General features: G+C 39.7%; 2 protein-coding genes and 1 pseudogene across 2 annotated transcripts; 1 reads left to right on the forward strand and 2 right to left on the reverse strand.

Annotated features, from left to right (window-relative positions):
- Nucleotides 1–877: 877 nt before the first annotated feature.
- LOC115149609 (zinc finger protein 135-like) lies at nucleotides 878–43,999 on the reverse strand (the record flags this gene model as incomplete). The annotated part of the gene is made up of 2 exons (XM_029692561.1): nucleotides 43,864–43,999; nucleotides 878–2,076 (listed from the first exon to the last, which is right to left on the reverse strand). Coding segments are annotated over exons 1-2 (1,335 nt in total), but the record flags the coding sequence as incomplete, so codon positions are not given.
- Nucleotides 44,000–47,853: 3,854 nt separating this feature from the next.
- Nucleotides 47,854–88,396, reverse strand: LOC115148402 (zinc finger protein 2 homolog; annotated as a pseudogene).
- Nucleotides 88,397–113,743: 25,347 nt separating this feature from the next.
- On the forward strand, nucleotides 113,744–114,898 carry LOC115149610 (zinc finger protein 180-like). Its single transcript, XM_029692562.1, has 2 exons — nucleotides 113,744–113,747; nucleotides 113,940–114,898. The coding sequence occupies exons 1-2, from the start codon at nucleotides 113,744–113,746 to the stop codon at nucleotides 114,896–114,898; spliced, it is 963 nt and encodes a 320-aa protein (XP_029548422.1).
- The last annotated feature ends 29,281 nt before the right edge of the window (nucleotides 114,899–144,179 follow it).

Raw genomic sequence — 144,179 nt, forward strand, 5'->3', positions numbered from 1 at the left:
TCTCGTCTTCCTAAAACTCACTAGTTTCTAGAACTCTCATCTTCCTAAAACTCACTAGCTTCTAGAACTCTCATCTTCCTAAAACTCACTAGCTTCTAGAACTCTCATCTTCCTAAAACTCACTAGTTTCTAGAACTCTCGTCCCCTTGGAACGAGTCCAAACAAAACTTATCTCCAATACGGAAAAACATGCAGTCAAAATAAATTGAATAAGTCTAATTTCAAGAGGAAACTCCTGCAATATCCATAGTAACTTTCCACCTCACCGCTGAGCTTCTCTCTCTTTTCAGGGTTCACTAGATAGGCATGTTGTTGCATTTAAATGTAGGGGTCCCTAAACAAAGGAACACAACACTTATTTGTCATCAGTCATCGCTAAAATCATTTGTGTGACAGGAGGGAGATGAAGTTGCACGTCCTGTTAAAACTAACAGCTAAAAAAAACAAAGAATCTGGGAATAATGTGTACATCACTGGTTAGAGGAACATTTGTAGAAAACAGCTAGCTACATTTTGAAGTGTTGCATTTTGATTCCAGTGGGTCACCAACGTGGTAAGTGTAACACAGCTCTTTTTGTGTTAGTCACTTTTTGTTAAAACTCATAAATAGTAACTCTTCCATTTCAGAGCCTGGATTTTCCCCCTGAGGCTAATATCCATATCATGTTGAAATCAATAGAACAGGGGACAAACATTTAGGGCTCTACATTGTGACAAATTTAAAATACTCCTACTACAATGTTAAAACATTCTACATTGTGACATTAATTCATTGATATCATGAAACAACTCATCCATGTATTTTCTGATGTTTGATCAGAGATCTTTTATCAGATTATCTCTGGTCACAGCTATGAGATTTCTCTCCTGTGTGTGTTCTCTGGTGTCGAGTCAGATTGCTAGATGTAATAAAACTCTTCCCACACTGATCACAGCTATAAGGCTTCTCTCCTGTGTGTATTCTCTGGTGTATTGTCAGATTTCTAGGTCCTGTAAAACTCTTCCCACATTGATCACAGCTATAAGGCTTCTCTCCTGTGTGTATTCTCTGGTGTATTGTCAGATTTCTAGATCCTGTAAAACTCTTCCCACATTGATCACAGCTGTAAGGCTTCTCTCCTGTGTGTATTCTCCTGTGTACAGTCAGCTTCCCAGATTGACCAAAACTCTTCCCACAATGATCACAGCTATAAGGTTTCTCTCCTGTGTGTGTTCTCTGGTGTATTGTCAGATTGCTAGATCCTGTAAAACTCTTCCCACATTGATCACAGGTATAAGGCTTCTCTCCTGTGTGTATTCTCTGGTGTAGAGTCAGATTTCTAGATGCAGCAAAACTCTTCCCACATTGATCACAGTTATAAGGCTTCTCTCCTGTGTGCATTCTCTGGTGTAGAGTCAGACTTCTTGATGCTGCAAAACTCTTCCCACATTGATCACAGCTATAAGATTTCTCTCCTGTGTGTGTTCTCTGGTGTAAAGTCAGCTGGCCAGATGTAGTAAAACGCTTCCCACCTTGATTAAAGCTATAGGATTTCTCTCCTGTGTGTATTCTATGGTGTAGAGTCAGACTGCTAGATGGAGCAAAATTCGTCCCACATTGATTACAGCTATAAGGTTTCTCTCCTGTGTGTATTCTCTGGTGTAGAGTCAAACTTCTAGATGCCACACAACTCTTCCCACAATGATCACAGCTATAAGATTTCTCTCCTGTGTGTGTACTCTGGTGTAAAGTCAGCTGCCCAGATTGTACAAAACTCTTCCCACACTGATCACAGGTATAAGGTTTTTCTCCTGTGTGTGTTCTCTGGTGTAAAGTCAGCTGGCCAGATTGAACAAAACTCTTCCCACATTGATCACAGCTATAAGGTTTCTCCCCTGTGTGTGTTCTCTGGTGTAAAGTCAGCTGGCCAGATTGAACAAAACTCTTCCCACATTGAGCACAGCTATAAGGTTTCTCTCCTGTGTGTGTTCTCTGGTGTAAAGTCAGCTGGCCAGATGTAGTAAAACTCTTCCCACATTGAGCACAGCTATAAGGTTTCTCTCCCGTGTGTATTCTCTGGTGTGATTTTAAATGTCCTGAAGAAACAAAACTCTTCCCACAGTCAGAGCAGCAGTGAGTTCTCTTCCCTGTGGGTCTCTGTGGGTGTTTCTTGAGGTGTTCTAATGTGGAGAGACTCTTCTCTGCCTTGTCAGCATCATGAGGTTGTTGAGGCTCCCCAGAGGATCCACGATAGTCACGTCTCTCTCCTGTGTGAACAACAAAGTCAGACAGATGGTTAAAGGCCCACAACAGCGGTAATCCACTGTAAAAGGTGATGCCAACAGCGTAGCCATGATGTTGTACAACAATTGACGTCTGTAATGAATGTTACAATTATTTGACAATTGTCTTCAAATGAGCAAGAATAGTCATATTTAGTCTTGTTTTCACATTAGTAGTGACATTGATGATTGTAGGCTAGAAATACGTTATTTGATGTGAATGGGGGAAAACTCAGGGAAGTAACCTCCATTTCCAGGTTGCTTATGAGTGCATTTCACACTACTTTGGATTATAATTGTAAGGCTCGCTTGAATGTCCTGCTTAATATAATGTTTGTGTCATCATCGCAAATCAACCTCTTTGTACTTAAAAAACACTTCAACCAGTAAAAATGCTTTTAACTCAAAAATGGCGCCGGAGGAGATGGCCGTCTCCTAACCAATTGTGCTATTATGTGTTTTCTTTTGCGATATTTGTAAATTATTCTGTACATAATGTTTCTGCAGAAAAGAGCTTCTGGATATAAGGACAGCGATCACTCACACATCAATCACACCTCGAATGATGGATTAGACTGGATCACTCACTCATCTGGATTAGACACTGCCCAGTGACACGATCCTACCAGACGAGCTAAATCACTTCTATGCTCGCTTCGAGGCAAGCAACAATGAGGCATGCATGAGAACATCAGCTGTTCCGGACGACTGTGTGATCACGCTCTCCGTAGCCGACGTGAGTAAGACCTTTAAACAGGTCAACATACACAAGGCTGCGGGGACAGACGGATTACCAGGACGTGTGCTCCGGGCATGTGCTGACCAACTGGCAGGTGTCTTCACTGACATTTTCAACATGTCCCTGATTGAGTCTGTAATACCAACATGTTTAAAGCAGACCACCATAGTCCCTGTGCCCAAGAACACAAAGGCAACCTGCCTAAATGACTACAGAGCCGTAGCACTCACGTCCGTAACCATGAAGTGCTTTGAAAGGCTGGTAATGGCTCACATCAACACCATTATCCCAGAAACCTAGACCCACTCCAATTTGCATACCGCCCAAAAAGATCCACAGATGATGCAATCTCTATTGCACTCCACACTGCCCTTTCCCACCTGGACAAAAGGAACATTTATGTGAGAATGCTATTCATTGACTACTGCTCAGCGTTCAACACCATAGTACCCTCAAAGCTCATCACTATTCTAAGGAACCTGGGACTAAACACCTCCCTCTGCAACTGGATCCTGGACTTCCTGATGGGCCGCCCTCAGGTGGTGAGAATAGGTAGCAACACATCTGCCACGCTGATCCTCAACACTGGAGCTCCCCAGGGGTGCGTGCTCAGTCCCCTCCTGTACTCCCTGTTCACCCACGACTGCATGGCCAGGCATGACTCCAACACCATCATTAAGTTTGCTGACGACACAACAGTGGTAGGCCTGATCACCGACAACGACGAGACAGCCTATAGGGAGGAGGTCAGAGACCTGGCCGGTTGGTGCCAGAATAACAACCTATCCCTCAACGTAACCAAGACTAAGGAGATGATTGTGGACTACAGGAAAAGGAGAACCGAGCATGTCCCCATTCTCATCGACGGGGCTGTAGTGGAGCAGGATGAGAGCTTCAAATTCCTTGGTGTCCACATCAACAACAAACTAGAATGGTCCAAACACATGAACAGTCGTGAAGAGGGCACGACAAAGCCTATTCCCCCTCAGGAAACGAAAAAGATTTGGCATGGGTCCTGAGATCCTCAAAAGGTTCTACAGCTGCAACATCGAGAGTATCCTGACCGGTTGCATCACTGCCTGGTACGGCAATTGCTCGGCCTCCGATCGCAAGGCACTTCAGAGGGTAGTGCGTACAGCCCAGTACATCACTGGGACAAAGCTGCCTGCCATCCAGGTCCTCGACACCAGGCGGTGTCAGAGGAAGGCCCTAAAAATTGTCAAAGACCCCAGCCACCCCAGTCATAGACAGTTCTCTCTACTACCACATGGCAAGCGGTACCAGAGTGCCAAGTCTAGGACAAAAAGGCTTCTCAACAGTTTTTACCCCCAAGCCATAAGACTTCTGAACAGGTAACCAAATGGTTACCCGGACTATTTGCATTGTGTGCCCCCCCCCAACCCCTCTTTTATGCTGCTGCTACTTTCTGTTTATCTTATATGCATAGTCACTTTAACTATACATTCATGTACATACTACCTCAATTGGGCCGACCAACCAGTGCTCCCACGCATTGGCTAACCCGGCTATCTGCACTGTGTCCCACCACCTGCCAACCCCTCTTTTTACACTACTGCTACTCTCTGTTCATCATATATGCATAGTCACTTTAACCATACCTACATTTACATACTACCGCAATAAGCCTGACTAACCGGTGTCTGTATATAGCCTTGCTACTCTTATTTTCAAATGTCTTTTTACTGTTGTTTTATTTCTTTACTTACGTACCTACCTACACACACACACACACCTTTTTTTCGCACTATTGGTTAGATTGTTGTATTCGGCGCACGTGATAAATAAACTTTGATTTGATCATCGCAAATCAACCTCTTTGCACTTAAAAAACACTTCAACCAGTAAAATGTTCTTTGGCTAGCTTTTCCATCAGCCTGACAATGAGGGTCTGTACACTGTTTGCTAAATTGGCCCATAACTTCACCTAACAATAACATAGACCTACTGTAGGACCCATAACTTCACCTAACAATAACTTAGACCTACTGTAGGATCCACAACTTCACCTAACAATAACATAGACCTACCCATAACTTCACCAAACAGCAGATATACCCATGTCGTGATGTTTGTCATTTGACTGGCATTCAGAAAATCATTTCCTGGATCAGCTGATGATATGTGTGATATGAACATGTGACTCTAACTAAACAGCTACAGTATTAAGTATTATGTGTAATTATTGAAGACCTGCATTAATGACAGTATCCATTTGGGTGTTGTCAATAAAGTTAAGGGGACATTCGGTTAGAACCATTGGATTTAGCAAACTCTGAAATGATTTAGGATTTCTGTGCCCATGAAAACTGTTTTCCCAGCGTAACATAAGGAGACACTAAATGTTACGTAGTTAGAGAGTATTTCAGAGATCTGAATACAAAAAACTGTCCGACAGCAAGATCCAGTATTTAAGTTGAAATTCATCATATGACAAGCGTGATGTTATGACTATGACTACTGTTCCCTGAAGGAGGGAAACTAGGTACAACATACTATTAAATCCACACGTTATGACTATAACCACTGTTCCCTGAAGGAGGGAAACTAGGTACAACATACTATTAAATCCACGCCTCGCTGGAAGCCCCACCTTCCACAGGTGATGAGAGTGAGGCTTGGATTTATTCCTTCAATTTAATACCGCTTTTCACCGACCCAGGAAGGGGTGGGGCCAATCAGGTGTTGTACCTCATTTCCCTCCTTCAGGTAACAGTAGTTATAGTATAGTTTTGTCAATAATGAAAACGAAAACCCATTTTTGAATAAAGTCCTGAAGTGGTATCGATATATTGACGACATTTTTTTGCATATGGGAAGGAACTGAACAAGAGCTGTCAGATTTTATGTCACTACTCAATGACATTGACCCCAATCTCAAATTCACTATTGAATGTGACACTCAACGTGTTTATTACCTCGATATGTGGATTGAGAAATCAAATGGAACCCTGTTTACAACTCTGTATAGAAAAGAAACGGACAGAAATACTCTATTACAGGGGGGCAGCTTCCATCCTGAGCCATTAAAAAGAGAACTTCCAAGAAGCCAGTTTTTCAGACTGCGCTGTATATGCCACTCCACAGAGGATTATCTAGCAAAAGCAGCGGAGATGCGCATTAGGTTTCTAAGAAGAGGCTATTCGCCACAATGTGTGGATGAAGCTCTTCATTTGGCATTGGGAAAAACACGAGATGAATTGTTACAAAAAAGACCCGCTAAAGTCAAAGAACACTCCGTAATGTTCACAACCACATATACTTTGAACTCGCGAAAAGTGGGATGTGTGATCAAGAAACACTGGCATATTTTATCATCGGACCCAACTTTGCCGGCTGAATTAAAAAATCCATTACGTGTTCCACCACCCATGTTATTTACATTATTAAATGTCCATGTTGGCTCTGCTATGTCGGTAAGACCTCCCGCTCTCTCAAACAGAGAATTAGTGAACATAAAAGTTCAATCAGGCGAAACAACAGGGATTATCCAGTCGCAGTACATTTTAATGACCTAAAGCATGACATTTCAAACGTTAGATTTTGTGGCATAGAGAAAGTCAAGATAACAGACAGGGGAGGTGATATTAATAATACTCTGAGCAAAAGAGAATGTTTTGGGATTTTCACCCTCCAGACATTATTTCCTAAAGGACTTAATGTGAAATGCCTATGTATGTTATGTTGTGATTTTGAACTTGAAATATGTGCCTATTTAAGATAATTCTGATGCTTTTCGTACGATGTACCCAATTATTAATGAAAACTTGCTATGTCCTCATTGTGGTTTTATGGACGTGTTTAATGCGTCTTATTTATACACTTTTGTAGTGTTTGTGAAAGGCATATTGTTATGTTTGGTAGCACTTATTTATTTTTCCTTTGCCTCCAATCCCTTTCCATGTGTGGAATGGATGTGGGTGGGGCTAGGTCTACATAGGGGTGCTGATTTAAAAGAATTCACAAAAGCTCTGATGAAGGCCGTGAGGTCGATACGTAAGCTTGTTAAATATCAGTGATACTATCGAGAGCAGTGTGCAATCCGTAATGGAATATTTTGAATTTTTTTGTCATGATACGCGCCGGCGCGTCACCTTTCGGATAGTGTCTTGAACGCACGAACAAAACGCCGCTATTTGGATATAACTATGGATTATTTGGAACCAAAACAACATTGGGTGTAAACTAGAAGTCCTGGGAGTGCATTCTGATGAAGAACAGCAAAGGTAATCCAATTTTTCTTATAGTAAATCTGAGTTTGGTGAGTACCAAACTTGGTGGGTGTCAAAATAGCTAGCCTGTGATGGCCGGGCTATCTACTCAGAATATTGCAAAATGTGCTTTCACCGAAAAGCTTTTTTAAAATCGGACACCGCGATTGCATAAAGGAGTTCTGTATCTATAATTCTTAAAATAATTGTTATGTTTTTTGTGAATGTTTATCATGAGTAATTTAGTAAATTCACCGGAAGTGTTCGGTGGGAATGCTAGTTCTGAACGTCACATGCTAATGTAAAAAGCTGGCTTTTGATATAAATATGAACTTGATTGAACAAAACATGCATGTATTGTATAACATAATGTCCTAGGAGTGTCATCTGATGAAGATCATCAAAGGTTAGTGCTGCATTTAGCTGTGGTTTTGGTTTTTGTGACATTATATGCTAGCTTGAAAAATGGGTGTCTGATTATTTCTGGCTGGGTACTCTGCTGACATAATCTAATGTTTTGCTTTCGTTGTAAAGCCTTTTTGAAATCGGACAGTGTGGTTAGATAAAGGAGAGTCTTGTCTTTAAAATGGTGTAAAATAGTCATATGTTTGAAAAATTTAAGTTTTCGGATTTTTGAGGAGTTTGTAATTCCCGCCACGCTCTATCATTGGATATTGGTTAGGCGTTCCGCTAGCGGAACATCTAGATGTTAGAAGTTAACTGACTTACCTAGTTAAATAAAAGGTTACATTTGAAAAATGTAATAAAACATAGAGCATTCAGAAAGTCCAGACCCCTTCCGTTTTCCACATTTTGTTAAGTTACAGCCTTATTCAAATGTTTAAAGCCCATCCAAGAGACTGTCGACCAATCACGTTCACATTGTCATGCTGTGACACGCAGTTCCTAAAATACACGTTATAAACTAAGCTAATTGTCCCAAAATCCCTTTTAAAAAGTCAGAGTACGAGTGAGAAACCATCAAGGCACCAACTTTGAGAAGGTTCTAAAACAAAGGTTTCAAACCAATTCATTAATGTTATTGAATCATATAAATGTTATTGAATCTAGGTATGCTTCACCCTTATTAATGTAATTGAATCTAGGTATGTTTCACCTTTAACCTCACTAGGGTAGGGGGCAGCATTAGGAATTTTGGATGAAAAGCATGCCCAAAGTAAACTGCCTGCTACTCAGGCCCAGAAGCCCGAGTAGGATATGCATATAATTGGTAGATGTGGATAGAAAACACTCTACAGTTTCCAAAACTGTTAAAATAATGTCTGTGAGTATAACAGAACTGATATGGCAGGTGAAAACCTGAGGAAAATCCATCCAGGAAGTGCTATTATTTTGAAATGGCTGTTTTTCCATTGAAAGCCTATCCACCATACCAAGACTTATGACCCAGTTCACGATCCCTATGGCTTTCACAACATGTGGCCAGTCTTTAGGCAATGTTTCAGGCTTTTACTCTGAAAAATGAGGGAGAAACACCACTTTCAATGAGAGGACATGAGTCCTCATTCCAGACATGAGTCCTGCGCATGACCAGGAGCGTGCCTTTCTTGTTTTTCCTTTTCTATTGACGAAGCTATTGTCCGGTTGAAATATGATAGATTATTTATGACAAAAACAACCTGAGGATTTACGTTTGATATGTTTCTACGAACTTTTATGGTACTTTTTTGATTTTTTGTCTGCCTGTTGTGACTGTGCTTTGTTCCAATGGATTACTGAACAAAATGCACCAACAAAACAGAGGTTTTTGGAGATAAAGAGGGACATTATCGAACAAAACGAACATTTACTGTGTGACGTGGAGTCTTGGGAGTGTAACCATATGAAGCTCATCAAAGGTAAGTGATACATTTTATCGCTATTTCTGTGTTTGTTACTCCTCTACTTGGCTGGTTACTGTTTGTAATGATTTGTCTGCTGGGCGCTGTTCTCAGATAATCGCATGGTTTGCTTTCGCCGTAAAGTCTTTTTGAAATCTGACACCGTGGTTGGATTCACAAGAAGTTCATCTTAAAACCAATGTATAACACTTGTATGTTTTCTGAATGAATTTTTATTTATATAATATTTCTGTTTTTGAATTTGGCGCTCTGCAATTTCACTGGATGTGGTAGGACGTTAGCGTCCCACTCCCCCTAGAGAGGTTAATGTTATTGTATCTAGGTATGTTTCACCTTCAATGTAATGGCATGAAAAAATAAATGGCTGAATATTTTACAATGACTTACAGTTGAAGTGGGAAGTTTACATACACATTAGCCAAATACATTTAAACTCAGTTATTCACGACTCCTGACATTTAATCCGAGTAGAAATTCCCTGTCTTAGGTCAGGTAGGATCACCACTTTATTTTAAGAATGTGAAATGTCAGAATAATAGTAGAGAGAATTATTTATTTCAGCTTTTATTTCTTTCATCACATTCCCAGTGGGTCAGAAGTTTACATACACTCAATTAGCATTTGGTAGTATTGCCTTTAAATTGTTTAACTTGGGTCAAACGTTATGGGTAGCCTCCCACAAGTTGGGTGAATTTTGGCCCATTCCTCCTGACAGAGGTGGTGTAACTGAGTCAGGTTTGTAGGCCTCCTTGCTCGCACACGCTTTTTCAGATCTGCCCACAAAGGTTCTATAGGATTGAGGTCAGGGCTTTGTGATGGCCACTCCAATACCTTGACATTGTTGTCCTTAAGCCATTTTGCCACAACTTGGAAGTATGCCAATTTGTAAGTGGCTCTGGATAAGAGCGTCTGCTAAATGACTTAAATGTAAATGTATGCTTGGGGTTATTGTCCATATGGAAGACTCACTTGCAACCAAGCTTTAACTTCCTGACGGATGTCTTGAGATGTAGCTTCAATATATCAACATACTTTTCCTTCCTCATGATGCCATCTATTTTGTGAAGTGCACCAGTCCCTAATGCAGCAAAGCACCACCACAACATGATGCTGCCACCCCCGTGCTTCACGGTTGGGATGGTGTTCTTCGGCTTGCAAGCTTCCCCCTTTTTCCTCCAAACATAACGATGGTTATTATGGCCAAACAATTCTATTTTTGTTTAATCAGACCAGATGACATTTTTCCAAAATGTACGATCTTTGTCCCCATGTGCAGTTGCAAACCGTAGTCTGCCTATTTTAATGGCAGTTTTGGAGCAGTGGCTTCTTCCTTGCTGAGCGGCCTTTCAGATATGTCGATATAGGACTCGTTTTACTGTGGATCTATATCCACAGTAAAAGTCCATACTTTTCTACCTGTTTCCTCCAGCATCTTCACAAGGTCCTTTGCTGTTGTTCTGGGATTGATTTGCTCTTTTCGCACCAAAGTACGTTCATCTCTAGGAGACAGAATGCGTCTCCTTCCTTAGCGGTATGACGGCTGCGTGGTCCCATGGTGTTTATACTTGCGTACTATTGTTTGTACAGATGAACGTGGTACCTTCAGGCGTTTGGAAATTGCTCCCAAGGATGAACCAGACTGAGGTCTTGGCTGATTTCCTTTGATATTCCAATGATGTCAAGCAAAGAGGCACCAAGTTTGAAGGTATGCCTTTAAACACATCCACAGGTACACCTCCAATTGACTCAAATTATGTCAATTAGCCAATCAGAAGCTTCTAAAGCCATGGCATAATTCTCTGGAATTCTCCAAGCTGTTTAAAGGCACAGTTAACTTAGTGTATGCAAACTTCAAACCCACTGGAATTGTGATTCAGTGAATTATAAGTGAAATAATCTGTCTGTAAACAACTGTTGAAAAAATTACTTGTGTCATGCACAAAGTAGATGTCCTAACCGACTTGCCAAAATTACAGTTAGTTAACAAGAAATGTGTGGAGTGGTTGAAAAACGAGTTTTAATGACTCCAACCTAAGTGTATGTAAACTTCCCACTTCAACTGTATCAACAGCTGTAACAATTTGACCCCCACAGCAAATCTTAACTGGCAATTATAGAATATACTATATAGCCTTGAAATCAGGTTAAAACTATAATTTTGACCTCATGGGTGGCCAGTCCTTGTATTTATAGTGTAGTCAATTCAGGGGGTAGCCCTGAGCTGGACTCAAACCTGGGTCCAGCGACTGTCAAGCCAACACCTTATAACTGTTACACCAAGATGTCTGAACTTCTTGAAGAGGTCGCTAGGTGTTGGGTTACGGTTGCTACAATAGCTTTCTCTATGAATTTGAGAGTGGTTACATTTCTCCAGTCCCCATCCCTCAGATGTTTACCAAACCAAGTCTCTGGACAGCCATTTTGTTTCGGTTTAAATCCTAGGTTGCCCCTTTAAACAAGCCACACAACAATCAATCAATCTGCAGTTCAAACAATAACAAAGCTGTAATTCCACCACTGTTTTGGTAATAAGATGATGGATGGGGCTGGAGAAATGTAACTACTCTCAAATTCATAGACAGACCTATGGATGCAAGAACTGACCATCCATGATATCAACATTATAGTTTTAACCATGTTGAGGCTATACAGTGTTGATTTACATTGTTTCTAAACATTGGAGTAAAAAAAGCTTATTTGGGGTTCTGATGGGGTACAACAGTTGAACTAAGCTCATGAGGCATGTGTTATATTCTTCAAGAATCAATGGCTATAAATAAATAATTTAAAAGTCCAAATATTGATGTAGCAATTGCAGATTTCCCCTTTAACACCAAACATCAGTTCAACAACTGCAGAGTTTGTGCCTCTGTATTTAAGACAGTACTTACTAGTGTTAATCAGGGAACGGTTTCTCAAAACCATCTTATGGCTGAGTTCACCGTTAGAACCATTGGATGCCTTAAGATGCGTTTGGGAAACCGGGACCAGATATCCAGTTTCCTCCTCTTCTTCTTCCTCCTTTTTGGATGTAACAGTCATCTCCCCCTCCTCTTTCACTCTGAACGCATCTTCCTCTTTCTCCTCTTCTTTTACTGTAACATCCTCCTCCTCTTTCACTCTGAACGTGACTTCCTCTTCTTTCACTGAAACGTCTTTCTCTTCTTCTTTCACTGTAACAGCCTCACCCTCTACTTGTTTTTGTATTGTAACATCCTTCTCTTCTTCCTCCTCTTTCACAAGAACTTCTTTCTCCGTCCAGCAGACCTCTTCTTTAGCAGGAGGAGAGTAGCTTAGTGAACTCATGGTCGGGGATGTTAGCTAGTTAGCATTAGCGACTAGCCTAGTTCTAAGCTAACTTAGTAAACCAGCTAGCTGACAAACAACGTAAATATATAATTAAATGGGCCAACAAGTACATACGACAGAAGTGTGTTTAATACACAGCGACTAATATACACCAAAACAGTGTAAAGAGCGTGAATGTTGTAGCTATGTTTGCTAGAAAGCTACCGAGGTGTCTGACTAGCTGTTGTTGTTGAAGGAGCGTCCCGTCCACTAGATTATACGTCACACTGGCAGCATCGCCTGAACCTAAAAGACGCACATCGCCATCTGCTGACTGGAGGGCAACGCAGTTGAGGAACCAAACGTTTATTTTTCATTTATTTCATAAAAGATTAATATTATATTAAGTCGTTCAAAGAGAAGCATGTGTTGATTGATTCGTTTTTAATGAGTGAGAAATTAAAACGAACGTTACACCCACTACATATTTGCATTCAACCATACTTCTGACATGGATCATTTTGACCCCAGAGGCATATCTTTTATCATAGCCAAAATGTAGTTTATTCAATTCTTCATGACTTTGTCAGTCAACTTGTTCTTAATAAATCTAAATAATGGTTTAGTGTTTCTGTATCAATATGGACTTTTAACAAATTCAAATCCTTTGGAGTCATTTTGACCCCAGACAAAAGCACATTTGATAAATAGGACGTTTATTTCAAATCAAAATCACATTTTATTGGTCACATACACATGTTTAGCAGATGTTATTGTGGGTGTAGCAAAATGCTTGTCTTTCTAGCTGCGACAGTGCAGTAATATCTAACAAGTAATATTTAACAATTTCACAACATAGACCCAATACACACAAATCTAAGTATTTGAATCTAGGTTTCTCTGTAGACATGATCCAAAACCACGGACCTGTATCCGTGGTTTTGATCAGATAGACACCTGCAGACACACAGTATAGTGCCTCCCATGTACTCTCCTAAGATTGGACTTTTCTATACCACGTAACATATGACTGTGTACAAAACTGCCAATGGTAGAAAACTCTGCCAACGGTAGAAAACTCTGCCAGTGGTATACAGTGCATTCGTTAAGTATTCAGACCCCTTCACTTTTTCCACATTTTGTTACGTTACAGCCATATTCTAAAATTTAATAATTCTTCCCCTCATCAATCTACACACAATACCCCATAATGACATCACAATACCCCATAATGACATCACAATACCCCATAATGACAAACCAAAAACATTTTTTTTTTTTACATTTTTGCAAATTTATTTACTGAAGTATTCGTACCTCAGCCAGGATTGTGAAATGTTAGGAAATAATATGTCATCATTTACTCGTACCTCAGCCAGGATTGTGAAATGTTAGGAAATAATATGTCATGTTTTACTCGTACCTCAGCCAGCATTGTGAATGGTTAGGAAATAATATGTCATGTTTTACTCGTACCTCAGCCAGCATTGTGAATGGTTAGGAAATAATATGTCATGTTTTACTAGTACCTCAGCCAGCATTGTGAATGGTTAGGAAATAATATGTCATGTTTTACTCGTACCTCAGCCAGCATTGTGAATGGTTAGGAAATAATATGTAATGTTTTACTCGTACCTCAGCCAGCATTGTGAATGGTCTCTGATGCAGTGACATACTAGACCATGGCAGTAAATCTAATACTTAGGTGTTTTTAGTCAGGCATGAAAGGTCTGGGGTGGTTCTGTGGTTATAAGTTACTGACCTTGGAATACATTTCTGGACATGCTGGCAGGGTCTGAATCAAACCCAATGTCCACCTGGTACACTGGCAGGGCCTGAATCAAACCCAATGTCCACCTGGCACACTGACAGGGCCTGAATCAAACGCAATGTCCACCTGGCATACTGACAGGGTCTGAATCAAACCCAATGACCACCTGGGTCACTGACAGGGTCTGAATTAAACCCAATAACCACCTGGTACTCTGACAGGGTCTGAATTAAACCCAATGTCCACCTGGTACACTGGCAGGGTCTGAATCAAACCCAATGTCCACCTGACACCCTGACAGGGTCTGAATCAAACCCAATGTCCACCTGGTACACTGGCAGGTTCTGAATCAAACCCAATGTCCACCTGGCACACTGGCAGGGTCTGAATCAAACCCAATGTCCACCTGGTACACTGGCAGGGTCTGAATCAAACCCAATGTCCACCTGGTACACTGACAGGGTCTGAATCAACCCAATGTTAAGGGGAGGGAAGATTGGTCAAGAGGGTGATGATTATTGTTGTTCTACTGCCTGATTGTTATGCAACAACACTGTTTACAAAAGCTTTGTTAAAGAACAAGTTGTTGTTTGTGTCCCACTGCTTTGCTTTATCTTGGCCAGGTCGCAGATGTAAATGAGAACTTGTTCTCAACTGGCCACCTGGTTAGATAAACGTGCATTTATTTATTTAAAAAACGTTTTTTTTTACAACATTAACAATGTCTACACTGTATTTCTGATCAATTGTATTATTATTTTAATGGATGAAAAATGTGCTTTCTTTAAAAAACAAAAACATTTCTAAGTGACCCCAAACTTTTGAACGGTAGTATACATCTACATGATGTATTGTTACACCATGTAGGAGCAGTATAGACCTAGTCTGTTCATTATATACATCTACATGATGTATTGTTACACCATGTAGGAGCAGTATAGACCTAGTATGTTCATTATATACATCTACATGATGTATTGTTACACCATGTAGGAGCAGTATAGACCTAGTCTGTTCATTATATACATCTACATGATGTATTGTTACACCATGTAGGAGCAGTATAGACCTAGTCTGTTCATTATATACATCTACATGATGTATTGTTACTCCATGTAGGAGCAGTATAGACCTAGTCTGTTCATTATATACATCTACATGATGTATTGTTACTCCATGTAGGAGCAGTATAGACCGACAGTAGATGGCTACTTATTTAGATGTTGTTTGACTTAATGAAACTTCCTTAAATGTGCTGTAGTAAACATGTTTTATTCACACTAATCAACCAACACATCACTGTCTTTGTATGTCTCAATAGTATTATTTAATTAAATCCATGTAAAATAATCTTTGTCTGAAAATAAAATGTGATCCTCAACTGCGTTTCCCTCCAGTCAGCAGACGGCGATGTGCGTCTTTCAGGCGATGCTGCAGCGTGACGTATAATCTAGTGGACGGTTCTTCATAAACAGCTCGTCAACCACCTCGGTAGCTTGCTAGCCAACATAGCCGAAAGATTCAAGCTATTTATACGCTTTCGGTCTATATTAGCTACTGTGTTTTAGACACACTTCTGTCGTATCTACTTGTTAACCTATTTAATTTAATATTACGTTATTTTTTTATTAGTCAGCTATAGTAGCTGGCTGGTTAAGTTAGTATTAGCCTAGTCGCTAATGATAGCTAGCTAGCTAACATCCCCGAACATGAGCTCCCTAAACTACTCCCCTCCTGTTAAACAAGAGGAGGTCTGCTGGACGGAGAAAGAAGCTCTGGGGCTGAACATTGTCGTGAAAGAGGAGAAGGAAGAGGAGGATGTTACAGTAAAACAAGGAGTAGAGGGTGAGGCTGTTACAGTGAAAGAAGAAGAGAAAGACGTTTCAGTTAAACAAGAGGAAGAAGAGGATGATGCTGTTTTTGGAGTGAAGAAGGAAGGAGAGATTACTGTCACATTGGAAGATGAAGAGGAGGAGACAGGAGATCTGATTAACACCAGTAAGTACCGCCTTCAATTAGTTTTTAACTTTGGATATTCGGAGTTGGCTCGTCAATACCTCTTCAACGGAGGGCCCTGGGATGATGACTGATATGTCTAGAATCAGACGACGTAGAGAACAAGCTACCCCTTGTTTTCTCCGTTCCGTTTCCAAAAAGTGACTTAACATATATATTTGAGGAGGGTCTATCTGCTGACCGCAGACTGGGGGGCCACGGCATGTAGTGATTTTAATGTAGTGATGTTTTACTACACACCGTGACCCCCAATAGAGCCATGTGAGAGTTGGGTTGGCTACACCCAAGATTATGAATATACTGACAAGATGTCTCTCCGCCCTAACAAGGGGAGTCGTTGTCCACAAAGCTGCACTGTGGGCTGTCTCGCTCCCACCTATCCTGTCTTTGGATTGGTGGATACATCTTATTATTGTAATCTATTGTTTATATTCTATGAGGGTTGATGTCGTCAACCGCCTGTATTCAATGGAGAGAGATGCTAAACTACTAGCATGAATATGCATAGCGATCTGGAGACAACTCCAATAGTGTTTTATCAAAGTTGTCGGTATGTCACGTGTCCACAAAACAACTTAATCATTACGAAACTTCTGTTAGATCAAGTTAACCTCACGTAGCAAATATGCCATTCATTTTGTTGTTGACCAAATTCAACACTTTCCACATTGGGTTGATAATTGTTTCCACTTGGATACAACCAACTGTAGCCTACTGGCATGATCTAGAGAGATACAACCTACTGTAGCCTACTGGCATGACCTAGAGAGATACAGCCTACTGTAGCCTACTGGCATGACCTAGAGTTACAACCTACTGTAACCTACTGGCATGACCTAGAGAGTTACAACCTACTGTAGCCTACTGGCATGACCTAGAGAGTTACAACCTACTGTAGCCTACTGGCATGACCTAGAGAGATACAACCTACTGTAACCTACTGGCATGACCTAGAGTTACAACCTACTGTAACCTACTGGCATGACCTAGAGAGTTACAACCTACTGTAGCCTACTGGCATGACCTAGAGAGATAGAACCTACTGTAACCTACTGGCATGACCTAGAGAGTTACAACCTACTGTAGCCTACTGGCATGACCTAGAGAGTTACAACCTACTGTAACCTACTGGCATGACCTAGAGAGTTACAACCTACTGTAGCCTACTGGCATGACCTAGAGAGATACAACCTACTGTAACCTACTGGCATGACCTAGAGAGTTACAACCTACTGTAACCTACTGGCATGACCTAGAGAGTTACAACCTACTGGCATGACCTAGAGAGTTACAACCTACTGGCATGACCCAGAGAGATACAACCTGCTGTAGCCTACTGGCATGACCTAGAAAGATACAACCTACTGTAGCCTACTGGCATGACCTAGAGAGATACAACCTACTGTAGCCTACTGGCATGACCTAGAGAGATACAACCTACTGTAACCTACTGGCATGACCTAGAGAGATACAACCTACTGTAACCTACTGGCATGACCTAGAGAGATACAACCTACTGGCATGACCTAGAGAGATACGACCTACTGGCATGACCTAGAAAGATACAACCTACTGGCATGACCTAGAGAGATACAACCTACTGTAACCTACTGGCATGACCTAGAGAGTTACAACCTACTGGCATGACCTAGAAAGATACAACCTACTGGCATGACCTAGAGAGATACAACCTACTGGCATGACCTAGAAAGATACAACCTACTGGCATGACCTAGAGAGATACAACCTACTGTAACCTACTGGCATGACCTAGAGAGATACAACCTACTGTAGCCTACTGGCATGACCTAGAGAGTTACAACCTAGTGGCATGACATAGAGAGATACAACCTACTGGAACCTACTGGCATGACCTAGAGAGTTACAACCTACTGTAGCCTACTGGCATGACCTAGAGAGATACAACCTACTGTAACCTACTGGCATGACCTAGAGAGTTACAACCTACTGTAACCTACTGGCATGACCTAGAGAGTTACAACCTACTGTAACCTACTGGCATGACCTAGAGAGTTACAACATACTGTAGCCTACTGGCATGACCTAGAGAGATACAACCTACTGTAACCTACTGGCATGACCTAGAGAGATACAACCTACTGTAACCTACTGGCATGACCTAGAAAGATACAACCTACTGTAGCCTACTGGCATGACCTAGAAAGATACAACCTACTGTAACCTAGTGGCATGACCTAGAGAGATACAACCTACTGGAACCTAGTGGCATGACCTAGAGAGTTACAACCTACTGTAACCTACTGGCATGACCTAGAGAGTTACAACCTACTGTAGCCTGCTGGCATGACCTAGAGAGTTACAACCTACTGGCATGACCTAGAGAGTTACAACCTGCTGTAACCTACTGGCATGACCTAGAGAGATACAACCTACTGTAGCCTACTGGCATGATCTAGAGAGATACAACCTACTGTAGTCTACTGGCATGACCTAGAGAGATACAACCTACTGTAACCTACTGGCATGACCTAGAGAGTTACAACCTACTGTAGCCTACTGGCATGACCTAGAGAGATACAACCTACTGGCATGACCTAGAGAGTTACAACCTACTGTTGCCTACTGGCATGACCTAGAGAGATACAATCTACTGTAGCCTACTGGCATGACCTAGAGTTACAACCTACTGTAACCTACTGGCATGACCTAGAGAGTTACAACCTACTGTAACCTACTGGCATGACCTAGAGAGATACAACCTACTGTAACCTACTGGCATGACCTAGAGAGATACAACCTACTGTAACCTACTGGCATGACCTAGAGAGATACAACCTACTGTAACCTACTGGCATGACCTAGAGAGATACAACCTACTGTAACCTACTGGCATGACCTAGAGAGTTACAACCTACTGTAGCCTACTGGGACAACCTAGAGAGATACAACCTACTGTAACCTACTGGCATGACCTAGAGAGTTACAACCTACTGTAGCCTACTGGCATGACCTAGAGAGTTACAACCTAGTGGCATGACATAGAGAGATACAACCTACTCGAACCTACTGGCATGACCTAGAGAGTTACAACCTACTGTAGCCTACTGGCATGACCTAGAGAGATACAACCTACTGTAACCTACTGGCATGACCTAGAGAGTTACAACCTACTGTAACCTACTGGCATGACCTAGAGAGATACAACCTACTGTAACCTACTGGCATGACCTAGAGAGTTACAACCTACTGTAACCTTCTGGCATGACCTAGAGAGATACATCCTACTGTAACCTACTGGCATGACCTAGAGAGATACAACCTACTGTAACCTACTGGCATGACCTAGAGAAATACAACCTACTGTAGACTACTGGCATGACCTAGAGAGTTACAACCTACTGTAACCTACTGGCATGACCTAGAGAGTTACAACCTACTGTAGCCTACTGGCATGACCTAGAAAGATACAACCTACTGTAGCCTACTGGCATGACCTAGAAAGATACAACCTACTGTAACCTAGTGGCATGACCTAGAGAGATACAACCTACTGGAACCTAGTGGCATGACCTAGAGAGTTACAACCTACTGTAACCTACTGGCATGACCTAGAGAGATACAACCTACTGTAACCTACTGGCATGTCCTAGAGAGATACAACCTGCTGTAATCTACTGGCATGTCCTAGAGAGATACAACCTACTGTAACCTACTAGCATGACCTAGAGAGTTACAACCTACTGTAGCCTACTGGCATGACCTAGAGAGATACAACCTACTGTAGCCTACGGCATGACCTAGATATATATACAAGCATTTCTAAACTTTTTTTCTCACTTTTATGGGGTATTGTGATGTCTTTATGAGGTATTGTCTGAAAGTTGATAATTTAAAAATATATATATATTTTATAATAACCAAATGTGTAAAAAGGAAGGGGTCAGAATGCATGTATGTTGTATGTTCTAGGGCAGATTTTAAAAAAAAGAGAGTATTTTCTTTCTACCAATTGATTGGTTGAAATGTTATGACGTGTATTTGTTCATATAGACACACCCCGTGTGTTTAATAAAATCAACTGTATGTGCAGAACTTGAACTGAACTGATGCTTCAAGCGTTTGATTAAATAATTAACACACACAAATGACTTGAGGAAGCCAGAGATCAATATAACCAGAAGAAAATAACCAATTCCCCACCTGCTGCTGGCCTTCGTTAATTCTAATGTTATGCTCCTGGAGTTTCCGGTAAAATAGGTAAACTTTTTCCATTTCTGTTTGAAGTGCCAATTTATCTGACCATTTCTACCGATCTGCGTGCCAGTTACGAACGAGTTACCAAACCTGTTTGGCCCCGCCACTTCCTGGGTCGGTGAAGAGCGGTATTACATTTAAGGAATATATCCGAGTCTCACGCTCATCACCTGTGGAATGCGGGGCTTCCAGCGAGGTGTGGATTTAATAGTATGTTGTACCTAGTTTCCCTCCTTCAGGGAACAGTAGTTATAGTCATAACGTGTGGATTTAATAGTATGTTGTACCTAGTTTCCCTCCTTCAGGGAACAGTAGTTATAGTCATAACGTTAAGCTTGTCATATGATGAACTTTAACTTAAATACTGGATCTTGCTGTCGGACAGTTTTTTGTATTCAGATCTCTGAAATGCTCTCTAACTACGTAACATTTAGTGTCTCCTTATGTTACGCTGGGAAAACAGTTTTCATGGGCACAGAAATCCTAAATCATTTCAGTTTACTAAATCCAATGGTTCTAACCGAGAGTCACCTTAACTTTATTGACAACTCCCAAATGGATACTGTCATTAATGCGGTTCTTAAATAATTACACATAATACTTAATACTGTAGCTGTTTAGTTACAGTCACATGTTCAACTATCATCAGCTGATCCAGGAAATCATTTTCTGCATGCCAGTCAAATGTAGTTCTTCATTCATTACACCGGTAAAGACAGTTATGCCGTGCTCCACGTTGGATCCAACATCCCAAACAAATCGATATTTATAATGTGTTATTGTCTACTTGATTTACAGTAGGGTCTCGTTAGTCCGTTTGGAAACGGAGATACTTAGCTCATAATGTGTAGAGAACTGTTCCTTGATGGATAGGCTATTGTACAACACACAGAGCTATTTTCCTTTATTCAGGACATTTAGAATGACAACACATTACAGAGTAGCCTAATGGGATTATTCACAAAATTATCTGGTGATCAGGTTATGAATTGTCATGACAAAGACATTTTAGTCTCCTTCTTTCACCTGAAATATTAAATGATTTATAGTCCTAGGTCTATGTTGTTGTTAGGTGAAGTTATGGGTCTTACAGTAGGTCTATGTTATTGTTAGGTGAGATTATAGACCATTTTGGCATACACTTAGTGGACAAAACCTCATTATCAGGCTGATGGAAAACTAGCCAATGAGCATTTTACTGGTTGAAGTTGTTTTTAAATATAAAGTAGTACATTTGACAAAAACACAAACATTATATTAAATCAGGACATTCAAACGAGCCTTACAATTATAATCCAAAGTAGTGTCAAATGATAATAATAATCATAATCAACCTGGAAATGGAGGCTATATTTGCTGTCAGCCTATGAGAACTCCCCTGAGTTTCCCCCACGGTGGTGAATTAGTGAATAGACACAGAACTTAATGTGAGTTTCCTTGAGTAGCACTCCTGATCTTGTGCTGTAATATTCAGAATACATTGTGAAAACTAATCTTTGCTCACCATTTGTTAAATATATATATTTTTTCACCCCTTTTTTCTCCCCAATTGGTACTTACAGTCTTGTCTCATCGCTGCAACTCCCATACGGACTCTGGAGAGGCGAAGGTCGAGAGCCATGCGTTCTCCGAAACACAACCCAACCTAGCCGCGATGCTTCTTGACACAATGCCTATCCAACCCGAAAGCCAGCAGCACCAATGTGTCGGAGGAAACACTGTACACCTGGCAACCTGGTCAGCGTGCACTGCGCCCGGCCTGCCACAGGAGTCGCTAGTGCGCGATGAGACAAGGATATCCCTGCCGGCAACAGAGCTTGGACTCGAACCCAGAATCTCTAATGGCACAGCTTAGGCCACTTGCTCACCATTTTTGCTCCAGGCAGATATACTACATCCATAACTAGCGGTTTCTGCATTAGCAGGGATGTGTTTCTGCAGTCAAATTGTGTGTGCATCGCCCTTGTCGCAATTTTAGCAAACACAGAAAGGTGCCTATATTTGAGAACAAAAGTCGCCTAGCACACTGCTTAGGAGTTCAACACCTTTTACTTATTTCTAGTTACTACTAATGTGAAAACAAGACTAAATATGACTATTGTTGCTCACTTGACTGTCTTAAGACAATTGTCAAGTCATTTTAACATTCATTACAGACGTCAATTGTTGTACAGTATCATGGCTACGCTGTTTGCATCACCTTTTTCAGTGGTTTTCTGCTGTTGTGAGCCTTTAACTATCTGTCTGACTTGTTCACACAGGAGAGAGACGTGACTATCATGGATCCTCTGGGGAGCCTCAACATCATGATGCTAACGAGGCAGAGACGAGTTTGTCCAGATTCTATCACCTCAAGAAACACCAGCAGAGACCCACAGGGAAGAAATATATGCTGCTCTGCTGCTCTGACTGTGGAAAACATTGCAAATCTTCATCAGAACTTAAAATACACCAGCGAGTACACACAGGAGAGAAATCTCACCACTGTTTTGATTGTGGGAAGAGTTACTTAAGATTAAAATCACTAAAAGTACACCTGAGAATTCACACTGGAGAGAAACCTTACAGCTGTGATCAATGTGGGAAGAGTTTTACTACATCTAGCTATCTGATTATACACCAGAGAACACATACAGGAGAGAAACCTTACAGCTGTACTCAATGTGGGAAGAGTTATATTTCATCTTGCCATCTGAGTAGACACCAGCTAGTACACACAGGAGAGAAACCTTATAGCTGTAATCAATGTGGGAAGAGTTTTACTCGGCCAGACAGCCTGATAATACACCAGAGAACACACACAGGAGAGAAACCTTATAGCTGTGATCAATGTGGGAAGACTTATATTTCATCTTCCCATCTGACTAAACACCAGCGAGTACACACAGGAGAGAAACCTTATAGCTGTACTCAATGTGGGAAGAGTTTTTCTACGTCTAGCTTTCTCACTATACACCAGAGAACACACACAGGAGAGAAACAATATAGCTGTGTCAATGTGGGACAAGATTTGCTTGGCTAACCAGCCTAGGATCACATCAGAGAACACACACAGGAGAGAAACCTCCTAGCTGTGATCAATGTGGGAAGAGATACTCTGATAAAAGATCTCTGATTAAACATCAGAAAATACATGGAGTTGTTTCATGATATCAATGAAATAATGTCACAATGTAGAATGTTTAACATTGTAGTAGGAGTATTTTAATGATGTCACAATGTACAACCATAAACATTTGCCCCCTGTTCTATTGATTTCAATATGATATGGATATTAGCCTCAGGGGGAAATCCAGGCTCTGAAATGGAAGAGTTACTATTTATGAGATTTAACAAAAAGTGACTAACAAAAAAAGATCTGTGTTACACTTACCACGTTGGTGACCCACTTGAATCAACATGCAACACTTCAAAATGTATCTAGCTGCTTTCTACAAATTGTCCTCTAACCAGGGATGTACACATTATTCCCAGATTCCATGTGGTTTTTGAGCTGTTCGTTTTAACAGGACGTGCAACTTCATCTCCCTCCTGTCACACAAATGATTTTAGCATGATATCGATGAATAAGTGTTGTGTTCCTTTGTTTAGCGACCCCTACATTTAAATGCATCACTCCAAAATGTAGCTGACTGTCTTCTGCAGGTTGTCCTCTAACCTGTGAGGTAAAATATATCTCCCATTTCCATGTGTTTTTTAGTTGTGTTAGTTTCAACAGCACGTACAACCTGACTGGCTGATGTTTGTGTACATAGCACATGTTATGTTTAGGTTTTCAATTTATCACAAACTGTTTCTGCATATTGGTTATTGATTTGTACATGTTAAAACTGTGCTTTGACATTGGGGATATCCCACCTAGCAAAATGTCATTGAAAAGACGTCGAAAATAAGACTATGCAATCAAATATTTCATATTTACAATTCATGTAACATTTAGTAATGATAATTATTTATGTAACCAACTGACAATTTTTTTGGTACAATTGTATTCACATTGTTGCCGTGTTTTTATGAATATCAGGGTTCATTCTCAGATGTGCCAACCCAAGTGTGCTAGAGCATGACATTGGGGACTGGGCCCCGATCCAACAACATGCCTATCTAGTGAACCCTGAGAAGAGAGAGAAGCTCTGCAGTGAGGTGGAAAGTTACTACGGATATTGCAGGAGTTTCATCTTGAAATCAGACATGTCTGTGGTAAGGACAACATGGTTGCTGATTGTCTCAAGGGTGGGCAGTCAAAAATATTTCTGTTTTGCGTTTAGCCAGTGCGTTGCCATGGATCACAATTTATTTTGACTACATGTTGTTCTGTATTGGAGATGAGTTTTGTTTGGGCTCGTTCCAAGGGGACGAGAGTTCTAGAAGCTAGTGAGTTTTAGGAAGACGAGAGTTCTAGAAGCTAGTGAGTTTTAGGACGACGAGAGTTCTAGAAGCTAGTGAGTTTTAGGAAGACGAGAGTTCTAGAAGCTAGTGAGTTTTAGGATTCTATAGAAAGAAAAATGAGAGAAAATAAAACGATTGTATATTATTGTTTAGAAATGTGTTTTTCTTGTTTTTAATTGTTGATAGCCAGTAGATCGCCAGTAGACACCATGTTTATATTCGTTATACTCGTTAGCCCGTCAAGCTCGTTAGCACGTCTAGCTCGTTAGCACGTCTAGCTCGTTAGCACGTCTAGCTCGTTAGCACGTCTAGCTCGTTAGCACGTCTAGCTCGTTAGCACGTCTAGCTCGTTAGCACGTAGGACGCACTGATTGGTGTCACCTCGTTAGTCAGTATGTGTTACACCTGTGCTGGCTTGTCCATCTCGTTAGTGGGAAGGTGTTTCACCTGAGCTGGTCCAGGTTCTATTTAAGAGTGTCTGGCCCAGTGCTCCAGTTGTCTTGATACATGTGGAGAGTCAACACCTTTAGTTGCTCCACCATTTTGGTTTGCTTCCTGTCTTTAAGTTTGGTGTGGGTTTTTCTTTTGTTTGCCTCTTCTTGGCCAGATTTAGTGGGTCTCATGGTGGGTGTCTTTTAGGTCCCAGTTGTTGTTACTAGTCAACTTTCAGTGGACACCCCCATAGTGTCTTTCAGAGCCCCTCCTAAAATCATGCTTATATTTTGGGTTGGATGTTGCATCCAATTAATATTTTAATCAATGGATTTTCCTTAGAATGCTAATTCGTCTTTCAGTTGTTAATCTTATGTTTGTTGTGGTAAATATTTCTGTTTATTTTCATTGTTTTATTTTTTTCCTGTGAAGCATCCATGTCTGAAATGTGCTGTATAAATAAAGCTTGATTTGAACATATTGCAAAAGAAATTAACCCAATGACTGACAATCAACAGACTCTTGCAAAACCAATACGTATCTTGGTCCATCTTATTATACTGAATTTATACTTTTTTCATATCTCCCACTATGTCAAAATAGTGCTGGTATGTACGTTTAGTATTACTTTTCAACCAACCCAGTGCATTTGTTGAAGATAAATGTTTAATTCAACAATACGTCAAAGGATTCAACTACTGCAAACCGAAACAAACAAAATGGATCAACCAGATCAATCCCACTTTTCCAGCCTGCTGAAGGCGTGGTGGAGTGGTAAACACCACCCCCGGCTCTACCAGGGGCTTGAGGTGGTCTCCCACAGCTCTGCTTATGTCATGTTCTGTGGCCTTGCTGTTCCATTTATTGACTGTCCCTGCAACACAGAAACACATTTAGGCATATTATATAAAACACTCAAAGTAATGGATATGGAGCATCTATGGCCTCAGTTACACCTGGCACCTAAATGTGACTTCTGTCATCTGATCACTCCAAGCTGCATTAGGTTCAGATCTACCAGGATGGGCCTTTGACATCGTCTGGATGCAGTCAGGCCACCAAATATGCATCAGCAATGTAAAGAGATGTGGTGAATGAGTGGGGAAAGGTACATTTGACACAAATGACCTTCATAATATCAAAGAACAAATGTGTGTGTCTGAGGGGAATTTAACTTTCATACAGCCAAAAGGGGTGAGAAATTACACCAATATCAGTGGACAATTTGCACTAATGTAAATAAACATGGATGATGGAGCATATTCCCTTTAGCTGACGTGATGAACCGCTAAGGGAACATAAATATTTACCATCTAAACCATGTGTGACCTCTCACCTCTCTGGCTGTAGAAGTGTTCTTCCTAACCAGTCCCTCAACAGCTCTCTGACTGAGCTCCACCCTCACTGGGTCTTCAGAGGAGAGGAAGGCTGAGGAGGGATGGAAGGATGAATGGATCAGTCAGTCAATAAAGTGTAGAGCTGCTGTCTATGCTGTCTGAAAAAATCACTATTTTAGTAGTTCGTTAAAGTAAATAAGGCTTTATGACTGCTGAATACCAACTATCAATCACTTAGATCATGTATTTTCAGGTAGAGATACATCCTTGGGATGTCCCTAGCCCATTGAAGTTGACATTTAAAATGGTTAAGGTAGGGGTTAAGGTTAGGGTTTAGGGTAGGGATGTCCCAAGGATCCCAGATAGCATTGACCATCGTGCATTCTTCTGTCTCTTTTACATAGCAGGTGTAAAAGAAACACAGACAAGACAAGTAGGCATGCAGTGCATTATGGTCATTGTAGTTTAAAAAAATAGCATCTAATTATGCCAATCTGTATGTGGGGTTGTTAGAGAAGAATGTGATTGTCAGCCCTAACAATCCATTCTAGCACCTCATCAGGCTCTGTAAAAGTCTTCATTGATGACGTGTTCCTTCTATTCCAGAGGACAGCAGAGGAACTTCATCGATTCCACTCCTTCATCAATACAAGCAGTGAACATCTGAAATTCACCCTCACCTTTGATGCGCATGAAACAAGTTACCCGATGGTTGGATGATACTGTTCTCGTCAATCATCTTAAATACTGTACTTAAAAACTGGAAATCAACAGGGGACAGCAGAGTGGAACAGGTTTGTTAATTTTTCCCAGAGCCTTATATTAATGTAACTTGTAATGATGGTACTAATGGCGTTAATGATCTTTGTCATTTCCTGTGCTGTGTCACACAGGCTACTGTGTTCCGTTCATGGATGTATTATGGTTACGTTACTGTAGCCTGTTTCGCTGTACAGTGTATGTGCACTTTCCCCAGCTTATGTGGCATGAGTCATGACCGAGTCCTGGCAAGTCCATAGTCTAGATTTACTACTAGTTGAAACATATTGCCTTCAATGCCATATTCTGATCGCTATGTTGCACTCATTGCTATGATATAATTCCTCCACGAAGACGTAAGACGTGCAAACTGTTTAGTCTACCGGCCGTTGTGTCACTATTATTAGCTAGGCTACTTAGCTAGCCATGCTGGGTGTCGTGTGTGTGTATCAGTGTGTGTTTTAGCTAGCCATGCTGGGTGTCGTGTGTGTGTATCAGTGTGTGTGTTTTAGCAAGCCATGCTGGGTGTCGTGTGTGTGTATCAGTGTGTGTGTTTTAGCAAGCCATGCTGGGTGTCGTGTGTGTGTATCAGTGTGTGTGTTTTTGACTTGACCTGGTCCCTTACTTGCGAATATGTCGCTTATTTTGCAGCATTTAGCTGCGTCTGTGGCAAGGGCCTTTCTCTTGTTTTATTCTCTCCCTCTCTGCTCCATCTTTCATTTTCTGACCGTCCATTTCGCCGTGCGACTTGTCTAAAATGTTATCGGTAGAGAAGCAGGTAGACGGTTGCTATGTGCGTCGATGTCATTTTTGCGCGGGGACACTGCAGCGAGAGAGTGAGAGTTGCGCCTGATACGTGGATACTCCGTCAACTCATTCCTGCTTGCTATATTATCGTTAGTCAAGTTCACTATTCACGGCAGGCCAAAACGACCCTCAGGCCACTGGGAAATGTCCCGGTGCTCCCTACGGCCAGTCCGCCACTGCCGCTCGGTCATCGCTCATCCATATGCTTCTATGTACATATTCTCATTCACGCCTTTAGATTTGTGTGTATTAGGTAGTTGTTGGGGAATTGTTAGATTACTTGTTAGATATTATTGCACTGTCAGAACTAGAAGCATAAGCATTTCGCTACACTCGCATTAACATCTGCTAACCATGTGTACGTGACCAATAAAATTAGATTTTTGATTTGATTAGATTTTCCAGTTAGCTACCAACTTGAAAGAGGGAACTTTAGCATAAAACCCACATGGAAAACAGATTCGGCAAATAACATATAAAGAGAGGCTTATTTGACACCAAACCAACAACAGAAGTTACTAAAACATAAATTGCTAAGGTACGATGTAAAAGGTGGATTTTATGATGTAATGTCAACTTTATATATTTCTATCCCCGGGACCAAAAACTCATGCTTCCAACATTGAACTTGTCTGCACATTTTAAATAGAAGTTTTACTCAACTGCGTTACCCACTCCAGTCAATAGATGGCGATGTGGGGCTTTAATGTAATGCTGATGGTGTGACGTATAATGTAGTGGACGGAACGCTTCTTTCAACAGCAGTGACAGTTATTCAGCCACCTCGGTAGCTTGCTAGACAAAATAGCCGAACCAATAAAGCTCTTTAGACACTTTCGTGTATCTTAGCCACTTTGTTTTAAACCCACTTCTGTTGTCTAGTTAGTTATCCGATTTAATTTCATATTTGCTTTGTTGTTATTATTCAGCTAGCGGGCTGGATAAGTTAGCATTAGCCTAGCTAGCTAACATCCCCGACCATGAGTTCACTAAGCTACTCTCCTCCTGTTAAAGAAGAGATCTGCTGGACGGAGGAAGAAGAAGCTCTCGTCAAAGAGGTGGCTGTTGAATTACAAAAACAAGTAGAGGGTGAGGCTGTTACAGTGAAAGAAGAGGAAGACGCGTTCAGAGTGAAGGAGGATGTTACAGTAAAAGAAGAGGAGGAGGCAGAGAAAGAGGAGGAAGAAGAGGAGGAAACTGGATATCTGGTCCCGGTTTCCCAAACGCATCTTAAGGCGTCCAATGGTTCTAAAGATGAACTTGGCCATAAGATGGTTTTGAGAAACCGTTCCCTGATTAACACTAGTAAGTACTGTCTTAAATACAGAGGCACAAACTCTGCAGTTGTTGAACTGATGTTTGGTGTTAAAGGGGAAATCTGAAATTGCTACATCCATTTTTAGACTTTTAAATGATTTATTTATAGCCATTGATTCTTGAAGAATATAACACATGCCTCATGAGCTTAGTTCAACTGTTGTACCCCATCAGATCCCCAAATAAGCTTTTTTTGCTCGAATGTTAGGAAACAATGTAAATCAACACTGTATAGCCTCAACATGGTTAAAACTATAACGTTGATATCATGGATGGTCAGTCCTTGCATCCATAGGTCTGTCTGTAGTTACATTTCTCCAGACCCATCCACCATCTTATTACCAAGACAGTGATGGAATTACAGCTTTGTTATTGTTTCAACTGCAGATTGATTGATTGTTGTGTGGCTTGTTTAAAGGGACAACCTAGGTTTTAAACAGAAACAAAATGGCTGCCCAGAGACTTGGTTTGGTAAACAGCTGAGGGATGGGGGAAGGAGAAGTGTAACCACTCTCACATTCATAGAGAAAGCTATTGTAGCAACCGTAACCCAACACCTATGGACCTCGTCAAGAAGTTCCCCACATCTTGGCATAACAGTTATAAGGTGTTGACTTGACAGTCACTGGGCCCAGGTTAGAGTTCAGCTCAGGGCTACCCCCTGAATTCACTACACTATGAATACAAAGACTGGCCATCCATTATGTCATAATCATAGTTTAACCAGGTTTCTAGGCTATATAGTATATTCTAGAATTCATCCATGATGTCATAATGATAGTTTAACCAGGTTTCTAGGATATGTAGTATATTCTAGAATTCATCCATGATGTCATAATCATAGTTTAACCAGGTTTCTGGGCTATATAGTATATTCTAGAATTGCCAGTGAAGATTTCCTGTGGGGGGCAAATTATTAGAGCTGTTGATAAGTCATTGTATAATATTCAGCCAATTTTTTTCATGCCATTACATTATAGGCAAGACATACCTAGATTCAATTACATTCATGAATTGTTTTGAAAGCTTTGTTTAAAAACCTTCTCAAAATTGGTGCCTTGACAGATTTGTAGAAAACAGTTTGTCATAAAACACTTTTTATTTATTTAAATGTAACCTTTATTTAACTAGGCAAGTCAGTTAAGAACAAATTCTTATTTACAATGACTGCCTACCCCGGACGACTTTCCTAACTGACTGTGTGTATTGGTTCCTGACTTCTCTGAAAAGTTGCATATCGCGGGGACTATTCAATGCTAGTGCAGTACGCCACAGGATGTTTTTGTGCTGGTCGAGGGCAGTCAGGTATGGAGTGAACCAAGGGCTATATCTGTTCTTAGTTCTACATTTTTTGAAAGGGGCATGCTTATTTAAGGTGGTGAGGAAATTACTTTTTAAAAAACAACCAGGCATCCTCTACAGACGGGATGAGGTCAATATCCTTCCAGGATACGCGGGCCAGGTCGATTAGAAAGGCCTGCTTGCAGAAGTGTTTTAGGGAGCGTTTGACAGTGATGAGGGTTGGTCGATTGACCGCGGACCCATAACGGATGCAGGCTGAGATCCTGATTGAAAACAGCAGAGGTGTGTTTGGAGGGCAAGTTGGTCAGGATAATATCTATGAGGGTGCCCATGCTTACGGATTTAGGGTTGTACCTGGTGGGTTCCTTGATAATTTGTGTGAGATTGAGGGCATCTAGCTTGGATTGTAGGACGGCCGGGGTGTTAAGCATATCCCAGTTTAGGTCACCTAACAGAACGAACTCTGAAGATAGATGGGGGGCAATCAATTCACATATGGTGTCCAAGGCACAGCTCGGAGCTGAGGGGGGTCTATAACAGGCGGCAACAGTGAGAGACTTTTTTCTGGAGAGATACATTTTTAAAATTAGAAGCTTGAACTGTTTGGGCTTAGACCTGGAAAGTATGATATAACTTTGCAGGCCATCTCTGCAGTAGATTGCAACTCCTCTCATTTTGACGGAAAATGTTGTAGTTGGGGATGGACATTTCAGAATTTTTGGTGGCCTTCCAAAGCCAGGATTCAGACACGGCAAGGACATCAAGGTTGGCGGAGTGTGCTAAAGCAGTGAGTAAAACAAACTTAGGGAGGAGGCTTCTGATGTTAACATGCATGAAACCAAGGCTTTTACGGTTACAGAAGTCAGCAAATGAGAGTGCCTGGGGACACACAGGGCCTGGGTTAACCTCTACATCACCTGAGGAACAGAGGAGTAGGATGAGGGTACGGCTAAAGGCTATCAGAACTGGTCATCTAGTGAGTTGGGAACAGAGAACAAAAGGAGCAGATTTCTGGGCGTGGTAGGATAGATTCAAGGCATAATGTACAGACAGGGGTATGGTAGGGTGCGAGTACAGTGGAGGTAAACCTAGGCATTGAGTGACGATAAGAGAGGTTGCATCTCTGGAGGCACTAGTTATGCTAGGTGAGGTCACCGCATGTGTGGGAGGTCAGACAAAATAGTTCTCTGAGGCATGCTGAGTGGGACTAGGGGCTCTGCAGTAAAATAAAACAATGATAACTACCCTAAACAACAGTATACAAGGCATATTGACATTAGAGAGACATAAAGCGAGGCATAAAGCAATCACAGGTGTTGATTGGGAGAGCTAGCTAAGACAACAACGGGTAAGACAACAGTTAATCAGCTAAGACAACAATAACAGGTAAAATGGTGATGAATGGGTAGAGAGGGTCAGTTAACTACACACAGGGCCTGAGTTCGAGGCTGGGGCCGACAGATAAACAAAATAGAGTACCGTGATTCATGAACAGTCCAGCAGGCATCAGCTATGTAGCCAAGTGATCATAGGGTCCAGTGAACAGGAATATATGAACCAGGGAAGCCGTTAGGTAGTCGTTACTACGTTAGCCGGGAGATGCGCCTCGCTCGAGGCTAACTGGTGCTAGCTTCGGGACAAGGGAATCACCGACGTCTGGCAAAGGCCAGTTGAAGGCACATCAGACGGAATTGCGTCGGCAGACCAGTCATGATGGATCGGCGGTGCTCTGTGTCGACAAAGGGTCCAGGCCAATTGGCAAAAGAGGTATTGTAGCTGGAGTAATTTTGTTTGCTAGCCGGGAGATACACCCGGCTCGAGGCTAACTGGTGCTAGCTTCGGGACAAGTGCATTAACCACTATAGCCACTCCGGTGCAAAGGCCCAGAGCTTACGGCAGGAATCCGGTGATGTAGTGGCTTCTAGTCGTCTTCGTGAAGAGTCCGGGAGGCGTCAGCTGTGTTGCCGAGTGATCATGGGGTCCACTGAGCAGGCCGGGAGATGGGCCTGGCTCAAGGCTAGCTTCGGGGCTGGACCACTCGGTAGCAGCCAGCTAGTTGCGATTATCCGGTGTAATGGTCCAGAGCTTACGGCAGGAATACGGTGATGTAGTGGAGAAAAACAGTCCGATATGCTCAGTGTTGATATCGCGCTGTGCAGACTGGCAGGTATTATCCAGGCTAAAAGCGGCTGGTGTCTGAGCTAAAAAGGTAAAGACCTCTAACAGTGGCTAAATAGCTAGTAGCTAATTAGCTGGTTAGCTACTGATGGTTAGCTTCTGATGGAGGTTCTAGCTATTGTGACAGGTTAAAGGAAATACTCATAGCCTGTTATACATTAAAAAGTATTAGTAAGTTCATAGTATGTGAGGATCTTAAAACATCTAAGGTTAAAAAGATCATGCATTCTGTATTAGTTGATAGAGATCGATAACATTCATATAATTGTGTTAAAATCCATCAAGCGTACAAAGGGTAAGAATTGTAAAAGGAATGTGTAAACGTTATATTGATTACTTTATTTTGTGGTGCCTAATTGAAGGGGAAAAGTGTTCATCTGTGATCTACTAAATGCTCTTAATCTATGAGCCTGAGATCGATTGCTCTGGTCTCCACCCAAGTTCACGGGGAAATTGCGGTCTTTTCCTTATTGCAGTAAAAGTTCTCAGTGAGGAAACAATACCGTATCACACTCGTGATTATTTCTCCCCTTTTTCAGGTACGTTATTGATGATAAAACAGAGTCATTTAAATGTAATAACTCGCTAACATATCAAGAGTGTTTAACCTCTCTAGGGTATGTGGGACGAAATCGTCCCACCTACTCAACAGCCATTGGAATCCCGTGGCGCGATATTCAAATACCTTAGAAATGCTATTTCTTCAATTTCTCAAACATATGACTATTTTACACCATTTTAAAGACAAGACTCTCGTTAATCTAACCACACTGTCCGATTTCAAAAAGGCTTTACAACGAAAGCAAAACATTAGATTATGTCAGCAGAGTACCCAGCCAGAAATAATCAGACACCCATTTTTCAAGCTAGCATATAATGTCACATAAACCCAAACCACAGCTAAATGCAGCACTAACCTTTGATAATCTTCATCAGATGACACTCCTAGGACATTATGTTATACAATACATGCATGTTTTGTTCAATCAAGTTCATATTTATATCAAAAAACAGCTTTTTACATTAGCATGTGACATTCAGAACTAGCATACCCACCGCAAACTTCCGGTGAATTTACTAAATTACTCACGATAAATGTTCACAAAAAACATAAATTATTTTAAGAATTATAGATACAGAACTCCTTTATGCAAACGCTTCCACGGTCATCCCCCGCTTCAAAGGGGGTGACACATTAACCAGCTAGCTGACTGGCTAACTTTAACGAGCTAGCTGACTAGCTAACATTAGCCAGCTAGCTGACTAGCTAACATTAGCCAGCTAGCTGACTAGCTAACATTAGCCAGCTAGCTGACTAGCTAACATTAGCCAGCTAGCTGACTAGCTAACATTAGCCAGCTAGCTGACTAGCTAACATTAGCCAGCTAGCTGACTAGCTAACATTAGCCAGCTAGCTGACTAGCTAACATTAGCCAGCTAGCTGACTATGTAACATTAGCCAGCTAGCTGACTAGCTAACATTAACCAGCTAGCTGACTAGCTTTATGGGTGTTGTGACATGAGTATGAAATTGTCATTCTGGTTCTTTTAGGGACTCCTGAAACAACCAGCAAACCAGGCGGTAGTTTTGTGAAACAGTGGATGTATATAATCTAGCTAGCTGAATAATTTACTGTAAATTGAATGTACAATTTCGTAAGCTTGCCTTGCTGATATTTGCCATGCAGATAGATGAAATAACGTAGCTAGCTATGTTCTTGCTTATTGTCCAGTGGATGATTAAAATACCTGTATGCCTATGGATGTGTAGCTAGCTATCTAGCCGATCTGTGTATGGACCCAAACGTTTGGTATACATATTAGTTCAGAACCTATGAACCTCAGCTATCATAGCCAGTTGTATCAACTTCAAAACAGCCTGAATGACATTAATGAAGCCTATGGATTGAGTAGAATATAATATCATGTTGTGCCAAGGATGCAAGTCGTATATACATGTAGTTATTACCATGCATGAGATCCCCACATTGTAGCCTGTACATTTAATATATTCACTGATCATGTACTCTACCTTGGCAAATAAAGGTGCAGTTTAGGTATGAATGTCTTTGAGATTATTTTTCAGTCATATCCAATACCAGGAGTATCAAATTCCAGTCTTTGAATGACGCTGTGTCTGCATGTATGGATTACAATTATACACTTCAACAGTGTTTACCAATCTTGGTCCTGGGACATCAATGGTTACACATTGTAACTAATAGACTAGAAACAGGATTTAACTAGTTAATTCATATATACTGAAATAGATTTTAAAAAACAGTACACTACACTTCCTATGCATCATGTAAATACTCTAACACTGGTTCATCTCAACATCTAATGCCCTTCATCTGCATTGATCTGGTAAACACAGGATAGGTGGAGTATTTCATCAAATTACACTTCATTTCAACCAGTAGAGAATGTGAAAGCTCATTATCCAAGTGTTATAAATACAAGTTCAATCTGTCCTTCAATGCACATCTGTTGTGCATTATAAAAACAGAGGAAGAAAGAGGAGGGGGTGAGAGAGGTGTAAAAGACAGAAAGGGAAAGAGGTAAGCACATGAGCAGGGAAGGCAGCACATGATTAATGAATCACAGTGCTACATAAATATTCTCTCAGTTCATCACAATTACATAATAGTGTCTCTCGTCGGCCCAAAGGTTCTTAAAAGCAGGTGAGGTGGCGATGATGGGACTGGGGGTTGGCATCCTCTCACATCAAAACATACCTGCAGACGAGAGGCAGATGGAGAGAGAGAGCATGTTTAAACCTTGTGTTATTATTTTTTATTCTAACATTGTTAGTCATCAATCAGGAGGTGAAATGTAAAACTGACCTGGGATCATTAACTCTGGGACTACTGCATCTCTATCTGTATTTCAATGTAAAGCATCTCTTTAATAACACTTCCTGTATAATATAAACTGACCTGGGATCATTAACTCTGGGACTACTGCATCTATATCTGTAGTTCAATGTAAAGCATCTCTTTAATAATACTTCCTGTATAATATAAACTGACCTGGGATCATTAACTCTGGGACTACTGCATCTATATCTGTATTTCAATGTAAAGCATCTCTTCAACAATACTTCCTGTTGACCTGACCAAGTGACCTCTCACCTCTGATCATGCTGTGCCCTCTATGTAGCCAGTTCAGATGCAGGAGGGGTTCACCGACACAGCTGATATAACCTAGAGGATTTAGGGAGAAGAGGAGAGAGGGATGAAGTGAAGGAGAGAGACTGTTATTGAGAAAATAAGGTAGTTAAAGCGACAGTGTTCAACAGGAATCTCTGTGTGGCCTCACCTGGTGTCCACACCACACTAAGTGGCTGCAGAGGACTTTATGCTGAAAAACATGAACGGACACACAATGACAAACAATATAGTGTAGTTATAGAAATAATGAAGTGTCTTACTGTTCTCCATGGTTGGCCCTCTTGCCTATTCTTTGAAGGTGGAAGGATCCACAGTTATACACCTTAACCTGTTTACTGCACAACACAATCCATCAATCAGATTGATTCATGAGTGTGTAGGTGTGGGTTATAGGGTGTCTAATTGTTCTACATTTTTTCAATATGGGTGATTTAAAATAGCCTGTTTTGTTTTTGTACAGACATCACACCCTTACCTAAACAGCACCCTCACCTGAGAAGTAGAAATCAAAGGGAGAGAAACTGGGAATTGAATAAATGCAGTTGACATAGCTAAGTAAATGGAAGAATACTCTTATTGCAATGTGAATGGCTCTTAAAAGAGCCTTTGGTTGTGCATAGTGTAGTCTATGGTGTTGCCAGGGAACAACACCCTCTTTGAAGAAGTAGGAGGTGAAGATCTCATGCACACGGATTGCCTCTCTTGCTGCGTTGTTGGACCCCATCCTTGAAACATCCTGCAGAGCAGCAGACTCCTCCTCTGGCACACGGTGGCGAGCTGCAGATCCCCTCCTGGTCCTCGTGTCCATCCTCATGAAGTTACGCAGGACACAGGTAGCCTTCACACACCTGAATTCCTCCAGGAGGCAGTCCCAGATGACCCTGGTCACCCAACCTTGCAGTGCCCTACACGGTAACTGTAGGCAACCGTTATGATGGAATCTCCAGTTACAAGGTATCTGTAGGAATATGGAAGACAATGTAATTATTAGACTGTTACATCACCAGGTCATTGTGGATTACTAAAGTATAATATCCCTGATAACAAATCATGATAACATTGGATTGATAAATGCATGGGCACACATATGTACATGTGTAGCATGTGACAATAACAGGATCATATCAAGGATGGCATCACAAATGAATACATAAATACCACTTGAAGCTCGATGATGAGTTGATCATTTGAATCAGCTGTGCAGTGTGAAGGCAAAAACAACAATGTTCCCCTCTGAGTCCCCAGGACTGAGAACCACTGCTCTTCATTGGGACCTCTTCATATGTAGACTGGCTTTCATAGAGCTCTTTATCTGAGGACAGACAACCTCACAAGAAACAGACTTCATTATAGTCAAATTACACCACACTGAATATTATGTTACTATTATCTCCGTCCTCACTTCTAGGGACAGGAACAACACAAAAGTACCTGCCCTATCCAGAATAGCCTCCTCTCTCACTGACAGTTGGGGCTGCTATCCTTTCACCCTCCTCCATGGCTGTTAGCTAGCTACCTACAAATGCATTTGGAGTTTGTTTTTTACAGTGATAAATAGATAGCTAGCTAATATGAAGTTAGCTAGCTAAGTGAATTAAATATCACCAGCTACCTATCTATCTATACAGTATTTGAAGTTGGTTAGATAGATAGCTCATTTAGCAGCTCATTTGAGTTAGCCTGCACTGTAGCTAGTAATACATCGTTTTTTTTTTTTTTTTTTAAATCTATTTAATTACTTACTTGAATAGGTTCTCCCAGCCATGTGGACAACTGGAAACAGGGTTAGGCCGTCAATGTAAATAAGAATTTGTTCGAGTTGCCGAGTTAAACTTCACTACACTGGGATACAAACTCTGTAACACATAGTGCATTGTGGGTAGTTTAGAAGACTTCCAGAAATAAGTTAATAAATATGTAATAACACAAAAACATAACTGTTTGTACTCATAGGTAACCATATCGTGACTACAACTAGCTTAGTAAGTCTTTAACCACACGGTATTGTCACAATGCTGAGTAAAAACTAATGCTTCCTACACTTTAACTTTTTGTCTGAAAATAAACATTTTACTCAACTGTGTTACCCACTCCAGTCAGCAGATGGCGGTGTGGGAATTTAAGGTGCTGTTGGTGTGACGTATAATCTAGTGGACGGAACGCTTCTTTCAACAGCAGCAACAGTTACTCAGCCACCTCGGTAGCTTGCTAGACAAAATAGCCGAACAATAAAGCTCTTTAGACGCTTTAATGTATATTAGCCACTGTGTTTTAAACTCACTTCTGTCGTCTAGTTAGTTATCAGATTTAATTTCATATTTACGGTGTTGTTGTTATTAGTCAGCTAGCGGGCTGGTTAAGTTAGCATTAGCCTAGCTAACATCTCCGAACATGAGTTCACTAAGCTATTCTCCTCCTGCTAAAGAAGAGGTCTGCTGGACGGAGAAAGAGGCTCTCGTCAAAGAGGAGGAGGAAGAGGAGGCTGTTTCAATACAAAAACAAGTAGAGGGTTGTTACAGTGAAAGAAGAAGACAAAAACGTTTCAGTGAAAGAAGAGGAAGACGTGTTCAGAGTGAAGGAGGAGGAGGATGCAGTTTGTGGAGTGAAAGAGGAGGAGGGGGAGATGACTGTCACATCGAAGAATGAAGAAGAGGAGGAAACTGGATATCTGGGCTCGGTTTCCCAAACGCATCTTAAGGCATCCAATGGTTCTAAAGATGAACGGGCCCTGATTAACACTAGTAAGTACTGCAGAAAAAAAAAAAAAAGCAGAGGCACAAACTCTGCAGTTGTTGAACTGAGGTGTGAAAGGGGAAATCTGCAATTGTTACATCCATATTTGGACTTTTAAATAATTTATTTATAGCCATTGATTCTTGAAGAATATAACACATGCCTCATGAGCTTAGTTCAACTGTTGTACCTCATCAGAACCCCCAAATAAGCTATTTTTACTCCAATGTTCAGAAACAATGTAAATCAACACTGTATAGCCTCAACATGGTTAAAACTATAATGTTGATATCATGGATGGTCAGTCCTTGCATCCATAGGTCTGTCTATGAATTTGAGAGTAGTTACATTTCTCCAGACCCATCCATCATCTTATTAGCAAAACAGTGATGGAATTACAACTTTGTTATTGTTTCAATTGCAGATTGATTGATTGATTGTGTGGCTTTTTTAAAGGGGCAACCTAGTTTTAAAACAGAAACAAAATGGCTGCCTAGAGACTTGAGCTGTGTTCGAATACTCATACTAACCATACTATATATTATGCTTATTGGTCATAGTATGGATATAGTTAGTATGGATATAGTTAGTATGGATATAGTTAGTATGGATATAGTTAGTGGCCAAAGGTTCCCGGATGTCGTACTACAGTCGCCAAAATACGAAGTATATATGCAGAGGACACTATTTCTGTGCTTTTAGGGCCCATAATGCAATTCTTCAGGAAATGGCGGGGCTTCAACTATTTTCAGGTTTGAAAAAAATTGTGGAAAATATGCAGCCGAAGTCTGACGAGAGAGTGGATACAAATGAACTGCTTTAACTAATTATGACAAATGTTAAGAGAATGTTGAGCAATGTAACGATATGTTGGCTACGTTATCCTTACAAACCGCATTGCATATCTTTACAGCAGTATGTACCAGTATGTCAGCTACAGTTGAAGTCAGAAGTTTACATACACTTAGGTTGGAGTCATAAAAACTTGTTTTTTCAATCACTCCACAAATTGTTTGTTAACAAACTATAGTTTTGACAAGTCGGTTAGGACATCTACTTTGTGCATGACACAAGTAGTTTTTCCAACAATTGTTTACAGATTATTTCACTTATAATTCACTGTATCACAATCCCAGTGGGTCAGAAGTTTACATACACTAAGTTGACTGTGCCTTTAAACAGCTTGGAAAATTCCAGAAAATAATGTCATGGCTTTAGAAGCTTCTGATAGGCTAATTGACATCATTTGAGTCAATTGGAGGTGTACCTGTGGATGTGTTTCAAGGCCTACCTTCAAACTCAGTGCCTCTTTGTTTGACATCATGGGAAAATCAAAAGAAATCAGCCAAGACCTCAGGAAAAAAATGGTGGACCTTCACAAGTCTGGTTCATGTTCATCTGTACAAACAATAGTACGCAAGTATGAACACCATGGGACCACGCAGCCGTCATACCGCTCAGGAAGAGATGAGATGAATGTACTTTGGTGCGAAAAGTGCAAATAAATCCCAGAACGACAGCAAAGGACCTTGTGAAGATGCTGGAGGAAACGGGTACAAAAGTATCTATGTCCACAGTAAAATGACCCCCCCAATATCAACATAACCTGAAAGGCCGCTCAGCAAGGATGAAGACACTGCTCCAAAACCGCCATAAAAAAGTCAGACTATGGTTTGCAACTGCACGTGGGGACAAAGATTGTACTTTTTGGAGAGATGTCATCTGGTCTGATGAAACAAAAATAGAACTGTTTGGCCATAATGACCATTGTTATGTTTCGAGGAAAAGGGGGAGGCTTGCAAACCGAAGAACACCATCCCAACCGTGAAGCGCGGGGGTGGCAGCATCATGTTGTGGGGGTGCTTTGCTGCAGGAGGGACTGGTGCACTTCACAAATATATATTGAAGCAACATCTCAAGACATCAGTCAGGAGGTTAAAGCTTGGTCGCAAATGGGTCTTCCAAATGGACAATGATCCCAAGCATACTTCCAAAGTTGTGGCAAAATGGCTTAAGGACAACAAAGTCAAAGTCTTGGAGTGGCCATCACAAAGCCCTGACCTCAATCCCATAGAAAATGTGTGGGCAGAACTGAAAAGCGTGTGTGAGCAAGGAGGCCTGCAAAACTGTTTCCGTTACACCAGCTCTGTCAGGAGGAATGGGCCAAAATTCACCCAACTTATTGTGGGAAGCTTGTGGAAGGCTACCAGAAACGTTTGACCCAAGTTAAACAATTTAAAGGCAATGTTACCAAATACTAATTGAGTGTATGTAAACTTCTGACCCACTGGGAATGTGATGAAAGAAATAAAAGCTGAAATAAATCATTCTCTCTACTATTATTCTGACATTTCACATTCTTAAAATAAAGTGGTGATCCTAACTGACCTAAGACATGGAATTTTTACTAGGATTAAATGTCAGGAATTGTGAAAAACTGAGTTTAAATGTATTTGGCTAAAGTGTATGTAAACTTCCGACTTCAACTGTAGCTACCTAACGTTAGTTGGCTACTTACACATCAAACTTACCAGTATATTAACTATATTCTAACTAACTACCCAACGTTTATTGACTTGATTATTCACATCATTCTTAGCCAAGGGGTCGTGTGCTTTCTCAGTGGACATTGTTAATTCGGGTGCGTTCCTAAATTCGCTCTCTACTCCGATTTCAGAGCACTCTCGTCTGAGTGTACCGGAGCTTAGAATAACTGCAGAATTTACTAGCACTCAACACCCGTTGAATATGTCCAGGTGGCAGTTAACGTTAAAAAAAAGCTCAAATTAAATTGTTGCGAGCAGCACAGTTAGTCACCAACGCTCTGGATAACATGAAAACAGCCTAACCAGCTCTGCTAGGGCAAGTAAAATGGTAAGAGTGAGGTTTTTTCTCATTTGTGTCTAGCAAGCTATCCAACGGTAGCCAGTTCGCTTAGTCTTTGCTTTACTGTCTTTGTGAGGTCAGAACGCTTGGATCGACCCTACTCCTCAGCCATATAGTATTGGTTTACAAACAGTGGCCTTATACGAGCTCATGTTTTGGTTTCTGATGGGGTAATACAGTTGAATCATTTGAGGCATTTATAAGTTATATTCTTCAAGAATCAATGGCTAGATGGTAAATGGGTCTTTCTGTAACTGCCAGTGAAGATTTCCTGTGAGGGTCAAATTGTTAGAGCTGTTGATAAGTCATTGTATAATATTCTGGCAATTATTTTCATGCCATTACATTGAAGGCGAACATTTGTCTTTTCTTAGCAAGGTGTTGCTAAAATAATGTTAGCTGCTAATGCTAATCGCTAGCTAGCTTGCTAAATGTATTAAGAGTCAAACGTAGCTGGCTAATACTGCCTGGTGCCAGTGCTGGTGTAGGCATAGATAAGCATGTTTGTGCAGCGGTATCTTATCAGAGAGGAATAAGAAGTTTGAATATGTTGGCTAGCTAGCCGGCTACATGAAGTAAGAAAACATGTAATGTAACATCTAATTAGGGTCATCTGGAAACACTGACCAACACTTTGGTTCTTACCATGTCTTCTTCTTCGCTGAGGTTTGTCAGACTACACTCATCAGGTGTATTGCTGCCATCTACTGTACGGGGTTGTAAAAAATACCCCCAAAACATTTTTTTTTAAAGAACAAATCATTCTAATTAAAATTATAGAATACAAAATAAACGAAATTGACTAGTGCAATTTCTCACTTGCGCTATAAACACAACTCAGTCCACCTTCTACACTATTAGTGTGTTGGGATCCTTCTCCTGCATGGCTTCACTGCAGACTGTGGGACATCCACTACCATCTCTCTACTCACGCCTTCAGCTATTTTCACTGCCTGCACATAGGACACCTGCTGGATGGGCCTGATCCTAGCTACTGTGACATCCTTCATCCGTACAGGGCACTCCAGGATCTTGGGAACGTGATTCCATCACAATTACAACAACATGCTTCATCTGACTCTTCAACTACGACATATTTATTCCTTCGACAAACACTTGCCACGTGTCCAAACTTTTACAATTGTAACACCGCAGCGGCTTCTGTACATAGGGTCTCACCGCATATCTCACATACCCAGGTTTTACATAAGATGGGAGAATCAGTTCACCAAACGACAGTAAAACCTTCCTGCTATCATTCATTTTATTGACGTGCGTCTACCTGGAATGTTGTCCCTAAACCACCCAGCCTCTATGTCCAACGCAACACCAGAGATGACACCTTTAACCGGTACCCTACTCTGAAAGTCATATCCTTCCACATCGTACGTCCACATCTTGTTGAGTCACAGAGCTTCTCCTTTTGCGCTGTTGACACACGAAATCAGCATCATACCGCTCCTGGTCACTCGAACCGATTCCACTTTACCCAATTCATCCTTCACCATCTTTGAGACAGCTAACGGGTCACTTTACCCAATTCATCCTTCACCATCTTTGAGACCTCTAACGGGTCACTTTACCCAATTCATCCTTCACCATCTTTGAGACCTCTAACGGGTCACTTTACCCAATTCATCCTTCACCATCTTTGAGACAGCTAACGGGTCACTTTACCCAATTCATCCTTCACCATCTTTGAGACCTCTAACGGGTCACTTTACCCAATTCATCCTTCACCATCTTTGAGACCTCTAACGGGTCACTTTACCCAATTCATCCTTCACCATCTTTGAGACCTCTAACGGGTCACTTTACCCAATTCATCCTTCACCATCTTTGAGACCTCTAACGGGTCACTTTACCCAATTCATCCTTCACCATCTTTGAGACAGCTAACGGGTCACTTTACCCAATTCATCCTTCACCATCTGTGAGACCTCTAACGGGTCACTTTACCCAATTCATCCTTCACCATCTTTGAGACAGCTAACGGGTCACTTTACCCAATTCATCCTTCACCATCTTTGAGACAGCTAACGGGTCACTTTACCCAATTCATCCTTCACCATCTTTGAGACCTCTAACGGGTCACTTTACCCAATTCATCCTTCACCATCTTTGAGACAGCTAACGGGTCACTTTACCCAATTCATCCTTCACCATCTTTGAGACCTCTAACGGGTCACCCAAAAAAACATCCTTGCTGATGATTCCCATTCCAACCATAAACTGCTGTTCATTACCAACTTTAGCCCCTTTCACTCCACTGTTCTTCACCATCGTCCACTCAGTCTCACCAACTGTACAGAGTCACTGTTCTTCACCATCGTCCACTCAGTCTCACCAACTGTACAGAGTCACTGTTCTTCACCATCGTCCACTCAGTCTCAACAACTGTACAGAGTCACTGTTCTTCACCATCATCCACTCAGTCTCACCAACTGTACAGAGTCACTGTTATTCACCATCATCCACTCAGTCTCACCAACTATACAGAGTCACTGTTCTTCACCATCGTCCACTCAGTCTCACCAACTGTACAGAGTCACTGTTCTTCACCATCGTCCACTCAGTCTCACCAACTGTACAGAGTCACTGTTCTTCACCATCGTCCACTCAGTCTCACCAACTGTACAGAGTCACTGTTCTTCACCATCGTCCACTCAGTCTCACCAACTGTACAGAGTCACTGTTCTTCACCATCGTCCACTCAGTCTCACCAACTGTACAGAGTCACTGTTCTTCACCATCATCCACTCAGTCTCACCAACTGTACAGAGTCACTGTTCTTCACCATCATCCACTCAGTCTCACCAACTGTACTCACACCAAGAGAATCCCACAATGCTTCCTCCATTGCTCCTCCAGTGATCCCCTGGACTCCCTGCTCTTTGCTGTGAAAGATGAGTTTGTGTTCTCGAAGTAGCATCTATATTGTTCTCATTCCAGTACAGTTGCTGCTTCACCAACTTTTTGAATAAAAAAACATTGTGAACATTTTGTCCATATTGCCCAGCCCTACCTAGCCTAGCTAGACTAAAGAGCCTCCTGACTAACGTTGGCTAGCATGCATAACTTCTTCTGAATGAAGCTTACTTGTGTTCCCCCGGGCTTTTATAAGAGATTTTGTGACAATTAGCTTAGGAACTGTGTGTCACAACATCACAATGTGAAATGCGATTGGTCGACAGTCTCTTGGACGGGCATTACACGTTTTGACATTTTCTGGAAAAGTTTTTCTTTGGAAACTTTTGTTTACTAGCCTGCCTATTGAATTTGGAATGCACTGTAGTGCTCATCTCTGAAACTCACTTAGATAATTCCTTTGATACAGCAGTAGCAATACAGGAATATAACAACTACAGAAAAGACAGGAATGCCTATGGGGGAGGTGTTGCTGTATACAGTGCATTCGGAAAGTATTCAGACCCCTCTGTCAGGTTGGATGGGGAACGTCACTGCACAGCTATTTTCAGTTTTCTCCAGAGATGTTAGATCAGGTTCCAGTCCGGGCTCTGGCTGGGCCACTCAAGGACATAGAGACTTATCCCGAAGCCACTCCTGCGTTGTCTTTGCTGTGTGCTTAAGGTCGTTGTCCTGTTGGACGGTGAACCTTCACCCCAGTCTGAGGTCCTGAGCACTCTGGAGCAGGTCTTTCATCAAGGATCTCTCTGCACTTTGCTCCATTAATATTTCCCTGGATCCTGACTAGTCTCCCAGATTTAGTACAGAACAAACATAAGAGGATAAAAAACAGAAGACTAACAACTGAAAGACTATTGAGCATTCTAAGGAAATGCCATTGATTAAAATATTAATTGGATGCAATATCCAACCCAAAATACCAGCTTGTTTTACTACATTGTTTGTTGTTACGTTCCCCAGCAAGAAAAATCTCAAATGTTGCTCAAATAGAAGAGGCAACTAACAAAGAGTCACTGACAACAACCACAACTAAACAGGTTGGGTTTTAGGAGGGTTCTGATAGACACTATGGGGGTGTTTACTGAAAGTTGACTAGTAACAACAACTGGGACCTAAAAGACACCCACCATGAGACCCACTAAATCTGCCCAAGAAGAGGAAAACAAAAGAAAAACCCACACCAAACTTAAAGACAGGAAGCAAACCAAAAAGGTGGAGCAACTAAAGGTGTTGACTCTCCACATGTATCAAGACAACTGGAGCACTGGGCCAGACACTCTTAAATAGAACCTGGACCAGCTCAGGTGAAACACCTTCCCACTAACGAGATGGACAAGCCAGCACAGGTGTAACACATACTGACTAACGAGGTGACACCAATCAGTGCGTCCTACGTGCTAACGAGCTAGACGGGCTAACGAGCTAGACGGGCTAACGAGCTAGACGTGCTAACGAGCTAGACCTGCTAACGAGCTAGACGAGATAAAGACACATTTCAGTTGAACAACTGACGAGAAAACAACACAGGTGTAACACATACTGACTAACAGAAATGGAAAAACCAAAAAGACTAACACCGTAATAGAATGCTCACCACCAACAGAAAACAACATCCATTTCACATTAAAATCAACTACAATGCTTCACCTTCACCAACAAAAACATGGCGTCTACTGGCTGTCAACAATTAAAAACAAGAAACATTTTTTTCCCCCACTAGCTTCTAGAACTCTTGTCCCCTTGGAACGAGCCCAAACAAAACTCATCTCCAAAACGGAAAACCGTGCAGTCAAATAAATTGTGATCCATGGCAACGCACTGGCTAAACTCAAAACACAAATCTTTTTGACTGCCCACCCTTGAGACAATCAAGTTGTCCTTACCACGGACATGTCTGATTTCAAGAGGAAACTCCTGCAATATCCGTAATAACTTTCCACCTCACTGCGGAGCTTCTCTCTCTTTTCAGGGTTCACAAGATAGGCATGTTGTTGGATCGGGGCCCAGTCCCCAATGTCCTGCTCTAGTACATTTGGGTTGGCACATCTGAGAATAAACCCTGATATTCATAAAAACACGGCAACAATGTGAATACAATTGTACCAAAAAAATGGTCAGTTGGTTGCATAAATAATTATCATTACTAAATGTTACATGAATTGTAAATAGGAAATATTTGATTGCATAGTCTTATTTACTACGTCTTTTCAATGACATTTTGCTAGGTGGGATATCCCCAATGTCAAAGCACAGTTTTAACATGTACAAATCAATAACCAATATGCAGAAACAGTTTGTGATAAATTGAAAACCTAAACATAACATGTGCTATGTACACAAACATCAGCCAGTCAGGTTGTACGTGCTGTTGAAACTAACACAACTAAAAAACACATGGAAATGGGAGATATATTTTACCTCACAGGTTAGAGGACAACCTGCAGAAGACAGTCAGCTACATTTTGGAGTGATGCATTTAAATGTAGGGGTCGCTAAACAAAGGAACACAACACTTATTCATCGATATCATGCTAAATTCATTTGTGTGACAGGAGGGAGATGAAGTTGCACGTCCTGTTAAAACTAACAGCTCAAAATCCACATGGAATCTGGGAGTAATGTGTACATCGCTGGTTAGAGGACAATTTGTAGAAAACAGCCAGATACATTTTGAAGTGTTGCATTTTGATTCCAGTGGGTCACCAACGTGTTAAGTGTAACACAGCTCTTTTGTTGTTAGTCACTTTTTATTAAATCACATAAATAGTAACTCTTCCATTTCAGAGCCTGGATTTTCCCCCCTGAGGCTAATATCCATATCATGTTGAAATCAATAGAACAGGGGGCAAACGTTTAGGGTTCTACATTGTGACATCATTAAAATACTCCTACTACAATGTTAAAACATTCTACATTGTGACATTATTTCATTGATGCCATGAAACAACTCCTTCATGTATTTTCTGATGTTTAATCAGAGATCTTTTATCAGAGTATCTCTTCCCACATTGATCACAGCTAGGAGGTTTCTCTCCTGTGTGTGTTCTCTGATGTGATACTAGGCTGGTTAGCCAAGAAAATCTTGTCCCACATTGACTACAGCTATATTGTTTCTCTCCTGTGTGTGTTCTCTGGTGTATAGTGAGATAGCTAGACGTAGAAAAACTCTTCCCACATTGAGTACAGCTATATGGTTTCTCTCCTGTATGAGTTCTCTGGTGTTTAGTGAGAACTCTAGATGTAGAAAAACTATTCCCACATTGGTTACAGCTATAAGGTTTCTCTCCTGTGTGTGTTCTCTGGTGTAATTTTAGGCTGTCTGGCCGAGTAAAACTCTTCCCACATTGATTACAGCTATAAGGTTTCTCTCCTGTGTGTGTTTTCTGGTGCTTCTTCATATTCTGTGAAGATGAGAATCTTTTTCCACAATCTGAACAGTGGAATGGCTTCTCTCCTGTGTGTACTCGCTGGTGTCTAGTCAGATGGCAAGATGAAATATAGGTCTTCCCACATTGATCACAGCAAAAAGGTTTCTCTCCTGTGTGTGTTCTCTGGTGTACAGTCAGTTCACTAGATGTAATAAAACTTTTCACACATTGATTACAACTAAAAGATTTCTCTCCTGTGTGTGTCCTCTGGTGTGATAACAGGTTGCTTGACTGAGTAAAACTCTTCCCACATTAAGTACAGCTGTATGGTTTCTCTCCTGTATGTGTTCTCTGGTGTTTAATCAGATAGCTAGATCTAGTAAAACTCTTCCCACATTGATCACAGCTGTAAGGTTTCTCTCCAGTGTGAATTCTCAGGTGTACTTTTAGAAAAATATATATTTAACAAATGGTGAGCAAAGATTAGTTTTCACAATGTATTCTGAATATTACAGCACAAAATCGGGAGTGCTACTCAAGGAAACTCACATTAAGTTCTGTGTCTATTCACTAATTCACCACCGTGGGGGAAACTCAGGGGAGTTCTCATAGGCTGACAGCAAATAAAGCCTCCATTTCCAGGTTGATTATGATTATTATTATCATTTGACACTACTTTGGATTATAATTGTAAGGCTCGTTTGAATGTCCTGATTTAATATAATGTTTGTGTTATTGTCAAATGTACTACTTTATATTTAAAAACGACTTCAACCAGTAAAATGCTCATTGGCTAGTTTTCCATCAGCCTGACAATGAGGTTTTGTCCACTAAGTGTATGCCAAAATGGTCTATAATCTCACCTAACAATAACATAGACCTACTGTAGGACCCATAACTTCACCTAACAACAACATAGACCTAGGACTATAAATCATTTAATATTTCAGGTGAAAGAAGGAGACTAAAATGTCTTTGTCATGACAATTCATAACCTGATCACCAGATAATTTTGTGAATAATCCCATTAGGCTACTCTGTAATGTGTTGTCATTCTAAATGTCCTGAATAAAGGAAAATAGCTCTGTGTGTTGTACAATAGCCTATCCATCAAGGAACAGTTCTCTACACATTATGAGCTAAGTATCTCTGTGTCCAGACAGACTAACGAGACCCTACTGTAAATCAAGTAGACAATAACACATTATAAATATCGATTTGTTTGGGATGTTGGATCCAACGTGGAGCACGGCATAACTGTCTTTACCGGTGTAATGAATGAAGAACTACATTTGACTGGCATGCAGAAAATGATTTCCTGGATCAGCTGATGATAGTTGAATATGTGACTGTAACTAAACAGCTACAGTATTAAGTATTATGCGTAATTATTTTAGAACCGCATTAATGACAGTATCCATTTGGGAGTTGTCAATAAAGTTAATGTGACTCTCGGTTAGAACCATTGGATTTAGTAAACTGAAATGATTTAGGATTTCTGTGCCCATGAAAACTGTTTTCCCAGCGTAACATAAGGAGACAATAAATGTTACGTAGTTAGAGAGCATTTCAGAGATCTGAATACAAAAAACTGTCCCACAGCAAGATCCAGTATTTAAGTTAAAGTTCATAATATGACAAGCTTCACGTTATGACTATAACTACTGTTCCCTGAAGGAGGGAAACTAGGTACAACATACTATTAAATCCACACCTTATGACTATAACTACTGTTCCCTGAAGGAGGGAAACTAGGTACAACATACTATTAAATCCACACCTCGCTGGAAGCCCAGCCTTCCACAGGTGATGAGCGTGAGACTCGGATATATTCCTTAAATGATTTAATCCTTAAATTTAATACCTCACTTCACCGACCCAGGAAGTGGCGGAGCCAAACAGGTGTTGTAACTCGTTCATAACTGGCACGCAGATCGGTAGAAATGGTAAGATAAATTGGCACTTCAAACGGAAATGGAAAAAGTTTGCCTATTTTACCGGAAACTCCAGGAGCATAACGTCAGAATTAACGAAGGCCAGCAGCAGGTGGGGAATTGGTTATTTTCTTCTGGTTATATTGACCTCTGGCTTCCTCAAGTCATTTGTGTGTGTTAATTATTTAATCAAACGCTTGAAGCATCAGTTCAGTTCAAGTTCTGCACATACAGTTGATTTTATTAAACACATGGGGTGTGTCCTATGGAAAAATACACGTCATAACATTTCAACCAATCAATTGGTAGAAAGAAAATACTATTTTTTTTAAATCTGCCCTAGAACATACAACATACATGCATTCAGACCCCTTCCCTTTTTACACATTTGGTTATTATAAAAATGATTTTTTTTTTCAATTATCAATTTTCAGATAATACCTCATAAAGACATCACAATACCCCATAAAAGTGAGAAAAAAAGTTTAGAAATGCTTGTATATATATATATATATATATATGTCATGCCAGTAGGCTACAGTAGGTTGTATCTCTCTAGGTCATGCCAGTAAGCTACAGTAGGTTGTAACTCTCTAGGTCATGCCAGTAGATTACAGTAGGTTGTATCTCTCTAGGTCATGCCAGTAGGTTGTATCTCTCTAGGTCATGCCAGTAGGTTACAGTAGGTTGTATCTCTGTAGGTCATGCCAGTAGGTTACAGTAGGTTGTATCTCTCTAGGTCATGCCAGTAGGTTACAGTAGGTTGTAACTCTCTAGGTCATGCCAGTAGGTTACAGTAGGTTGTATCTCTCTAGGTCATGCCAGTAGGTTACAGTAGGTTGTATCTCTCTAGGTCATGCCAGTAGGTTACAGTAGGCTGTATCTCTCTAGGTCATGCCAGTAGGTTGTATGTCTCTAGGTCATGCCAGTAAGCTACAGTAGATTGTAACTCTCTAGGTCATGCCAGTAGGCTACAGTAGGTTGTAACTTTCTAGGTCATGCCAGTAGGTTGTAACTCTCTAGGTCATGCCAGTAGGTTACAGTAGGCTGTATCTCTCTAGGTCATGCCAGTAGGCTACAGTTGGTTGTATCCAAGTGGAAACAATTATCAACCCAATGTGGAAAGTGTTGAATTTGGTCAACAACAAAATGAATGGCTTATTTGCTACGTGAGGTTTACTTGATTCAACAGAAGTTTCGTAATGATTAAGTTGTTACGTGGACACGTGACATACCGACAACTTTGATAAAACACTATAGGATTTGTCTCCAGATCGCTATGCATATTCATGCTAGTAGCTTAACATCTCTCTCCATTGAATACAGGCGGTTGACGTCAACAACCCTCATAGAATATAAACAATAGATTACAATAATAAGATGTATCCACCAATCCAAAGACAGGATAGGTGGGAGCGAGACAACCCACAGTGCAGCTTTGTGGACAACAACTCCCCTTGTTAGGGCGGAGAGACATCTTGTCAGTATATCCATAATCTTTGGTGTAGCCAACCCAACTCTCACATGGCTCTATTGGGGGTCACGGTGTGTAGTAAAACATCACTACATTAAAATCACCACATGCCGTGGCCCCCAGTCTGCGGTCAGCAGATAGACCCTCCTCAAATATATATGTTAAGTCACTTTTTGGAAACGGAACGGAGAAAACAAGGGGTAGCTTGTTCTCTACGTCGTCTGATTCTAGACATATCAGTCATCATCCCAGGGCCCTCCGTTGAAGAGGTATTGACGAGCCAACTCCGAATATCCAAAGTTAAAAACTAATTGAAGGCGGTACTTACTGGTGTTAATCAGATCTCCTGTCTCCTCCTCTTCATCTTCCAATGTGACAGTAATCTCTCCTTCCTTCTTCACTCCAAAAACAGCATCATCCTCTTCTTCCTCTTGTTTAACTGAAACGTCTTTCTCTTCTTCTTTCACTGTAACAGTCTCACCCTCTACTTCTTGTTTTACTGAGACATCCTCCTCTTCCTTCTCCTCTTTCACGACAATGTTCAGCCCCAGAGCTTCTTTCTCCGTCCAGCAGACCTCCTCTTCTTTAACAGGAGGGGAGCAGTTTAGGGAGCTCATGTTCGGGGATGTTAGCTAGCTAGCTATCATTAGCGACTAGGCTAATGCTAACTTAACCAGCCAGCTACTATAGCTGACTAATAAAAAAATAACGTAATATTAAATTAAATAGGTTAACAAGTAGATACGACAGAAGTGTGTCTAAAACACAGTAGCTAATATAGACCGAAAGCGTATAAATAGCTTGAATCTTTCGGCTATGTTGGCTAAAGACAGGGATGTGTTGATTGATTAGTGCTAATAATGTTTTACTACAGCACATTTAAGGCAGTTTTATTCAGTCAAACAACATCTAAATAAGTAGCCAGCTAAATAAGTAGCCAGCTACTACATCATGTAGATGTATATAATGAACAGACTAGGTCTATACTGCTCCTACATGGTGTAACAATACATCATGTAGATGTATATAATGAACAGACTAGGTCTATACTGCTCCTACATGGTGTAACAATACATCATGTAGATGTATATAATGAACAGACTAGGTCTATACTGCTCCTACATGGTGTAACAATACATCATGTAGATGTATATAATGAACAGACTAGGTCTATACTGCTCCTACATGGTGTTACAATACATCATGTAGATGTATATAATGAACAGACTAGGTCTATACTGCTCCTACATGGTGTAACAATACATCATGTAGATGTATATAATGAACAGACTAGGTCTATACTGATCCTACATGGTGTAACAATACATCATGTAGATGTATATAATGAACAGACTAGCTACTGTAGGTCTATACTGCTCCTACATGGTGTAACAATACATCATGTGGGGCTTTAAGGCGATGCTGTCGGTGTGACGTATAATGTAGTGGACGGAACGCTTCTTTCAACAGTAGCAACAGTTATTCAGACACCTCGGTAGCTTGCTAGACAAAATAGCCGAACCAATAAAGCTCTTTAGATGCTTTCGTGTATATTAGCCACTGTGTTTTAAACCCACTTCTGTCGTCTAGTTAGTTATCCGATTTAATTTCATATTTACGGTGTTGTTGTTATTATTCAGCTAGTGGGCTGGTTAAGTTAGCATTAGCCTAGCTAGCTAACATCCCCGACCATGAGCTCACTGAGCTACTCTCCTCCTGTTAAAGAAGAGGTCTGCTGGACGGAGAAAGAGGGTCTGTGGCTGAACGTTGTCGTGAAAGAGGAAGAAGAGGCTGTTTCAATACAAAAACAAGTAGAGGGTGAGACTGTTACAGTGAAAGAAGAAGAGAAAGACGTTACAGTGAAAGAAGAGGAGGATTCAGTTTTTTCTGTTACATTGAAAGAAGATGAAGAGGATGAAACTGGATATCTGGGCCCGGTTTCCCAAACGCATCTTAAGGCGTCCAATGGTTCTAACGGTGAACTTAGCCATAAGATGGTTTTGAGAAACCGTTCCCTGATTAACACTAGTAAGTACTGTCTTAAATACAGAGGCACAAACTCTGCAGTTGTTGAACTGATGTTTGGTGTTAAAGCGGAAATATGCAATAGCTACATCCATATTTGGACTTTTAAATTATTAATTTATAGCCATTGATTCTTGAAGAATATAACACATGCCTCATGAGCTTAGTTCAACTGTTGTACCCCATCAGAACCCCAAATAAGCTTTTTTTACTCCAATGTTTAGAAACAATGTAAATCAACACTGTATAGCCTCAATATGGTTAAAACTATAATGTTGATATCATGGATGGTCAGTCCTTGCATTCATAGGTCTGTCTATGAATCTGAAAGTAGTTACATTTCTCCAGCCACATCATCTTATTACCAAAACAGTGGTGGAATTACAGCTTTGTTATTGTTTCAACTGCAGATTGATTGATGTGGCTTGTTTAAAGGGACAACCTGGGATTTAAACAGAAACAAAATGATTGTCCTGAGAGTTGGTTTGGTAAACCGCTGAGGGATGGGGGAAGGAGAAATGTAACCACTCTGAAATTCATAGAGAAAGCTATTGTAGAAACCGTAACTCAACACCTAGCGACCTCTTCAAGAAGTTCAGACATCTTGGCGTAACAGTTATAAGGTGTTGGCTTGACAGTTGCTGGACCCAGGTTTGAGTTCAGCTCAGGGCTACCCCCTGAATTCACTACACTATGAATACAAGGACTGGCCATCCAAAACGTCATAATGATAGTTTTAACCTGATTTCGAGGCTATATAGTATATTCTATAATTGCCAGTTAAGATTTGCTGTGGGGGTCAAATTGTTACAGCTGTTGATACAGTTGAAGTGGGAAGTTTACATACACTTATGTTGGAGTCATTAAAACTCGTTTTTCAACCGCTCCATAAATTTCTTGTTAACAAACTATCATTTTGGCAAGTCGGTTAGGACATCTACTTTGTGCATGACACAAGTAATTTTTCCAACAGTTGTTTACAGACTGATTATTTCACTTATAATTCACTGTATCACAATTCCAGGGGGTTTGAAGTTTACATACACTAAGTTGACTGTGCCTTTAAAAGGTGAAACATACCTAGATTCAATAACATTTCTACGATTTAATAACATTCATGAATTGGTTTGAAACCTTTGTTTTAGAACCTTCTCAAAGTTGGTGCCTTGACGGTTTCTCACTCGTACCCTGACTTTTTAAAAGGGATTTTGGGACAATTAGCTTAGTTTATAACGTGTATTTTAGGAACTGCGTGTCACACGTCCCCTTAACTTTATTGACAACACCCAAATGGATACTGTCATTAAAACGGGTTTTCAATAATTACACATAATTCTTAATACTGTAGCTGTTTAGGTTACAGTCACATGTTCAACTATCATCAGCTGATCCAGGAAATCATTTTCCTGAATGACAAACATCACGACATGGGTATATTTGTTGTTAGGTGAAGTTATGGGTCCTACAGTAGGTCTATGTTATTGTTAGGTGAAGTTATGGGCCAATTTGGCAAACAGTGTACAAACCCTCATTGTCAGGCTGATGGAAAAGCCAAAGAGCATTTTACTGGTTGAAGTGTTTTTTTAAGTACAAAGCGGTTGATTTGCGATAATCAAATCAAAGTTTATTTGTCACGTGCGACGAATACAACAGATGTAGACCGTACAGTGAAATGCTTACTTACAGGCTCTAACCAATAGTGCGAAAAAAAGGTGTGTGTGTGTAAGTAAAGAAATAAAACAACAGTAAAAAGACATTTGAAAATAAGAGTAGCAAGGCTATATACAGACACCGGTTAGTCAGGCTGATTGAGGTAGTATGTACATGTAGGTATGGTTAAAGTGACTATGTATATATGATGAACAGAGAGTAGCAGTAGCAAGGCTATATACAGACACCGGTTAGTCAGGCTGATTGAGGTAGTATGTACATGTAGGTATGGTTAAAGTGACTATGCATATATGATGAACAGAGAGTAGCAGTAGCAAGGCTATATACAGACACCGGTTAGTCAGGCTTATTGAGGTAGTATGTACATGTAGGTATGGTTAAAGTGACTATGTATATATGATGAACAGAGAGTAGCAGTAGCAAGGCTATATACAGACACCGGTTAGTCAGGCTGATTGAGGTAGTATGTACATGTAGATATGGTTAAAGTGACTATGCATATATGATGAACAGAGAGTAGCAGTAGCAAGGCTATATACAGACACCGGTTAGTCAGGCTTATTGAGGTAGTATGTACATGTAGGTATGGTTAAAGTGACTATGCATATATGATGAACAGAGAGTAGCAGTAGCGTAAAAGAGGGGTTGGTGGGTGGCGGGACACAATGCAGATAGTCCGGGTAGCCAATGTGCAGGGGCACCGGTTAGTCAGGCTGATTGAGGTAGTATGTACATGTAGATATGGTTAAAGTGACTATGCATATATGATAAACAGAGAGTAGCAGCAGCGTAAAAGAGGGGTTTGGGGGGCACACAATGCAAATAGTCCGGGTAACCATTTGGTTACCTGTTCAGGAGTCTTATGGCTTGGGGGTAAAAACTGTTGAGAAGCCTTTTTGTCTTAGACTTGGCACTCCGGTACCGCTTGCCATGCGGTAGTAGAGAGAACAGTCTATGACTGGGGTGGCTGGGGTCTGTGACAATTTTTAGGGTCTTCCTCTGACACCGCCTGGTGTAGAGGTGCTGGATGGTAGGCAGCTTTGCCCCAGTGATGTACTGGGCCGTACGCACAACCCTCTGAAGTGCCTTGCGGTCGGAGGCCGAGCAATTGCCGTACCAGGCAGTGATGCAACCGGTCAGGATACTCTCGATGTTGCAGCTGTGGAACCTTTTGAGGATCTCAGGACCCATGCCAAATCTTTTTAGCTTCCCGAGGGGGAATAGGCTTTGTCGTGCCCTCTTCACGACTGTCTTGGTGTGTTTGGACCATTCTAGTTTGTTGTTGATGTGGACACCAAGGACCTTGAAGCTCTCAACCTGCTCCACTACAGCCCCGTTGATGAGAATGGGGACGTGCTCGGTGCTCCTTTTCCTGTAGTCCACAATCATCTCCTTTGTCTTGATCACGTTGAGGGAGAGGTTGTTGTCCTGGCACCACACAGCCAGGTCTCTGACCTCCTCCCTATAGGCTGTCTCCTCGTTGTCAGTGATCAGGCCTACCACTGCTGTGTCATCGGCAAACTTAATGATGGTGTTGGAGTCGTGCCTGGCTGTGCAGTCATGAGTGAACAGGGAGTACAGGAGGGGGCTGAGCACGCACCCCTGAGGGGCCCCTGTGTTGAGGATCAGCGTGGCGGATGTGTTGTTACCTACCCTTAAAAAACATGAGCTGGCGCACACCCAGAAAAACAGTTTGTGTGGAGGTGCTGACTAACGGCGAATAAACTATAAACTATCAAAATAAAGAAAGTCACACACTCCATGTATAAACTCCCAGCAATTGAATGGGTAGTGAGGGGTGATGTCATAATGATAATGGGTAGTGAGGGGTGTGTCATAATGATAATGGGTAGTGAGGGGTGTGTCATAATGATAATGGGTAGTGAGGGGTGTGTCATAATGATAATGGGTAGTGAGGGGTGTGTCATAATGATAATGGGTAGTGAGGGGTGATGTCATAATGATAATGGGTAGTGAGGGGTGTGTCATAATGATAATGGGTAGTGAGGGGTGTGTCATAATGATAATGGGTAGTGAGGGGTGTGTTATAATGATAATGGGTAGTGAGGGGTGTGTCATAATGATAATGGGTAGTGAGGGGTGTGTCATAATGATAATGGGTAGTGAGGGGTGTGTCATAATGATAATGGGTAGTGAGGGGTGTGTCATAATGATAATGGGTAGTGAGGGGTGTGTCATAATGATAATGGGTATTTACCAACGTTTCAGCATCACTGTGCCTTCCTCAGGGTGATGTCATGAATACTTGAACCAGGTTCTGTAGACAATTAGTGCAACCAATGACAATAGTGAGGGGTGTGTCATAATGATTAAGTTAATTCAGATGAATTAGTGAAACTGTTAAAAAAGAGTATATGTCATTTTAAATATATTACTGTATTGTTATCATATAGAAACATCATGGAATATTGTACATCATATTAAATATATTACTGTATTGTTATCATATAGAAACATCATGGAATATTGTACATCATATTAGCATCAACATACATTATTGTTTCATTCAATTTCATATTTTCAAGTTCAGAAGTCAGAACCCATCACCTGCTATGTAAAAGAGACAGAAGAATGCACAATGGTCAATGCTATCTGGGATCCTTGGGACATCCCTACCCTAAACCCTAACCTTAACCCCTACCTTAACCATTTTAAATGTTGGTTAAGGCTGCTGTTAAGGCTGCATGTGTTCAAATCTGATATAGGAACAAAGAGTCAATTAATCTTCATATTATGTTAATATTTATTCAGCAGTTAATAAAAATGGCAAATGCAAATTCCGTATATACGGGTTCACTGTAACACCTCGCAGGGCAAACAGAGAACTGCAAATGACATCATAAGTTCTTCATTAAATACTCTGACAGAGATAGTTCCAGCTCACTGCTGGCCTGTCAGAGGGAGGATGAGCGTGGTTTAAACTTACTCATCCTATCGTTGGCGTGCAGGCTGGTCCCAGCCTCTAGACGCATCTTTGTTGCCAAGCATAGTTGTCTTCTAGCTTATCTTCATGTTTGTACCCGAGAGTCAGACACCCAAGGACAGTGCCTGTTTTTATGCTACAGTTAGGACAGTTTCTGCTTTTGTGCTACAGCTTTCTTCCATTCTACCAGCCCCTCCCGTACACCTGTCCTTGAGCGGCCCCACAACCAGGCATTGTGTGTGTGTGTGTGTGTGTCACGAGTCTACTCAGCCTACACTACTAGTCAGCAACCCTCCAGTTAGTCATGTCTATTATATGTCGCTCAATCTATGTTAATACAATATAAACCTGTTGTGTTTAGCATTAGTATTCATAAGTTATGCACCACAACTCATCTTATTATATAGGTTTAAATAGATGTATTATATTGGTTATGCAAACAAATAGTTGGTCAAAACCTAACACTAGTCAGCTAGTTGGTTAATGTTAGCTAGTCAGCAAGCTGGCTAATGTTAGCTAGTCAGCTAGTTGGCTAATGTTAGCTAGTCAGCTAGCTGGCTAATGTTAGCTAGTCAGCTAGCTGGTTAATGTTAGCTAGTCAGCTAGCTGGTTAATGTTAGCTAGTCAGCTAGTTGGCTAATGTTAGCTAGTCAGCTAGCTGGCTAATGTTAGCGTGTCAGCTAGCTTGCTAAATCGCGATTTTCGTAAATGAACTTTACGATAAAAAAAAGCATAATCGTTTGTCTCTACATTAACTAACATTCCTGTCAAATGTACATGTTTCTGCATGATTCGTTATGACGCTATAATCCCTTACATTTGCTTCCATCCTAGTATTTCTGTCTGCCATCTTTGATCCAGTTCAGTTCTGTGTAGGGGTACCCCTCTCTCCTAGTATTTCTGTCCTCCATCTTTGATCCAGTTCAGTTCTGTGTAGGGGTACCCCTCTCTCCTAGTATTTCTGTCCTCCATCTTTGATCCAGTTCAGTTCTGTGTAGGGGTACCCCTCTCTCCTAGTATTTCTGTCCTCCATCTTTGATCCAGTTCAGTTCTGTGTAGGGGTACCCCTCTCTCCTAGTATTTCTGTCCTCCATCTTTGATCCAGTTCAGTTCTGTGTAGGGGTACCCCTCTCTCCTAGTATTTCTGTCCTCCATCTTTGATCCAGTTCAGTTCTGTGTAGGGGTACCCCTCTCTCCTAGTATTTCTGTCCTCCATCTTTGATCCAGTTCAGTTCTGTGTAGGGGTACCCCTCTCTCCTAGTATTTCTGTCCTCCATCTTTGATCCAGTTCAGTTCTGTGTAGGGGTACCCCTCTCTCCTAGTATTTCTGTCCGCCATCTTTGATCCAGTTCAGTTCTGTGTAGGGGTACCCCTCTCTCCTAGTGTTTCTGTCCGCCATCTTTGATCCAGTTCAGTTCTGTGTAGGGGTACCCCTCTCTCCTAGTATTTCTGTCCGCCATCTTTGATCCAGTTCAGTTCTGTGTAGGGGTACCCCTCTCTCCTAGTATTTCTGTCCGCCATCTTTGATCCAGTTCAGTTCTGTGTAGGGTTACCCCTCTCTCCTAGTATTTCTGTCCGCCATCTTTGATCCAGTTCAGTTCTGTGTAGGGGTACTCCTCTCTCCTAGTATTTACTGAAGAAAGTCTAACAGTCACTAGTGCCGCCAGGTAAGAAGTTTAAGATGCGATGGAACGGTTGACGAAAAAAATAAATCACAGAAAAAATATATTGACTGATATTGATTTATTTAGGGGGGGGGGGGGGGGCTAATGAACATTTTAGGACCAGCGATGTCCCTTATTCCTACCCTTTAACTTTTTGTCTGAAAATAAAATAAACATTTTACTCAACTGCGTTACCCACTCCAGTCAGCAGATGGCGGTGTGGGAATTTAACGCAATGCTGTTAGTGTGACGTATAATCTAGTGGACGGAACTCTTCTTTCAACAGCAGCAACAGTTATTCAGCCTCTTCGGTAGCTTGCTAGACAAAATAGCCGAACCAATAAAGCTCTTTAGACGCTTTAGTGTATATTAGCCACTGTGTTTTAAACCCACTACTGTCGTCTAGTTAGTTATCAGATTTAATTTCATATTTACGGTGTTGTTGTTATTAGTCAGCTAGCGGGCTGGTTAAGTTAGCATTAGCCTAGCTAGCTAACAACCATGCGGCCACTGACCTACTCTCCTGCTAAAGAAGAGAACATCACAGTAAAACAAGAAGTAGAGGGTGAGGCCGTTACTGTGAAAGAAGAAAAAGACGCGTTCAGAGTGAAAGAGGAGGAGGATGTTACAGTAAAAGAAGAGGAGGATGCAGTTTTTGGAGTGAAAGAGGAGGAGATGACTGTTACATTGATAAAGGAGGAAACTGGATATCTGGGCCCGGTTTCCCAAACGCATCTTAAGGCGTCCAATGGTTCTAACGGTGAACTTAGCAATAAGATGGTTTTGAGAAACCGTTCCCTGATTAACACTAGTAAGTACTGTCTTAAAAACAGAGGCACAAACTCTGCAGTTGTTGAACTGATGTTTGGTGTTAAAGGGGAAATCTGCAATTGTTACATCCATATTGTGACTTTTATAATTTATTTATAGACATTAATTCTTGAAGAATATAACACATGCCTCATGAGCTTAGTTCAACTGTTGTACCCCATCAGATCCCCAAATAAGTTTTTTTTCTTTACTCTAATGTTTAGAAACAATGTAAACCAACACTGAATAGCCTCAACATGGTTAAAAGTATAATGTTGATATCATGGATGGTCAGTCCTTGCATCCATAGGTCTGTCTGTAGTTACATTTCTCCAACCCCATAATCATCTTATTACCAAAACAGTGGTGGAATGACAGATTTGTTATTGTTTCAACTGCAGATTGACTGATTGATTGATGTGTGGCTTTTTTAAAACCTAGGATTTAAACAGAAACAAAATGGCAGCCCAGAGACCTGAGCTGTGTTAGAATACTCATACTAACTGTACTATTTGTGATGTTAACTGAGTATATAGTGTGCTTATTGGTCATAGTATGATGTAGTTAGTATGCCAAAAGTTCCTGGATGTCGTACTAAATTCGCCATAATACGAAATATACGAGCAGTGGCCACTATTTCCGTGCTTTTAGGGCCCATAATGCAATTCTTCATAAACCAGGTAGGCCAGTTGAGAACAAGTTCTCATTTACAACTGCGACCTGGGCGTGGCTTTTCAGATTTTAAGAAAATTGCTGAAAATATGCAGTCCAACTAGAGCCGATACAAATTCTTTGCTCTAACTAATTATGACGAATGTTAAGAAAATGTTGCGCAATGTAATAAAGTAATGACTCTTCAAATAAGTTACCTTACACGTTATTTTGGCTGACAATTTGTTAGCATGTTATTACAGCAGTAGGTTCCGGTATGTTAACTAGCTACCTAACGTTAGTTGGCTACTTATACATCTGAAGTTTCTAAAACTGTTTGAATGGTGTCTGTGAGTATAACAGAACTCATATGGCAGGCAAAAACCTGAGAGGTATCCAAGCAGGAAGTGGCCTGTCTGAGAATTTGTAGTTCTTCTTTTGGTTCTCTATCGAAACTACAGTATCTATGCGGTTACGTAGCACTTTCTAAGGCTTCCATTGGCTCTCCAAAGCCTTCAGAAAGCGGATTGAGGCATCTCCTGTCTCTGGGCAGAGTATAGTAGCTCAGTTTGTCAGTGGTCTGCCCGGTGACGAAGAGATTGGATATGCGCATTCACGAGACTACGCTGTTTTTTCTTTTCCTCTTTGAATGAATACACTATTGTTCGGTTGGAATATTATCGCTATTTTACGAGAAAAATACCATAAAAATTGATTTTTAACAGCGTTTGACATGCTTCTAAGTACGGTAATGGAACATTTTGAATGTTCTCTTCTCGATATGCGCTCGCGCGTTACCCTTTGGATAGTGACCTGAACGCACAAAAAAAACTGAGGTATTTGGACATAACTATGGATTATTTGGAACAAAAACAACATTTCTTGTGGAAGTAGTAGTCCTGGGTGTGCATTCTGACGAAGCTCAGCAAAGGTAATACAATTTTTCTAATACTAATTCTGAGTTTAGTGTGCCCCGAACTTGGCTGGTGTCAAATTAGCTAGCCGTGATAGCTGGGCTATGTACTCAAAATATTGCAAAATGTGCTTTCGCCGAAAAGCTATTTTAAAATCTGACATAGCGATTGCATAAAGGAGTTCTGTATCTATAATTCTTAAAATAATTGTTATGTATTTTGTCAACGTTTATGATGAGTAATTTAGTAAATTGATGTGCACATTCACCGGAAGTTTTCGGTGGGAATACATTTTCAGAACATCACACACCAATGTAAAAAGCTGTTTTTTTATATAAATATGAACTTGATTGAACAAAACATGCATGTATTGTATAACATAATGTCCTAGGAGTGTCATCTGATGAAGATCATCAAAGGTTAGTGCTTCATTTAGCTGTGTTTTGGGTTTTTGTGACATATGCTTGCTTGGAAAATGGCTGTGTGATTATTTTTGGCTATATACTCTCCTAACATAATCTAATGTTTTGCTTTCGCTGTTAAGCCTTTTTGAAATCGGACAATGTGGTTAGATTAACGAGAGTCTTATCTTTAAAATGGTGTAAAATAGTCGTATGTTTGAAAAATTGAAATTATTGCATTTTTGAGGTTGGCTTTCCGCTAGCGGAACGTCTAGATGCAACAGGTTAATTGTAAAATAATTTAACAGATGTCAATTGTTGTACAACTTCATGGGTATGCTCTGGGCATCACATTTTACCTGAAATAAACAATGGATTTCTGCTGTTGTGGGCCTTTAACCATCTGTCTGACTTTGTCATTCACACAGGAGAGATATGGGACTATCGTGGATCCTCTGGGGAGCCTCAACAACCTCATGATGCAGAAGAGGCAGAGAAGAGTCACTCCAGATCAGAACTCCTCAAGAAACACCTGCAGAGACCCACAAGGAAGAAATCTAACTGCTGCTCAGACTGTGGGAAAAGATTCAACTCTTCAGTAAAACTTAAAATACATCAAAGAATTCATACAGGAGAGAAAGCTTTTGGCTGTAGTCAATGTGGGAAGAGTTTTTCTACATCTAGCTATCTAACTATACACCAGAGAACACACACAGGAGAGAAATCTTATGGCTGTGATCAATGTGGGAAGAGTTTTATTCGGCTACAAACCCTGAAATCACATCAGAGAATACACACTGGAGAGAAACCTTATGGCTGTGATCAATGTGGGAAGAGTTTTACTACATCTAGCCAGCTGACTTCACACCAGAGAAGACACACAGGACAGAATCCTTATAGCTGTACTCAATGTGGGAAGAGATACTCTAGTAAAAGACCTCTGATTAAACATCAGAAAATACATGAAGGAGTTGTTTCATGATATCAATGAAATAATGTCACAATGTAGAATGTTTTAACATTGTAGAAGGATTATTAGACTCAGAGGATCCAGGCTCTGAATTAAATAAAATGTAGAATGTTTTAACATTGTAGTAGGAGTATTTTAATGATGTCACAATGTAGAACCCTAAACGTTTGTCCCCTGTTCTATTGGTTTCAACATGATATGGATATTAGCCTCAGGGGGAAAATCCAGGCTCTGAAATGGAAGAGTTACTATTTATGTGATTTAACAAAAAAGTGACTAACACAAAAAGAGCTGTTACACTTACCACGTTGGTGACCCACTTTAATCAAAATGCAACACTTCAAAATGTAGCTAGCTGTTTTCTACAAATTGTCCTCTAACCAGGGATGTACACATTATTCCAGATTCCGTGTGGTTTTTAGCTGTTCGTTTTAACAGGACGTGCAACCTCATCTCCCTTCTGTCACACAATTGATTTCAACATGATATCGATGAGTGATGACAAATAAGTGTTGTGTTCCTTTGTTTAGCGACCCCTAAATTTAAATGCATCAGTCCAAAATGTAGCTGACTGTCTTCTGCAGGTTGTCCTCTAATCAGTGAGGTAAAATATATCTCCCATTTCCATATGTTTTTTTTAGTTGTGTTAGTTTCAACTTCACGTACAACCTGATTTCCCCCTAATCGATATCAGTGATTTATTGCTACTTGTCAAAACAACAGCGTTTCTGGTGCTTGTGTCCATGGTGAGGACAATTTAGTTTCTGATTGTCTCAAGGGTGGGCAGTCAAAAATATTTGTGTTTTGTGTTTAGCCAGTGAGTTGCCATGGATCTTATTTTGACTGCACGCTTTTCCGTATTGGAGATTAGTTTTGTTTGGGCTCGTTCCAAGGAGACGAGAGTTCTAGAAACTAGTGAGTTATAGGAAGACTAGAGTTCTAGAATATATATATTGTCTTGAATTGTTGACAGCCAGTGGACACCATGTTTATATTGGTGAAGGTGAAGCATTGTAGTTGATTATAATGTGAAATGGAAGTTGGAAGTTGTTTTCTGTTGGTGGTAAGCATTCTCTTAAGGTGTTACAGTCTTTGGTTTTTCCATTTATGTTTTGAGGTTTGGATTTTAGCACGTCTAGCTCGTTAGCACGTAGGACGCACTGATTGGTGTCACCTCGTTAGTCAGTATGTGTTACACCTGTGCTGGCTTGTCCATCTCGTTAGTGGGAAGGTGTTTCACCTGAGCTGGTCCAGGTTCTATTTAAGAGTGTCTGGCCCAGTGCTCCAGTTGTCTTGATACATGTGGAGAGTCAACACCTTTAGTTGCTCCACCTTTTTGGTTTGTTTTCTGTCTTTAAGTTTGGCGTGGGTTTTTCTTTTGTTTTCCTCTTCTTGGGCAGATTTAGCGGGTCTCATAGTGGGTGTCTTTTAGGTCCCAGTTGTTGTTACTAGTCAACTTTCAGTGGACACCCCCATAGTGTCTATCAGAACCCCTCCTAAAATCCCACCTGTTCAGTTGTGATTTTTGCCAGTGACTCTGTTAGTTCCCTCTTCTAAGTGACATTTCTGGTTTACTGCTGGGGAACTTAACAAACAATGTGGTAAAACAAGCTTATATTTTGTGTTGGATGTTGCATCCAATTGTTAATATTTTAATCAATGGAATTTCCTTAGAACACTCACTAGTCTTTCAGTTGTTAATCTTATGTTTGTTGTGGTAAATATTAGTTTTTTCCTGTGAAGCCATTGTGTTGCATCCATGGCTGAAATGTGCTGTACAAATAAAGCTTGATTTGAACATATTGCAAAACAAATAAAACCCAATGACTGACCAATCAACAGACTCTTGCAAAACCAATATATGCAAAAGAAACATATCTTGGTCCATCTTAGTATGAAAAACAGTATCAATTCAGTATATCTTCCACTGCCAAAATAGTGCTTGTATGTAAGTTTAGTATCACTTTTCGACCAACCCAGTTAATTTGTTGAAAATGAAAAATATTGAAATCAACAATATGTCAAACGATTCAACTACTGAAAACTGAAACAAACAAATGGATCAAACAGAACAATCCCACATTTCAAGCCTGCTGAAGGAGTGGTGGAGTAGTAAACACCACCCCCGGCTCTACCAGGGGCTTGAGGTGGTCTCCCACAGCTCTGATTATGTCATGTTCTGTGGCCTTGCTGTTCCATTTCTTGACTGCCCCTGCAACACAAAAGCACATTTAGTCATATTATATAAAACATTCAAAGTAATGGATATGGAGTATCTATGGCCTCAGTTACACCTGGCATCTAAATGTGACTTCTGTCATCCGATCACTCCAAGCTGTATTAGGTTCAGATCTACCAGGATGGGCCTTTGACAAGGTCTGGACACAGTCAGGCCACCGAATATGCATAAGCAACGTAAAGAGATGGGGTGAATGAGTGGGGAAAAGTACATTTGACACAAATGACCTTCATAATAACAAAGAACAAATGTGTGTGTCTGAGGGGAAATTAACTTTCATACAGCCAAAAGGGGTGAGAAATTACACCAATATCAGTGGACAATTTGCACTAATGTAAATAAACATGGATGATGGAACATATTCCCTTTTGCTGACATGATGAACCGCTAAGGGGACATAAATATTTACCATCTAAACCATGTGTGACCTCTCACCTCTCTAGCTGTAGAAGTGTTCTTCCTAACCAGTCCCTCAACAGCTCTCTGACTGAGTTCCACCCTCACTGGGTCTTCAGAGGAGAGAAAGGCTGAGGAGGGATGGAAGGATGAATGGATCAGTCAGTGAATAAAGTGTAGAGCTGCTGTCTATGCTGTCTGACAAAATCACTATTTTAGTAGTTCAGGTAAATAAGGCTTTATGACTGCTGAATACCAACTATTAATCACTTAGATCAGAGATACATCCTTGAGACGTCCCGTTGAAGTTGATATTTAAAATGGTTAAGGTAGGGTTTAAGGTTAGGGTTTAGGGTAGGGATGACCCAAGGATCCCAGATAGCATTGACCATTTACATAGCAGGTGATGGGTTCTGAACTTGAAAATATTTAATATCCTTATTATGTGAAATTGAATGAAACAATAATGTATGTTGATGCTAATATGATGTACAATATTCCATGATGTTTCTATGTGATAACAATAGCCTAATATATTTAATATGCCATAAACTAGTTTCACTATTTAATTTTAATTAACTTAATCATTATGACACACCCCTCACTATTGTTTGTCCACATAACCTGGTTCAAGTATTCATGACATCACCCTGAAGAAGGCACAGGGATGCCGAAACGTTGGTAAATACCCATTATCATTATGACACACCCCTCACTATTGTCATTGGTTACACTAATTGCACTGTTTGTCTACATAACCTGGTTCAAGTATTCATGACATCACCCTGAGGAAGGCACAGTGATGCTGAAGCGTTGGTAAATACCCATTATCATTATGACACACCCCTCACTACCCATTATCATTATGACACACCCCTCACTACCCATTATCATTATGACACACCCCTCAATACCCATTATCATTATGACACACCCCTCACTACCCATTATCATTATGACACACCCCTCACTACCCATTATCATTATGACACACCCCTCACTACCCATTATCATTATGACACACCCCTCACTATCCATTATCATTATGACACACCCCTCACTACCCATTCAATTGCTGGGAGTTTATACATGGAGTGTGTGACTTTCTTTATTTTGATAGTTGATAGTTTATTCGCCGTTAGTCAGCACCTCCACACAAACTATTTTTCTGGGTGTGCGCCAGCTCATGTTTTTTAAGGGTAGGTAACAACACATCCACCACGCTGATCCTCAACACAGAGGCCCCTCTGGGGTGCGTGCTCAGCCCCCTCCTGTACTCCCTGTTCACTCATGACTGCACAGCCTTGTCACGACTCCAACACCATTATTAAGTTTGCCGATGCCACAACAGTGGTAGGCCTGATCACCAACAATGAGGAGACAGCCTATAGGGAGGAGGTCAGAGACCTGGCCGTGTGGTGCCAGGACAACAACCTCTCCCTCAAAGTGATCAAGACAAAGGAGATGATTGTGGACTACAGGAAAAGAAGACTGAGCACGGTAGGGGTAGTGCGTACGGCCCAGTACATCACTGGGGCCAAAATTCCTGCCATCCAGGACCTCTATACCAGGCGGTGTCAGAGGAAGGGCCCCCCCCCCACTCTCTGTTATCATCTATGCATAGTCACTTTAACAACTCTACCTACATGTACATATTACCTCAATTACCTCGACTAACCGGTGCCCCCGCACATTGACTCTGTACCGATACCACCTGTATATAGTCTAGCTATTGTTATTTAACTTCTGTTCTATAATTACTTGTTCCTTTTATTTCTTATTTGTACTTTTTTTAAACTGCATTGTTGGTTAGGGGCTTGTAAATAAGCATTTCACTGTAAGGTAAAATTTTGTTTAATTTTATTTGATAGACTCATAGTACAGAATGAATGACTGATTGCCCAGTTCAACATCAGTTCACCGTCTCACCTCATACTGTATTGGAGCAGCAGGAGCTGACTGCCCGGTTCAACATCAGTTCACCGTCTCACCTCATACTGTATTGGAGCAGCAGCAGCTGACTGCCCGGTTCAACATCAGTTCACCGTCTCACCTCATACTGTATTGGAGCAGCGGCAGCTGACTGCCCGGTTCAACATCAGTTCACCGTCTCACCTCATACTGTATTGGAGCAGCAGCAGCTGACTGCCCGGTTCAACATCAGTTCACCGTCTCACCTCATACTGTATTGGAGCAGCAGCAGCTGACTTGATCGTTGATGCTAATCATCATGTTTGAATCTGAGAGTAAATAGAGCCGACTACACTCTAAAACTGATGGGTTCAACTGGAGTTGTTCTCAGATCCCCTAAGAACCGTAGGGTTCTTGGTCAATGAAAAACAGCCCCAAAAGGTTCTTCAAAGAACTTGTTAGAAGGCGGGTTCATCGAGGAACCTCCGTTGTTGCTGGACTTCTTCCGGGAACTTCGCAATTACAACTGAAAACGATGGTGACAAGTTTGGATGCGACAACAGTTAAAAAGGTTAAGTTGGGTTGATGTTTGGCTCTGAATATGTCTCGAAATAATTTATTATAATAATATAACATACTAATAATGAATAACGAAGACAATGATGGTTTTCTGTGAATATCTTCCATAACGTTACTATAGTTAATGAACGTAAATATTAGAAAGCCGGGTTTGACCGTCGGCGTTGTATGAGCTACAGTACAGTACCGTTAGCTAGCTAGCTAACGTTATGTCCTAACTAGGCACAACTAGGTTTGGATTATTCCCTCAACTATATTCTTTCCCATATATTTTATATCGTTTCCATAAAGACAATATGGCTTTAAACTCGTTAACGTAAGTTTCCAATCTAGAGCAGTTCTCACTTTTGCGATAATGAACTAGCTAACGTTAGCTTCGTTAACTAACTAACTAACTAACTAACTAACCAGCTAACTAACTAACTAACTAACTAAGGACGGTGACCTGTCCAGACGAGATGTTACAACGAACTGAATCGTCAATAGAGGTCTTCCTCTTTATATAGCCTGCTACAGCATGCAATACTATTAACTCACAAGGGGGCATAACGTTACATGTACAATACTATCCCATTTAGGAAACGTTACATGTACAATACTATCCCATTTTGGAAACGTTACATGTACAATACTATCCCATTTTGGAGACGTTACATGTACAATACTATCCCATTTTAGAAACGTTACATGTACAATACTAACCCATTTTGGAAACGTTACATGTACAATACTATCCCATTTTGGAAACGTTACATGTACAATACTATCCCATTTAGGAAACGTTACATGGACAATACTATCCCATTTTGGAAACGTTACATGGACAATACTATCCCATTTTGGAAACGTTACATGTACAATACTATCCCATTTAGGAAACGTTACATGGACAATACTATCCCATTTTGGAAACGTTACATGTCCGCCCCCTTGTGGAGGGAAATTAATATCTTAGATGGTAGCTGTAGATGGGATTCAAATGCATAATGGTATTAATACAGTGTCTAGACTACCTCTTTTGTATAAATGCCCTTCAGAATCCAAACACAGTATTGCCACGCAGCAAAATGTTGTGATTAATCTTTCAAGTCAGCCTGATAAAATATTGAACAATTTGTGTACAAAGATATCTTGAAACGTGATATTAGGCCTGTATGGCAGTACTGTTACTGTATGGGATTACTGTATTGGCTAGTGCTTTCTCCAATATGTTCATCTATTTTACATTCCATTGTATGTCAATGCCATTTATCTTTAAATATTGATGTAGTACATTTACATTTACGTCATTTAGCAGACGCTCTTATCCAGAGCGACTTACAAATTACAAAGTATATATATATATAGATATATATATATATATTAATGCTTGTTAGACTTTGACACATTTTCAAGAAGGTACAGATATGTTGTAGGACAGCTGCATTTGAAGTGTACATTTAACCTACATAGCAGTCAATACAAACTGAAATCTATTAGCGTACAAATGTGTGCAAATTATCTTTTCAGATCTTCTCAGAAATGAATCAGGTCCATGGAATGGATATAGACAAAAAGATAATTCAAGGACTATTAGAGGTAGAGAGGCGAGGCAGGGGTGAGGACATCATCCTGCTATTTTGACAGTCCCTGAAGGACAATACAGAAGAGGGATTTGCTCTTATTCCTTCCTTTTCTCTAATGTATTTTGTAATAAAATTAGCAAGTGTAGTAAGGACATTGCTTTACTTTACTAGGACTGGAGACCACAGCAGCGATTCTGCTCTTGCCCTACCTCTTCAATGAGGACCCGAGTGGACTTTATGTCCATGACAAGGTATGTCTATGCACCAATCATCTGTTTCTTCATAAACATAGGTGTGCATGCTTATATAAAACTACAGCTGAACATTTGTTATGTTCTTTGTTAATTGTTTGTGTATTAATCTTTTCTTACTTTTGTTGACACAGATTTCACCGCTCTTCACTCCTTTACTGCACATCGGTGGAAATCCATTTCACCATGAGAGTGAAATCCCACTGGCCTTTGATGGGCAGAACATCCAGGCCCTCGAGGACGTCACCATGAGAGTGAAATCCCGCTGGCCTTTGATGGGGAGAACATCCAGGCCCTCGAGGACGTCACCATGAGAGTGAAATCCCGCTGGCCTTTGATGGGGAGAACATCCACGCTCTAGAGGACGTCCCCATGAGAGTGAAATCCCGCTGGCCTTTGATGGGGAGAACATCCAGGCCCTCGAGGACGTCCCCATGGGTCTTGGGGCTCTGCTACGGCTGGATTTTTATTTTCCCTTCAATTTCCCAAAAATGTCAGAAAAACCCTTATGTTGTTAAGTTACTGTGTTCTGGGGATCAGAGAAGTTGGGGTGAAGTTACCAGGGCCGGTCATAAAGATGGCAAACTTCTTAACATAACTAAGTGGATACGATATACACACTAAAGCTGAAAAATCTGTATTTAGCATCAAGTCTACAATGTTGTTAGTTTACCTGTGATTCACTCCAGTTTCTGAGACAACTGCCCAGACTTTATAGACAGTTTAATAATGCTTAAAACTCATCTTTATCAAATGATCCATTAAAAATACCAACTCAAAGCCTACGTTCGTCTATATATGGGTTGTTTAAATTATATCTAATTATATTCCCAGTATTACTTCATCAAATCTCTCCTAATCATTATACACACATACAATTCATCATATTTTCATATATTCACAGAATCCATAGAAAACATAAGACATTCTTAGGTACTCACGACAACCATTCCATTTGCTTTTTCAAGGACTCTCCACAGCTACGAAGCAGCTCTCCAAACATACTCACAACGGAACCAAAAAATATACGTTTGTTTCCCGGACAATGACCATGGGATCCTCAACGGTTCTCTAACCTCCCAGAGACCACGGCAAAATCAAGCCTCCCAGGAACTATAGACCTTCCGCTGCTTTCTAAAATATCATCCCCCTCTCAATACCACCCCGTGATCTTCTATGATGGGCAGTGAAGGAACGGAACCCCAAGATAACGTTATATCAAAGCTTATTATCCACATGTCAATCATCTGATTAAGCATATTTCTATATGAGGAACTATAGATCTCTAGGAGGAACTATAGATCTCTAGGAGGAACTATAGATCTCTAGGAGGAACTATAGACCTCTAGGAGGAACTATAGACCTCTAGGAGGAACTATAGATCTCTAGGTGGAACTATAGGTCTCTAGGAGGAACTATAGATCTCTAGGAGGAACTATAGATCTCTATGAGGAACTATAGATCTCTAGGAGGAACTATAGATCTCTAGGAGGAACTATAGATCTCTAGGAGGAACTATAGATCTCTAGGAGGAACTATAGATCTCTAGGAGGAACTATAGATCTCTGTGAGGAACTATAGATCTCTAGGAGGAACTATAGATCTCTAGGAGGAACTATAGATCTCTAGGAGGAACTATAGATCTATCTCTAGGAGGAACTATAGATCTCTAGGAGGAACTATAGATCTCTATGAGGAACTATAGATCTCTAGGAGGAACTATAGATCTCTATGAGGAACTATAGATCTATCTCTATGAGGAACTATAGATCTCTGTGAGGAACTATAGATCTCTGTGAGGAACTACAGATCTCTAGGAGGAACTACAGATCTCTAGGAGGAACTATAGATCTCTAGGAGGAACTATAGATCTCTAGGAGGAACTATAGATCTCTAGGAGGAACTATAGATCTCTAGGAGGAACTATAGATCTCTAGGAGGAACTATAGATCTCTATGAGGAACTACAGATCTCTAAAGGAACTATAGATCTCTAGGAGGAACTATAGATCTCTAGGAGGAACTATAGATCTCTAGGAGGAACTATAGATCTCTAGGAGGAACTATAGATCTCTAGGAGGAACTATAGATCTCTATGAGGAACTATAGATCTCTATGAGGAACTATTGATCTCTAGGAGGAACTATAGATCTCTGTGAGGAACTATAGATCTCTAGGAGGAACTATAGATCTCTAGGAGGAACTATAGATCTCTAGGAGGAACTATAGATCTCTAGGAGGAACTATAGATCTCTAGGAGGAACTATAGACCTCTAGGAGGAACTATAGATCTCTAGGATGAACTATAGATCTCTAGGAGGAACTATAGATCTCTGTGAGGAACTATAGATCTCTAGGAGGAACTATAGATCTCATAGATCTCTAGGAGGAACTATAGATCTCTAGGAGGAACTATAGATCTCTAGGAGGAACTATAGATCTCTAGGAGGAACTATAGATCTCTAGGAGGAACTATAGATCTCTGTTACTATCCAAACATCAGATTATGACTCAGTCACACAACTCTCATACCACAGTCACACAACTCTCATATCACTGTCACACAACTCTCATATCAGAAAATATGAAATGGGGTCCAGGTTTAAAATAATTACAGGTTTAAAATAATTACAGGTGCACCTTACTATCTTGTACTATATCATAAATGGTCTTAACTAGTAAACACAGATTCTAGTTGTCATCTAGTTCACACAGATTCTAGTTGTCATCTAGTTCACACAGATTCTAGTTGTCATCACGTTCACACAGATTCTAGTTGTCATCTCGTTCACACAGATTCTAGATATTTAACGCGAAATGACCGAACCCAGGGCATACCTGGCAGCACGTTTAAAATCATTGGAATTCACCACTTCTGAGAGTCACACAGACACTTTTCAGAATGAGGTCCTTCTTCCAATAGAGTTTAACCAGGTACCGTGTTGCACACAGAACCCACAGTCACCCTGGCCCCTCACCCCTACAGACCAATCCCCACTGTGATCAATTCAGTGTCAGGATGGCTCTAGGTCGCCCGCAACCGACCAATGATAGGTGTCTGAGTCGACTGACTCTCAGATCATCCTCCACTGACTCGGCCCTGTTTACGCCTCCAAGGTGCCCCCTCACACAGGAATACACACTCAGAGCCTCCTGACTGGGCCCTGTTTACACCTCCACACAGGAATACACACTCAGAGCCTACTGACTGGGCCCTGTTTACACCTCCACACAGGAATACACACTCAGAGCCTCCTGACTGGGCCCTGTTTACACCTCCACACAGGAATACACACTCAGAGCCTACTGACTGGGCCCTGTTTACACCTCCACACAGGAATACACACTCAGAGCCTACGAGGATTTTCTAAAAACTCCACTTTGTTTCACCTCTTTCTTTTTTTTTTAAACTACGTTGGAGATGTGGTATCCACTATATACACTATACTGATGGTATCCACTATATATACTATACTGATGGTATCCACTATATATACTATACTGATGGTATCCACTATATATACTATACTGATGGTATCCACTATATATACTATACTGATGGTATCCACTATATATACTATACTGATGGTATCCACTATATATACTATACTGATGGTATCCACTATATACTATACTGATGGTATCCACTATATATACTATACTGATGGTATCCACTATATATACTATACTGATGGTATCCACTATATACACTATACTGATGGTATCCACTATATACACTATACTGATGGTATCCACTATATACACTATACTGATGGTATCCACTATATACACTATACTGATGGTATCCACTATATATACTATACTGATGGTATCCACTATATATACTATACTGATGGTATCCACTATATATACTATACTGATGGTATCCACTATATATACTATACTGATGGTATCCACTATATATACTATACTGATGGTATCCACTATATATACTATACTGATGGTATCCACTATATATACTATACTGATGGTATCCACTATATATACTATACTGATGGTATCCACTATATATACTATACTGATGGTATCCACTATATACACTATACTGGATGGTATCCCACTATATACACTATAACTGATCGGTATCCACTATATACACTATACTGATGGTATCCACTATATACACTAATTCTGAGTGGGTATCCACCTAAGATTACTATACTGATGGTACCACTAATATATACTATAACTGATGGTTCCACTATATATACTTATAACTGCATGGTATCCACTATATACAACTATACTGATGGTAATCCACTAATATAACTATACTGATGGTATCCACTATATAGACTATACTGATGGTATCCATTATATATACTATACTGATGGTATCCACTTATATATAACTATACTGAGGAGATCCACTATATATACTATACTGATGGTATCCACTATCTATTACTATACTGATGGTAATCCACTATATATACTATACTGATGGTAATCCACTATATATACTATACTGATGGTAAATCCACTATATAGTACTATACTGATGGTATCCACTATATTACTATACTGATGGTATCCTACTGATGGATCCAATATATAACATTACTGAATGGTAGCCAACTATATAATACTATACTGATGGTATCCACTATAAATATACTATAAACTGTGATGGTATCCACTTATTACTATACTGATGGTATCCCACTATTATACTATACTGATGGTATCCACTATATATACTATACTGATGGTATCCACTATATATACTATACTGATGGTATCCACTATATATACTATAACTGATGGTATCCACTATATATACTATACTGATGGTATCCACTATATATACTATACTGATGGTATCCACTATATACACTATACTGATGGTATCCACTATATATACTATACTGATGGTATCCACTATATATACTATACTGATGGTATCCACTATATATACTATACTGATGGTATCCACTATATATACTATACTGATGGTATCCACTATATATACTATACTGATGGTATCCACTATATACTATGGTACTATACTGATGGTATCCACTATATATACTATACTGATGGTATCCACTATATATACTATACTGATGGTATCCACGATATATACTATACTGATGGTATCCACTATATATACTATACTGATGGTATCCACTATATATACTATACTGATGGTATCCACTATATATACTATACTGATGGTATCCACTATATATACTATACTGATGGTATCCACTATATATACTATACTGATGGTATCCACTATATATACTATACTGATGGTATCCACTATATATACTATACTGATGGTATCCACTATATATACTATACTGATGGTATCCACTATATATACTATACTGATGGTATCCACTATATATACTATACTGAGGTATCCACTATATATACTATACTGATGGTATCCACTATATATACTATACTGATGGTATCCACTATATACTACTATACTGATGGTATCCACTATATACTATACTGTGGTACCACTATATACTATACTGATGGTATCCACTATATATACTATACTGATGGTATCCACTATATATACTATACTGATGGTATCCACTATATATACTATACGGATGGTATCCACTATATATACTATACTGATGGTATCCACTATATATACTATACTGATGGTATCCACTATATATACTATACTGATGGTATCCACTATATATACTATACTGATGGTATCCACTATATATACTATACTGATGGTATCCACTATATATACTATACTGATGGTATCCACTATATATACTATACTGATGGTATCCACTATATATACTATACTGATGGTATCCACTATATATACTATACTGATGGTATCCACTATATATACTATACTGATGGTATCCACTATATATACTATACTGATGGTATCCACTATATATACTATACTGATGGTATCCACTATATATACTATACTGATGGTATCCACTATATATACTATACTGATGGTATCCACTATATATACTATACTGATGGTATCCACTATATATACTATACTGATTGGTAATCCACTATATACACTAGACTGATGGTATCCACTATATATACTATACTGATGGTATCCACTATATATACTATACTGATGGTATCCACTATATATACTATACTGATGGTATCCACTATATATACTATACTGATGGTATCCACTATATATACTATACTGATGGTATCCACTATATATACTATACTGATGGTATCCACTATATACACTATACTGATGGTATCCACTATATATACTATACTGATGGTATCCACTATATATACTATACTGATGGTATCCACTATATATACTATACTGATGGTATCCACTATATATACTATACTGATGGTATCCACTGATGGTATCCACTATATATACTATACTGATGGTATCCACTATATATACTATACTGATGGTATCCACTATATATACTATACTGATGGTATCCACTATATATACTATACTGATGGTATCCACTATATATACTATACTGATGGTATCCACTATATATACTATACTGATGGTAGCCACTATATATACTATACTGATGGTATCCACTATATATACTATACTGATGGTATCCACTATATATACTATACTGATGGTATCCACTATATATACTATACTGATGGTATCCACTATATACACTATACTGATGGTATCCACTATATATACTATACTGATGGTATCCACTATATATACTATACTGATGGTATCCCACTATATATACTATACTGATGGGTATCCACTATATATACTATACTGATAGTATCCACTATATATACTATACTGATGGTATCCACTATATATACTATACTGATGGTATCCACTATATATACTATACTGATGGTATCCACTATATATACTATACTGATGGTATCCACTATATACCTATACTGATGGTATCCACTATATATACTATACTGATGGTATCCACTATATACTATTATCCCTATACACTATACTGATGGTATCCATATATATACCTATACTGGATGGTATCCACTATATATACTATAACTGATGGTATCCACTATATATAACTATACTGATGGTATCCACTATAATATACCTATACTGATGTATCCACATATTGGTATCCACTATACTGATGGTATCACTATATATACTATAAAACTGATGGTATCCACTATATATACTATAACTGTATGTGGTATCCACTTATATTACTATACTGATGGTATCCACTATATATACTATACTGATGGTATCCCTATAATAGCCTATACTGAATGTTATCCACTTATATACCTATACTGATGGTATCCACTATATATACTATACTGATGGTACCACTATATATACTATACTGATGGTATCCACTAATATATCTATAACTGATGGTATCCACTATATATACTATACTGATGGTAATCCACTATAATATCTATAGCTGATGGCGTCATCCACTATATATAACCATACTGATTGTATCCACTATATATACTAATACTGAATGGTATCTCACTATATATACTATACTGATGGTAATCCACTATATACTATACTGATGGTATCCACTATATATATACTATACTGATGGTATCCACTATATATACTATACTGATGGTATCCACTATATATACTATACTGATGGTATCCACTATATATACTATACTGATGGTATCCACTATATATACTATACTGATGGTATCCACTATATATACTATACTGATGGTATCCACTATATATACTATACTGATGGTATCCACTATATATACTATACTGATGGTATCCACTATATATACTATACTGATGGTATCCACTATATATACTATACTGATGGTATCCACTATATATACTATACTGATGGTATCCACTATATATACTATACTGATGGTATCCACTATATATACTATACTGATGGTATCCACTATATATACTATACTGATGGTATCCACTATATACCTATACTGATGGTATCCACTATATACTATACTGATGGTATCCACTATATACTACTATACTGATGGTATCCACTATATATACTATACTGATGGTATCCACTATATATACTATACTGATGGTATCCACTATATATACTATACTGATGGTATCCACTATATATACTATACTGATGGTATCCACTATATATACTATACTGATGGTATCCACTATATATACTATACTGATGGTATCCACTATATATACTATACTGATGGTATCCACTATATATATACTATACTGATGGTATCCACTATATACTATACTGATGGTATCCACTATATATACTATACTGATGGTATCCACTATATACTATACTGATGGTATCCACTATATATACTATACTGATGGTATCCACTATATATACTATACTGATGGTATCCACTATATATACTATACTGATGGTATCCACTATATATACTATACTGATGGTATCCACTATATATACTATACTGATGGTATCCACTATATATACTATACTGATGGTATCCACTATATATACTATACTGATGGTATCCACTATATATACTATACTGATGGTATCCACTATATATACTATACTGATGGTATCCACTATATATACTATACTGATGGTATCCACTATATATACTATACTGATGGTATCCACTATATATACTATACTGATGGTATCCACTATATATACTATACTGATGGTATCCACTATATATACTATACTGATGGTATCCACTATATATACTATACTGATGGTATCCACTATATATACTATACTGATGGTATCCACTATATATACTATACTGATGGTATCCACTATATATACTATACTGATGGTATCCACTATATATACTATACTGATGGTATCCACTATATATACTATACTGATGGTATCCACTATATATACTATACTGATGGTATCCACTATATATACTATACTGATGGTATCCACTATATATACTATACTGATGGTATCCACTATATATACTATACTGATGGTATCCACTATATATACTATACTGATGGTATCCACTATATATACTATACTGATGGTATCCACTATATATACTATACTGATGGTATCCACTATATATACTATACTGATGGTATCCACTATATATACTATACTGATGGTATCCACTATATATACTATACTGATGGTATCCACTATATATACTATACTGATGGTATCCACTATATATACTATACTGATGGTATCCACTATATATACTATACTGATGGTATCCACTATATATACTATACTGATGGTATCCACTATATATACTATACTGATGGTATCCACTATATATACTATACTGATGGTATCCACTATATATACTATACTGATGGTATCCACTATATATACTATACTGATGGTATCCACTATATATACTATACTGATGGTATCCACTATATATACTATACTGATGGTATCCACTATATATACTATACTGATGGTATCCACTATATATACTATACTGATGGTATCCACTATATATACTATACTGATGGTATCCACTATTCTAATACTCTACTGATGGTATCCACTATATATACCTATACTGATGGTATCCACTATATACTATACTGATGGTATCCACTATATACTATACTGATGGTATCCACTATATATACTATACTGATGGTATCCACTATATATACTATACTGATGGTATCCACTATATATACTATACTGATGGTATCCACTATATATACCATACTGATGGTATCCACTATATATACTATACTGATGGTATCCACTATATATACTATACTGATGGTATCCACTATATATACTATACTGCTGGTATCCACTATATATACTATACTGATGGTATCCACTATATATACTATACTGATGGTATCCACTATATATACTATACTGATGGTATCCACTATATATACTATACTGATGGTATCCATATATATCACTATACTGATGGTATCCACTATATATACTATACTGATGGTATCCACTATATATACTATACTGATGGTATCCACTATATATACTATACTGATGGTATCCACTATATATACTATACTGATGGTATCCACTATATATACTATACTGATGGTATCCACTATATATACTATACTGATGGTATCAATATATATACTATACTGATGGTATCCACTATAATCCTACTGATGGTATACTATACTGATGGTATCCACTATATAACTATACTGATGGTATCCACTATATATAATACTGATGGTATCCACTATATACTATGAGTATCCCACTAGAACTGATGGTATCCACTATATATACTATACTGATGGTATCCACTATATATACTATACTGATGGTATCCACTATATATACTATACTGATGGTATCCACTATATATACTATACTGATGGTATCCACTATATATACTATACTGATGGTATCCACTATATATTACTATACTGATGGTATCCACTATATATACTATACTGATGGTATCCACTATATATACTATACTGATGGTATCCACTATATACTATACTGATGGTATCCACTAATATACTATACTGATGGTATCCACTATATATACTATATGATGGTATCCACTATATATACTATACTGATGGTATCCACTATATATACTATACTGATGGTATCCACTATATACTACTATACTGATGGTATCCACTATATATACTATACTGATGGTATCCACTATATATACTATACTGATGGTATCCACTATATTATATACTGATGGTATCCACTATATATACTATACTGATGGTATCCACTATATATACTATACTGGTATCCACTATATATACTATACTGATGGTATCCACTATATATACTATACTGATGGTATCCACTATATATACTATACTGATGGTATCCACTATATATACTATACTGATGGTATCCACTATATATACTATACTGATGGTTTCACTATAATACTATACTGATGGTATCCACTATATATACTATACTGATGGTATCCACTATATATACTATACTGATGGTATCCACTATATATACTATACTGATGGTATCCACTATATATACTATTCTGATGGTATCCACTATATATACCATACTGATGGTATCCACTATATATACCATACTGATGGTATCCACTATATATACTATACTGATGGTATCCACTATATACATATACTGATGGTATCCACTATATACTATACTGATGGTATCCACTATATATACTCTACTGATGGTATCCACTATGATGATCCACTATATATACTATAATGATGGTATCCACTATATATACTATATGATGGTATCCACTATATATACTATACTGATGGTATCCACTATATATACTATACTGATGGTATCCACTATATATACTATACTGATGGTATCCACTATATATACTATACTGATGGTATCCACTATATATACTATACTGATGGTATCCACTTATAATATACTATACTGATGTATCCCACTATATATACTATATGATGGTATCCACTATATATTACTATACTGATGGTATCCACTATATATTACTATCTGATGGTATCCACTATATATACCTATATGATGGTATCCACTATATATACCATTACTGATGGTATCCACTATATATACTATAATGATGGTATCCACTATATATCCTATACTGATGGTATCCACTATATATACTATACTGATGGTATCCACTATATATACTATATGATGGTATCCACTATATATTACTATACTGATGGTATCCACTATATATACTATATGATGGTATCCCACTATATATACCATACTGATGGTATCCACTATATACTATACTGATGGTATCCACTATATATACTATACTGATGGTATCCACTATATATACTATACTGATGGTATCCACTATATATACTATACTGATGTATCCACTATATATACTATATGATGGTATCCACTATATATACTATACTGATGGTATCCACTATATATACTATACTGATGGTATCCACTATATATACTATACTGATGGTATCCACTATATATACTATACTGATGGTATCCACTATATACTATACTGATGGTATCCACTATATATACTATACTGATGGTATCCACTATTATACTATACTGATGGTATCCACTATATATACTATACTGATGGTATCCACTATATATACTATACTGATGGTATCCACTATATATACTATACTGATGGTATCCACTATATATACTATACTGATGGTATCCACTATATATACTATACTGATGGTATCCACTATATATACTATACTGATGGTATCCACTATATATACTATACTGATGGTATCCACTATATATACTATACTGATGGTATCCACTATATATACTATACTGATGGTATCCACTATATATACTATACTGATGGTATCCACTATATATACTATACTGATGGTATCCACTATATATACTATACTGATGGTATCCACTATATATACTATACTGATGGTATCCACTATATATACTATACTGATGGTATCCACTATATATACTATACTGATGGTATCCACTATATATACTATACTGATGGTATCCACTATATATACTATACTGATGGTATCCACTATATATACTATACTGATGGTATCCACTATATATACTATACTGATGGTATCCACTATATATACTATACTGATGGTATCCACTATATATACTATACTGATGGTATCCACTATATATACTATACTGATGGTATCCACTATATACTATACTGATATCAGTATATACTGATGGTATCCACTATATATACTATACTGATGGTATCCACTATATATACTATACTGATGGTATCCATCCACTATATACACATTACTATACGATGGTATCCACTATATATACTATACTGATGGTATCCACTATATATACTATACTGTATGGTATCCACTATATATACTATACTGATGGTATCCACTATATATACTTACTGATGGTATCCACTATATATACCTATCTGATGGTATCCACTATATATACTCTACTGATGGTATTCCACCTCATATACTATACTGATGGTATCCACTATATATACTCTACTGATGGTATCCACTATATATACTATACTGATGGTATCCACTATATATACTATACTGATGGTATCCACTATATATACTATATGATGGATCCATATATATACTATACTGATGGTATCCACTATATATACTATACTGATGGTAATCCACTATATATAACTATACTGATGGTACCACTATAATACTATACTGATGGTATCACTATATATACTATATGATGGTATCCACTATATATACTATACTGATGGTATCCACTATATTACTATACTGATGGTATCCACTATATATACTATACTGATGGTATCACTATATATACTATACTGATGGATCCACTATATATACTATAATGATGGTATCACTATCTATACTATACTGATGGTATCCACTATATATACTATATGATGGTCTCCACTATATATACTATACTGATGGTATCCACTATATATACTATACTGCTGGTATCCACTATATATACTATACTGATGGTATCCACTATATATACTATACTGATGGTATCCACTATATATACTATACTGATGGTTATCCACTATATTAATACTATACTGATGGTATCCACTATATATACTATACTGATGGTATCCATATATATACTATACTGATGGTATCCACTATATACTACTATACTGATGGTATCCACTTATATTCACTATACTGATGGTATCCACTATATATTACTATACTGATGGTATCCACTATATATACTATACTGATGGTATCCACTATATATACTATACTGATGGATCCACTATATACTATACTGATGGTATCCACTATATATACTATACTGATGGTATCCACTAATCTACTATACTGATGGTATCCACTATACTATACTCTACTGATGGTATCCACATCTATACTATACTGATTGTCACTATAATATACTGATGGTATCCACTATATATACTATACTGATGGTATCCCCTATATATACTATACTGATGGTATCCACTATATATACTATACTGATGGTATCACTATATATACTATACTGATGGTATCCACTATATATACTATACTGAGGTATCCACTATATATACCTATACTGATGTATCCACTATATTACCTATACTGATGGTATCCACTACTATACTCTACTGATGGTATCCACTATATATACTATACTGATGGTATCCACTATATATACTATACTGATGGTATCCACTATATATACTATACTGATGGTATCCACTATATATACTATACTGATGGTATCCACTATATATGCTATACTGATGGTATCCACTATATATACTATACTGATGGTTTCCACTATATATACTATACTGATGGTATCCACTATATATACTATACTGATGGTATCCACTATATATACTATACTGATGGTATCCACTATATATACTATACTGATGGTATCCACTATATATACTTATTCTGATGGTATCCACTATATATACTATACTGATGGTATCCACTATATATACTATACTGATGGTATCCACTATATACTATCCTGATGGTATCCACTATATATACTATACTGATGGTATCCACTATATATACTTATGATGGTATCCACTATATACTATACTGATGGTATCCACTATATATACTATACTGATGGTATCCACTATATACACTATACTGATGGTATCCACTATATATACTATACTGATGGTATCCACTATATATACTATACTGATGGTATCCACTATATATACCTATACTGATGGTATCCACTATATATACTATACTGATGGTATCCACTATATATACTATACTGATGGTATCCACTATATATACTATACTGATGGTATCCACTATATATACTGATGGTATCCACTATATATACTATACTGATGGTATCCACTATATATACTATACTGATGGTATCCACTATATATACTATACTGATGGTATCCACTATATATACTATACTGATGGTATCCCACTATATGATGGTATCCAATATATACTATACTGATGGTATCCACTATATACACTATACTGATGGTATCCACTATATACACTATACTGATGGTATCCACTATATACACTATACTGATGGTATCCACTATATATACTATACTGATGGTATCCACTATATATACTATACTGATGGTATCCACTATATATACTATACTGATGGTATCCACTATATATACTATACTGATGGTATCCACTATATATACTATACTGATGGTATCCACTATATATACTATTCTGATGGTATCCACTCGGCTCGCTGCCTCTCAGATCAAAGGAGGGTCCATCTGCTCCGTTCCCGCAGTGTGGTCTCCCTGAGATCCCAAGTTAGAGGGATCCCTGGTGCACCATTTACCCAGGTCACCAGGAGCGGTCACCAAGTCAAGATTCACATCCCCATCGCCAAATGTGGTGGTTAATATCAAATGAGACAAACTTATCACACAAGTCAGAGTTATTCTTAAACTAAATCTTTATTCACTTATAAGGGAGCAGGTCAATACAACACATAAAGTCAATCAATTGGGTGCCCTATGATAATGATGGCTGGTCGACGAATCACCCCCAGATGATTCGTTGAGAGATGAATCACCCCCAGATGATTCGTTGAGAGATGAATCACCCCCAGATGATTCGTTGAGAGCCACGAGACAAAAGTACAAAGGTCTTTTACAGCCAAGATACACCCCTTTCAACCTACATGACCAACAACAGATTTATAGAACGGGTCACAAGGTTAAGATTTGTATGAAAGATACTTATAATCCTCGGCCGACAGTATCTGCTGTAAAAACAGTACTCTTTGTGTAGAGACCAGGGTCTGGACCTGGGGTCATCTCTCCCTGGTACCATATAGAACAGAAACATTAACTCATGCTCTGGAATGCGGTCTCTTTAGGTTTTATCACCCAAAAGACATTGTAAATCTCCTGTCAGTGTTTTCTCCCAGAGGCCCATCCTCAGTAGAACACACAGACACAATAGTTCTAAGAACCCTCTATTCTGTTGCATAAAACAACCATTTGAGGCAATAAAAGTATTATAACATAATCTTGCAGTTTTGCTCTCAGTGTCCACTGGAAGTTGACTAGTAACAACAACTGGGACCTAAAAGACACCCACCATGAGACCCACTAAATCTGCCCAAGAAGAGGCAAACAAAAGAAAAACCCACACCAAACTTAAAGACAGGAAGCAAACCAAAAAGGTGGAGCAACTAAAGGTGTTGACTCACCACATCTATCAAGACAACTGGAGCACTGGGCCAGACACTCTTAAATAGAACCTGGACCAGCTCAGGTGAAACACCTTCCCACTAACGAGATGGACAAGCCAGCACAGGTGTAACACATACTGACTAACGAGGTGACACCAATCAGTGCGTCCTACGTGCTAACGAGCTAGACCTGCTAACGAGCTAGACGGGCTAACGAGCTAGACGGGCTAACGAGCTAGACGGGCTAACGAGCTAAAGTCCAACCTCAAAACATAAATGGAAAAACCAAAGCCTCTAACACCTTCCCCCTTAAGACAAACATATCCTATATTTTTGTTGGACAAGTTTGCTCACCACCAACAGAAAACAACTTCCATTTCACATTTTAATGAACTACATTGCTTCACCTTCTACAATATAATCACTGGCTATCAACAATTAAAAACAAGAAAAAAACACGTATTTCTAAATAATAATATTATACAATAGTATTATTTTTCTCCTTTTTCTTTCTATAGAATCCTAAAACTCACTAGCTTCTAGAACTCAAGTCTTCCTAAAACTCACTAGCTTCTAGAACTCTCGTCCCCTTGGAACGAGCACAAACAAAATTCATCTCCAATACAGAAAAACATCCAGTCAAAATAAATAAAGATCCATGGCAACGCACTGGCTAAACGCAAAACACAAATCTTATATCGATTTGGGGGGAAACCAGGTTGAATCTGCTCTTCAAACTAACACAACAAAACAAAAAACACATGGAAATGGAGATATATTTTACCTCACTGGTTAGAGGACAACCTACGGAAGTCAGTCAGCTACATTTCGGAGTGATGCATTTAAATTTAGGGGTCGCTAAACAAAGGAACGCAACACTTATGTCATAACTCTTCGATATCATGCTAAAATCATTTGTGCGAGAGGAGGGAGATGAGGTTGCACGTCCTGTTAAAACTAACAGCTCAAAAACCACACGGAATCTGGGAATAATGTGTACATCACTGGTTAGAGGACAATTTATAGAAAACAGCTAGATACATTTTGATTCAAGTGCGTCACCAACGTGTGTAACACAACTCTTTTTTGTTAAATCTCATAAATAGTACTCTTTCAATTCAGAGCTTGTATTTTTCCATGAGGCTGATATCCATTTCATGCTGAAATCAATAGAACAGGGGGCAAACGTTTAGGGTTCTACATTGTGACACTATTAAAATATTCCTACTACAATGTTAAAACATTCTACATTGTGACATATCATTGATATCATGTAACAACCCCTTCATGTATTTTCTGGTGTTTGATCAGATGTCTTATCGGAGAATGTTCACAGCTATAAGGCTATAAGGTTTCTCTCCTGTGTGTGTTCTCTGGTGTGATACCAGATGGTCAGATCGACCAAAACTCATCCCACATTGAACACAGCTATAAGGTTTCTCTCCTGTGTGTGTTCTCTGGTGTGATATCAGGTTGCTTAGCTGAGTAAAACTGTTCCCACATTGATCACAGCTATAAGGTTTCTCTCCTGTGTGTATTCTCTGGTGTGATATCAGGTTGCTTGACATAGTAAAACTCTTCCCACATTGACCACAGCTATAAGGTTTCTCTCCTGTGTGTATTCTTTGGTGTAGAGTCAGAGAGCCAGATGCAGCAAAACTCTTCCCACAGTGACCACAGCTATAAGGTTTCTCTCCTGTGTGTATTCTCTGGTGTTGAGTCAGAGAGCTAGATGTAGTAAAACTCTTCCCACATTGATCACAGCTATAAGATTTATCTCCTGTGTGTGTTCTCTGGTGTGATATCAGGCTGCCTGACTGAGTAAAACTCCTCCCACATTGACCACAGCTATAAGGTTTCTCTCCTGTGTGCGTTCTCTGGTGCATTGTCAGATAGCTAGATTGACTAAAACTCTTCCCACATTGACCACAGATATAAGATTTCTCTCCTGTGTGCGTTCTCTGATGAATTTTAATGCCTGCTGGGGAGGTGAATCTCTTCCCACAGTCAGAGCAGCAGTGAGTTCTCTTCACTGTGGATCTCTGCAGGTGTTTATTGAGGTGTTCTGATCTGGAGAGACTCTCCTCTGCCTCTTCAGCATCACGAGGTTGTTGAGGCTCCCCAGAGGATCCACGATAGGTAAGTATCTCTCCTGTGTGAACAACAAAGTCAGACAGATGATTAAAGGCCCACAACAGCGGTAATCCATTCTAAAAGGTGATGCCAACAGCGTAGCCATGATCTTGTACAACAATTGACGTCTGTAATGAATGTTAAAATTAGTTGACAATTGTCTTAAAATGACTTCTTTTCACATTAGTAGTAACATCGATGATTGTAGGCTATAAATAAGATATTCATGTTGTTGAAATCCTAAGCAGTGTGCCAGACGACTTTTGGTCTCCAATATAGGCCCCTTTCTGTGTTTGCTAAAATTGCGGCACGAGGGCAATTTGATTGCAGAAACTCCTCCCTGCTAATGAGGAAATCGAAAGTTATGGATGTACTATATCTGCCTGGAGCAAAAATGGTGAGCAAAGATTTTAGTTTTTCACAATGTATTCTGAATGTGAATGGGGAAACTCAGGGGAGTAACCTCCATTTCCAGGTTGGTTATGAGTGCATTTCACACTACTTTGGATTATAATTGTAAGGCTCATTTGAATGTCCTGCTTAATATAATGTTTGCTACAGTATTATGAATTATGTGTAATTATTGAAGAACCGTGTTAATGACAGTATCCATTTGGGTGTTGTCAATAAAGTTAAGTTTACAGATGGGCTGTGTACAGCTGCAGCGATCGGTAAGCTGCTCAGATAGCTGATGCTTAAAGTTAGTGAGGGAGATATAAGTCTCCAACTTGATTTTTGCAATTCGTTCCAGTGATTGGCAGCAGAGAACTGGAAGGAAATGCAGCCAAAGTAGGTATTGGCTTTGGGGATGACCAGTGAGATATACCTCCTGGAGCGCGTGCTATGGGTGGGTGTTGCTATGGTGACCAGTGAGTGAAGGCGGCCTAGCAAAGACTTATAGATGACCTGGAGCCAGTGGGTTTGGCGACGAATATTTAGCGAGGGCCAGCCGATGAGAGCATACAGGTCACAGTGGTGGGTGGTATATGGGGCTTTGGTGACAAAACGGATGGAACTGTGATAGACTGCATCCAGTTTGCTGAGTCGAGTGTTGGAGGCTATTTTGAAAATGACATCGCCGAAGTCAAGGATCGGTAGGATAGTCAGTTTTACGAGAGTATGTTTGGCAGCGTGAGTGAAAGAGGCTTTGTTTGCGAAATAGGAAGCCGATTCTAGATTTAATTTTGGATTGGAGATGCTTAATATTAGTCTGGAAGGAGAGTTTGCAGTCTAGCCAGACACCTAGGTATTTTTTGTTGTCCACATATTCTAAGTCAGAAACGTCCAGAGAAGCGATGCTGGACGGGCGGGTAGTGATCGGTTGAAGAGCATACATTTAGTTTTACTAGCGTTTAACCTGTTAGGGTATAGGGGGCAGTATTTTCACGGCTGGATAAAAAAATGTACCCGATTTAATCTGGTTACTAATCCTACCCAGTAACTACAATATGTATATACTTATTATATATGGATAGAAAACACCCTAAAGTTTCTAAAACTGTTTGAATGGTGTCTGTGTATAACAGAACTCATTTGGCAGGCAAAACCCTGAGACAGATTCTGACAGGAAGTGGATACCTGATGTGTTGAATTGACTTTAAGCCTATACCATTGAAAAACATAGGGGCTGAGGAATATTTTGGCACTTCCTATTGCTTCCACAAGATGTCCCCAGCCTTTAAAGTGTTTTGAGTCTTCTACTCTGAGATCTGACTGAAGAAGAGCCTTGGAACGGTGATGGCCCATTAGACACCTTGCGCACGAGTTGATGGTGGGTACTCTCATTCCGAAACGTTTTAAAAGAGAACCCAATGGTCCGCCTTGAATTTTATTCATGTTCTGGATAAAAAAGGCCCTAATGATTTATGCGATACAACGTTTGACATGTTTGAACGAACGTAAATACATTTTTTCCGTTCGTTCGTGAAGTGAAGTCCGGCTGGCTTAGATCATGTGCTAACAACACGGAGGTTTTTGGACATAAATGATGAGCTTTTTTGAACAAAACTACATTCGTTATGGACCTGGGATTCTTTGGAAGTGACATCTGATGAAGAGAATCAAAGGTAATGGATTATTTACATAGTATTTTCGATTTTAGATCTCTCCAACATGGCGGTTAGTCTGTATCGCAATGTGAATTTTTCTGGGCGCAGTGCTCAGATTATTGCAAAGTGTGATTTCCCAGTAAGGTTAATTTTAAATCTGGCAAGTCCATTGCGTTCAAGAGATGTAAATCTATAATTCTTTGAAGGACAATATAATATTTTACCAATGTTTTCTAATATTAATTAATTATTTTGTTGTGATGACTTGACTGCCGGTATTGGAGGGAAACGATTTCCAGAACATCAACGCCATAGTAAAACACTGTTTTTAGATATAAATATGAACTTGATAGAACTAAAAATGCATGCATTGTCTAACATAATGTCCTAGGAGTGTCATCTGATGGAGATTGTCAAAGGTTAGTGCATAATTTTAGCTGATTTTATGGTTTTGGTGACGCCTGTCTTTGAATTGACAATACAATACACACAGCTATTGTCAATGTACTCTCCTAACATAACCTAACTTTATGCTTTCGCCGTAAAACCTTTTTGAAATCGGAAAACGTGGTTAGATTAAGGAGATGTTTATCTTTCAAAGGGTGCCAGATAGTTGTATGTTTGAAAAACTTGAATTTTGACATTTATTTGGTTTCAAATTTGCCGCTCTTGAAATGCACCTGCTGTTGATAGGGTGCGCCACGGGTGGCTGGCTAACGTCCCACATAGCCCAAAGAAGTTAAGAGCAGTTGGAGGCCACGGGTGGAGTGTTGTATGGCATTGAAGCTCGTTTGGAGGATTGTTAACAGTGTCCAAAGGGCCAGATGTATACAGAATGGTGTCATCTGCGTAGAGGTGGATCAAGGAATCACACGCAGCAAGAGCAACATCGTTGGTATATATAGAGAAAAGAGTCGGTCCGAGAATTGAACCCTGTGGTACCTCCATAGAGACTGCCAGAGGTCCGGACAACAGGCCCTTCGATTTGACACACTGAACTCTGAGAAGTAGTTGGTGAACCAGGCGAGTCAGTCACAGAATACTGTGATTGACAAAGTCGAAAGCCTTGGCCAGGTTGATGAAGACAGCTGCACAGTACTGTCTTTTATCGATGGCGGTTATGATATCGTTTAGTACCTTGAGCGTGGCTGAGGTGCACCTGTGACCACCTCGGAAAGTGGATTGCACAGCAGAGAAGGTACGGTGGGATTCAAAATGGTCAGTGATCTGTTTGTTAACTTGACTTCCGAAGACTTTAGAACGGCAGGGCAGGATGGATATAGGTCTGTAATAGTTTGGGTCTAGAGTGTCAGCCCCTTTGAAGAGGGGGATGACCGCGGAAGCGTTCCAATCTTTAGGAATCTTGGACGATACTAAAGAGAGGTTGAACAGACTAGTAATGGGGTTGCCACAATGGCGGCGGATAATTTTAGAAAGAGAGGGTCCAGATTGTCTAGCCCAGCTGATTTGTACGGGTCCAGGTTTTGCAACTCTTTCAGAACATCAGCTATCTGGATTTGGGTGAAGGAGAAGATGGGGAGGCTTGGGGAAGTAGCTGCGGGGAGCTGTTGGCCGGGGTTGGGGTAGCCAGGAGGAAAGCATGGCCAGCCGTAGAGAATTGCTTCTTGAAATTCTCGATTATCGTGGAGTTATTGGTGGTGACAGTGTTTCCTAGCCTCAGTGCAGTGGGCAGCTGGGAAGAGGTGCTCTTATTCTCCATGGACTTTACAGTGTCCCAAAACGTTTTGGAGTTAGAGCTACAGGATGCAAATTTCTGTTTGAAAAAGCTAGCCTTTGCTTTCCTAACTGACTGTGTGTATTGGTTCCTGACTCTCTGAAAGTTGCATATCGCGGAGACTATTCTATGTTTTTGTGCTGGTCGAGGGCAGTCAGGTCTGGAGTGAACCAAGGGCTATATCTGTTCTTAGTTCTACATTTTTTGAAAGGGGCATGCTTATCTGAGGTGGTGAGGAAATTACAATTAAAGAACAACCAGGCATCCCCTACTGACGGGATGAGGTCATTATCCTTCCAGGATACCCGGGCCAGGTCGATTAGAAAGGCCTGCTTGCAGAAGTGTTTTAGGGAGCGTTTGACAGTGATGAGGGGTGGTCGTTTGACCGCAAACCCATAACGGATGCAGGTAATGAGACAGTAATCGCTGAGATCCTGATTGAAAACAGCAGAGGTATTTGGAGGGCAAGTTGGTCAGGATAATATCTATGAGGGTGCCCATGTTTACAGATTTAGGGTTGTACCTGGTGGGTTCCTTGATAATTTGTGTGAGATTGAGGGCATCTAGTTTGGATTGTAGGACAGCCGGGGTGTTAACCTCACTAGGGTAGGGGGCACTATTTTCACCTCTGGATGAAAAGCGTGCCAAAGTAAGTTTAGATTTGGATAGAAAACACTCTACAGTTTCCAAAACTGTTAAAATAATGTCTGTGAGTATAACAGAACTGATGTGACAGGCGAAAACCTGAGTAAAATCCATCCAGGAAGTGGGATTTTGTTGTTGTTGTAGTGTTCCATTGACTGCCTATACAGATTCCATTGACTTAGGTCTCAAATTGCACTTCCTATGGCTTCCACTAGATGTCAACAGTCTTTAGAAATAGTTTCAGGCTTGTATTCTGAAAAATGAGAGTGTAAGACCACTCTGAATGAGTGGACCATTCAGTGTCCCATAGATTTTTCATGCGCGAGATCGAGAGCGCGCCTTTCTTGTTTACCTTTTATATTGAAGACGTTATTATCCGGTTGAAATGTTATCTATTATTTAGGCTAAAAACAACCTGAGGATTGATTATCAACATCGTTTGACATGTTTCTAAGAACTTTACTGATACTTTTCTGATTTTTCGTCTGGCTGTTGTGATTGCCTTTGAGCCTGTGGATTACTGAACAAAACGCATGAACAAAACTGAGGTTTTTGGATATAAAGAGAGACTTTACCGAACACAACTAACATTTATTGAGTAAATGGGAGTCTTGCGAGTGCAACGATATGAAGATCATCAAAAGTAAGTGATTCATTTTATCTCTATTTCTGACTTGTGTAACTCTACTTGGCTGGTAACTGTTTGTAATGATTTGTCTGCTGGGCGCTGTTCTCAGATAATCGCATGGTATGCTTTCACGGTAAAGCCTTTTTGAAATCTGACACCGTGGTTTGATTACCAACGTTTCGACAGCTAAGCTGTCTTCATCAGGGTATCATCACAAACACTGGGAGATGAGTCATTTATATAGTGTCAAGAGACACACAGGTGTTTGTAATCATGGCCAAGTATGGCCTAATATCATTGGTTAACTGAAATATTTAAAAAATGGTATACAAGAAACATACAAAAAGACAAACAAATGGATAACATGATCATAGCATTTGTAGTCTAAAAAGTATCTAACAAACAATTACAATGGCAAAATCACAATAATCACAAGAATGGCTTCAGATCAAAGTCTATGTTGAGACCGAAGGGAGCAAGTGTCTTTAAATTAAAGATCCAGGCAGCCTCTCGTTTTAACAATAAATTATCAAGGTCACCCCCTCTCCTCGGGAGGGTGACATGTTCGATGCCAATATAACGCAGAGACGAAATCGAATGGCCTGCCTCCAAAAAGTGGGCCGCAACTGGGTAAGTCAGGTTTTTGCACCTAATGGTGCTACGGTGCTCTGAGATACGTACTTTTAATTCACGCTTTGTTTTACCCACATAATTTTTACCACAGGGACAAGTTATAAGGTAAATAACTGCCTTAGTGGAACACGTAATAACACCTTTAATTGGGATAGATTTCCCTGTTTGGGGGTGTTTGAAGGATCTACATTTGTAAGTGCCATTGCATTGAGCACAGCCATTACACTTGTAATTTCCATCCAGTATGGGCACAAATAGGCGTTGTTCAGGAATATCTTGGGGTGGTAAATCAGAGTGTACCAATTGGTCTCTGAGATTTCTGCCCCGCGAGAATACGACCAGGGGAAGATCAGAAAACACATTACCAAGACTATCATCATATTTCAGAATGTGCCAATGTTTGTGAACGATTCCTTTAATTTGTTCAGAGCACTTTGAATAGCGGGTAGTAAGAACGCATGAATGCGTCTTTTTGCGAGACTGACCTTGAAAAAGGTCATGTCTCGTTTTGTTTTGAATTTTCTCAATGGCAATATTAATCTGATCATTGTTGTACCCCCTCTCCTTGAACTTATCCTGAGTCTCAGCCATATTTCTGTCGAAATCTGATTGTTTAATGCAAATTCTTTTGATTCGACAGAATTGGCTGTAGGGCAAACTATTTTTCAAGGGAAGTGGGTGACAACTATCAGCCCTCAACAAACTGTTACGATCAGTAGGTTTCCTGTAAAGATCAGTGTATAAAACATTATCTTCACACAAGATCAGAAGATCAAGAAAACTGATTTGACGTGTATCAGATTGCATAGTAAATCTCAAATGTTCAGAACAGGAGTTAAGAAAAGCATAAAACGACTGGAGCAGTTCTGCATCACCCCTCCATAGAACAAAAATATCGTCAATATACCGTTTCCAAATAATGATGTTAGGCAAGAAAACATTTTTGAGAGGGTTAAAAATGGATTGTTTCTCCATGTAACCCACATACAAATTAGCATAGTTAGGAGCCATGGGAGATCCCATAGCAGTACCCTTCGTCTGAATAAAGAAATCATTTAGAAACATGAAGTAGTTGTGTGTGAGTACTATTTCAGCCAACGTTACAATGCAGGCACTGGAAGGTAGCTCATTTGGGTCACGTTGCAGAAGAAAATGCTCCATGGCTTCAATACCGCCCTCATGCGGAATATTTGTGTATAACGACTCAACATCAAAAGTAACTAACAAGGTGTTCTCAGGCAGAGGATCAAGAGATTCAATGATAGAGATCATACTGCTGGTGTCCTTTTTTCCAATCCATTTTAACCCTCTCAAAAATGTTTTCTTGCCTAACATCATTATTTGGAAACGGTATATTGACGATATTTTTGTTCTATGGAGGGGTGATGCAGAACTGCTCCAGTCGTTTTATGCTTTTCTTAACTCCTGTTCTGAACATTTGAGATTTACTATGCAATCTGATACACGTCAAATCAGTTTTCTTGATCTTCTGATCTTGTGTGAAGATAATGTTTTATACACTGATCTTTACAGGAAACCTACTGATCGTAACAGTTTGTTGAGGGCTGATAGTTGTCACCCACTTCCCTTGAAAAATAGTTTGCCCTACAGCCAATTCTGTCGAATCAAAAGAATTTGCATTAAACAATCAGATTTCGACAGAAATATGGCTGAGACTCAGGATAAGTTCAAGGAGAGGGGGTACAACAATGATCAGATTAATATTGCCATTGAGAAAATTCAAAACAAAACGAGACATGACCTTTTTCAAGGTCAGTCTCGCAAAAAGACGCATTCATGCGTTCTTACTACCCGCTATTCAAAGTGCTCTGAACAAATTAAAGGAATCGTTCACAAACATTGGCACATTCTGAAATATGATGATAGTCTTGGTAATGTGTTTTCTGATCTTCCCCTGGTCGTATTCTCGCGGGGCAGAAATCTCAGAGACCAATTGGTACACTCTGATTTACCACCCCAAGATATTCCTGAACAACGCCTATTTGTGCCCATACTGGATGGAAATTACAAGTGTAATGGCTGTGCTCAATGCAATGGCACTTACAAATGTAGATCCTTCAAACACCCCCAAACAGGGAAATCTATCCCAATTAAAGGTGTTATTACGTGTTCCACTAAGGCAGTTATTTACCTTATAACTTGTCCCTGTGGTAAAAATTATGTGGGTAAAACAAAGCGTGAATTAAAAGTACGTATCTCAGAGCACCGTAGCACCATTAGGTGCAAAAACCTGACTTACCCAGTTGCGGCCCACTTTTTGGAGGCAGGCCATTCGATTTCGTCTCTGCGTTATATTGGCATCGAACATGTCACCCTCCCGAGGAGAGGGGGTGACCTTGATAATTTATTGTTAAAACGAGAGGCTGCCTGGATCTTTAATTTAAAGACACTTGCTCCCTTCGGTCTCAACATAGACTTTGATCTGAAGCCATTCTTGTGATTATTGTGATTTTGCCATTGTAATTGTTTGTTAGATACTTTTTAGACTACAAATGCTATGATCATGTTATCCATTTGTTTGTCTTTTTGTATGTTTCTTGTATACCATTTTTTAAATATTTCAGTTAACCAATGATATTAGGCCATACTTGGCCATGATTACAAACACCTGTGTGTCTCTTGACACTATATAAATGACTCATCTCCCAGTGTTTGTGATGATACCCTGATGAAGACAGCTTAGCTGTCGAAACGTTGGTTATTAAATTTTTTGCATCTGAGCTCTTAGAGTGTGCGGCTTTCCTTTATTTTCTAGTGTTCTGCTCCGCTAGCCAGCACCTCGCCTTTATAGGTGTGCGTTTCTTTTTTCTAGACCGTGGTTTGATTAACAAGAAGTTAATCTTTAAACCGATGTATAACACTTGTATGTTTCATGAATTCTTATAATGAGTATTTCTGTTTTTGAATTTGGCGCTCTGCAATTTCACTGGATGTTTGCATGTGGGACGGTAGCGTCCCACACCCTCTAGAGAGGTTAAGCATATCCCAGTTTAGGTCACCTAACAGAACGAACTCTGAAGATAGATGGGGGCCAATCAATTCACATATGGTGTCCAGGGCACAGCTGGGAGCTGAGGGGGGGTCTATAACAGGCGGCAACAGTGAGAGACTTATTACTGGAGAGATTCATTTTTTTAAATATAAGCTCAAACTGTTTGGGCATAGACCTGGAAAGTATGATAGAACTTTGCAGGCCATCTCTGCAGTAGATTGCAACTCCTCTCATTTTGATGGAAAATGTTGTATTTGGGGATGGAAATTTCATAATTTTTGGTGACCTTCCAAAGCCAGGATTCAGACACGGCAAGGACATCAAGGTTGGCAGAGTGTGCTAAAGCAGTGAGTAAAACAAACTTAGGGAGGAGGCTTCTGATGTTAACATGCATGAAACCAAGGCTTTTACGGTTACAGAAGTCAACAAATGAGAGCGCCTGGGGACACACAGGGCCTGGGATAACCTCTACATCACCAGAGGAGTAGGATGAGGGTACGGCTAAAGGCTTTCAGAACCGGTCAGGTCACGTTGACGACTGGCTCCCTCCGGTCAGGTCACGTTGACGACTGGCTCCCTCCGTTCAGGTTATAGTGACGACTGGCTCCCTCCGGTCAGGTCACGTTGACGACTGGCTCCCTCCGGTCAGGTCACGTTGACGACTGGCTCCCTCCGGTCAGGTCACGTTGACGACTGGCTCCCTCCGGTCAGGTCACGTTGACGACTGGCTCCCTCCGGTCAGGTCACGTTGACGACTGGCTCCCTCCGGTCAGGTCACGTTGACGACTGGCTCCCTCCGGTCAGGTCACGTTGACGACTGGCTCCCTCCGGTCAGGTCACGTTGACGACTGGCTCCCTCCGGTCAGGTCACGTTGACGACTGGCTCCCTCCGGTCAGGTCACGTTGACGACTGGCTCCCTCCGGTCAGGTCACGTTGACGACTGGCTCCCTCCGGTCAGGTCACGTTGACGACTGGCTCCCTCCGGTCAGGTCACGTTGACGACTGGCTCCCTCCGGTCAGGTCACGTTGACGACTGGCTCCCTCCGGTCAGGTCACGTTGACGACTGGCTCCCTCCGGTCAGGTTACGTTGATGACTGGCTCCCTCCGGTCAGGTTATGTTGATGACTGGCTCCCTCCGGTCAGGTTATAGTGACGACTGGCTCCCTCCGGTCAGGTTATGTTGACGACTGGCTCCCTCCAGTCATTTGTGTGTTTTAATTATTTAATCAAATAGCATGCTTAAAGCATCAGACAAGTTCAGTACATATAGTTGATTGTATAAAAACACATGGGGCGATTGGTAGAAAGAACAGATGACTCTTGGTTGACCAAGATGTATTTTAGTTGGGGACAGCACTAGAACATGATTTTGGGGCTCCCGAGTGGCGCAGAGGACACTGCATCTCAGTGCTTGAGGCTTCACTACAGACACCCTGGTTCAAATCCAGGCTGTATCACAACCGGCAGTGATTTGGAGTCCCATAGGGCGGCGCACAATTGGCCCAGCGTTGTCCGGGGTAGGCAGTCATTGTAAATAAGAATTTGTTCTTAATTGACTTGCCTAGTTAAATAAAGGTTACATTTAAATACATTTAAAAAATAGAGTTTCCTGACAATCCATTTTTTACAAATCCGGCAAGGCACCAATTTTGAGAAGGGTTTAAAACAAAGGTTTCAAACCAATTCATGAATGTAATTGAATCTAGGTATGTCTTGCCTTTAATGTAATGGCATGAAAAGCAATTGGCTGAATATTATACAATGACTTATCAACAGCTCTAATAATTTGCCTCCACAGGAAATCTACACTGGCAGTTATAGAATATACTATATATCCTAGAAACCTCGTTAAACTATCATTATGACGTCATGGATGAATTCTAGAATATATTATATAGCCTAGAAACCTGGTAAAACTATCATTATGACATCATGGATGAATTCTAGAATATACTATATAGCCTAGAAACCTGGTTAAACTATCATTATGACATCATGGATGAATTCTAGAATATACTATATAGCCTAGAAACCTGGTTAAACTATCATTATGACATCATGGATGAATTCTAGAATATACTATATAGCCTAGAAACCTGGTTAAACTATCATTATGACATCATGGATGAATTCTAGAATATACTATATAGCCTAGAAACCTGGTTAAACTATCATTATGACATCATGGATGAATTCTAGAATATACTATATAGCCTAGAAACCTGGTTAAACTATCATTATGACATCATGGATGAATTCTAGAATATACTATATAGCCTAGAAACCTGGTTAAACTATCATTATGACATCATGGATGAATTCTAGAATATACTATATATCCTAGAAACCTGGTTAAACTATCATTATGACATCATGGATGAATTCTAGAATATACTATATATCCTAGAAACCTGGTTAAACTATCATTATGACATCATGGATGGATTCTAGAATATACTATATATCCTAGAAACCTGGTTAAACTATCATTATGACATCATGGATGAATTCTAGAATATACTATATAGCCTAGAAACCTGGTTAAACTATCATTATGACATCATGGATGAATACATTTGAGTGGTTACACTCCTCCTTCCCCCATCCCTCAGCTGTTTACCAAACCAAGCCTCTGGGCAGCCATTTTGTTACTGTTGAATAAACCCACACAACCCAGCAATCTGCAATTCATACAATAACAAAGCTGTCATTCCACCACTGTTTTGGTTATAAGATGATTATGGGGTTGGAGAAATGTAACTACTTTCAAATTCATAAACAGACCTATGGATGCAAGGACTGACCATCCATGATATCAACAATATAGTTTTAACTATGTTGAGGCTATAAAGTGTTGGTTTACATTTCTAAACATTGGAGTAAAAAAAAGCTTATTTGGGGTTCTGATGGGGTACAACATTTGAACTAAGCTCATGAGGCATGTGTTATATTCTTCAACAATCAATGGCTATAAATTATTAATTTAAAAGTCACAATATGGATGTAGCTATTGCATATTTCCGCTTTAACACCATACATCAGTTCAACAACTGCAGAGTTTGTGCCTCTGTATTTAAGACAGTACTTACTAGTGTTAATCAGGGAACGGTTTCTCAAAACCATCTTATGGCTAAGTTCACCGTTAGAACCATTGGACGCCTTAAGATGCGTTTGGGAAACCGGGCCCAGATGTCCAGTTTCCTCCTCTTCTTCCTCCTCCTTTATCAATGTAACAGTCATCTCCCCCTCTTCCTCTTTCACTCCATAAACTGTATCCTCCTCTTCTTTTACTGTAACATCCTCCTCCTCTTTCACTCTGAACGCGTCTTTTTCTTCTTTCACAGTAACGGCCTCACCCTCTACTTCTTGTTTTACTGTAACATCCTCCTCCTCTTTCACTCTGAACGCGTCTTTTTCTTCTTTCACAGTAATGGCCTCACCCTCTACTTCTTGTTTTACTGTGACATCCTCATCTTCTTTAACAGGAGGAGAGTAGCTCAGTGACCGCATGGTTGGGAATGTTAGCTAGCTAGGCTAATGCTAACTTAACCAGCCCGCTAGCTGAATAATAACAACAACACCGTAAATATGAAATGAAATCGGATAACTAACTAGACGACAGAAGTGGGTTTAAAACACAGTGGCTAATATACACTAAAGCGTCTAAAGAGCTTTATTGGTTCGGCTATTTTGTCTAGCAAGCTACCGAGGAGGCTGAATAACTGCTGCTACTGTTGAAAGAAGAATTCCGTCCACTAGATTATACGTCACACTAACAGCATTACCTTAAATTCCCACATCGCCATCTGCTGACTGGAGTGGGTAACGCAGTTGAGTAAAATGTTTATTTTATTGTCAGACAAAAAGTTAAAGGGTAGGAATAAGGGACATCGCTGGTACTAAAATATTCATTAGCCCCCCCCCCCCCCCTAAATAAATCAATATCAGTCAATATATTTTTTCTGTGATTTACTTTTTTCGTCAACCGTTCCATCGCATCTTAAACTTCTTACGGGCGGCACTAGGACCAGGGGAGGCTGCTGCTACACTAGTGACTTTTAGACTTTCTTCAGCAAAGATGGCGGACAGAAATACTAGGAGAGAGGGGTACCCCTACACAGAACTGATCTGGATCAAAGATGGAGGACAGAAATACTAGGAGAGAGGGGTACCCCTACACAGAACTGATCTGGATCAAAGATGGAGGACAGAAATACTAGGAGAGAGGGGTACCTCTACACAGAACTGAACTGGATCAAAGATGGCGGACAGAAATACTAGGAGAGAGGGGTACCCCTACACAGAACTGAACTGGATCAAAGATGGCGGACAGAAATACTAGGAGAGAGGGGTACCCCTACACAGAACTGATCTGGATCAAAGATGGCGGACAGAAATACTAGGAGAGAGGGGTACCTCTACACAGAACTGATCTGGATCAAAGATGGCGGACAGAAATACTAGGATGGAAGCAAATGTAAGGGATTATAACATCATAACGAATCACGCAAAAACATGTACAGTTGACAGGAATGTTAGTTAATGTAGAGACAAACGATTATGCTTTTTTTATCGTAAAGTTCATTTACGAAAATTGCGATTTAGCCACCAGCTGACTAGGTAACATTAGCCAGCTAGCTGACTAGCTAACATTAGCCAGATAGCTGGCTAGCTAACATTAGCCAGCTGGCAGACTAGCTAACATTAGCCAGCTAGCTGACTAGCTAACATTAGCCAGATAGCTGGCTAGCTAACATTAGCCAGCTAGCTGACTAGGTAACATTAGCCAGCTAGCAGACTGGCTAACATTAGCCAGCTAGCAGACTGGCTAACATTAGCCAGCTAGCTGACTAGCTAACATTAGCCAGCTAGCTGACTAGCTAACATTAGCCAGCTAGCTGGGCTAGCTTTATGGGTGTTGTGACATGAGTATGAAATTGTCATTCTGGTTGTTTTAGGGACTCCTGAAACAACCAGCAAACCAAGCTGTCGTTTTGTGAAACAGTGGATGTATAGAATCTAGCTAGCTGAAGAATTTACTGTAAATTGAATGTACAATTGTGTAAGCTTACCTTGCTGATATTTGCCATGCAGATAGATGAAATAATGTAGCTAGCTATGTTCTTGCATATTGTGCTGTGGATGATTAAAATACCTGTATGACTATGGATGTGTAGCTAGCTATCTAGCCGATCTGTGTATGGACCCAAACGTTTGCTATACATATTAGTTCAGAACCTATGAACCTCAGCTATCATAGCCAGTTGTATCAACTTCAAAACAGCCTGAATGACATTAATGAAGCCTATGGATTGAGTAGAATATAATATCATGTTGTGCCAAGGATGCAAGTCGTATATACATGTAGTTATTACCATGCATGAGATCCCCACATTGTAGCCTGTACATTTAATATATTCACTGATCATGTACTCTACCTTGGCAAATAAAGGTGCAGTTTAGGTATGAATGTCTGAGATTATTTTTCAGTCATATCCAATACAAGGAGTATCAAATTCCAGTCTTTGAATGACGCTTTGTCTGCATGTATGTATTACAATTATACACTTCAACAGTGTTTACCAATCTTGGTCCTGGGACATCAATGGTTACACATTGTAGCTAATAGACTAGAAACAGGATTTAACTAGTTAATTCATATATACAGAAATATAATGTTAAAAAACAGAACACTACACTTCCTATGCATCATGTAAATACTCTAACACTGCTTCATCTCAACATCTAATGCCCTTCATCTGCATTGATCTGATAAACACAGGATAGGTGGAGTATTTCATCACATTACACTTCATTTCAACCAGTAGAGAATGTGAAACGCTTTATTGAAAAGCTCATTATCCAAGTGTTATAAATACAAGTTTAATCTGTACTTCAATGCACATCTGTTGTGCATTATAAAAACAGAGGAAGAAAGAGGAGGTGGTGAGAGAGGTGTAAAAGACAGAAAGGGAAAGAGGTAAGCACATAGGAGCAGGGAAGGCAGCACATGATTAATGAATCACAGTGCTACATAAATATTCTCTCAGTTCATCACAATTACATAATAGTGTCTCTCGTCGGCCCAAAGGTTCTTAAAAGCAGGTGAGGTGGCGATGATGGGACTGGGGGTTGGCATCCTCTCACATCAAAACATATCTGCAGACGAGAGACAGATGGAGAGAGAGAGCATGTTTAAACCTTGTGTTTTTATTTTTTTATTCTGACATTGTTAGTCAACAATCAGGAGGTGAAATGCAAAACTGACCTGGGATCATTAACTCTGGGACTACTGCATCTCTGTCTGTATTTCAATGTAAAGCATCTCTTTAATAATACTTCCTGTATAATATAAACTGACCTGGGATCATTAACTCCGGGACTACTGCATCTCTATCTGTATTTCAATGTAAAGCATCTCTTTAATAATACTTCCTGTTGACCTGACCAAGTGACCTCTCACCTCTGATCATGCTGTGCCCTCTATGTAGCCAGTTCAGATGCAGGAGGGGTTCACAGACACAGCTGATATAACCTAGAGGATTTAGGGAGAAGAGGAGAGAGGGATGAAGTGAAGGAGAGAGACCGTTATTGAGAAAATAAGGTAGTTAAAGCAACAGTGTTCAACAGGAATCTGTGTGTGGCCTCACCTGGTGTCCACACCACACTAAGTGGCTGCAGAGTACTTTATGTTGAAAAACATGAACGGACCCACAAGGATAAACAATACAGCGTAGTTATAGAAATAATGAAGTGTCTTACTATTCTCCATGGTTGGCCCTCTTGCCTATTCTTTGAAGGTGGAAGGAGCCACAGTTATACACCTGAGCCTGTTTACTGCACAACACAATCCATCAATCAGATTGATTCATGAGTGTGTAGGTGTGAGTTATAGGGTGTCTAATTGTTCTACATTTTTTCAATATGGGTGATTTAAAATAGTCTGTTTTTGTTTTTGTACAGAAATCACACCCTTACCTAAACATCACCCTCACATGAGAAGTAGAAATCAAAGGAAAGAAACTGGGAATTGAATAACTGCAGTTGACATAGCTAAGTAAATGGAAGAATACTCTTATTGCAATGTGAATGGCTCTTAAAAGAGCCTTTGGTTGTGCATAGTGTAGTCTATGGTGTTGCCAGGGAACAGCACCCTCTTTGAAGAAGTAGGAGGTGAAGATCTCCTGCACACGGATTGCCTCTCTTGCTGCGTTGTTGGACCCCATCCTTGAAACATCCTGCAGAGCAGCACTCCTCCTCTGGCACACGGCGGCGAGCTGCAGATCCCCTCCTGGTCCTCGTGTCCATCCTCATGAAGTTATGCAGGACACAGGTAGCCTTCACACACCTGAATTCCTCCAGGAGGCAGTCCCAGATGCCCCTGGTCACCCAACCTTGCAGTGTCCTACACGGTAACTGTAGGCAATCGTTCTGAAGGAATCTCCAGTTACAAGGTATCTGTAGGAATATGGAAGACAATGTAATTATTAGACTGTTACATCACCAGGTCATTGTGGATTACTGAAGTATAATATCACTGATAACAAATCATGATAACATTGGATTGATAGACAGATGGGCACACATATGTACATGTGTAGCATGTGACAATAACAGGATCATATCAAGGACGGCATCACAAATGAACACATAAATACCACTTGAAGCTTGATGATGAGTTGATCATTTGAATCAGCTGTGCAGTGTGAAGGCAAAAACAACAATGTGCCCCTCTGAGTCCCCAGGACTGAGAACCACTGCTCTTCATTGGGACCTCTTCATATGTAGACTGGCTTTCATAGAGCTCTTTATCTGAGGACAGACAACCTCACAAGAAACAGACTTCATTATAGTCAAATTACACCACACTGAATATTATGTTACTATTATCTCCGTCCTCACTTCTAGGGACAGGAACTACACAAAAGTACCTGCCCTATCCAGAATAGCCTCCTCTCTCACTGACAGTTGGGGCTGCTATCCTTTCACCCTCCTCCATGGCTGTTAGCTAGCTACCTACAAATGCATTTGGAGTTTGTTTTTTACAGTGATAAATACATCAAGATGGCTAGCTAATATGAAGTTAGGTAGATGGTGATATTTAATTCACTTAGCTATCTATCTATACAGTGTGTGAAGTTGTCTAGCTAGCTAGCTCATTTAGCAGCTCATTTGAGTTAGCCTGCACTGTAGCTAGTTAGCTAATAATACATCGTTGTTTTTTTACATTTTCAAAATCTGTTTACTTACTTGAATAGGTTCTTCCAGCCATGTGGACAACTGGAAACAGGGCAGCAAAGTTTGTCACCAGAGCGTTTAGAGGATATTACTATTGAACTATGTACCCATTTAATAACCAGACCTTCATACAAACTTGCTCTGCTGAATTCTTGATGGAGTCACAATGGGCGGCCTAAGAGGCATCTAGTCCATCTGCTGACTGGACGCAGTTCAGTAAAATGTACATTTTATCTTCAGACAAAAAGTTAATTAAAGGTGTAGGAAGCATGAGTTTTTACTCACCAGTGTAACAACACAGTGTGGTTAAAGACTTAGTAACTGAGTTGTAGTCACGATCTGGTTTCCTATCCACACCTCATGCATTTCATTTACTGTGTGGTTGTGTTATCTAGTGGGAACCCATGAGTGCAAACGATTGGTTTAATATGAAGTTATACATTTGAAGTTATTTCTGTTGTAGTTTACATCATAGGGAATAGGCTGATCCTCCATATTACATCACACCTGACTTTGTCATTCTTCTGTATTCTGATTGGTTTTATGTAATAACTCCAAAAATAGAACAGTGAGGTGTAACTTTACATTGGGACTTAAAAATATTTTATTTGATATTTTATAAACAATAGAAAACATACACATACAAATGACAACATCATATAAACATTAACTACATCACACCTGCCCAGACCCACTAGAACACACCCCCAGACCCACAAGAACACACCTCCATCTCCATTAACTACATCATTCCTGTCCAGACCCACTAGAACACACCTCCATCTCCATTAACTACATCACACCTGCCCAGACCCACTAGAACACACCTCCATCTCCATTAACTACATCACACCTGCCCAGACTCACTAGAACACACCCCCATCTCCAGCGCCCGCATCAGCACCATTTAATTTCTCTCACTTCCAACTTTTAGATAATAAAGCATTTTACCTTTCTTTTGAATTAACAACAGAGGATTGGTTGATTTCCAGGTTTTAATTAAGTATAATTTTTAAGATGATTGATGAGAAAAGTATCGTCCAACCATCGGGTATCTCACTGTATCCCCATATGCCATGTCTTGAAATATACAGACAGACGGATTAAAAGTAATTTTACATTTATAATACTGTACTTCTGACAGCCAACTTTCTAACTCCTCCCATAACTTTATGACATCATAACATTCCCAGAAGGATTATTGAGTCATTGTTAGTTTTACACTGAAGACATGACTCTGCTGTTGTGCTGTAGAATTAGGGGATTTTGTCTCTTGTATAATAAGGGACTATCATCTGTCCCAACATCACAGGCCACAGACTTTGTTAAAGACTTCCAAAAGTTTTTTCGCCGTTTGAGATCGACTGAGTTTTTTTTTTACACCTGCCAATGTTATTCCATTGAACTAGACAAGTTACTAGACAGGACATATTGCTAATGCTCTTCCTATTGATAACCTGAATGACAATTAACTTGTGGGCGGTGGTCGTGATGACGGCCTATTCGATGTCCATCGGGATTCCCCCAAAAAAGAAGACGCTCTGGATTGATCACTGGAGTCAGATGTGAAGGAGGAGGTTGATCACCAGGAGTCAGATGTGAAGGAGGAGGTTGATCATCAGGAGTCAGATGTGAAGGAGGAGGTTGATCATCAGGAGTCAGATGTGAAGGAGGAGGTTGATCACCAGGAGTCAGATGTGAAGGAGGAGGTTGATCATCAGGAGTCAGATGTGAAGGAGGAGGTTGATCATCAGGAGTCAGATGTGAAGGAGGAGGTTGATCATCAGGAGTCAGATGTGATGGAGGAGGTTGATCATCAGGAGTCAGATGTGAAGGAGGAGGTTGATCATCAGGAGTCAGATGTAAAGGAGGAGGTTGATCATCAGGTGTCAGATGTGAAGGAGGAGGTTGACCATCAGGAGTCAGATGTGAAGGAGGAGGTTGATCATCAGGAGTCAGATGTGAAGGAGGAGGTTGATCATCAGGAGTCAGATGTGAAGGAGGAGGTTTATCATCAGGAGTCAGATGTGAAGGAGGAGGTTGATCATCAGGAGTCAGATGTGAAGGAGGAGGTTGATCATCAGTGAACCTCTAGGATTGTGGCTGGGCTGGCGTTTACACTTCCAGCTTGGTCATATATTTTGATACATTGAATGTTGATATTGTGAACCTATGTTATATATTTTTCCTCCTGTTTCAGGAAGTGATGTCACTAAGTACTGCCCCTATATATACAGTGCATTTGGAAAGTTTTCAGACCCCTTCACTTTTTCCACATTTTGCTACGTTATTCTGAAATGGATTAAATCAATATTTTACCCTCAATCTACACACAATACCCCATAATGACATCACAATAGTTCATAATGACATCACAATACCCCAGAATGACATCACAATACCCCATAACAACAAAGCAAAAACAGGTTTTTATAAATGTTTCAAATGTAACAAAAACAACTGAAATATCACATTTACATAGAGTACCATTCAAGGGTTTGGACACACCTACTCATTCAAGTGTTTTTATTTGTACTATTTTCTACAATGTAGAATAATAATGAAGACATCAAAACTATTAAATAACACATATGGAATCATGTAGTAAGCAAAAAAGGGTTAAAAAAATCAAAATGTATTTTATATTTGAGATATTTTAAAGAAGTCACCCTTTGCCTTGATAACAGCTTTGCACACTCTTGGCATTCTCTCAAAAAGCTTCATGATGCAGTCACCTGGAATTAATTTCAATTAAATGTTAATTTGTGGAATTTCTTTCCTTCTTAATGCATTTGAGCCAATCAGTTGTGTTGTGACAAGGTAGGGGTGGTATACAGAAGATAGCCCTATTAGCTGAAAGACCAAGTCCATATTAATACATTTCAATTAACAGGTGTGCCTTGTCAAAAGTTAATTTGTGGAATTTCTTTCCTTCTTAATGCATTTGAGCCAATCAGTTGTGTTGTGACAAGGTATGGGTGGCTCTCATGAGGATTGCCACAGGAAAGGAAGACCCAGAGTTACCTCTGCTGCAGAAGATACATTCATTAGAGTTACCAGCCTCAGATTGCAGCCCAAATAAATGCTTCACAGAGTTCAAGTAACAGAAACATCTCAACATCAACTGTTCAGAGACTGCATGAATAAGGCCTTCATGGTTGAATTGCTGCATGCAAAAAACACTGTTTACAAAAGCTTTGTTATTAAAGAACAAGAAAGACGGCACACTGTTTACAAAAAAATTGTTTTTCTATCAAAAACAAGGACATTTCTAAGTGATCCCAAACGTTTGAACGGTAGTATACATCTACATGATGTATTGTTACACCATGTAGGAGCAGTATAGACCTAGTCTGTTCATTATATACATCTACATGATGTATTGTTACACCATGTAGGAGCAGTATAGACCTAGTCTGTTCATTATATACATCTACGTGATGTATTGTTACACCATGTAGGAGCAGTATAGACCTAGTCTGTTCATTATATACATCTACGTGATGTATTGTTACACCATGTAGGAGCAGTATAGACCTAGTCTGTTCATTATATACATCTACTTGATGTATTGTTACACCATGTAGGAGCAGTATAGACCTAGTCTGTTCATTATATACATCTACATGATGTATTGTTACACCATGTAGGAGCAGTATAGACCTAGTCTGTTCATTATATACATCTACATGATGTATTGTTACACCATGTAGGAGCAGTATAGACCTAGTCTGTTCATTATATACATCCACATGATATATTGTTACACCATGTAGGAGCAGTATAGACCTAGTCTGTTCATTATATACATCTACATGATGTATTGTTACACCATGTAGCAGCAGTATGGAGGTCAGTGGGGGACAAAATTGTTGACACCCTTGATAAAGATGAGATAAACGACTCTATTAAATAAATAATTAAAATACGGAGCTATATTGTATGTAAAAAATAAAGAAATTATATCATTTTATACTAATACAATTGCTCAGAGAAAGAGATTTAGTTTAACATGTAATTCTCAAATGGTAGGTGTCTGAATTATTGCTACCCATGTTTTCAATACTCCAGCACCTTCCCCTTGGGAGAATAACGACACTGTAATGTTTTATGAGATTAGAGAACACATTGGGTGGGATCTTAGACCATTCCTCTAAACAGAATCTCTCCAGGTCCTTGATATATTTTGCCTGCGCTTATGGACTGCCCTGTTCAATTCAAACCACAGGTTTTAAATGGAGTTGGCAATTGAAAATGTTGCTTTTGTGCCAAATTAACCATTTCTATGTGGATGTTAATGTGTCTTGCTGGAAGATCCACTTATGGCCAAGTTTCAGCCTCCTAGCAGAGAGGGAACCAGGTTATGGTCTAAAATATCCTGGTAGTGGGTAAAGTTTATTTATTTATTTCATACAGTAATTTTTGCTCATCTTTATCAAGGGTATCAATAACTAGGTGCTTATTTTGATATCTAGTTATTTGACTGAATCAGAAATACAGATGTGAAGTAGAGGTTAAGTTTGTTTTAAATGTTCATTAAAAATCTGAACTAATCAAACAACACTTGTTGCTCTTTGTACGTGTTGATATAATATTCATATTTAATGGAGAGGAAAAAACGTTTCCCTAAACTGCTTTATAATATTATAATTCAATGAAGAATAAAAATAGTTGTCCCTCCTCAACTGCGTTTCCTCCCTCCAGACAGCAGATGGCGATATGTGTCTTTCAGGCGATGTTTCCAGTGTGACGTATAATCTAGTGGACGGAACGCTTCTTCAACAACTGCAGCCACCTCGGTAGCTCGCTAGCCGACAAAGTCTGAACATTCAAGTTCTTTAGACACTTTCCTGGTTTAATTGTAACTGTGATTTAAACATACTTATGTGGAAACAACTAGCTACCCCATTTAATTTAATATTTACGTTGTAAGTCAACAATCTGGCTGGTTAAGTTAGCACTAGCCTAGCTAGCTAACATCCCCGACCATGAGTTCACTAAGCTACTCTCCTCCTGCTAAAGAAGAGGAGGTCTGTTGGACGGAGAAAGAAGCTCTGGGGCTGAACATTGTCGTGAAAGAGGAGAAGGAAGAGGAGGATGTCACAGTAAAACAAGAAGTAGAGGGTGAGGCTGTTACAGTGAAAGAAGAGGAGAAAGACGTTACAGAGAAAGAAGAGGAAGACGCGTTCAGAGTGAAAGAGGAGGAGGATGTTACAGTAAAAGAAGAGGAGGAAGATGCAGTTTTTGGAGTGGAGGAGGAAGTGAAAGAAAATGAAGACGTTTTTGGAATGAAGGATGAAGAGGGGGAGATTACTGTCACATTGGAGGAGGACGAAGAAGAGAAGACTGGAGAACTGATTAACACCAGTAAATACAGTGAGTACTATGTTATAAAACAGGGACATTGATCTGATTAACACCAGTAAATACAGTGAGTACTATCTAATAAAACAGGGACATTGATCTGATTAACACCAGTAAATACAGTGAGTACTATCTTATAAAACAGGGACATTGATCTGATTAACACCAGTAAATACAGTGAGTACTATCTTATAAAACAGGGACATTGATCTGATTAACACCAGTAAATACAGTGAGTACTATCTTATAAAACAGGGACATTGATCTGATTAACAACAGTAAATACAGTGAGTACTATCTTATAAAACAGGGACATTGATCTGATTAACACCAGTAAATACAGTGAGTACTATCTAATAAAACAGGGACATTGATCTGATTAACACCAGTAAATACAGTGAGTACTATTTAATAAAACAGGGGCATTGATCTGGTTAACACCAGTAAATACAGTGAGTACTATCTTATAAAACAGGGACACAAACTCTGCAGTTGTTGAACTAATGTGTGATTTTTAAAAGGGCATTCTACACTTGAATATGTTTTTGTACTGTCGGAATTGTTCATGACGTCCTTTCCTGTTGAAAGGTGATATAAATACAGTAAAGTATAAACACACTAAAAGGAAACAAATAAATGTTTTGAGCAAAATAGTGTTTTTTTTTAACAACTGCAAACTAGAAGGAGTGAGTGATGTCATAGTAAGGCCTCCAAGGAGTTGGCTTGATGGGAAGTCGTGATGTCATCCAATAGGAGACTGATCTTCATGTGAATATTCATTATTCTTTTTAAAATCCTTCCTGTTCTGTCAAGTTGGTTGTTGATCATTGCTAGAAAGCCATTTTCAAGTCTTGCATTGACTTTCAAGACTATTTAAGTCCAAACTGTAACTAGGCCACTCAGGAACATTCAATGTCATCTTGGTAAGCTCCTCCAGTGTAGATTTGGCCTTGTGGTTTAGGTTATTGTCCTGTTAGGACAGTTTTTTGTATTCAGATCTCTGAAATGTTCTCTAACTACGTAACATTTAGTGTCTCCTTATGTTACACTGGGAAAACAGTTTTCATGGGCACAGAAATCCTAAATCATTTCAGTTTACTAAATCCAATGGTTCAAACCGAGAGTCACCTTAACTTTATTGACACCCAAATGGATACTGTCATTAATGCAGTTCTTCAATAATTACACATAATACTTAATACTGTAGCTGTTTAGTTACAGTCACATGTTCAACTATCATCAGCTGATCCAGGAAATCATTTTCTGAATGACAGTCACATGACAAACATCACGACATGCAACAACAACCAAAGTGCTTCTTCATTCATTACTCTGGTAAAGACAGTTATGCTGTGCTCCATGTTGGATCCAACATCCCTAACAAATTGATGTTTATAATGTGTTATTGTCTACTTGATTTACTGTAGGGTCTCGTTAGTCTGTTTGGACACAGAGATACTTAGCTCATAATGTGTAGAGGACTATTCCTTGATGGATAGGCTATTGTACAACACACAGAGCTATTTTCCTTTATTCAGGACATTTAGAATGACAACACATTACATAGTAGCCTAGTGGGATTATTCACAAAACGATCTGGTGATCAGCTTATGAAATGTCATCACAGACATTTTAGTTTCCATGTTTCACCTGAAATATTAAATGATTTATAATCCTAGGTCTATGTTGTTGTTAGGTGAAGTTATGGGTCCTACAGTAGGTTTATGTTGTTGTTAGGTGATGTTATGGGCACATTTGGCAAATACTTAGTGTAAAACCCTCTGTCAGGCTGATGGCAAAGCTAGCCAAAGAGCATTTTACAGGTTTGAGTGTTTATGTATAAATCAGTTGATTTGCGACAATAACACAAACATATTAAGCAGGAGATTCAAACGAGCCTTACAATTATAATCCAAAAGTAGTGTGAAATACACTCATAATCAACCTGTAAATGGAGGCTGTTTTTGCTGTCAGCCTATGAGAACTCCCCTGAGTTTTCCCCCACGGTGGTGAATTAGTGAATAGACACAGAGCTTAATGTGAGTTTCCTTGAGTAGCACTCCTGATCTAGTGCTGTAATATTCAAAATGCTTTGTGAAAAACTAAAATCGTCGCTCACCATTTTTTCTCCAGGCAGATATACTACATCCATAACTAGCGATTTCCTCATTACCAGATATACTACATCCATAACTAGTGGTTTCCTCATTACCAGATATACTACATCCATAACTAGTGGTTTCCTCATTACCAGATATACTACATCCATAACTAGTGGTTTCCTCATTACCAGATATGCTACATCCATAACTAGTGGTTTCCTCATTACCAGATATACTACATCCATAACTAGTGGTTTCCTCATTACCAGATATACTACATCCATAACTAGTGGTTTCCTCATTAGCAGGGAGGAGTTTCTGCAACCAATTCAGTAGGCAAGTCAGTTAAGAACAAATTCTTCATTTCAATGATGGCCTAGCAACAGTGTTCAGGGGCAGAACGACAGATTTTTACCTTGTCGGCTCGGGGATTCGATCTTGCAAACTTCCGGTTATTAGTCCAACGCTCTAACCACTAGGCTACCTGCCGCCCCTGGATCAGCCTCATTAGCAGGGAGGAGTTTCTGCAATGAAATTGTGTGCGCATCGCCCTCGCACCGCAATTTTAGCAAATACAGAAAGGGGCCTATATTGGAGACCAATAGTTGTCTGGCACACTGCTTAGGATTTCAACAACTTTAATAACTTATTTCTAGTTACCACTAATGGGTATCTCTGGGCATCACCTTTTACCTCAAATAAACAGTGGATTTCTGCTGTTGTTGGCCTTTAACCATCTGTCTGACTTTGTGATTCACACAGGAGAGAGACGGGACTATCGTGGATCCTCTGGGGATCCTCAACAACATCATGATGCTGATGAGGCAGAGAAAAGTCTCTCCAGATCAGAACTCCTCAAGAAACACCAGCATAGAGCCACAGGGAAGAAATCTCACTGCTGCTCTGACTGTGGGAAAAGATTCAGCTCTTCAGTAGACCTTCAAATACATAACATAATTCACACAAGAGAGAAATCTTTTGGCTGTGATCACTGTGGGAAGAGTTTTACTCAGCTAAGCAGCCTGATAGTACACCAGCAGGGACATACAGGAGAGAAACCGTATAGCTGTAATCAATGTGGGAAGAGTTTTATTCGGCTACAAACCCTGAAATCACATCAGAGAATACACACAGGAGAAAAACCATATAGCTGTAATCAATGTGGGAAGAGTTTTACTCAGCTAAACACCCTGATAGTACACCAGCGGACACACACAGGAGAGAAAGCTTTTAACTGTGATCAATGTGGCAAGAGTTTTGCTACATCTAGCCAGCTGACTTTACACCAGAGAACACACACAGGAGAGAAACCTTATAACTGTAGTCAATGTGGGAAGAGTTTTACTACATCTAGCCAGCTGACTTTACACCAGAGAACACACACAGGAGAGAAATCTCATAGCTGTCATCAATGTGGGAAGAGTTTTGGTACATCCGGATGTCTGACAACACACCAGAGAACACACACAGGAGAGAAACCTTATAACTGTAGTCAATGTGGGAAGAGTTTTACTACATCAAGCCAGCTGACTTTACACCAGAGAACACACACAGGAGAGAAATCTTACAGCTGTGATCAATGTGGGAAGAGTTTTGCTTCATCTAGCAGTCTGACAGTACACCAGAGAACACACACAGGAGAGAAATCTTATAGCTGTAATCAATGTGGGAAGAGTTTTGCTTCATCTAGCGGTCTGACAGTACACCAGAGAACACACACAGGAGTGAGACCTTATAGCTGTGATCAATGTGGGAAGAGTTTTATTCAATCTGGCAATCTGACAGTACACCAGAGAACACACACGAGAGAAACCTCTTAGCTGTGACCAGAGATAATCTGATAAAAGATCTCTGATCAAATATTAGACAATACATACATGAAGGAGTTGTTTCATGATATCAATGAAATGTCACAATATAGAATGTTTTAACATTGTAGTAGGAGTAATTTAATGATTTTAATTATAATATTGCAGGTGTTTCCTCTTGAAAACAGACATGTCCATGGTAAGGATTGTCTCAATGGTGTGCAGTCAAAGTTTTGCGTTTAGCCAGTGAGTTGCCATGGATCACAAACTATTTTGACTGCATGTTTTTCCATATTGGAGATGAATTTTGTTTGGGCTCGTTCCAAGAGGACGAGAGTTCTAGAAGCTAGTGAGTTTTAGGAAGATGAGAGTTCTAGAAGCTAGTGGGGAAAAAATACGTTTTTTTCTTGTTTTTAATTGTTGACAGCCAGTAGACACCATGTTTATATTGGTGAAGGTGAAGCATTGTAGTTGATTATAATGTGAAATGGAAGTTGTTTTCTGTTGGTGGTGAGCAAACTCTAAATATAGGATATATTTGTTGTCTTAAGGGGGAAGGTGTTACATTCTTTGGTTTTTCCATTTATGTTTTGAGGTTTGGATTTTAGCACGTCTAGCTCGTTAGCACGTCTAGCTCGTTAGCCCGTCTAGCTCGTTAGCACGTCTAGCTCGTTAGCCCGTCTAGCTCGTTAGCCCGTCTAGCTCGTTAGCACGTCTAGCTCGTTAGCACGTAGGACGCACTGATTGGTGTCACCTCGTTAGTCAGTATGTGTTACACCTGTGCTGGCTTGTCCATCTCGTTAGTGGGAAGGTGTTTCACCTGAGCTGGTCCGGTTTTTAGTTGTGGTTGTCAGTGACTCTTTGTTAGTTCCCTCTTCTATGTATTTCTGGTTTTCTTGTTTTCTTGATGGGGAAGGTAGCAACAAACAAGCAAAATATTATGGGTTGGATATTGCATCCTATTGTTAATATTTTAATCAATGGTGTTCATTAGTCTTTCAGTTGTTAGTCTTCTGTTTGTTGTGATTTTCATTAGAATGCTCAGTAGTCTTTAAGTTATTGTGTTTTTTATCCTCTTGTGTTTGAATACTAAATATTTTCATAGTTTTTTTCTGTGATGCCATTGTGTTGCATCCATGTCTGAAATGTGCTATATAAATAAAGCTTGATTTGATTTGAACATATTGTAAAATAAATGAACCCAATGACTAACCAATCAACAGATATGTACAAAAGCAACACGTATCTTGGTATGAAAAAGAGTATAAATTCAGTATTTCTCCCACTATGTCAAAATAGTGCATGTTATGTACGTTTAGTATCACTTTTCAACCAACCCAGTGCATTTGTTGAAGATAAATGTTTAATTCAACAATACGTCAAAGGATTCAACTACTGCAAACCGAAACAAACAAATGGATCAACCAGAACAATCCCACTTTTCCAGCCTGCTGAAGGCGTGGTGGAGTGGTAAACACCACCCCCGGCTCTACCAGGGGCTTGAGGTGGTCTCCCACAGCTCTGATTATGTCATGTTCTGTGGCCTTGCTGTTCCATTTCTTGACTGCCCCTGCAACACAGAAACACATTTAGTCATATTATATAAAACACTCAAAGTAATGGATATGGAGCATCTATGGCCTCAGTTACACCTGGCACCTAAATGTGACTTCTGTCATCCAATCACTCCAAGCTGCATTAGGTTCAGATCTACCAGGATGGGCCTTTGACATAGTCTGGATGCAGTCAGGCCACCGAATATGCATAAGCAATGTAAAGAGATGGGGTGAATGAGGGGAAAAGTACATTTGACACAAATTACCTTCATAATATCAAAGAACAAATGTGTGCCTGAGGGGAAATTAACTTTCATACAGCCAAAAGGGGTGAGAAATTACACCAATACCAGTGGACAATTTGCACTAATGTAGATAAACATAGATGGAACATATTCCCTTTTGCTGATGTGATGAACCGCTAAGGGGACATAAATATTTACCATCTGAACCATGTGTGACCTCTCACCTCTCTGGCTGTAGAAGTGTTCTTCCTAACCAGTCCCTCAACAGCTCTCTGACTGAGCTCCACCCTCACTGGGTCTTCAGAGGAGAGGAAGGCTGAGGAGGGATGGAAGGATGAATGGATCAGTCAGTCAATAAAGTGTAGAGCTGCTGTCTATGCTGTCTGACAAAATCACTGTTTTAGTAGTTCATTAAAGTAAATAAGGCTTTATGACTGCTGAATACCAACTATCAATCACTTAGATCATGTATTTTCAGGTAGAGATACATCCTTGGGACGTCCCTAGCCCGTTGAAGTTGACATTTAAAATGGTTAAGGTTAGGGTTTAGGGTAGGGATGTACCAAGGATCCCAGATAGCATTGACCATTGTGCATTCTTCTATCTCTTTTACAAAGCAGGTGATGGGTTCTGACTTCTGAACTTGAAAATATTAAATATCCTTATTTATGTGAAATTGAATGAAACAATAATGTATGTTGATGCTAATATGATGTACAATATTCCATGATGTTTCTATATGATAACAATAGAGTAATATATTTAATATGATGTACAATATTCCATGATGTTTCTATATGATAACAATACAGTAATATATTTAATATGATGTACAATATTCCATGATGTTTCTATATGATAACAATACAGTAATATATTTAATATGATGTACAATATTCCATGATGTTTCTATATGATAACAATACAGTAATATATTTAATATAATGTACAATATTCCATGATGTTACTATATGATAACAATACAGTAATATATTTAATATGACATATACATATACTATTTTTTAACAGTTTCACTAATTCATTTTAATTAACTTAATCATTATGATTCAACGTCTCATCTCATACTGTATTGGAGCAGCAGCAGCTGACTGCCCTGTTCAACATCAGTTCACCGTCTCACCTCATACTGTATTGGAGCAGCAGCAGCTGACTGCCCAGTTCAACATCAGTTCACAGTCTCACCTCATACTGTATTGGAGCAGCAGCAGCTGACTGCCCGGTTCAACGTCAGTTCACCATCTCACCTCATACTGTATTGGAGCAGCAGCAGCTGACTGCCCAGTTCAACATCAGTTCACCGTCTCACCTCATACTGTATTGGAGCAGCAGCAGCTGACTGCCCAGTTCAACATCAGTTCACCGTCTCACCTCATACTGTATTGGAGCAGCAGCAGCAGCTGACTTGATCGTTAATGCTAATCATCATGTTTGAATCTGAGAGTAAATAGAGCCGACTACACTCTAAAAATGAAGGGTTCAACTGGAGTTGTTCTCAGATCCCCTAAGAACCGTAGGGTTCTTGGTCAATGAAAAACAGCCCCAAAAGGTTCTTCAAAGAACTTGTTAGAAGGTGGGTTCATCGAGGAACCTCCGTTGTTGCTGGACTTCTTCCGGGAACTTCGCAATTACAACTGAAAACGATGGTGACAAGTTTGGATGCGACAACCGTTAAAAAGGTTAAGTTGGGTTGATGTTTGGCTCTGAATATGTCTCGAAATCATTTATTATAATAATATAACATACTAATAATGAATAACAAAGACAATGATGGTTTTCTGTGAATATCTTCCATAACGTTACTATAGTTAATATAGTTAATGAACGTAAATATTAGAAAGCCGGGTTTGACCGTCGGCGTTGTATGAGCTACAGTACAGTACCGTTAGCTAGCTAGTTAATGTTATGTCCTAACTAGGCACAACTAGGTTTGGATTATTTCCTCAACTATATTCTTCCCCATATATTGTATATCGTTTTCATAAAGCCAACATGGCTTTACACTCTCATTGTAAGTGGTGTTACATTGATGCTGTGTTCACGATGCATGATTAATACATAATTCATGGTTTATTTGATGTAGTAAATAAATAAATGATTTATTGATGTATAGATAAGAATTTAAATGTGATGTAACAGGTAAATTAAGGTTAGGCAATTGTTTGTGTTTTTAATGTTCCATCCCGGAACTAACGTTCTCTGTTGTTATTGCTACGGAATTTGTTCATTGACTGTGTGCAATGTAACTTAAGCAGATATTAGTCTGAGTCATAATTGTTGCTGGCAGAGGCTAAGACAGACAGTAAAGGGACTTTAAGGATTCAAGAACCTCTTTTCAGGACAAACAGCCAACGAGGTATTTTGTTCAAACTATAGAACTTTGTTTATAGTCGCGCCAAGTGCCGTTTGTATTGTTGCGCCGAGCGCCATTTGTATTGTCGCGCCGAGCGCCATTTGTATTGTTGCGCCGAGCGCCATTTGTATTGTCGCGCCGAGCGCCATTTGTATTGTTGCGCCGAGCGCCATTTGTATTGTCGCGCCGAGCGCCATTTGTATTGTCGCGCCTTGCGCCATTTGTATTGTTGCGCCGAGCGCCATTTGTATTGTTGCGCCAAGCGCCATTTGTATTGTCGCGCCAAGCACCGTTTGTATTGTCGCGCCGAGCACCATTTGTATTCCTTTGTTTCAGTACTGTATAATTTATCAACGTTACTGTGTTCGGCATGAAGTGGATGCATCGGAGAAAAAGACGTGCAAGGCAATAAACGCCCGTTTCAAGGTGTAACTTTGCATTGGGACTTAAAACATATTTCATTTGATATTTTATAAACATACACATACAAATTACATCATACAAACTACAAATTACTACATCACACCTGTCCAGACCCACTAGAACACACCTCCATCTCCATTAACTACATCACACCTGTCCAGACCCACTAGAACACACCTCCATCTCCATTAACTACATCACACCTGTCCAGACCCACTAGAACACACCTCCATCTCCATTAACTACATCACACCTGCCCAGACCCACTAGAACACACCTCCATCTCCATTAACTACATCACACCTGTCCAGACCCACTAGAACACACCTCCATCTCCATTAACTACATCACACCTGTCCAGACCCACTAGAACACACCTCCATCTCCATTCACTACATCACACCTTATTTCTCTCTGTCGCCCAGAACTTTACAATTTTAGATAATAAAGCATTTGACCTTTGTATTGCATTAGCAATGGAGGATTGGTTGATTTCCAGTATCCTCTACACATGTACTGTACTGGAATTATCCCTCTACACATGTACTGCACTGGAATTATCCCTCTACACCCTCTACACATGTACTGTACTGGAATTATCCCTCTACACATGTACTGTACTGGAATTATCCCTCTACACATGTACTGTACTGGAATTATCCCTCTACACATGTACTGTACTGGAATTATCCCTCTACACATGTACTGTACTGGAATTATCCCTCTACACATGTACTGCACTGGAATTATCCCTCAACACCCTCTACACATGTACTGCACTGGAATTATCCCTTTACACATGTACTGCACTGGAATTATCCCTCTACACATGTACTGTACTGGAATTATCCCTCTAAACCATTTACACATGTACTGCACTGGAATTATCCCTCTACACATGTACTGCACTGGAATTATCCCTCTACACATGTACTGCACTGGAATTATCCCTCTACACATGTACTGCACTGGAATTATCCCTCTACACATGTACTGTACTGGAATTATCCCTCAACACCCTTTACACATGTACTGCACTGGAATTATCCCTCTACACATGTACTGCACTGGAATTATCCCTCTACACATGTACTGTACTGGAATTATCCCTCTACACCCTTTACACATGTACTGTACTGGAATTATCCCTTTACACATGTACTGTACTGGAATTATCCCTCTACACCATTTACACATGTACTGCACTGGGATTATCCCACTACACATGTACTGCACTGGAATTATCCCTCTACACCATTTACTGCACTGGAATTATCCCTCTACACATGTACTGTACTGGAATTATCCCTTTACACATGTACTGCACTGGAATTATCCCTCTACACATGTACTGCACTGGAATTATCCCTCTACACATGTACTGTACTGGAATTATCCCTCTACACATGTACTGTACTGGAATTATCCCTCTACACCCTTTACACATGTACTGCACTGGAATTATCCCTCTACACATGTACTGTACTGGAATTATCCCTCTACACATGTACTGTACTGGAATTATCCCTCTACACATGTACTGTACTGGAATTATCCCTCTACACATGTACTATACTGGAACGATCCCTCTACACCCTTTACACATGTACTGTACTGGAATTATCCCTCTACACATGTACTGCACTGGAATTATCCCTCTACACATGTACTGCACTGGGATTATCCCTTTACACCATTTACACATGTACTGCACTGGGATTATCCCTCAACACCCTTTACACATGTACTGCACTGGAATTATCCTTCTACACATGTACTGTACAGGAATTATCACATTGGCTGGCAGAAACTTACAGTTTTTTTATTGGGCCATCAAAGCTGTCTCAGTGAGAGACTAGTTGATTATGGACTAACAGTCTAACAGCTTGAAGGTCACAACTCACGTTATTCTGGTTAAACAGAGAGAGACCAGTTGATTAAGGAGTGGGGATTTTTTGACAATTAGGAAATAATGTCATGTTTTACTCGTACCTCAGCCAGCATTGTCAATGGTTAGGAAATAATATGTCATGTTTTACTCGTACCTCAGCCAGCATTGTGAATGGTTAGGAAATAATATGTCTAACGTCTACCTGGCCCACCACTCTACCCTGGACTTGAACAGCCTTTATGACCAGGTCCACCTCTGCAAGGTAGCAATCCCAACGTTTGCAGGACCCTGAAGGACGTCACTCTCATCTGTAGCCCCAGCACCTCACACAGGACAAACAGAGCAACAGACACCCTGCCCAGACACGCAGACACTCTCCCAGACCTGCAAGACCCCCTCCCGAAGGACCTGCACCGAGAGAACCCACACCAAGAGGACCTACACCCAGACCACCACTTCTACAGACACACCCCAACCAGCTGAGACCACCCCAAATAAACCTTGGCCACACCCTATATAGGCCCCCCAGATAAGACCTATGCCCCTTCTGCCCTCCCCCCCGCCCCTGCAGCAAGGACCTCAACATGACAGCCGCACATATGCCCAGGCAGTGAGCAGAGCAACAGGCCCAATTCCTACTAATGCACCCCCCCCCAAAACTACTCTACTAAATTAGTCAAACCACAAACATTTTATATCTGGCTGGAAATTAATATGGAAATGATCTCAATAGAGAAAACGTCATGTTAGTAGAAGATATACTGAATTTATACTCTTTTTCATACTAAGATGGACCAAGATACATGTTGCTTTTGCACATATTTGTTCATTGGTTTGACAAGAGTCTGTTGATTGTCAGTCATTGGGTTCATTTGTTTTACAATATGTTCAAATCAAATCAAGCTTTATTTATACAGCACATTTCAGACATGGATGCAACTCAATGGCTTCACAGGAAAAAACAAATAAAAAACCAATAAAAATAAACAGAAATATTTACTACTCAGCAAACATAAGAGGATACAAAACAGAATAATAACTGAAAGACTAATGAGCATTGTAAGGAAAATTCATTGATTAAAATTTTAACAATTGGATGCAATATTCAACATAACAAGATGGACAAGCCAGCACAGGTGTAACACATACTGACTAACGAGGTGACACCAATCAGTGCGTCCTACGTGCTAACGAGCTAGACGTGCTAACGAGCTAGACGGGCTAACGAGCTAGACGTGCTAACGAGCTAGACGTGCTAACGAGCTAGACGTGCTAACGAGCTAGACGGGCTAACGAGCTAGACGTGCTAACGAGCTAGACGTGCTAACGAGCTAGACGTGCAACGAGCTAGACGTGCTAACGAGCTAACGGGCTATACGTGCTAACGAGCTAGACGTGCTAAAGTCCAACCTCAAAACATAAATGGAAAAACCAAAGCCTGTAACACCTTCCCCCTTAATAAGACAACAAATATATCCTATATTTTTGTTGGACAAGTTTGCTCACCACCAACAGAAAACAACTTCCATTTCACATTATAATCAACTAAATTGATTCCCTTCGACAATATAAAAATGGTGTCTACTGGATGTCAACAATTAAAAACAAGAAAAAACATGTATTTCTAAATAATACTATACAATAGTATTATTTTTCTCTCCTTTTTCTTTCTATAGAATCCTAAACCTCACTAGTTTCTAGAACTCTCGTCTTCCTAAAACTCACTAGCTTCTAGAACTCTCGTCTTCCTAAAACTCACTAGCTTCTAGAACTCTCGTCTTCCTAAAACTCTCTAGCTTCTAGAACTCTCGTCTTCCTAAAACTCTCTAGCTTCTAGAACTCTCGTCTTCCTAAAACTCTCTAGCTTCTAGAACTCTCGTCTTCCTAAAACTCACTAGCTTCTAGAACTCGACCTTGGAACGAGCCCAAACAAAACTCATCTGCAATACGGAAAAACATGCAGTCAAAATAAATTGCGATCCATGGTAACTCACTGGCTAAATGCAAAACACAAATCTTTTTGACTGCCCACCCTTGAGACAATCCGCAACCAAGATGTCTTTACCACAGACATGTCTGATTTCAAGAGGAAACTCCTGCAATATCCGTAGTAACTTTCCACCTCACTGCAGAGTTTCTCTCTCTTTTCAGGGTTCACTAGATAGGCATGTTGTTGGATCAGGGCCCAGTCCCCAATGTCATGCTCTAGTACATTTGGGTTGGCACATCTGAGAATTAACCCTGATATTCTAAAAGCAGGGCAACAATGTCAATATAATTGTACCCAAAAATTGTCAGTCGGTTGCATAATTAATAATTATTACTAAATGTTAAATGAATTGTAAATATGAAATATCAAAACGAAATATACACCCCTTTGTTAATATCTGTTGGCAATAATTAACTTAATGGTGAGGCATGGAATAATAAAACATGTATCTTTTGTCAGGCTGAATGTTTGAAATATGAGGTGATTTGAGTCATTCTTTTTCAGTCGTGGAATAAAGACAAATAGCACTTGAATGTTGTCAAGAAATACTGGAGTGATGTAGGATTGTTAATAAAATTGATTATAGACCAATTTATTATACTGCGTCCAGGCTGCAAGTACGTTGAAATGAAGCTGTTTTGAAGTCAATGAAAAAACAACCAGAAAAGACATCTTCTCAACTTTCAACTAAAACTGAATGTATATTGGATATCGGGCATAGTCTTATTTTCAATTACATTTTGCTAGGTGGGGTGTCCAAATCAATAACCAATATGCATAAACAGTTTGTGATATATTGAAAACCTAAACATAAAATGTGCTATATACACAAACATCTGCCACAATAATAATATTACTTGGATTTTTGCAAACAAGCTTCTTCTAAACTGCACAAGCACCAAAAACGCTGTTGTTTTGACAAGTAGCAATAAATCACTGATATCAATTAGGGGGGAAATCAGGTTGTACGTGCTGTTGAAACTAACACAACTAAAAAACACATGGAAATGGGAGATATCTTTTACCTCACTGGTTAGAGGACAACCTACAGAAGACAGTCAGCTACATTTTTGAGTGATACATTTAAATGTAGGGGTCGCTAAACAAAGGAACACAACACTTATTTGTCATCACTCATTGATATCATGTTGAAATCAATTGTGCCGAGAGGAGGGAGATGAAGTCCTGGGGACAAACGTTTAGGGTTCTACATTGTAACATTATTTCATTGATATCATTAAACAACTTCATGTATGTATTTTCTAATGTTTGATTAGATCTTTTATCAGAGTATCTCTTCCCACATTGATCACAGCTATAAGGTTTCTCTCATGTGTGTTCTCTGGTGCACCATCACGTCGCTTGACTGAGTAAAACTCTTCCCACATTGATCACAGCTATAAGATTTCTCTCCTCAGTGTGTCCACTGGTGCAAAGTCAGATGTACCAAAACTCTTCCCACATTGATTACAGCTATAAGTTTTCTCTCCTGTGTGTTCTCTGGTGTATCTCTAGATAGGCAGATGTACCAAAACTCTTCCCACATTGATCACAGCTATAAGATTTCTCTCCTCAGTGTGTCCACTGGTGCAAAGTCAGATGTACCAAAACTCTTCCCACATTGATTACAGCTATAAGTTTTCTCTCCTGTGTGTTCTCTGGTGTATCTCTAGATAGGCAGATGTACCAAAACTCTTCCCACATTGATCACAGCTATAAGGTTTCTCTCCTGTGTGTGTTCTCTGGTGCATCTTCAGATAGCCAGATGATACAAAATTCTTCCCACATTGAGTACAGCCATAAGCTTTCTCTCCTGTGTGTGTTCTCTTGTGTGATTTCAGGCCACCTGACTGAGTAAAACTCTTCCCACATTGAGTACAGTTATAAGGTTTCTCTCCTGTGTGTGTTCTCTGGTGTGATGTTAAACATCCTGAAGTACCAAAACTCTTTCCACACTCAGAGCAGCTAAAAGGTTTCTCTCCTGTGTGTGTTCTCTGGTGTTTAGTCAGACTGCCAGCTTTAGTAAAACTCTTCCCACATTGATCACAGCTATAAGGTTTATCTCCTGTGTGTGTTCTCTGGTGTGATTTTAAACATCCTGAAGTACCAAAACTCTTTCCACAGTCAGAGCAGCTAAAAGGTTTCTCTCCTGTGTGGATTCTCTGGTGAATTTTAATGCCAGATGAGGTGGTGAATCTCTTCCCACATTGAGCGCAGCTATAAGGTTTCTCTCCTGTATGGATTCTCTGGTGAATTGTAATGCCTGATGAAGAGATGAATCTCTTCCCACATTGAGCACAGCTATAAGATTTCTCTCCTGTGTGGATTCTCTGATGTCTTTTGAGGTCTGCTGAGGAGGTGAATCTCTTCCCACAGTCAGAGCAGCGGTGAGTTCTCTTCCCTGTGGGTCTCTGCTGGTGTTTCTTGAGGTGTTCTGATCTGGAGGAACTCTTCGCTGCCTCATCAGCATCATGATGTTGTTGAGGCTCCCCAGAGGATCCACAATAGTGACGTCTCTCTCCTGTGTGAACAACAAAGTCAGACAAATGGTTATAGGCCCACAACAGCGGAAATCCACTGTAAAAGGTGATGCCCAGAGCGTAACCATGATTTTGTACAACAATTGACGTCTGTAATGAATGCTAAAATTATTTGACAATTGTCTTAAGACAGTCAAGTGGGCAACAATAGTCATATTTTGTCTTGTATACACATTAATAGTAACATCGATGATTGTAGGCTATAAATAAGTTATTCAAGTTATTGAAACCCTAAGCAGTGTGCCAGGCGACTTTTGGTCTCCAATATAGGCCCCTTTCTGTGTTTGCTAAAAATTGCCGCACGAGGGCGATGCACATGCAATTTGGTTGCAGAGGAAACCACTAGTTATGGATGTAGTATATCTGGTAATGAGGAAACCGCTAGTTATGGATGTAGTATATCTGGAAATGAGGAAACCACTAGTTATGGATGTAGTATATCTGGTAATGAGGAAACCACTAGTTATGGATGTAGTATATCTGGTAATGAGGAAACCACTAGTTATGGATGTAGTATATCTGGTAATGAGGAAACCGCTAGTTATGGATGTAGTATATCTGGTAATGAGGAAACCACTAGTTATGGATGTAGTGTATCTGGTAATGAGGAAACCACTAGTTATGGATGTAATATATCTGGTAATGAGGAAACCGCTAGTTATGGATGTAGTATATCTGGTAATGAGGAAACCACTAGTTATGGATGTAGTATATCTGGTAATGAGGAAACCACTAGTTATGGATGTAGTATATCTGGGAATGAGGAAACCACTAGTTATGGATGTAGTATATCTGGGAATGAGGAAACCACTAGTTATGGATGTAGTATATCTGGTAATGAGGAAACCACTAGTTATGGATGTAGTATATCTGGTAATGAGGAAACCACTAGTTATGGATGTAGTATATCTGGTAATGAGGAAACCACTAGTTATGGATGTAGTATATCTGGTAATGAGGAAACCACTAGTTATGGATGTAGTGCATCTGCCTGGAGCAACAACGGTGAGCAAAGATTTTAGTTTTTTACAATGTATTCTGAATGTGAATGGGGGAAAACTCAGGGGATTAACCTCAGGTTGCTTATGAGTGCATTTCACACTACTTTGGATTAAAATTGTAAGGCTTGTTTGAATGTCCTGCTTAATATAATGTTTGTGTTATTGTCTCAAATCAACTGCTTTATACTTTATACTGCTTTATACTAAAAAAAACACTTCAACCAGTAAAATGCTCTTTGGCTAGCTTTTCCATCAGCCTGACAAAGAGTGTTTGTAAACTAAGTGTTTGCCAAATTGGCCCATAACGTCACCTAACAACAAATGTGATGTTTGTTATTTGACTGACATTCAGAAAATCATTTCCTGGATCAGCTGATGATAGTTGAACATGTGACTAACAAAACAGAATGTCCCCAAGAACACAGTGGCCTCCATCATTCTTAAATGGAATACTCTTCCTAGAGCTGGTCACCCGGCCAAACTGAGCGATTGGGGGAGAAGGGCCTTGGTCAGGGAGGTGACCAAAAACCTGATGGTCACTCTGACAGCGCTCCAGAGTTCATCTGTGGAGATGGGAGAACCTTCCAGAAGGACAACCATCTCTGCACTCCACCAATCAGGCCTTTATGGTAGAATGGCCAGATGGAAACCACTCCTCAGTAAAAGGCACATGACAGCCTGCTTGGAGTTTGACAAAAGGCACCTTAAGACTCTAAGACCGTGAGAAACAAGATTCTCTGGTCTGCTGAAACCAAGATTGAACTCTTTGGCCTGAATACCAAACATCACGTCTGAAGGAAACCTGGCACCATCCCTACGGTGAAGCATGGTGGTGGCAGCATCATGCTGTGGGGATGTTTTTCAGCAGCAGTGACTGGGAGACTAGTCAGGATCCAGGGAAATATTAACAGAGCAAAGTGCAGAGAGATCCTTGATGAAAGACCTGCTACAGAGTGCTCAGGACCTCAGACTGGGGCAAAGGTTCACCGTCCAACAGGACAACGACCTTAAGCACACAGCCAAGACAACACAGGAGTGGCTTCGGGATAAGTCTCTATGTCCTTGAGTGGCCCAGCCAGAGCCCGGAATGCAACCCGATCTAACATCTCTGGAGAGACCTGAAAATAGCTGTGCAGTGATGTTCCCCATCCAACCTGACAGAGGTAGAGAGGATCTGCAGAGAAGGATGGGAGAAACTCCCCAAATGCAGGTGTGCCACATAAATTAGCTAAAGAAAAGGGGAAAAACATTTTTTTATCAATTTTAGAATACGGCTTTAACGTAACAAAATGTGGAAAAGGTCAAGGGGTCTGAATACTTTCTGAATGCACTGTATACAGCAACACCTCCCCCATAAGCATTCCTGTCTTTTCTGTAGATGTTATATCCCTGTGTTGCTACTGCTGTATCAAAGGAATTATCTCAGTGAGTTTCAGAGATGAACAGTACAGTGCATTCCAAATTCAATAGGCAGGCAAGTAAACAAAAACGTTTTCAAATAAAAACGATTCGGTCGACCAATCGCGTTCACATTGTCATGCTGTGACACGCAGTTCCTAAGCTAATTCTCACTAAATCCATTTTTAAAGTCAGGGTATGAGTCGAGAAACCTGCCTATTTTCCTTGAAAGTACGTAATGTCACGATTGCAAAGCTATACGATATTACAGAGAACAAATTAATTATCTCACATCTCTGAAAATATTTGTAATGTTGTGCTTCTTGTTCACAGAGGTTAATTAATGCCAATGTTCTTTTCTTTAAGCTGTTAATACGAGTTGAAAGGAGTTTCTGGTGATAGCTAGTGATACACAAGCTAGGTCTATTTGAAACATTGCCATCCCATGGCAGCATTTACCAGCCACCAGGTTCAGAAGATTTAAAACCACCTAAAAAATATAATATTTTTGCCCAAAGTTAAGATACAAATTATTCAAACTGAACATAATTCATGCTGGTTATTATTTTAGCTATTTTAGTTTTGGAGTCAAAGATAGTTTTGGAATAGTTTTCATTTTTCAAACAGGTTTGTTGTTTTATTTCAGTTTACTAAATAGTTTCCCCTAAATTCATTTTCTATAATAAGCATGGAGGTTTCCCCTATCAACCAGTCATAGGTACTGGCGACAAAGCGCCTCGTACCCTAGCTGGGAATGGGACAGACGGAACCCTTCTGTGGTAACAGACAGGGGCGATTTGTAATCAAATCTAATTCCCAGGAATGGGGTTCATATGAACCACAGAGACTGTGTGTGGGATAATAACATGGCCGTGTCCAACCCTGCTTGTTCCCTCCACTCCGCTACCAACCACCAATCTCCAACAGGGCCCTTAACCTGTATCACTAGACACCTCATAGAGAGCTACAGGTAGGAATCAGCAATGAATCCCAATAATGAGACACCTCTGGGGAGGGGTGTCAGCAACATTTAAAAAAAAAATATATATAGTGTTTTATTACAACCATTTTTTACAAATCCGTCAAGACACCAACTTAGACTTTACCATGAAATGCTTTACTTACAAGCCCTTAAACAACAGTGCAGTTCAAGAAGAAGAAAATATTTACCAAGTAGACTAAAATAAAAAGTAATAATAAAAAGTAACACAATGAGAATAACAATAATGAGGCTCTATACAGGGGTCACCGGTACCGAGTCAGTGTGCAGGGGTACAGGCTAGTTGAGGTAATCTGTACATGAAGGTGGGGGTGTAGTGACTATGCATAGGTAACAAACAACCAGCGAGTAGCAGCAGTGCACAAAAGGGAGGGGGGTGGGGGGGTCAATGTAAAATGTCCGGTGGCGAATTTATGAATTGTTCAGCAGTCTTATGGCTTGGGGGTAGAAGCTGTTGAGAAGGCTTTTGGTTCTAGACTTAGATCTCCGGTACTGCTTGCCATGCGGTAGCAGAGAAAACAGTTTAAAACTTGGGTGACAGGAGTATCTGACAATTCTGTGGGCTTTCCTCTGACACCGCCTATTATATAGGTCCTGGATGGCAGGAAGCTTGGCCACAGTGATGTACTGGGCCATTCGCACTACCCTCTGTAGCGCCTTACGGTCAGATGCCGAGCAGTTGCCATACCAGGCGGTGATGCAACCAGTCAGGATGCTCTCGATGGTGCAGCTGTATTACCTTTTGAGGATCTGGGGACCCATGCCAAATCTTTTCAGTCTCCCGAGGCGGAAAAGGTTTTGTTGTGCCCTCTTCATGACTGTCTTGGTATATACCCACGTGGGTGATTGAAAGATGAACTGAGGTCCACACTCCAGTCCAGTTGGTGGTGGTAATGCACCTTAAAGTTGGTTGCCAACCGCCATATAAAGTCCAAAGAAGAAAAAGAATCCAGAAGGAAGGAGGAGAAATGACGAGAAACCAATTTGGTTTGGGGCGTCGCAACTGGTTACCTATTTTGATGTGATATGAAAGTATTGTATGAAATTATTTTGATGTGATATTTAAGTATTGTGTGAAATGATGTTGATGTGACATGAAAGTACAGCAATGTATGTTTCTAGAAACATATCACAATTGAGAATCGAGTCACATTTAGATGGAATATTTGACTATTTTAGCTGCCAGAGCCAGTCTACCTCTGAATATAGCATACAGTCCTTGGACCTTGAGGAGTAACGGGGGCAGCAATCAGCAGTAGAAACAATAACAAAGCATACTCCCTGCCCATTTCTGTAAAAAGCTGAGCGATGGGGCTGGAGAAATGTAACCATCCATGATATCAACATTATAGTTTTAACCATGTTTTGAGGATATACAGTGTTTGTTAATATTTACTGACAAACATTGAAGTAAAAAAAGCTTATATTTTGGGTTCTGATGGGGTACGACAGTTGAACTAAGCTCATGAGGCATTTATAAGTGAATTCTTAAAGAAACAGATGGGTACATATCATTAATGTATAAGTCCCAAAATGGATGTAACAACTGCTGATTGCCCCTTTAAGAGAACATAATGGGCTAATCTAATAGGAGATATTGAGGACTACAGTATTTCAGGCATTGTCATTGGATGCATTTGATCAATTGTTAACGTGTTGTTGATGGTCCACTCTTGATGTTCGACACGTTACAGTGTAGCTTCAGCCATTCCTACAGAACAACATTAAAGTGTAGAACCCCTTTACTGCATATTGGTTCAACGACTGCAGAGACGGTACTTACTGGTGTTAAACAGATCTCCAACCTCCTCTTCTTCCTCCAATGTGACAGTCATCTCCCCCTCCTCCTCTTTCACTCCAAAAACGACATCCTCCTCTTTCTCTTCCTCCTCTTCTTTTACTGTAACATCCTCCTCCCCTTTCACTCTGAACGCGTCTTCCTCTTCTTTCACTGAAACGTCTTTCTCTTCTTCTTTCACGGTAACAGCCTCACCCTCTACTTGTTTTTGTATTGTAACATCTTTCTCCTCCTCCTCCTCTTTCACTAGAGCTTCTTTCTCCGTCCAGCAGACCTCTTCTTTAACAGGAGGAGAGAAACTTAGTGAACTCATGGTCGGGGATGTTAGCTAGTTAGCATTAGCGACTAGCCTAGTTCTAAGCTAACTTAGCAAACCAGCTAGCTGACAAACAACGTAAATATATAATTAAATGGGCCAACAAGTACATACGACAGAAGTGTGTTTAATACACAGCGACTAATATACACCAAACCAGTGTAAAGAGCGTGAATGTTGTAGCTATGTTTGCTAGAAAGCTACCGAGGTGTCTGACTAGCTGTTGTTGTTGAAGGAGCGTCCCGTCCACTAGATTATACGTCACACTGGCAGCATCGCCTGAACCTAAAAGACGCACATCGCCATCTGCTGACTGGAGGGCAACGCAGTTGAGGAACCAAATGTTTATTTTTCATTTATTTCAGAAAAGTTTAATATTATATTAAGTCGTTCAAAGAGAAGCATGTGTTGATTGATTTGTGTTTAATGAGTGAGAATTTAAAACAAACTTTACACCCACTACATATTTGCATTGAACCATACTTCTGACATGGATCATTTTGACCCCAGAGGCATATCTTTTATCATAGCCAAAATGTGGTTTATTCAATTCTTCCAAATTTTCATGACTTTGTCAATCAACTTGTTCTTAAGAAATCTATATCATGGTTTAGTGTTTCTGTATCAATATGGACTTTTAACAAATTCAAATCCTTTGGAGTCATTTTGACTCCAGCCAAAAGCACCTTTGATAAATAGGACATTTATTTCAAATCAAAATCACATGTTATTGGTTACATCACGTGTTGAGCAGATCTGAATCAAACCCAATGTTCACCTGGTACACTGACAGGGTCTGAATCAAACCCAATGTCCACCTGGTACACTGGCAGGGTCTGAATTAAACCCAATGTCCATCTGGTACACTGACAGGGTCTGAATCAAACCCAATGTCCACCTTGTACACTGGCAGGGTCTGAATCAACCCAATGTCCACCTGGTACACTGACAGGGTCTGAATCAAACCCAATGTCCACCTGGTACACTGACAGGGTCTGAATCAACCCAATGTTAAGGGGAGGGAAGATTGGTCAAGAGGGTGATGATTATTGTTGTTCTACTGCCTGATTGTTATGCAACACTGTTTACAAAAGCTTTGTTAAATCAGCACAACAGTTTTCAGCTGTGCTAATGGTTTTCTAATGATCAATTAGCCTTTTAAAATGATAAACTTGGATTAGCTAACACAACGTGCCATTGGAACACAGGAGTGATGGTTGCTGATAATGGGCCTCTGTACACCTATGTTGATATTCCATAAAAAATCTGCCGTTTCCAGCTACAATAGTCATTTACAACATTAACAATGTCTACACTGTGTTTCTGATCAATTTGATGTTATTTTAATGGACAAAAAAAGTTTTTTTCTTTCAAAAACAAAAACATTTCTAAGTGACCCCAACCTTTTGAACGGTAGTGTTAATCATTTTAGAATAAGGCTGTAATGTAACAAAATGTGGAAAAAGTGAAGGGGTCTGAATACTTTCCGAATGCACTGTATTGTTACACCATGTAGGAGCAGTATAGACCTAGTCTGTTCATTATATACATCTACATGATGTATTGTTACACCATGTAGGAGCAGTATAGACCTAGTCTGTTCATTATATATATCTACATGATGTATTGTTACACCATGTAGGAGCAGTATAGACCTAGTCTGTTCATTATATACATCTACATGATGTATTGTTACACCATGTAGGAGCAGTATAGACCTAGTCTGTTCATTATATACATCTACATGATGTATTGTTACACCATGTAGGAGCAGTATAGACCTAGTCTGTTCATTATATACATCTACATGATGTATTGTTACACCATGTAGGAGCAATATAGACCTAGTCTGTTCATTATATACATCTACATGATGTATTGTTACACCATGTAGCAGCAGTATAGACCTAGTCTGTTCATTATATACATCTACATGATGTATTGTTACACCATGTAGCAGCAGTATAGACCTAGTCTGTTCATTATATACATCTACATGATGTATTGTTACACCATGTAGGATCAGTATAGACCTAGTCTGTTCATTATATACATCTACATGATGTATTGTTACACCATGTAGGAACAGTATAGACCTAGTCTGTTCATTATATACATCTACATGATGTATTGTTACACCATGTAGCAGCAGTATAGACCTAGTCTGTTCATTATATACATCTACATGATGTATTGTTACACCATGTAGGAGCAGTATAGACCTAGTCTGTTCATTATATACATCTACATGATGTATTGTTACACCATGTAGGAGCAGTATAGACCTAGTCTGTTCATTATATACATCTACATGATGTATTGTTACACCATGTAGGAGCAGTATAGACCTAGTCTGTTCATTATATACATCTACATGATGTATTGTTACACCATGTAGGAGCAGTATAGACCTAGTCTGTTCATTATATACATCTACATGATGTATTGTTACACCATGTAGGAGCAGTATAGACCTAGTCTGTTCATTATATACATCTACATGATGTATTGTTACACCATGTAGGAGCAGTATAGACCTAGTCTGTTCATTATATACATCTACATGATGTATTGTTACACCATGTAGCAGCAGTATAGACCTAGTCTGTTCATTATATACATCTACATGATGTATTGTTACACCATGTAGCAGCAGTATAGACCTAGTCTGTTCATTATATACATCTACATGATGTATTGTTACACCATGTAGGATCAGTATAGACCTAGTCTGTTCATTATATACATCTACATGATGTATTGTTACACCATGTAGGAACAGTATAGACCTAGTCTGTTCATTATATACATCTACATGATGTATTGTTACACCATGTAGCAGCAGTATAGACCTAGTCTGTTCATTATATACATCTACATGATGTATTGTTACACCATGTAGGAGCAGTATAGACCTAGTCTGTTCATTATATACATCTACATGATGTATTGTTACACCATGTAGGAGCAGTATAGACCTAGTCTGTTCATTATATACATCTACATGATGTATTGTTACACCATGTAGGAGCAGTATAGACCTAGTCTGTTCATTATATACATCTACATGATGTATTGTTACACCATGTAGGAGCAGTATAGACCTAGTCTGTTCATTATATACATCTACATGATGTATTGTTACACCATGTAGCAGCAGTATAGACCTAGTCTGTTCATTATATACATCTACATGATGTATTGTTACACCATGTAGCAGCAGTATAGACCTAGTCTGTTCATTATATACATCTACATGATGTATTGTTACACCATGTAGGATCAGTATAGACCTAGTCTGTTCATTATATACATCTACATGATGTATTGTTACACCATGTAGGAGCAGTATAGACCTAGTCTGTTCATTATATACATCTACATGATGTATTGTTACACCATGTAGCAGCAGTATAGACCTAGTCTGTTCATTATATACATCTACATGATGTATTGTTACACCATGTAGGAGCAGTATAGACCTAGTCTGTTCATTATATACATCTACATGATGTATTGTTACACCATGTAGGAGCAGTATAGACCTAGTCTGTTCATTATATACATCTACATGATGTATTGTTACACCATGTAGGAGCAGTATAGACCTAGTCTGTTCATTATATACATCTACATGATGTATTGTTACACCATGTAGGAGCAGTATAGACCTAGTCTGTTCATTATATACATCTACATGATGTATTGTTACACCATGTAGGAGCAGTATAGACCTAGTCTGTTCATTATATACATCTACATGATGTATTGTTACACCATGTAGCAGCAGTATAGACCTAGTCTGTTCATTATATACATCTACATGATGTATTGTTACACCATGTAGGAGCAGTATAGACCAAGTCTGTTCATTATATACATCTACATGATGTATTGTTACAACATGTAGGAGCAGGATAGACCTAGTCTGTTCATTATATACATCTACATGATGTATTGTTACACCATGTAGGAGCAGTATAGACATCTACATGATGTATTGTTACACCATGTAGGAGCAGTATAGACCTAGTCTGTTCATTATATACATCTACATGATGTATTGTTACACCATGTAGGAGCAGTATAGACCTAGTCTGTTCATTATATACATCTACATGATGTATTGTTACACCATGTAGGAGCAGTATAGACCTAGTCTGTTCATTATATACATCTACATGATGTATTGTTACACCATGTAGGAGCAGTATAGACCTAGTCTGTTCATTATATACATCTACATGATGTATTGTTACACCATGTAGGAGCAGTATAGACCTAGTCTGTTCATTATATACATCTACATGATGTATTGTTACACCATGTAGGAGCAGTATAGACCTAGTCTGTTCATTATATACATCTACATGATGTATTGTTACACCATGTAGGAGCAGTATAGACCTAGTCTGTTCATTATATACATCTACATGATGTATTGTTACACCATGTAGCAGCAGTATAGACCTAGTCTGTTCATTATATACATCTACATGATGTATTGTTACACCATGTAGGAGCAGTATAGACCTAGTCTGTTCATTATATACATCTACATGATGTATTGTTACACCATGTAGGAGCAGGATAGACCTAGTCTGTTCATTATATACATCTACATGATGTATTGTTACACCATGTAGGAGCAGTATAGACCTAGTCTGTTCATTATATACATCTACATGATGTATTGTTACACCATGTAGGAGCAGTATAGACCTAGTCTGTTCATTATATACATCTACATTATATATTGTTACACCATGTTGGATCAGTATAGACCTAGTCTGTTCATTATATACATCTACATGATGTATTGTTACACCATGTAGGAGCAGTATAGACCTAGTCTGTTCATTATATACATCTACATGATGTATTATTACACCATGTAGGATCAGTATAGACCTAGTCTGTTCATTATATACATCTACATGATGTATTGTTACACCACGTAGGAGCAGTATAGACCTGGTCTGTTCATTATATACATCTACATGATGTATTGTTACACCACGTAGGATCAGTATAGACCTAGTCTGTTCATTATATACATCTACATGATGTATTGTTACACCACGTAGGAGCAGTATAGACCAAGTCTGTTCATTATATACATCTACATGATGTATTGTTACACCATGTAGCAGCAGTATAGACCTAGTCTGTTCATTATATACATCTACATGATGTATTGTTACACCATGTAGGAGCAGTATAGACCTAGTCTGTTCATTATATACATCTACATGATGTATTGTTACACCATGTAGCAGCAGTATAGACCTAGTCTGTTCATTATATACATCTACATGATGTATTGTTACACCATGTAGGAGCAGTATAGACCTAGTCTGTTCATTATATACATCTACATGATGTATTGTTACACCATGTAGGAGCAGTATAGACCTAGTCTGTTCATTATATACATCTACATGATGTATTATTACACCATGTAGGATCAGTATAGACCTAGTCTGTTCATTATATACATCTACATGATGTATTGTTACACCACGTAGGAGCAGTATAGACCTGGTCTGTTCATTATATACATCTACATGATGTATTGTTACACCACGTAGGATCAGTATAGACCTAGTCTGTTCATTATATACATCTACATGATGTATTGTTACACCACGTAGGAGCAGTATAGACCAAGTCTGTTCATTATATACATCTACATGATGTATTGTTACACCATGTAGCAGCAGTATAGACCTAGTCTGTTCATTATATACATCTACATGATGTATTGTTACACCATGTAGGAGCAGTATAGACCTAGTCTGTTCATTATATACATCTACATGATGTATTGTTACACCATGTAGGAGCAGTATAGACCTAGTCTGTTCATTATATACATCTACATGATGTATTGTTACACCATGTAGCAGCAGTATAGACCTAGTCTGTTCATTATATACATCTACATGATGTATTGTTACACCATGTAGCAGCAGTATAGACCTAGTCTGTTCATTATATACATCTACATGATGTATTGTTACACCATGTAGGAGCAGTATAGACCAAGTCTGTTCATTATATACATCTACATGATGTATTGTTACAACATGTAGGAGCAGGATAGACCTAGTCTGTTCATTATATACATCTACATGATGTATTGTTACACCATGTAGGAGCAGTATAGACATCTACATGATGTATTGTTACACCATGTAGGAGCAGTATAGACCTAGTCTGTTCATTATATACATCTACATGATGTATTGTTACACCATGTAGGAGCAGTATAGACCTAGTCTGTTCATTATATACATCTACATGATGTATTGTTACACCACGTAGGAGCAGTATAGACCAAGTCTGTTCATTATATACATCTACATGATGTATTGTTACACCATGTAGGAGCAGTATAGACCTACAGTAGCTGGCTACTTATTTATATGTTGTTTGACTGAATGAAACTGCCTTAAATGTGCTGTAGTAAACATTTTTTATTCTCACTAATCAATCACCACATTCCTGTCTTTTTATGTCTCAATAGTATTATTTAATTAAATCCATGTAAAATAATCTTTGTCTGAAAATAAAATGTGATCCTCAACTGCGTTTCCCTCCAGTCAGCAGACGGCGATGTGCGTCTTTCAGGCGATGCTGCAGCGTGACGTATAATCTAGTGGACGGTTCTTCATAAACAGCTCGTCAACCACCTCGGTAGCTTGCTAGCCAACATAGCCGAAAGATTCAAGCTGTTTATACGCTTTCGGTCTATATTAGCTACTGTGTTTTAGACACACTTCTGTCGTATCTACTTGTTAACCTATTTAATTTAATATTACGTTATTGTTTATTAGTCAGCTATAGTAGCTGGCTGGTTAAGTTAGCATTAGCCTAGTCGCTAATGATAGCTAGCTAGCTAACATCCTCTAACATGAGCTCCCTAAACTACTCCCCTCCTGTTAAAGAAGAGGAGGTCTACTGGACGGAGAAAGATGCTCTGGGGCTGAACATTGTCGTGAAAGAGGAGAAGGAAGAGGAGGATGTTACAGTAAAACAAGAAGTAGAGGGTGAGGCTGTTACAGTGAAAGAAGAAGAGAAAGACGTTTCAGTGAAAGAAGAGGAAGACTCGTTCAGAGTGAAAGAGGAGGAGGATGTTACTGTGAAAGAAGAAGAGGAGGAGGAGGAGGAGACAGGTCAGATTAACACCAGTAAAAACTAATATTTAATAACGGGCACAAACCCTGCAGTTGTTGAACTGATGAACACAAACGTGGTTTTAAAGCAGCAATGGTTTTTGTTTTGCACACATTTTAAAATGGAAATTCAGAGTCTGGTGTAATTCCGTTACTGTGGAATTGCCCAGCTCCTAACTATACTCAACAAAAAATATAAACGCAACATGCGACAACTTCAAAGATTTTACTGAGATACAGTTCATAGAAGTCAATTGAAATATATTCATTAGGCCCTAATCTATGGATTTCACGACTGGGCAGGTGTGCTTCCATATGCCCACCCACTGGGTCACAAGACCCAGCCAAACAGAATGAGTTTTCCACACAAAAGGGTTTTATTACTGACAGAAATACACCTCCGCACCCCCCTCCCACAGACGATCCCGCATGGGACCAACACTTTCCATGTTGCGTTTATATTTTTGTTCAGTATATAAACTTAGAAACACATGTCAGCGTAGAGCCCTGAACTATAATAATAAGGCAGCAGTTAATCTGGCAGGACAGTGTGGTGGGTAGTGATCAGCAGTTTATCTGGCAGGACAGTGTGGTGTGTAGTGATCAGCAGTTTATCTGGCAGGACAGTGTGGTGTGTAGTGATCAGCAGTTTATCTGGCAGGACAGTGTGGTGTGTAGTGATCAGCAGTTTATCTGGCAGGACAGTGTGGTGTGTAGTGATCAGCAGTTTATCTGGTAGGACAGTGTGGTGTGTAGTGATCAGCAGTTTATCTGGCAGGACAGTGTGGTGTGTAGTGATCAGCAGTTTATCTGGCAGGACAGTGTGGTGTGTAGTGATCAGTTTATCTGGCAGGACAGTGTGGTGTGTAGTGATCAGCAGTTTATCTGTCAGGACAGTGTGGTGTGTAGTGATCAGCAGTTTATCTGGCAGGACAGTGTGGTGTGTAGTGATCGGCAGTTTATCTGGCAGGACAGTGTGGTGTGTAGTGATCAGCAGTTTATCTGTCAGGACAGTGTGGTGTGTAGTGATCAGCAGTTTATCTGTCAGGACAGTGTGGTGTGTAGTGATCAGCAGTTTATCTGGCAGGACAGTGTGGTGTGTAGTGATCAGCAGTTTATCTGGCAGGACAGTGTGGTGTGTAGTGATCAGCAGTTTATCTGGCAGGACAGTGTGGTGTGTAGTGATCAGTTTATCTGGAAGGACAGTGTGGTGTGTAGTGATCAGCAGTTTATCTGGCAGGACAGTGTGGTGTGTAGTGATCAGCAGTTTATCTGGCAGGACAGTGTGGTGTGTAGTGATCAGCAGTTTATCTGGCAGGACAGTGTGGTGTGTAGTGATCAGCAGTTTATCTGTCAGGACAGTGTGGTGTGTAGTGATCAGCAGTTTATCTGGCAGGACAGTGTGGTGTGTTGTGATCAGCAGTTTATCTGGCAGGACAGTGTGGTGTGTAGTGATCAGCAGTTTATCTGTCAGGACAGTGTGGTGTGTAGTGATCAGCAGTTTATCTGTCAGGACAGTGTGGTGTGTAGTGATCAGTTTATCTGTCAGGACAGTGTGGTATGTAGTGATCAGTTTATCTGTCAGGACAGTGTGGTGTATAGTGATCAGTTTATCTGGCAGGACAGTGTGGTGTGTAGTGATCAGTATATCTGTCAGGACAGTGTGGTGTGTAGTGATCAGCAGTTTATCTGGCAGGACAGTGTGGTGTGTAGTGATCAGTTTATCTGGCAGGACAGTATGGTGTGTAGTGATCAGCAGTTTATCTGTCAGGACAGTGTGGTGTGTAGTGATCAGCAGTGTATCTGGCAGGACAGTGTGGTGTGTAGTGATCAGCAGTTTATCTGGCAGGACAGTGTGGTGTGTAGTGATCAGCAGTTTATCTGTCAGGACAGTGTGGTGTGTAGTGATCAGCAGTTTGTCTGGCAGGACAGTGTGGTGTGTAGTGATCAGCAGTTTATCTGGCAGGACAGTGTGGTGTGTAGTGATCAGCAGTTTATCTGGCAGGACAGTGTGGTGTGTAGTGATCAGCAGTTTATCGGGCAGGACAGTGTGGTGTGTAGTGGTCAGCAGTTTATCTGGCAGGACAGTGTGGTGTGTAGTGATCAGCAGTTTATCTGGCAGGACAGTGTGGTGTGTAGTGATCAGCAGTTTATCTGGCAGGACAGTGTGGTGTGTAGTGATCAGCAGTTAATCTGGCAGGACAGTGTGGTGTGTAGTGATGTGTTGTTATGGAGGCACTTTGTTGATTCTTGATGTTCACTTGTACAACTGTTCATCATTACTATTGTATCTAAATGAATTATTTTAACACATTGGTTAAAAGACTCTTGTCACAATTTTTTAAAATTACATTGAGCAATATACCACATTACTTCTTACTTACATTCCTTGTGTTACAAACATTGCCAAGCTGCTCATTAGTTTTCTTGTAGTTGTGATTTTTGGTGTGATCAGTCATGGCAAAAAAAGATTTTGGCTGGTAAAAAATCAGTGGCTGGTATATTCTATCATCTGCCTGCCACAGTGGCTGGTATATTCTATCATCTGCCTGTTACAGTGGCTGGTATATTCTATCATCTGCCTGCTACAGTGGCTGGTATATTCTATCATCTGCCTGTTACAGTGGCTGGTATATTCTATCATCTGCCTGCTACAGTGGCCGGTGGACCAAAATCAAACTAAAACAAAACTTTTGTCAAAGTTTGTAAAAACATTTAAACATTCACTACATTGACTGTCTGACTTTGACCTTCACACAGGAGAGAGATGTGACTATCGTGGATCCTCTGGGGAGCCTCAACAACATCATGAAGCTGACGAGGCAGATAAGAGTTTCTCCATATCAGAACACCTCAAGAAACACCAGCAGAGACCCACAGAAAGGAAACCTCACTGCTGCTCTGACTGTGGGAAACGTTTCAAATCTTCATCAGAACTTAAAAAACACCAGCGAGTACACACAGGAGAGAAGCCTTATAGCTGTAATCAATGTGGGAAGAGTTTTACTCATTCAAGTAATCTGAAAACACACCAGAGAACACACACAAGAGAGAAGCCTTACAGCTGTGATCAATGTGGCAAGAGTTTTACTCATTCAAGTAATCTGAAAACACACCAGAGAATACACACAGGAGAGCAGCCATATAGCTGTGAGCAATGTGGCAAGATTTTTTCTCAGTCAAGCAACCTGGTATCACACCAGAGAACACACACAGGAGAGCAGTCATATAGCTGTGAGCAATGTGGGAAAAACTTTTCTCGGATAGAACACCTTAAAGGACACCAGAGAACACACACAGGAGAGAAATCGTATAGCTGTAATCAGTGTGGGAAGAGTTTTACTCAGTCAAACAGCCTGGTATCACTAGAGAGCACACACAGGAGAGACACCTTACCACTGCTCTGACTTTGAAGAGCTTTGCTTCCCTAAGAAACCTGACACAACACCAGAGAACACACACAGGAGAGAAGCCTTATAGCTGTGATCAATGTGACAAGAGATACTCTCATTCATGTGGTCTGATTAAACATCAGAAAATACATGCAGGAGATCCACAGAGTGTAGAATGACCTCCAACACCAGACCTGGGTAGTAGAACACAGAGTGTGGAATGACCTCCAACACCAGACCTGGGTAGTAGAACACAGAGTGTAGAATGATCTCCAACACCAGACCTGGGTAGTAGAACACAGAGTGTAGAATGATCTCCAACACCAGACCTGGGTAGTAGAACACAGAGTGTAGAATGACCTCCAACACCAGACCTGGGTAGTAGAACACAGAGTGTAGAATGATCTCCAACACCAGACCTGGGTAATAGAACACAGAGTGTAGAATGATCTCCAACACCAGACCTGGGTAGTAGAACACAGAGTGTAGAATGACCTCCAACACCAGACCTATATACATCAAATCACATTTTATTTTGTCACATACACTTGTTTAGCAGATGTTATTGTGGGTGTAGCAAAATGCTTGTGTTTCTAGCTCCAACAGTCCAGTAATATCTAACAATACACACAATCTAAAGGAATGAAATTAAGAATATTTAAATATTGGGGCGAGCAATGTCAGAGCGGCATAGACAGATACAGTAGAATAGTGTAGAATACAGTATATACATATGAGATGAGTAATACATAGACAGATACAGTAGAATAGGATAGAACCTAGTCTGTTCATTAAATACATCTATATGATGTATTGTTACACCATGTAGGAGCAGTATAGACCTAGTCTGTTCATTATATACATCTACATGATGTATTGTTAGTCCATGTAGGAGCAGTATAGACCTAGTCTGTTCATTATATACATCTACATGATGTATTGTTACACCATGTAGGAGCAGTATAGACCTAGTCTGTTCATTATATACATCCACATGATGTATTGTTACACCATGTAGGAGCAGTATAGACCAAGTTTGTTCATTATATACATCTACATGATGTATTGTTACACCATGTAGGAGCAGTATAGACCTAGTCTGTTCATTATATACATCTACATGATGTATTGTTACACCATGTAGGAGCAGTATAGACCTAGTCTGTTCATTATATACATCTACATGATGTATTGTTACACCATGTAGGAGCAGTATAGACCTAGTCTGTTCATTATATACATCTACATGATGTATTGTTACACCATGTAGGAGCAGTATAGACCTAGTCTGTTCATTATATACATCTACATGATGTATTGTTACACCATGTAGGAGCAGTATAGACCTAGTCTGTTCATTATATACATCTACATGATGTATTGTTACACCATGTACGAGCAGTATAGACCTAGTCTGTTCATTATATACATCTACATGATGTATTGTTACACCATGTAGGAGCAGTATAGACCTAGTCTGTTCATTATATACATCTACATGATGTATTGTTACACCATGTAGGAGCAGTATAGACCTAGTCTGTTCATTATATACATCTACATGATGTATTGTTACACCATGTAGGAGCAGTATAGACCTAGTCTGTTCATTATATACATCTACATGATGTATTGTTACACCATGTAGGAGCAGTATAGACCTAGTCTGTTCATTATATACATCTACATGATGTATTGTTACATCATGTAGGAGCAGTATAGACCTAGTCTGTTCATTATATACATCTACATGATGTATTGTTACACCATGTAGGAGCAGTATAGACCTAGTCTGTTAATTATATACATCTATATGATGTATTGTTACACCATGTAGGAGCAGTGTAGACCTAGTCTGTTCATTATATACATCTACATGATGTATTGTTACACCATGTAGGAGCAGTGTAGACCTAGTCTGTTCATTATATACATCTACATGATGTATTGTTACACCATGTAGCAGCAGTATAGACCTAGTCTGTTCATTATATACATCTACATGATGTATTGTTACACCATGTAGGAGCAGTATAGACCTAGTCTGTTCATTATATACATCTACATGATGTATTGTTACACCATGTAGGAGCAGTATCGACCGACAGTAGATGGCTACTTATTTATATGTTGTTTGACTTAATTAAACTGCCTTAAATGTGCTGTAGTAAACATGTTTTATTCTCACTAATCA

Source organism: Salmo trutta, chromosome 15, assembly GCF_901001165.1.
Source record: "Salmo trutta chromosome 15, fSalTru1.1, whole genome shotgun sequence".
NCBI lineage: Eukaryota > Metazoa > Chordata > Actinopteri > Salmoniformes > Salmonidae > Salmo > Salmo trutta.